Genomic DNA, 136,428 nt, shown 5'->3' on the forward strand with positions numbered 1-136,428 from the left:
TGAAGATTTTCCTTAATTTCCGTGTGTCATGGGGACACAATGCCCTGGATTATATCACTTAGGAAGCATTTCAGGCCTACAGCTGAGTGTGCTGCTGTGTACTGTTACAATATGTTACAGAACTATTACAACACTAAAAAGCTAGACAGTGTAGTGTAGATTTCAAAGCACCATATAACCACCAACTAATTGAGGTTCGTGACATCACCTTTAAGCAGATAAGGAACTATCACTGAAAAGCAAGTAGCAGCCAACACTTCTTACCCTGAGGTCTGAAATAGAGTAGTTATTTTTCCAGGTGTGGAACAGAAAAATAATTGAGTTTGCTCAGATGCAAACAGAACAGTAATAACTGGCAAATGTCACTACCTAAATGGAAACCTCAAATGGAAACCCCCCGGCCCCATCCATTCTTCCACCCACTTGCCAGCAGAAGCTGCACAGCGAAAGCGCTAACTACCACTGCAGCACTTGTCACTTCCTTTCACACGAGTTCTGCAGCCCTAATACCACCTTGGATCAGTGGGGTGCTGGAAATCATGCCCCTAGGAACCCCCTGAGAAAAGACAGGGCTACCAACCTGGTGCGCTGAGCAGGTTCTTGTCCTACTAATAAGAACCAGTGTTGCTGGTGGAAAGTGAGCACCGAATGCTCAGACCCACCCAGGCAGTGGGTGCTTCTTTGCTGGGCAGAGACTGGATGGAGCAGCCCTGAGGAGAAGGATTTGGGGGTGTTGGGTGACCATGACCTGGCCCAGAACCCCCCTGTGTGCTGGGCTGCACCCCCAGAGCGTGAGCAGCAGGTCAGGGAGGGGATCCTGCCCCTCTGCTGCACCCTGGGGAGACCCCCCCTGCAGTCCTGATCCAGCTCTGGAGCCAGGCTGAGAGAGCTGGGCTGGGGCAGCCTGGAGGAGAGAAGGCTCCTGAAGGGGAGGCCTTAGAGCAGCTCCAGTGCCTAAAGGGGCTCCAGGAAACCTGGAGAGGGGCTTTGGACAAGGGATGAAGGGACAGGCCAAGGGGAATGGCTTTAACCTGCCAGAGGGGAGATTGAGATGAGCTCTGAGGCAGAAGCTCTTCCCTGTGAGGGTGCTGAGGCGCTGGCACAGGGTGCCCAGAGAAGCTGTGGCTGCCCCATCCCTGGCAGTGTTCAAGGCCAGGTTGGACACAGGGGCTTGGAGCAACCTGCTCTAGTGGAAGGTGTCCCTGCCTGTGGCAGGGGTTGGAGCTGGGTGAGCTTTAAGGTCCCTTCCAACACAAACCAGTCTGGGGTTCTATGATTCTTTCTTTTTCACTTCCTATAGCAGAGAAAGCCTCAACACCTTCTGTGTTAGCTGCCTGCTTTGGTCCGGTTCTGAACCACCTTAAAATTGGGAATCTCAAATACCAAAGCAGCTCCTGCATCACCACAATAAGGCAAAGGAGACTCTTCGGGGATTTTCAAACTTCTTTCCCTGTTTCTTCTTCACTGGACAAACCATGAAACCTCAACAACATGCTTGCAGCCGAGTTTATACACATACGGGTATTATCACACTGTGTTCACAGTAATTTATACTAGGCAACTTACCACAGGATTTCAAACCACTCAGCGCTCACCACTGCTGACTTGAGCCAGAAACCTTCACACATGAAAGCAGAAGTCATGGCAAATAAACTAGTAGAAACTCTATTAGCACCTTTGCTAATAGCAGTCACACTGAAAGCCATTAACTCCCAGAAAACCAGAGCCACAGATGGGTTGATGTGTGTGTTTTAAGGGTCTCAGCTCCAAATCTAGCCATTCACCACTCCTCTTGTTGGGCTAGTGTTTACCAAGAGCTGTCTAATCGGTTCAAAACGGACTTTTGGGTTAAATTCATGGGGAAAAAAGGTGTAAAAAGAGAGTTTTGTTTGTGTAAAATGAGCAGAAGTCTGATGAGAATCTGACCCTGCATCTCTCACTATGTGTGCATGGGTGTGTGGGTGCAGGGAGGCAGAGGAAATATGTGAGAGAAGTCAGAAAAGCTCCTAGATAATGCCTCTAAAGTATTTCTAAGCCATTGCACAAGTAACAATCTACAGAGACTCAAATTCAGACACAAGGGATCTATTTTTGCACAGACAGAAGAATACTCATGTGGAATACGCTTACAAAGAAGCTTCTTTAGGCAAAACAAACAAACAAACACTAGAGTCATTTATCTCCTTGCCCTCTTTTTGTGCTGGAATACAGGAGCTTCACAGTGTTACAGTCTAAAACCGTGGCAGGGGCCTCCCACTGTCCCTGCAGAATCCCACTCCAGTTTGTTCAGCTGCTCAGGAGTAAGGGCCCATTTCACGGGAGGACAAGGTAGGGTCTATGGTGAAGCAGCCTGTGAGACCAAGGTCTTTCCAAGCCATGTAAGAAGCCAGTGGGAATTGCCAAAGAAGCAATCTCCAAGCCAAAAGAGGAAGGAACACCATAGATTTCAGTAACAACTATACTCCTAAAGCCTCTTCTCTAAATACTTTTCTTACAAAAAGGAACTACTCTGTGTTGGCCCAAGAGTTATTTCAGTATGAAATTGGCTTTTAAAAATGGATTAAGTAACCCAAGAACTAAAACTCTTTCTTGATACTGCTGAATAGGACCCCCAGCCTTTATCCCATATTGAACTTGGTAAAGTTGGATCAATTGAATGGGGAGAAGAAAATTCAGCAGCAGAATTAACAGATTGAAGCGCCCAGACAAGAAATGGAACCACAGCTTCTTGACACTGTGAATGCAGCCAGCACCCATCTCTGCCAGACACACATATGGTCTTTTACTGTGCAGCCCTAACAGCATCCTTCTCACACCAAGAGCATCTTTGGCTTCTGACAGAGAGGAAAGCAAACTAGATGCAGTCATCTTAAAACAAAACTTGTTGGTGGCCATTCCTGTGTTTAGGGGAAGATTCCCCTTACAAGCCACTTAGAACAGCAGCTCGATGGCATTGGGATAAAGGAAAGATTTTCAGGTAGGTAAATCCCCAAATACTGCAGGAAGTTGAAATTTGGATTAAATTAGCTCCAGCTATATGTTTGTAAAATCATTATCAGATTTTTGGGTTTTGAAAGGGTTTTGTCATTGATGCTGAAGAGCAGTTTCTTCCTTCTCTTCCCCTTTGTGAGTGGTGCAGCATAAGCATCACTGCCCGGGTTCTCCTTGGCTGGAGGTTACTTTCCTTTGGGAACAGCCAGGCAAAGCCTTCACAACATGTCCTCTCAGTCAGATGTGCAGCACTGTCAGCATGACACTGCAGCTCTCCTCAACGGTGGTGTTTTATCTCAACACCACTTGGAACAATACAATATCCACAAAAAGGCACTGCTGGAATATATTATCTCATCAGCACGTGATGATTAGATTAAACTGTGTAGTGTTAGAAGTGATAAGGATTGCCATATCAGTGTTGAGCTTGTTGGAATTGTATTACTTAGCGCCACTGACAGTAATCACATCAAAAATCTGGATAATTTCAAGTGATTCAGTAATAATTACCAGATTGTGCTGGAGGCAAAGGGAAATGCTGGAATCCACACAGCATTTGTACAATGACTTAGTGTGATGGGATTTGTACCTTAAGAAAATTGACTGAGCTGATTCACTTGAACCTTTTCTTTGAGAAATGCACAAATCAGAGCAGGATAAGACAGAAACAAGGAATAAAACTACTTTAAAAATTAGCCAGCTTCTTTACAGATCCCAAATTCTGGACCACATTTGGGCTCTTTGGGGCAGGGAGTAGACTACTGCCTTGTTTAGCTGCTGTTACTGCAGGCTCCTAGATGCTGTGGCAATACAAATAAATAGCTAGTGATGACAGCAATAGGTGTTTACACACGTAGTGAGCACTTGAGCACAGAGGATCTCAGTTTAGTTGAACAGATGCAGCTTTTACACACCCTGTTTAGGCAGTGACCTTCACAAAATTGGCCCAAGAGCTTAACTTTTATTATTTACTGTTATTTCACTATCTTTAGTGTGCTCAACCTACCAGATACACACATATACACATAAATACTGCAACTGTCAATCTCAGAGAGAGCGTCTGCTTGATGAGAAGCCATAGAATAAATAAGTAGCTACATAAACACTGAATAGACAAGAGATGGTGAGAACAGACTTTTATATCCCCATTTTGATCCCAGTAATAACTAAAATTTGGATGGAATACATATGCTAAGGCAACACAAAGGTGTTATTCTATGAAATGAGAACTGATGGGCATGCACAGGATTACAGCCAGGAAAGGAGTGGACCTGTTTCCACATGTATCACATGTACATGTTCTTTCTCACTTTATTCCTTCCTGTACAAATTGGTCTCCTGTCCTTACAAAACTATTATACAACAAAGGATGATCTAAGATACAGAACTGGTGTCATGCACTGAAGTGTCAAACCTTTTCTGACAGCTACCCAAGGTAGCCTCATGGTCGCAGTGCTTTCCCTCAAACTCATTTATCTCCTGTCACTGCTTAGTGTGCCCTACCTAAATTTAGAAGGCAGTTCTGCAATCCTCGCATTGAATAATTCTTGTTATGGCCAATATTCCCCAAACCCCCAACCAGGAATTGCAGGATTGCAGAAACACAGAGCTGGAAGAGACCTCAAGAGGTCATTCAGTCCTTTCCCCTGCCCTCTGATCAGACCTGCCTTTCTGGGCTGATACACATCCAGCCACAGCTCTCCTGTGTTGGACCTTTACCGCTTCCCTGGCAATCTATCCCACCATGCTTCCCTATCCCTATCTGATAATGTTTTCTTTAGAGTGAAACGTTAATCTTCCCTGATTAAAATCACGTCTAAAGTCTTTTATTCTCTCTGCTTCAGTCAAAGAAAGCAGATTATCACCCTTCACTTATAACAGTCCTTACGACAGTCCTCCAATACCTAAAGAGGCGGACAAGAAATCTGGAGAGGAATTTGTTACAAGGGCCTGTAGGGACAAGACAAGGGGAATGGCTTTAACCTGCCAGAGGGAAGATTGAGATGAGCTTTGAGGCAGAAGCTCTTCCCTGTGAGGGTGCTGAGGCGCTGGCACAGGGTGCCCAGAGAAGCTGTGGCTGCCCCATCCCTGGCAGTGTTCAAGGCCAGGTTGGACACAGGGGCTTGGAGCAACCTGCTCTAGTGGAAGGTGTCCCTGCCCATGGCGGGGCGCTGGAACTGGATGAGCTTTAAGCTCCTTTCCAACACAAACCGTTCTAGGATTCACCTGCCTCTTCTTTAGACTAAAAAAAGAAATCCCAATTCTTTAACTTTCCTCATTCCTCTTCTCATTATTTTTGCTGACTTCCTTTAGATCTTCTCCAGATGACTCATATCTTCTAAGGCAGTGCCTCAACAGTGGTCTGCTGGTGCCTTCCCACTGCTGAGTGGAGGACTGCTGTGTGTCCAAGAGGCTGCCCCTCTCACAGGCAGGGCACTTCCCTTTTCACAGTACCATGGCACTGTTGACTCATGCTCAGTTTGTGACATCCCAGATCACTTTCTGCTCTATCTGCTATTTGCCAGGCTGTTCTCTGTCTTGGCTTTCTGACATTAATTATTCCTGTCTAAATGTTTTATCTTGCATCCGTCCCTATTTATCCTCGTTTTCCCCTGCACTACATTTCTAACTTTCAAGATCATTTTGAATTCTAAGCTTGCCCTCTAACATATCAGCAGTGCATGCAAAAGTTGTAGGAATGCTTTCCATCCATCATCCAGGTAACTAATAAATACACTGGACCAGGGACAAACTAAAGGCTTGATTCTGTATCTTGACTGTATATTAAGCAATATTCAGTCATAGAATCCCAGACTGGTTTGCGTTGAAGGGACCTTAAAGCTCATCCAGTTCCAATCCCTGCCACGGGCAGGGACACCTTCCACTAGAGCAGGTTGCTCCAAGCCCCTGTGTCCAACCTGGCCTTGAACACTGCCAGGGATGGGGCAGCCACAGCTTCTCTGGGCACCCTGTGCCAGCGCCTCAGCACCCTCACAGGGAAGAACTGCTTCTCAATATCTAATCTAAACCTCCCATGTCAGTTTAAAGCCATTCCTCCTTGTCCTGTCACTCTATGCCCTTGTCAAAAGCCCCTTCCCGGGTATCTTGTAGCTCCCTTAAGAGAGTCCATAACTTTCCATCGAAGGATTATTCACCCACATAAATACAAGTCAACTTGTGCCAGGACAGAGAAATGAGGCCTTTTAGAGTATAAATGTGTTAGTAACACAGACTGTTGCAGGTACTTGCCCCAGCAGGAGAGTAATAAGCAAGAACATGCAGTTAAAGCCCATTTGGAAGAAAGATTGGACAGCTACGGTCATTTTCACGCCATCAATTTTCTTTCCATCAGCCATGGCAGTTACATTCACCACAGGAAGCCCACTACAATCTGTCACAATATACACCTTACCTTTTGGATTTAGCCCATTTTGAAATACTTTTCCACCATTTTTCAACATCCTATGGGCAGATATAAATACACAGGTACATCTAATTTCCCTGCTTTCTTGGTTTAGCTCTTACTCAGTGGGGCTCCGACATAAGTGAAGTTGAATACACATGAACATGTTGCTATGAGACACTTCAGTGATCAAAGCAATCAGGATCTGTAGGCTCAGGCACTGATTTTTTGAACTAGAATATAAAAGCTGTTATACCAGATTTCAGACTTAAGTCTGGGTAAGCACAACATCTAATACTGTGGAACACTGGATTCTTTGGGAAACAGGGTAAGAAATAGATTGATGGGTGGGTGCTTCTTCCTCTAACACCCTTCCCCAGATCTACCAATGGCTTAAGTAGTTTCTGAGCTTGGTTTTTTCCATCTGGGTCATCACATATGCAAGCTTCTCCTTGACTAATTTCAGCTGCTATTGTTTCAACTAATTTTGGTATTTCTTAAACTGAAATGGATACTATAGAACCCCTGGAATCTCAAATTGTACTCAGTGCCAGGGCTCTATTGATTCTCATCTCATAATGCCAATGTGGGATGGTGATAATGCCAATCAGGGATTTGGCCTGAAACATTGCTGAAAGATTTGTCAGAAACTATGACATGAAAACTAAAAGGGCAGAAGAAATGACTGTGAAATTAAATTCTTCACTTCTCCACAGGGACAGTGGAAAAAAAAAGGCAGTCTTTAAAGGGTTAGAATAAATCACTCCTGCAATCAAATCTGCAACTGCTGCAGAACTGGAAGATGATTACGAGTGCTGCAAGGTCAAAATTGTAATGAAGTTCCACCGAAAATGCATAAGCCGTAATTGCATGACCGAAAATCTGCGAAACAAGGTTAAACAGGAAAGAAGTTGGAAGTTACAGTTGCTAAAACATTAGCTCAAACCTTCCTAAAGTGCTCATCGGAGACACAGATAACACATTTTCCACACTGGGGCAGATTTTCCCAGCTCAGTTCCTGTGTGCCTAAAGATAAAAGCTACGCCTATCAAGCAATAGGGATATGTATGGAGAGCAGGAAGGGACAGTGCCCCACTTCTACCTCCAGAGTCCTTTTATCTCTCATGAATTTGTATGTGCTTGGCCTTTTTGTTTTCAGCTTACAGCCTCCACTGTCCCACCACAAATATCCCGAGTGCGCAGCACCAGGTTTATTTCCCTTCCTGTAATTTATACCTTCTGCTCTGGAGCTTTGTATGCACAGAATATCAGCCGCGTTAAATTGCAAGCACTGAGGCCACTTGTGTATGTGCCTGCTGAAATAGAAAGAACAGAAAATACCATTTCATTTGAAGATGATTGATTTTTTAGCTGCCCATTCTATTTGTAAGCATTCTCTTCAGCTGTGATTGCTCCCAAGCCAATTGTCTTCATTTATAATCTGAGGAACCAAAATGGATAAATAGGCACTGACACCTTTTATTGCACAGTGTGTTAAAGAAATACCGTGAGTTAAGGAAAATAGATGTAACCTAATCAAAATTCAAAGGCACCCCAAAACACTCATGAGCACTTTATTTTTACAGACATGGAAAGTACAGAGTCATAACCACACATTACTTATGGTGCTTGCAAAAAACATCAGAATTACATTCTATCAGGTAGTTTGACCACTTATTTGTACCTCACCTACTGTACTTGATGCTGTACAGAATCAACATAAATCATTTTGATGGTATTTTCTGATAGCCGTGGATAAAAAGAAGATGCAAAAAGACGTGGATACAGAGCAAGGAGTCAAGGAATCTGGGCTGGGGTTATTTTTTGCTGTGCTGCTTTGTCCATGACCTAACTGGAGACTTTGATTTCAGTGACTCAATTTTCTCATCTGTAAAATGAGGATAACATCTGAATGTGTCTCAGTGGAATGGCGCATTTCACTTTCAGCATGTGTATAAAGCACATTGAGATTGCAAAGAGGGAAGGTATTATTACTGCAGAGTATAACAACAAACTTGGGAAATTTGGCACCAACCGTTGAGGGTTTTTTACCCTTTACCTTTTGTTTTAAATAATAATAATAATTGGCATTCGATTAACACTGAAACAACAGACAAAGGATTCGCTGTACACACATGCTAAAGAGGGGAAAGCCAATATAACAGACAAGAAACAAAGAGCAGGGCAAATCTCTGGTCTGAATATTCAAGTTAAAATGGAGCCCTGCTCTGAATTTTTGTAAGGTTCCTTTTTGCTCTCTTGAAACACTAAAAGTTACCTCAGTGCTGCTTTTTCCTGGATTCTTCTCATTTTGGGGGTCTTTTTTTGGCTTGCTAACAGGGAAACTTCCCGTTTATGATTTCAAAGGGAGTTTTCCACACAAGGCCCAAAGAATCTACCCTTTAATATGGCCACGGATACTATTTTATCCTGATTCTTCATGGAGCATAAAACCAGAAACAAAGGCAGAAGAGACTATTCCAGAATTCACTGATAACCAACGAGGCAGCACAATAACAACTAAGTGACGAATTCAAGTTAACATGGAACAGGATCTGAGAATTCATTTAATGGCATTTCAGTGTTTCTTTTCCTGACTGGCTGGACCACTTCATGCAAACCCCACTCTTCTTCTGGAAACAGGTACAAAACCAGGGGTCTTTGAAGCACAGGATGCAACCCCCAGCCCTGCTGCAAGCCAGTGAGCACTCAGTTACACAACTGGGTACAATTCACGGGGAGGGGATTCTCCCCCTCTGCTGCGCTCTGGGGAGACCCCCCCTGCAGCCCTGATCCAGCTCTGGGGCAACAGCACAAGAGGGACGTGGAGCTGCTGGAGCGAGGCCAGAGGAGGCCCCGGAGCTGCTGCGAGGGCTGGAGCAGCTCTGCTCTGGAGCCAGGCTGAGAGAGCTGGGCCGGGGCAGCCTGGAGAAGAGAAGGCTCCTGAAGGGGAGACCTTAGAGCAGCTCCAGTGCCTAAAGGGGCTCCAGGAAACCTGGAGAGGGGCTTTGGACAAGGGTCTGTAGGGACAGGCCAAGGGGGATGGCTTTAACCTGCCAGAGGGGAGACTGAGATGAGCTCTTAGGCAGAAGCTCTTCCCTGTGAGGGTGCTGAGGCGCTGGCACAGGTTGGAACTGGATGAACTGGGAACTGGGTCCCTTTCAACCCAAACCAGTCTGGGATTCTCCGAATTCAACTCATAGATTTATGCCTGCTTCTTTCTTCCAAATCCAGTGATCCTCAATTTCCACAGGACCAATAAACACGGGATGTGCTTCACCTTTAGACCATGGGCCACTCGAACCTGGCAGACTACAGCACCCAGCAGCATCGGCAGCTACAACCCATGTGAGCTCATCCAACTGTGTGTATGTTTTCACACCTTCAGGCTGCATTAACTAGAGCAAGGTAATTCCACTGAACCACCCCCAACTCTCACTCAACCAAGCAGAGACTAAAACTTGGTGCACCATCTGAAGATGTAGCCTGTTTCCCCTCTGCTTGAGCCTCTGTTGGACAAGTGACTTTACAGACACGCCGTTTAGAGCATCCTGTTACCCCAGACAGCAGCCGGAGGTGATCGAAAGGCGATTCATCACCTTTAACGGCGGGATAACGTTTGCGGTTGTTGTGGGGCCATTAATACCCCGCCACACACCGGCCTGTGGGCCAGCTGCGAGCTGGCATCCCCTGCCCTGTGCACAGCATCGCCTTGGGCACTGGGTCCCCTTCCGTGCCGACCCCACGGCGGCTCCGACGCCCCTTCCCGCGGCGCTCCCCCTCGAGGCGCCCTCCCCACAACCACCGGTGGAGGCACCGGTGCGACAGCCCCGGTCCCCGGTCCCCGCCCGCGGCAGGCCCCGCCCGCCGTCCCCCGCCCTGTCTCGGCCCTGCCCCGCGGCGGCGCTGCCGGGCGGTGCGGAGTCTGCGCACTGCGCTCCCGCGTCGCCCCTTTGCCCGGCCGGCACTCGCGCGTCCCGGCGCTGAAGATGGCGGAGGGCGGCGGCGGCGGAGGCGCGGCTCCCCCCTCCTGCTCTTCCTCCTCCTCTTCCTCCTTGAAGGGGCTGCGGGAGCAGATGGGTGAGAGCGGGCAGGGGAAGGGCAGTGTGGGGGGGTCTGACCAGGTCCCGGGGCCCGCCGTTGGGGCCGGGTGTCGTGTCCCCCCCCCCCCCCATCCCCAGTCGCCTTCCTCCCCGCGCTGCGCCCGGCCCCCTTCCCGGGGCGGGGTGGACGGGCACCGGGAGCGGGATATGGGGCCCGCGGGCCGCCGGGCTTTGTGTCCGGTGGGATGAGGGAGAGGCGCTGCCCGGCCCCGGCCCCTCGCCCGCCCGGAGGGGTCTGTGTGGCGGCGGAGCGTCCTCTCCCCCTCCTGCAGGCGTTAAGTGCTGACTTGGGACCTCTGCAGCTTGTGGGCAGCAGCGAGGCGGCTGCAGGGCGACTGCGTTCCACCAACAGCCCGTTTTTCACCGCTCCTTGGCGGTCCGAACTTCCCGGTTTCCTTTGGGGGGTTCTTGAGTTCGGGCTGGCGGCGTTTGCAGCCGGTTTGTCCCTGCGGTGTGGCCGGTGGCTGCTCCGAGCCCAAGTGTACACGGCAGGGGCAGTCTGCGGCATTGATTCCTAATCAAAGACTGGATGATACCTTTATATCTATACTTTTTGTTTAACTGGTGTCTTAAGAGAGCCAAAGAAACTTTGCTTTAGGTGTATTTATGTGCCTGTTTATACTTAAGGTCCTTTAATATCACAAATGAGTATTGTGCATCCTTGATACATGTTCCAAGCATAATTTCATGGCACATCTCCACACGTTAGCTTTGTGGGTGAGCCATTAGCAAAGATAAACATTTTCTTATCCAAGACAAAAATCAGGCAAGAGAAGTGTGGTTTGATCTAAACTAACTAATTTGGACTGTGTGCAAGAGCTGCTCTGACAGCTTCTTGCTTGGTTCTTTTCAATGTACCTGTGTAATTACATAAAGAAGAGTGCTGGCAAAAGGTTCTGAATGCACAACTCGTCTGGCAGCCTTCTGTCTTCAGTGTGTTGTCTGTCAGAAATATTACTGAATTACTCTTTATTTCTCTTTCAAAATGAAGACAGTCGAAGGAGCACTGCCAAAAGGTAGCACTTCTCACCTGCACAGGCCATGTCTATTTGATCCTTATCCTTCCTGCTAGAACTGCTGAGCTTTCTTTTGTGCATTGGATGCAGTTGCATCGTGGCTCCTGAGCTTTTCTAAAAGTGGGCACCCACATTTGCTGACAGCTGTCATGACCTAGATTTAGTCCCAAAATCAGAGGTGAAATGTTCCTTGAGCCAGGCAGCTCCATCTCCCTTTATATGTGCACATGTTCTAATATGCACATCATGTTAGAAACCAAAACCAAACCCCCTCACTAGATCCTGGCAAGGCTAGACCTTGATTTTTTTCCCCCTGAGGGGGTAGAAGTCACTGAACCAGAATGTAAACTTCAGTTTACATGAAAGGCATTTCTAGCAGTTCCATGCTGGAGGATGAACTCATGGCTGATGTGAAGCAATGCTGTCTGCGAGAGTACAGACTGCTGCAGTTCTACTCCTGACTTCTTGTCAGTATCGCTCCCTCGCTCTCTGGGGAAAGCAGATGATGTTTAGAAATCATCCTTGCAATCCCGTGGTTAACAGTGGGATTTGCAAGATAATTGCCACTGTATTTGCTGCTGTTTAGAGAAGTTGTAAGCAGCAACCGAGTGTAATACCATGGCTGTTTGGAGGTGTGAAAAGACAGCAGGAGGAACCTTGTTTGGTCCACATTACCATTCAGCAGGTTCAGAGAGGGACAGAACTTTCTGCCTTTCTTGGGCTGCTGCTCCATTCTAAAATACCTGCTAAGTGCAATACCAGCACCCAGTTTCTGCTGGTCTGTGGGCAGTTCTGTACTTTGCTGTCTTAATCATTCGGGAGAACAAACATTCATGTAAAACAAATATAGTGCCCTGTACCTTCAGTCATTTGCCAGTGAACTTCTGGTTTTGAACGTCATGTTTGAAAAGATAAATGAGCAGCTTCTTGTTGGGAAACCATGGCTCTTTCTGGCTAGGAGGTGTGTGTGCACCTTTTGTATAGTCATCTTTTGCATAGGTTCCTTTGTGGGTCCTTATTACAAGGCTCTGCTAGGTTCTTGTTCCCTGCCTCTGCTCTCTGTTACCAGCCTCTTGATACTGGTTTGATCTGCGGCTGATAGTTGCTTGTTAATGATTTTAGGCCTCGAAAGTGTAGAATCCCATGGTGCCACTTGTTACTAACTTCCACACCAGTGTGGTGAGTTTAAAGAGTCTTTTTCTTGCCATTTGAAGCTACTACTGAAGTAAGGAAAAGGTGCTTCTCTTTCTTTGAATATCAACTGTAATTAAGATTCCGCAGGCCAAAATGTGCCTGCTGTGTCAGTTCTGTGATTTCTTTGCAGTAATCTTCTGCTCTTACACACTTGTCCAATCTTATTTCCTTCAGGTGGATAACAAAAAGCAGAAATTCTACAAAAAGTAGAATTTCTACTACAACTGGGAGCCAGTAAACATTTCTATCAGTGATGCATGAACATCACTTAACATTAGAAATGAGTTATGATTGTACGCTGTGAAACAGCAGTGCAGAAACAGCAGGTGCTTACTCCATTCTTGTGATCCGTGCTTGCTGCTGTCATCCTTCAGGGATGAAGAGGAATTTCTACTCCTTTTCTAATACCATAAGCACTGCTGAGCTTGTCAAGATTTGAGAAGAGGGGAATAGGCATTTACTGGTGGTTTACCCAGTGAGTGGTTTTTCTTGAACAGTATGGGTAATCGGAATAAACCCACCTCGATTTAAGCTGTTGTAGTCTGCATTTATTGTTTTATCTGAGCTGAAATACTAAAATCTCTGATCACATCTTTTGTAGTATCAACGGTAGGGAATGTGTACTTGCTTTTGCCAGAGCTTGGCTGCACCGTAGCTAGGATTTCCATTAAGATATTGAATCACTGTTGTGAATGTTGTTCAAAACAGTATATCAAAACGCTGCATGTATATTTTCCTTTCCAAGACCTAAATGATCTTTTGGGAAACCTGTCTCAGGACGTGATTAAAAAATGAAGTGCCTTTTTCAACAAACCTAGCTGCAGGCATCATTCCCATGACCTGCATGGCCAAGCCCGGTTATGTTGGAAGCTGTCTAGTAAAATAACAGCTTCATTCCATCTAATCAGTTGTTACTTCCTGTGTCAGTGGCACTGTCTGGCTTTGTCTGTATTGCCTGGAGCACAGTTGCTGGTAACTTCTTTACCAAACACATATATGCAGAATTGACAGGAAAAGAAGGCATTGAGTTGTCGTCTTGGTGATGGTTGTGTGAATGACTTGTACGTATTCCATCTGTGGAGCAAAGGGGGCCCAGTGCCTGGGGCGTTCAACTGGCGTTTGCTAGGTCTGGCTTCAGTTTCTTGTTCTGTCCAACTCCTGATAACTTTGTTGAAGGTCTTTAAGGTTTTTCTGTGCTTTGTCTTTTTTCCCCCATGTGGAAGTAGAAATTAGAGTGCTTTACAAAGTGCCAAGGCGATAAATGCAGAGAACAGCTCAGCAGTTGGATTTCGTGTAGATCCCAGTGGTGAGAGAGAACGTTCCCAGGTCAGGCTGAGAACTTAGTGTAATTGTGATGGCTATGAGCCTTAATTTCGTTTTCTTCATGGAAATGCAATAGTACAGAGTAGGGATAATTTCATGCTGATGTATTATGTATGATGTATTAGGTGCTTAACATTTTGAAGTCTACTTCTAGTTGTAAATGGTTTATAAAAATGGTTTTATTCTAATTTGAAACTTTAAATTCTTGAGATTTCTCCAAATTCATCCAAGAAGGGTAAAGATATCCTCCTTGCTGTAAAGAAAAATCAAAACCATGTGCATATGCAGTTCCATTCTCTACATATTTCTTCATATATTAAAATTACAAAAGATGAATTTGGATTCCATGCTTCAATTCAGATGGAAGTATTCAACAAATAATGACTTGTAAGGACCATAACTCTAATGACGAGAGCCCAGAGATACTGTGGCTTGTACTCTGCCTGGTTGTGCCTAGCCTTAAAATGTGACTAGAATTAAGGACTGCTGCTTCTTTATACACTGGTGTTTTCCAGAAAGAAAACAGGAGTATTTAAAGTACTTATCAGTACTTATGATATTACTAATTCTCAGTGGTTCAAAGTGATAAGAGAGTTAAGAAAAGCTCTGGGTTACTATGAGATAAATGGAAGAAATACTCTGGGTTAGACATTAGGGGTATCTGCTCTCTGTCTTTAAACCTCATTAAATACTTGGAAACACTTGCAGCCCTGTTGTGAAAAGATACCCTGACGAATACAATTCTGAGCATGCAATTTTAATGATATTTAATGATATTCTCTCAATCTGATCGATGATATTTTAAAAGCAAACCAGGGACCTCAAATTCCTGGTCTGCCACAGATAAATTAGTGCCATGTATCTTCCAGTTATGCAGCTTACAACCAGGTAATTCCTAACTGATGATAGGCTTTCAATGTGTTTGCATATGCCTGGCCAGTAAATTCAGACTGTTCTAGATGCTGGTGATGAACTTCTTTGGAGTGTGGGATTTGTGGAAGAAAAACCCAACGTCGCTCCAAGTGTTCTTGTTTGAAAGAGAAGCCTCGGCTGCCCGCATAGTGCCTCAGCACATCCATCCTATGTGCCTGTGGTGTTCACAGTGTACAGAAATGGCCACAAGCGTTTGCTTTTCAGGAAGGCTGCTGCTTGACACTTGTTTTCTTCTAAATTGTTTCTATTTTCCAGTCAGTTTGGAACTTCTGCTTTCTAGGTGAAGGACCCAGAGCAGAAGTTGGCTTTGAGGAGCACAGTTACCACTAGCCGAGTGGTCTTTCCTGATAGTGCTTTTTGCCTTCATAATTCACAGGGAACTCTTAAAGTACTGCTTTATGAGTACTTAACTGGTTCCTAATTTACAGACACTCTCTACTGTTTAAATGCACTGACCTGAATCTTGGGAGGGAGCAATTCCTCTCCCAAGTCCAAGAGGGATTGGCTACAAGAACACAGAAATCCCATAGAGATCTTTATGCTTAAAGAACATCCTTAATAGAACACATGTATTCATTTGAAAGTTTATCCTCTGCTTAGTTTTGCCAAGAGAATTTCTTAAAGGAGGGTGGTTTTGCAGCACGGTATTGATCAATGATGTGTAGGTTGGGTTCTGGACATTCAAAACCAAGGACGGTCATCTCCAGACCAGATCAGCAAGTGTCACCTTACTTTCAGATTTCTCTGAAAGGCTCTGCCAGTAGGTAATGAATTAAGCAAAAATCCAGTCTCTTCGTTGGTCTCTTTTGCCCTTTATCCGTTTTGCACCACTGTTCTGCTTTAGGCAGTGGGTTTGCTGCATTAAATGCGCTCTGGACCTGTCAGTGTCTTATATCACTGTTTTGGTGCATTGAGTGATTTGATTTGAGTCTGGAGGCTGGTCTCTTGGGGGTAAATGCCAACACAGTCCCTCTTCTTCTGAAGCAGAGACAGTGTTTGAGTGAGCTCTGAAGTTGCCATAAGAAATTCATCAAGTGTAGAAGGCAAAAGCAGTAGTTTTCACTGCTGTCATGTGAAGAAGCTGTTATCCTTCCAGCTAAAGAAATCTCAAAATGGTGTTTTCACAGAGTTTGTCTCAAGTTCGTTGTGACTTGTAGTGCTAGGCTGTGTTCTTTGCTGGCATTGTTTGGGCTGTGTGTATTAAACAATAGCCAGCCTGCGAACAAAGAGGACAAAAGCATTTACAAGAACATGCTTGGAGCGAGCAAAAGCGATCAGGCTGTTCAGGAATGGGGGAAGTAGTGGATAGAAGTTAGCTGATTTCCAGTGTTAAGGCTAGTGCAGTATAAGAGAAAGAAATAATACAATGGGGAAACCAGATGTGAAAGAGGAGACGAGAGCAGGAGTTTGTCTTGAAGTTACTTTTTGCAGTGGCTGTGCAGGAGGGTGAAGAGGAGTCAGTTGAAGGCAGCCTCCAGAGTTGGAGGAGTAAAGCAGAGATGCTGATTTCTGTCTGTCTTGCTTTTGCTGACCCTTGGGCTGGAATGACAGTAGGAACTAAACTGCTCAGAGCAGGTAAGAAGCAAGGCTGTTCTGACATCTGTTAAACCAGTCGAGTGTGAGAGACAAAACATGAACTCCTGAGGCACCTGAAGTGTTGTTAAAGAAAGAAAATTACCTGTACATCAGGGTGGGTACTGATAATCTTCCACTCTCTTTAAACTCCACCATTTTACCTTTTTGATCCTTTGGTAGCTGATAAACCTGTGTCTAATTCTGTCAGTTTTGGAGTGTTTAACCTAACCCATATAGAAGAATTGAACTTATGTCATGTAACTGCTAAATTTCACAATGAATCCATTTGAAATTATGTATGGCCATATTTATTCTATAAACTGCTCTCGTTTCAGTCCAGTGTATTAGGCTACTTTGGAATTTCCACTATGCAGAAGCAGGCAACTACTGATTTATGTTACACTTGGGAAGGTTCACAAGGGAGTTTTAGTCATTATATATTGCATCAGCATTGCAGTCAGTGTCTAATATGTCTTTAAAAGAAATCACTCAAGGTGGATGAAAGCAATTTCTGTTTGTTTTTCAGTTGGTGAGAAGAGTTTGTAGTTGCCAACCCACAGAAACTGTGCCGAAATCATTCTCTTTACATCTAAAATGCAGCCTTAATGTATTCTGGTGGAGAGTTTTACCCAGAGTGCCTCAGTGCCTTGCTCTTTCACTGGGAAACATAATGAGTGCTCCAACCTTTCCAAACCTCTGGCTTCCCTGGGGCTGTGTCTTACTAAGACTGTGCTTCCAGACAGCAAAGACAGGACAGCAGTGCATGGCTGCTGAAGAACACAATTGGGACTGTGAGGCTTGGATGTCCTTCATGCAGGAAACATCAGCTCTAAACAGAGTCACTGCAGATAAGCTTGGTAAGCACAATGCCATAAACAGATTATTAACTAATGCCAAGTAAAACTGGGAAATGATCTGAGTTAAAGCTCACAGAGAGTTGGGAATGTGTGCGTTGGAGAAGTGGCTGCTTTGGAGGGCTTTTTTTTGTGCAGATGATGTTATCGTATCAAAACAGATGGTGAAAGATTGTGTCCTTTAAAAACCCCAAACAGTAGATCCTGCAGGATGATGCAAAGCCTTTCCATGTTTCTTTGGGATGGTGAGGAAGAACATTGGAGAAGAAGAGTGTGGCAAAGGGGAAAGTGAGTGCAGCAGAAGGCCCAGTGAGTGAGTGAGAGCAGAGTATCTGCTGTGGTTCAGTTCCATTTCTTTCAAGTGAATAATAGCATACCTTACTAATAAAGAACCCCAAATTGTGAACCCAGGTGTCTTTTCTAGGGAAGGGGGTGGATTTAGCTCGTCAGCCTGCGCACACAGTACAGGCAGTGCTGCTTGCCAACCCTATGATGGCTTCTGCAAGAGTTGGTGATACCTCTTTGCCCTCTTGAAGCATTGTGCTGGCAGTTGCTTTTCCCATTATGTAGAGAGAAGTGTAACTCTTGGTTGAGCAGTGTGAGCAAGGTTAAAATAAGAGAACATGAGGACAGCAGGAATCAGTAGGACTCCATGGGAGATACATTCACAGTACCTATCACTAGCATTTGGACTAAGGATGGTGCTCACCTCATGTGGTTGTTGGACAGTGATCAGCATTTCTGACTGTACAAAGTGTTTGGAGATGGCTGCCAGTTCTTCTAAGGACAAATTGTGATTCCTTGGTCTGTGCTTGTATTACATTCAAGTTTGGTTTAGATTATGTGCTTCCCTTAAGGAAAAGCGTACAGAGATCACCCCACAAATTAACTAGCAACCTTCCTGGTGCCTCTCTGATCATGCCCTAGGCTGAATGAATATGGTAACATGGCTTTGGGATTGCTTCAGCCCTATCTTTGTAGGCTTCCTTCTTGGAAATATGGAGTGTTTTATTAATGATGTGGGGGTTTGCTAAGTGTTTCCAGCTCTTAATCTGAGTGTGGATGTTTAAGGATAAGTAAAAACTTATATTCTTGCAAATAGGTCTCAAATACTATTTGTGGAGCTGCTAATTCATGTACTACAAAGGAATGCTTGTGTCAAGAGTTTTCCAGTGAGATTGATGCTTGTGATGAACTGAAGAAATCATCTCAAACTGCCTTGGACATTGGGAAGAAAACCAGATTCTTGTACAGAAGTAGTTGCAGCAATGGGCTTAAAGGGAAGAAAGCACATAAAGGTACAAAATAGGTATCCCCTGCAGGGAATAGATATAGAACGAAAGTGTGCAAATGGGGCCTGGAGTAAGGATGAGACAACAGGAAGCTCTTGAGGCCTGCTGAAGCTGAGAGACAGCACGCACTGCTTTCTGGAGATCCCTGTGCTTCCCATCTGGTGGCTGCCCAGACAGAACAGGAGAACCATCTGCCTTCCAGCTGGTCCGTCAGAAGGTGCCTACTGGGAGGCTCACGTGTTTGGGTATGGAGCCCGTCAGTCCTTGCAGCCCCGAGATGGGATGTGAGGATCAACTCGGAAAGAAGGGGGAGAGCAGGGAGAAGAGGAATGCATGCAGAGAGGGCTTTGCTGTTCATCATTAGGAGGTTGATGTCGTCCACCATATGTGAGGGTGCATCCTTCTTCTGGTGTCCCTTAAACAAGGAATAATGGTGTAAAACCGCTACCCAATTTTGATAGCATCTGTCATGATCTTGCATCCGTTTGTCTTAATCTGTGTTAATTAATGAGTGGAAATCAGCTTAAAAGACAGCACACAGAAATCTCCAAATTGAATGCTGACTTCCCTCATCATTCCTGAAAGCATGTACAGAAATGATTGGGAGAAAAAGGATTACTGACAAAGATTGCCATCGGCTAGACAAGCATTAGCTGCTGTAGCGGAGCAGGATGAAAATGTCATCTTGCAGATTCCAATTTGCTATAAAATCAAGAGATACTTTGCTTGGAAGCTTACTTTTGGTTTATGGATTGCTTATTGGCTTTTTGTTATCTGCTTTAAACTTTTATGAAAACACTTAGATTCACAACAATGCTTAACATTCAGGAGACCTCCTTCCTTCCTTTTGTTTCAAAGGCTTAGTCTGGGATTTTTTTGGTGGTTTGCTTTGCATAAGGAGTCATTAAATCATAAGAACCAGAAGGATTGCTGTGAAAGTTCTGCTCTCCCTTCTGCTTTGGCGCGGGAGGCAGTGTCTGGCTGGGTCACGGGTACCAGGATGGAAGCCCTAAAGCTCGCTAGGTAAAGGGATGGAGCTGGTTCAGTCCTTAAGGAGGTTTAAGAACAGCAACCGTGTGGGTCCTTTGGCAGCCTTGGCAAGGGCCAAGGGTATTAACTCAGTACAAGGATTGAAATAGGAATAAAGTTTTATTTTTAGCACTGGTCTCTTAGGGCATATTGGAAACCTGATCAGCAAAGGGAAGTGCTGTCATGCTCAGTGAGGGATGCACTGCTGTACCTGCGTGGTACTTCCAGCCTGAGCTTGAGCTGGAAGGTGGAACTGGGAGTTAGCTTTGGCTGGCACGTTGCCTCCCACAGCAGCCAGTTCCTGCTGCTTCCCTTGCTTTGGTTTATCCACGATATGCTTGGCCCCACACATAGTGCTAAACAGTGATGAAGGTGCAGGAGGAAAACTGCTTCCCAAATTACCTGACCATTTTATGTACCTATTGTGTACCTGTATTTTATGTACCTATTATGTACCTATTTCATTATGCATGAATACAAATATTACTATTGGCCACATGTGTGGCTTGTACTTTTATTAATATCAGGATTTAAAGGTAGACTACTGTAAAACAAGCACACACATTATACTGATCACAAATTATAGCTGTGAAAGCCTTTAGTGACTGCTGTGGGAGGGGCAGCTCAGAATAGAAATGAGATTTATATTTGCCTTTAAGAGACATTTTCTTCTCCAGGAAGTTTGCTGATTATGGCGATGAAGGCACCCCTCAGTAATACAGGTTGTAGTGAAATGGTTGTTTCCCGTTCTGGGCTATCCTGTTTAATGACAGAAGTCTTAGGCTTGTTTTACAGAGGCAGAGTTAGTGGAATTTTCTTTGCAGGGAAGCTTTGCTCAGTAGCAGGCTGCTACTTTCATTATGGAAAATGCTACTTCCATTATGGAAAACTAGGCCAAAAAGTGAGAGGCATCTGTGCCAGAGAATATTTAAATGTATGAAAAATGCAGATTTCTGTTGTTATATTAAAGCAAAACAAAATCTCTCTTCTTTTCAAGGTTGCAGAGTACAACAGTGTGCAGTTCATTCTCTCATGCTGTAGGAGAATGTGGAGTTTGGAAATCACAGTTTCATATTGTAAATTTACCATCAAATTGACAAGGGCTGTAAAACCTGTCTGCTGACCTGAGACCTGGTGAAACTGGGCTCTTTTATCTTGGGGGGTGGCTTTTCCCCTTTTAATAATCTTTTGTTCTAGTCCCCGGTTCAATTTTCATTTGAACTTTATGGATTGCTTCTGTGTGACACGAAGGTGCACTCCTGGTGCCTTTAAATCTGCTCCTTCCCAACTTGTAAGCACCTTGTTTCTATGCAAATAACGAAGCACTGAACACAGAATATTTCAACTCACATACAAAAAAACCCTGACATACAAAATCCTTTGGCTGAGTAGTTGCAGCCTCTTTTCACCTCTGTGTCCTTTGCAAGCTGTACTGTTTCTGTAACCCACTTTCCTCTTCTCTAGAACCTCCAACTAATTTTTTGCAACCTTAATTAATTAAGATGAACTGACTAATTGCTTTGCAGATATGACACATTTTTAAATGAGTGCCTTCTAATCATGAACATTATTCTCATGTTTGTTTGTTTTTAAATGAATAAACAAACACATAATACCCACATCCTTTACGACTGGTTTGTTCAGCAAGATTTCTAATCATAAAACACTTCTGCAAGTAAAATAAGGTGAATATTGCACCTCTTTAAATTGCAGCTTGCTGCTTGCGGTCAATTTGGATGTTTAAACTTGGAGAGTTGAGGCAAAATCCCAGTGTTGGTCTTAACTAAACCTGGTGTAGGTGCAGGATGAGTTTATTCTGTTGGGCTCCTCTCCCAGCCAGGCCGGGCTGGCTCCGTCTCCCTGTACACCTCCAGTCTCATCCCGTCCTGATGGACACTGGAGATGCAACTGGGTTTCTGGATTTGGCTTCACTTTAAACTTGAAGAAGTTTACGTTCTTTCATCCTTTCTTGATCTATAAAGGTGTCATTGGATAGAAATGCCCTGGTTGTATGGTTTTGCTTTCAGAAAAGCCTGCAGCAGGCCAGTTTTTCTCAGGCTGTTTTCACATCTAGTTGTGTTGAGAATATATAGTTTTGTTGGTAACATTTTTGGGCTAGATTCCCATCCATGGGACATGCAACAGTGTGTAAATCAGCTTTTTGACTGACTTTTGGTCTACATAGTGAAAGTACAGTGAGCCTTTTTAGCTGTTCTCTTTGCCAGTTGGTAATCTTAGTGTGTTGCAGTATATCTGGTCTTTGACTTGTCTGAAAAGAGCCTCGGAGATGTATGGGATGGAACTGAGGAGGAGTTTTGTTTGGTGCTGCAATGAAAAATTAATTCAAGACATGGCAACAGCTGCGGGTGACAACTTAGAGTTGCTGAATAAGGATTGTAATCTGCATTTATCACTGACATCACATGGGATTAAACACTTTGAGGTGATTGTTCTCGGGCACAGCCTTAGGGAGGGTGATTACCATGACACAACTAGTTGTCATGGCAATGCATGGAGAAGAGGGAGACTCTTCCTTCCTCCTTTGCATTCTGCACTACTCTATTAAAGGGAAGTCTGAGATCATGGGCAAAGCTGTCCTTGTGTTGTTTTAAATGTAACACCAAATTCTACTATTCCTCCTTCACATTATGGTTGAAATCCTGGCGTGTTATACGTAGCTTTTGTGGGTTGCCTTTTGTGTTTAAGACAGGCATCAACTTCTACTCTCTTGTGTTCGTTGATTGCATGGTATGTTCTCTTGCTTCCTCTGTAAGAATCAAGTTGATCTACCAGCCAAGGTGAGAACAAGGTGTCACAGCTGTAAGGACGCTCCTAGTCAAAGCTGTGCAGGAAGATGGGGTGATGCTGTCCTGCCTGCTTTCCCTGTCACGCTTCACCTTCACACCCTAAAAAGTGATCAGTTAAAGTGAAAGTTGATGCCAAAATGAAGAAAATCTGTGGAAAGTGATCTATAAATCAGCCTCTCTGACTTCTTCACGAAGAATTTAGTATTAATTTAGCAAAATTAATACTGCCAGCATTTAATTTCTGTATGATGAACTGTGAGCTGTAGCTCTGCAGTTCGCTGTACTCACCTTGGTGAAACTCCCATAAGGTGAATGGGTCTCTGCACAAATGCTTCAATTACTGTTTTGGAGTCTTAATTTATAATTAGAGTTTATTTTTGAAGATCCAGTTGTAGAAGTACATTGTAAGCATCCCTTAATGGTTTACTTTATGCAGCTAAGCCACTTTCTGTTTCATGGCATGAAATAATGAAAGGTCCATAAGAAGATGATTCTACCAGTGCTAATCGACTATTACATCTGTGTGTTCAGTCTGCAAATACATGTGTGGTAGCAGAGTGTTTATTATTAAGTGTAAGTCAGACTCATAACTGCTAAATACTGTTTCTTTTCTTAGAAAAGTCATTAAATAAGTTTGATTTTTTTGGAAACTCTATAGTCCTTTGCTACACATTGTAAAGCATAAGGATTTGTAACTGGTGGTTTTAACATAGAAAAGCTGTTCTGGGTCTGAAGTCTCACGTAACAAGTTTTTTCTTCTTACAAGTTGAGCAGTCCCAAGATAGTTATTTAATAAAAGTATTTGCAACCTCAAATAGAATTTTATGTATTTATTTTAGCTATTTGTTTAATCAGTTTCGGTTGTAGAGCTTTTCTCACTGTGGTATTGTTCTTTCTCACAGTCGCTGCAGCCCAAGCCATAGCAGAAGAAAGAAGAAGCCAAAGTGGCGTTAGCCCTATTGCAGTTCAGACCTCAATAAATATAAAGACAGCAACTAAACCAGGTATAATTATTGGTCACTGTTCTTAATGAAGTACTGGTTCACAAGGGAACATTAGTAGGGAATGAATAAAACTTCTTAAAAGAAGTTTACTCTTTCTTCAGGAGGCATCAGAGCATAAAGCACCTTGTCAGTAGTTCAGAGATTCATTGAAGGTCTTTGCTCTTGGCTTGCTCACGGTTCAGTTGGTGAAGTTGCCTGTCATTTCAGCAGAGCATAACAACAAAGATAAATGGGGTTCTTTTGTGCTCTGATCAGGTTGCCAGTTCACTTGCTGAAATTTAAGTTTTTATAGCCTGCAAACTAGCTATCCCACAGGACTTTGTATTTGTTACTAGGGGTGAACTGTCTGCTCTCAGATTGAGTTGTCCTGCATTCCTGTAATTCTTGATCACAGGAATTAATATATACGAGAATGAGGCTCAGAAGTGGATTTGGGATGGGCATGTTCCCACACACCTGACTTCTGCTCAGGCTTTCTTTTGGCTGCATGCATTGGGCCTTCTCATATTGTGGCTACTTTCTGCTGTACCTGTTAAGAACAGTGGATTGGTTGTTTTGAGGGAATGGAAAGGGGAAAAAGGAGGGTATTCGGCTTCCTATGAACTTTTCAGATTACATCTTGGATCTCTCTCTGCATAGAGTGTGCAGTGCTTTGGTGCTATATGTACCTTTTGGGAAGATCCATTATCCTATTGACAGTAAAGACTTTCATCTTTTTTTATTTAAATTTGAATGCTTGAAATAACTGACAATTGCGTGTGTTCATTTTTCCTTTTGACAGTGATAGATGGTTCCATTCTAAGAACAGAAGAGAGACAAAGACTGGCCAGGGAGCGTAGAGAAGAGCGGGAAAAGCAACAAGGTATTTCCATGTTTCATTTCAAACACCATTTCCTTCAATGTTTATGATAAAGGAATAACTTTCTTACTCCTTGTTCAGCCACGTTTTTCAGCTTGCTGAGGACAAGAGGCAAGGTCTGCTCTTGGTCTTGAATCAGTGACCATCTGTGAACCGGAATGGAGAACTATTAGATTGGAGAGGGAAACATTCCAGAGATTTCTGGCTTCATAAAGCTGTATGTCACTTCTGACCTTCCATTTCTGAGTGACCAACAAATAAATTTAGCCAATTTCTTATTGAAAGCCTTAGCAAAAACACTTCTCGGAGTAAAACTTTTAGCTTTAGAACTGCTTCCTGTAGCCCTGAAGACCGAAGTTTGGGGAACGCTGATTCAGAGAAAATCAAAAAGGTTTAGCTAGTTGAATGCCCTGATTGCCTTGAACACTGCTTCCCTTGTTTCCTTGCATGCTGCAGTGACTCCTGGATTGAAGTGTCAGCAGTATATACTGTATCTTAGCAAAGAATCAGAGACCCAGAGAATAAACCTCTTGCCCAGCTTTATGCTGTTTGTGATGTGAATCAGTGCATGTGTGTGCAGCAAGAGATGAAAGTGTCACAGGATGCCCTGCAGTTCTGGTTCTTGGTCTCCCAGCTTGTGAGGAGTGGTTTTCCCTGGACAGTATGTTTCTTTCTTAACATGAAAGCCAAGCAGTGGGAATGATTGAGTTATCCTAACATGGAGAGAGCATAGGACTAGGACACAGATAAATTGACAAGTATTTTAGGTGCCTTATACCTGGATACTGCCTATGCATTGTTGGTGTAATTATCTGGTCTCTTGGGTCATTTCATCTGCGTAGCCATGGAAAATACTTCCACTGTGTATTCAACCACGAGCTTTTTGTCACAGGGCTTGCAGCTTCCTGTTGAACTGCACACAGCTGCTCTAGGTGGAGGCTGTGGAGAATAGAGACACGACTCTTTTGAACTGGGATGCAGTAACTGTGGGGGTTTCCCATCTTGTCACTCAGTGCTCTAAAGCTTTCCACTGTGTCTTGCTCTAAAAAAAAGAAATGAAAAGCACAACATAGAAAATTCTGCCTTTTGGTACTCAACTTACTACTTAATGATAAAGACTTTGCTATTATGTTGGGAAATAAAAATACATGCTTAATACGGGGTATATGTGCATCCTGGCATTCCTGTCTAGACAGTAAAGTCTAATGGCAGGAAAGGTTCTAATTCCAGCCTAACCTGGGGACAGAATTAGACTCCTCTGTTGTCATGGGCAGTGTCATCCAGCTTTGCGAGCTAATCTTGCTGTATGTTCTAGCTTTAAGTGGTGATAATTTTCCTTGGTAGCCTCTTGCCTGTAAGTTGTGTTGTAATATCAATGAATAGTTAAGTCTGATTCTTTCTTAAAAACCTACAGCTGCCAAAGAGACACAGATCCTTGAAAAGGAGAGAAAAGCAAAACTCCAGTATGAAAAACAGCTAGAAGAAAGGCAGAGAAAGCTAAAAGAACAGAAGCAGAAAGAGGAACAACGGAGGGCAGCAGTAGAAGAAAAGAGAAAACAAAAAATCGAGGAGGAAAAGGTACTACAGGTCAAAGTTGTGTAGTTTGAAAGAACCTTCTACATCATTTTCCTACATTACTGTGCTCTGAAGTGATTTGAAATAGAAAGTTATGGAAACGGGGAGTGTATTGGAACATAGATATGTGTCCACATCTGTGCATTGGGCTGTATATTGAGACACATGTCCTCCTTCCCCATTCCAGGCCTAGCTTTAAGCTATGCCTGAGGCACTCAGGACTTCAGGAGCTGTGGCTGGTGTTTGGCCACTGGTTATTTTTCACATGAGCAAAAAATCTTAACCCATATTCCTAGATTTTTAGATTCCTTTCAGTGTATTTTGTAGATTCTGTTTGTAAATCAGCATGGGTGGCAGGTCTTAGGCTTTTCTTAGTTCTGTCTTGCTTCCTGGGAGCCCCATTGTGGTCCAAGAGGCTCATGTTCTTTCACTTCTCAATTACAATTTGTTGTATATGTTGAGCATTTGATAATGTTATCTGTGTAGCTACCATTTGCTGCTTTGAACTGTGTATTGACTGTTCTTATTTGGCTCTTTGCCTTTGTTTTGACTGCATGTGGACCACCAGAGCAGTATTTGAGTTGCAGAGCTCGTTGCAATTTGGTAGAAGCTGAAAGTAGAAAGAAATGTATGAAGTTATGCCACCCCTTTTGAAGAGCAGATTTGCTAGTGTGTGTTAAATGGGATGCAGGTTCTGAAAGGGTTCATTCCAGGGTGTCAGCAGTAAAGGCATGACGTGCACATGTGCTTTCATAAGGTGGTTGTAAGAAGTTGCTGTGGGTCATTGATGAAGAGCCTGGAAGCTTGGTTGGCTGTGCCCTTGGAGTCCAGCCATTCTCACATTGTTCTACCAATACATGTTTTACCCTTTTTGACTGGCAGTATTCTACACTGGTGTTTGGTTATCCATAATTGGCTTCTGGGTGTGTTCAGACTGATATTCCATTTGAACTTCATGGAATAGTTCACATTGCTGGAGAACAAGCAGAAATGTTTGGGTGGGCCTTGACTGCAGTCCAGTGCAGTCTCATCCCTTTAAGCAACTACTTTAAGTAAAAAGCATCCCTTTTGCTTCAAGAGATGTCACCCCTCAGGCTGTAGTACATTTATTCATGTAATTTTGAGGATGGTGGATATGTTTTAAGTGGCCACTGGGATGAAGAAGACAAGGACTAGCTGATGATTGATTGATGTTAACCTTGTCTTTTACTTGGTCCCTGGAGGAAGTTGACCTTGTCCATAGAGTTAGACATGAAGAATCCAGCAGGTGGGGAAAATAGTGTGCACTTGACCTGTAAACCTTGCTTTCAACCAGAAAATGGAAGCAGATCTTGACTTTGGTACTCTGACATTAGAAAACTATCACTTTCAAAGCAGCTAAACTGTGTAACCTGCTCTAGGTGACCCTGCCTTGGCAACCTCCCTGCTTGGAGTAGATAATCTCCAGAGGTCCCTTCCAAGCCCTAATGGTTCTGTCATCTTGGGGCAATACTTGCCAGGAAGATGCCATCTACAATTGTAAATTAAGTAGATAGAAGTGCATAGAAAAATACATAAATCTCCAACATCCTTGTTTGGTACTTCAGCCAAGTCAAGTTAATCATCTTCCTTGGATAAAGTAGAAGCAGCAGCACAATAGCAAATCCTGTGGAAAAAAGAAGTGGCTCTCTGCCTAACCCTAGTCTTGACTAAGATTGAGATACCTGTCTTAACATTACTCAGTTATTCTGTACAGTTGTGTGACTTATTATGTCCATGTCTTGAGCTGATGGCTGATTTCTGTTGTTTGTAAGGTGAAGCCTATGTCTTTAGCTATGACTTTGAAGATTACCGCACTGCAGATACCTCTGTGGAAATATCATCTACACATTACCTAATGTCTGGGTACTTTGGCAGCTTAGGGTAGCTCCAGTTCAGGTTTCTGTAACAGAGGGGAAGCTCAGCTTTATGTTTCAAACAGGTTTATCTTTTGTCATTGAACAGAATCATACCTCCCTTCCTTCCAAGTTTGCTTTGTAGTTTGTGTTGTGAAATGGTGTTGAAAGACGGCAAAAGTCCTGTGTCCTCAAGAGGGAGGAATGTTTGGATAATGAGTCCCTTGGCATCTTGCATTAGTGTATCAGCAGTAAATACTGCTTCAAAAGATCACTTGGGATATGACTGTTCCAGAAGAGAAGTCTGTTGTTGACACATATATGGAAACCTGGCTGAGAAGAAACAATCTAGCATGGTTACAGCTCACCTTCAGGGCTCAAGTCCCCCCTTTAGCTGTTCCTAGTCCTGGATGCTAGGAACAAAAGCTTCTTTCCATTCTCTTTGTCCTGCCAGTAGTGGTTGCTGAAGTCTGGAGTTGGCTGGTCTTTTATACAGCTTTGCCTTCATGTCTTGCTGGTTCTGGTCTGTTAATGCCAGTATCTGTTAAGGCTTGGTCAGTGCTTGTATAGTTCTCCAAAAATACAAATAACCTTATACTTGTTATTTTGTAATGGAGAATTCTTATCACTTTTTGGAAGTAACTTCAGAATATAAGTAGTTTAAAGGGTAAGCGCTTATTTTTGCTCACTTTGGGGCGCATCCCTATTTAGAAAATCAGTCATGCTGTTTACTGAATAGGAAATCTGTTGGGTGGCTATTTTAAGTAAAGAGTAGAATAGATTATCTGTGCTTTAGCTCAACCTAATCGTGCTTGCAGTGTTTTGAAACCATTAATTGCCCTTAACATTGTTTGCATCATAGTTTTTGTAACAAAAGCTTGTTATCAGGCTGTATAGATAAAACAGATTTCAAATTATACTGAGAGGGGGGGAATCTCTTGTTTTTGGCATAGCTGTACTTTATAGCTTATAAGCTTCACAGAGCTGTTGTTTGATGACAGGAGCGATACGAAGCAGTTCTGCATCGCACCTTGGAACGGAATCAGCGGCTGGAAACACGACAGAAGAGATGGTCCTGGGGAGGATCTGTAACTCCAGACTCAGAGAACAAAACAGGTAAGTGGCACCTTTTCTAGCATGGCTAAAATCACACTGGCAGGTGCAGCATTGCTCACAGGAACCTGGGTATCCTTTCCTATCTTGGATCTTACAACAGGATCTGCGCGTAGCTGTCGGGGAAAGAATCCTATCTGTGCTTGCCCTGAAACGCTGTTCAGACTTAGAGCTATTTTTAACTTTGGGAAGAACTAGAGAGAAGCCACGTGGGAAAACACCTGGCAGCATTGTGTTGCCAGCCCCCAGTCATCAGATAAGGGGAATTGTAATGTATAATGTTAAAATAGAGTCCTTCAAATGCAGCACGTGTAATGGTGTGCTAAGACTGATGATAAACAGAACAAAACCCCCAGTTGTACTGTCATATTACATCTAAAATGTTTTAAACACACCCTTAGAGTTACAGAATGCTCACTGATGATGTGAGTGATGGGTAAGGAGATGCAGTGGGGAGTCTCCAGACACTAGGTTCTATTCTACATTAGGTGATGCATTTTAACACTCATTTGAGCTCAGATTGTTTCCCATTTCACACAGTAACTGTTTCTGTGCTTGTAAGCATTCTGAAATCAGACCAGCAAATCAGGATTGCAGTGGAAGGGATCTTTTCCTGCTATTAGCTAACTAGAAGACCCCACCAATAAGTAACTTCATATAAGTTATTGTCCAGGAACAAAATAAAACATAAAATGCTTTGGTTCAGCCCATCTTCTGAATTGGTGGATTGGTTTTAGTAGTGTTGTCTTCTGTCAGCTTGTGTTGACTTCTAAGTGTTTACTTATAACATGTTTGAAAGTGCTTTGATACAAGTTATAATTATGATATCCATCTCCCCCAGTTCCTTGTTAACTTGCATTGTTTGCTGTTTGACCTTGTGACTTTGCTTACAAACCTCCTTCTTCTACAGAACAACAGGCCGCAGCTGAAGGTGGAACTGGTGGTATTGATTTCTAAACTGTTCTTTTTCTCTTGCTTTACACTCACTACTAACCTTTTAAACTTGAGTTCTTGTGTCTCTGAAACTAAGGAAAACCAGCTCCTTATAGATCTTTTCCTGGACCTTGGCCAGCTGTGCAACAACTGTGATCCCTAAGCAGAAAGCAGTCCCTTATGTTTTGAACTTCCCCTCCCAGCTTATTAAACTACAGCTTAAGTCATGGCATCCTGAGGGAATTTTCAGGGAAAGGATATGTGCATGTGGGTTTTCCAAGATGACTGGATACAGCATGGGGGAGGAGAAGTGAAATTCTTCGTGGCGTGTATTTGAATACAAATGAGCTCAGTAGTCTTCAGCTTTTATTTATTTTCAGGGCAATTTTGAACCCTTTCATTGTTTCCTAATTTGCAAAAAGTACATGGTAGGGCTTGGTTTGTTTTCCTTTTGCTTTGTTTTTCCAGCAATTGAAGTAACATTTGCAAAATCAAGTGGTATTCTGCTGAAACTTCATGTAAGGGAATGGGTCTTTTGTGTGGTTTGATGCTCCTTCCATGTCAAATCACATCTGTCCATTATCTAAGCATCATTCTATATGTTGACTATGTTTTCATTGGATTTCTGGCATTTCCCAGTGCACCATTCAGAGCAGCATTTTGGATCACTGATGCATTTGTCAAGGCTCTGCATTTAATAAGCAAAACTGGTTCTTGTAGCTAGTTCAAGATGATAGCTGAGACCCAGCTAAATGGGAATTGTGACAATGTGTGCATGCTCACAGCATTGCTAACTCAATCCAGCTGCCTGTAATGCTGACAATATGGGACTTGAAAATGCAATGAAAGTCTGACTGAGTATGATTTAACTACTGTGGCTTATCCTGGCAACACAGCAGAAGCATGTGTATTTTATTTAACTTCTCTCTTCCCTTTCTTTGCACAGCATGAATCCCTAAAATTAGCCAGTTTGACTGGATTGGTTTACCTGTTCAACATGTGTTGCTTGGATACGTGTATAAATGCAATTACTTTATTTTACATTACCAAATGCCATTCAACCTTGAATCTAGGAAATCACATTTGCCTAACATATATGGAAAGCACTGTCTTTTTCCCCCTCCTCCATTCTTCTCTACCTTATCTAATTTTAAAGCTAAACTTTATAACAAACATGATGTTCTTTGCTCTCTCTTAATTTATGTGAGGAAATGAGTCTTGGCTGTCCTTTGGATTGTGGAGGGTGATCTTCAGTGCTGCTGAAGTTGGACAGAGCCTTGGGTGACATGGTCTAGTGTGAGGTGTCCCTGCCCATGCCACTTGGAACTGGATGATCTTAAGGTCCTTTCCAACCAAAACCATTCTATGATTCTATGAAGCACGTTAAAGTGTCTTCAAACAAACATGCTCCTGATGTGGTAACAAGCACTTAAGCTGTATCTTATGCATCATAAAGTGACAAGAGGAGGAGCAGATAAGTTCAGCTATGGTAGATCAATGTGGATAACTTGGCACCAAGCTAGAAAACATGGACTACAAAGACTACAGTATCTGTTTAAGACTTGTGCATCCACAGAGTGTGAAATTTGTGTTTGAATCCATGAACTGGCTGTGACAACAGTAATATTTAGGAACAGGGACTGGTAAAGCAGCAGTTGTGGGTGATTGATAGAGGCAGTGTGCTCTGGAAAGTGAACGTTTCACCAACCATCAGCCATTCTCTGTTACATACAGAATGTGATTCATTGAGACTGCACCAAGTACCCTACTGATGGCCTGAAATGCAAAAACTGATGGAAGCCCCCAAGTCAAACATTACATTAATGGCATTGCTGTCAGTGCTGAGATGAAACATGCAGGGTGTGGGTCTGCCAGGAGAAATGGCAAGGCTGGGGAATAAAGCATCTTTGATGACACAGCCCTTGTAAATGAGGGAGGTTTAGTGATGACTGCTAAGCAAAGCAAGATGTTCAGGTGCATCTGTAGTGGAGACATGCTATTAGAATAGAAATTGGGCTGCCAGAGTCTCTCCTTTCTAAATAAAGAGCTTCCTTGTCCTAGTAGAAGTTTGGGAGGAAGTGAGAGACTGGTAATCTTACTTTATTTAGCCTAATTTTACCCAACCTCAGCCAGGCAGTGCTGCAGCACCCTCTCTCAGTGAAGCTCAGTGAGAAGCTAGGATTGAGAGCTGCTTGCTCTCGTAATGATTTTCCTGAGGTACCATATTTCCCAGCTCCTTACCCGATGGCAAGCCTTGCTGCAAGGCAGTCCTGTGCTTGCTTTGGCTTTGCTGCTGCAGTTTGCTTCCCCACTTCCATTACACAGATGTTTGGTATCACATGGGATTGGTGCTGTGTGCTTCTTGCATTTCAAATCCCTTGATACAAGTATTCTTTCTCCCCCAAAAAAGATATTTGTGGTATTTTTTCAAGAGATACTGTGTAAATACCTAAATAACCAGACTGAGTTACTTGAGAACATCCTGTTTTCTAAAGCTTTTCTTCCTAGTGAATTAGTCAAAGCTTAAAGTTTGCAGAAGCTGTCCTGTGGATGAGGTAGGGAAAAAGTTGAGACTATCTGATCATATATTTGCAGATGTATTGATCAGAAAAGACTTCTCAAGATCTTGGGCAATTAATGCAAACTGAAAAGTGTTCAAGGCCAGGTTGGACACAGGGCTTGGAGCAACCTGCTCTAGTGGAAGGTGTCCCTGCCCGTGGCAGGGGCTTGGAGCTGGATAAGCTTTAAGGTCCCTTCCAACACAAACCAGTCTGGGATTCTATGAGACTTTCTAGTGGAAGTTTCATCCCTTATCTCTTAACACACAGCACAGCCCACCCCAGGACTTGCTGGAATAGAATTACTTTGCTCAGTGTAATTTTTCTTAATGCAAGATTTACTTGGCTCTCAGTAGGGGATAGATGAAATCTCAGATTTCATGCATGTCCAGAAGTCCTAATTTGAACCAAGAGAAATCTGTATGAAGCATCTCCACGATGTTTGGAGGCTTCAGACTCACACTCTTGAGTTGACGCAGGAGCCAGGCTTGCTTTTAAGAGCAGACACTAGAGGGTAGTCTTCACCTTCCAAAACACCCAAATACGTGACTTGGGAGTTTCCTGATTTTTGTATATACAAAACCTCTCAATGCTGTTTTAGTTATCCCAGTACTTAGGTTTCATTCATAAAATGCCCTTTTTGGTGGTGTTGGGAAGGTAAGCTAAGCTCAGATCTTCGTTTCTTAACTGGGTTCAGTAGATCCCCCATTTCTCCATGGGATAAGTCCCATAGGAACTTTGCTCTTGTTCCCTGTGACAAGAGCTTGCCACTTGTGTAGCTTCAGCTCCAAAACCTGGTTTTCACTTGACATGGTTCTGCAGGAGGCCTCAAGCTCAGGAAGGTTGGGTATGGGTGTCAAAAGTACCATGCAGGGACAGGGCTGTACATAGGAATCCTGCATCCTGGTGCTTGCTGTGAGGATGCTATAGCACGCTGGCCAAAGGGAAAAGGTGCTTCCTCTGTGGTGAGTTGTGCTGCTCTTTCCTTTGGTACTTATGCACTAATGAGTTCCCATTAATCTTCTTTGCTGTGCAATGTGCCAGGAAAATCGATTCCTTGCCTTTGATGTATGGAATTCCTTGTGGTTATCCTGCTAGTCCTCCCTACTTTGTGTGTATTACTGTTTTCTGCTTATTGAGTTCCCACAGCAACGGGTATATGCTTTTGCAAGTCTTTTTTACACTCTGGAGTAGTGTTCATCCTGAAAGTACATTATTTGGCACTAAAAAGCAGGTATTTGGCTTTTAGTAAACTTGAAATTTTGCCATATGAGATATGATTTCTATGTGTGTATGTAGGTCTGTGTGTATACACGTACAAAGAAACAATTAATGCCTGTTGTGGCAGGGTTTTTTCCCCGAAAGAGTTGCAAAATTAATGGGAAACATGAAGTTAAGGTTTAGATAATAGGGAAAAATTGGAAATTTCTAGAATATTTACAGCAACCCTTGGGAAAGAATCAGAAGCGGGAATGCTTTTTGCCTTTATCCCTCCAAAAGCATTTGGTTTTGTTAACTAGTGATTGGAAAACTATATTGACATATCCATGTGGAAAGAATGAAGGTTTTGTTGTTACTTTCTCTGTCTCACCACTCTGGTAACAACACACAACCTCAGTAGCTTTTGCCTTTCCATGTTAGGAGCATGGGGTTTAAGAATCACGTTTCATACATATGCACAAAACATGACTCCACTGAACTACGTGTCTTTTCTGTGCACGTTGCAACTGGTGCTGCTTGTATCAAAACACATAATGCGTCTTTCTCCTTAAGCAAAAGTGGCTTTCAGGATGTAATACTTCCAAAGTGAGCTCACAGCAACGTGTAAAAGGTTCTTCCTGAGGTGTATGAAGCTGAATTCTAAAGCAAGCACTTGTTCACACAGCCAGCAAGCGGTCTACCTCCACAGCAAACCTCAAACAGGCAGAAGCTGTCATGAATAAACGGTTGTCATCATCCGCAGCGCTTTTAAATGCTTCTGATCGAAGTAAGTGCTTCTGTGTCTCCTGGTGGCAGGAGAACTGCTGTTGGGGAGGAGGCAGGAGGTGGAGTGACACTCCTCTTCCTCCCTTGCTGTGTAACTCGCTTCATGTCTTGATCTCAAATACGTTTCATGCAGTTTGTTAATCCAGCTTGAACTGTTGAGGGCATTGACTCAGTTGATATGAATCTCTGTTAGAGGAGAAGAGCAACGGTAAAAACTCTTGGCTTTTTATTTTTATATCTCTAATTGTTTTACTAAAGTCAAATTCGGGCGAATGATTGATCCACAAATCATTTCACATCATCTTTAGGGGTTCGCATGCCTTAAATCACACCCTGAAATCTCAGCAAAAGAGAAATAGCACAAAAATGAAGTTTGCTGCCTTCTGTTAGGACAGCTTCAGTCATTTGATTGCCTGGGGGAACTTAAAAATCAACTTGGGTTTGACATCTTTCTCTTGTACCAGTCCTGTACCCTGTAGACACACACTTTCTTTTTAATACTACAGTTCTACTTTAACTGTATCAAGAAGGATGCAGGAAAACCCCTGATACCTGTGGAAGTGTTTTGGGTGGGAGGAGGTAGTTTTGTTGTGACCTGGAGCTCTAGCATGACTGTAGCCGTAGCGTGCAGCTCTGACACCATTTCTTAGCCCAATAAATTAGTGTGATCTTGATATTGATACTCAAATTAAGCATTTCTTACACAATTAGCGCACACCCCTGCTTACAAGCATTCTGGGTGGGTTACTGGGCCAGTGACTACCAAGGAATAGAAGTGGCCTGGAAGCCAGCTATTTCTTTACTTTAATTGGAGTTTTTGCACTCTAGAGATCATCTGCTAATTTCTGTGACTTCAACCTCATTTTGAATTGCAGTTTCATGATGGATGAAGCTCCTGATTGCAACTCGTCATGTTTAAAATAGCACCACACAACTAATCTTGACAGGGATGTAGAGAATGAGAGCGAGCTCTGGTTTTCCCACCCTGTACATGTGCGTGTCCTCTCTGCCTTCTCCCCTGTGCCCATCCCAATACATTCTGCAAATCATGGCAATTTGCCTTCTCCAAATATAAAACCCAAAGAGATTAGGAAACACAAGGAATTGTCCTAATCTACTTATTAACAAAACTAAAAACTGTTTGCATGAGCACGTATCAGTTTGTTTAGCTTGAGATTTCCCTATGGGGATTCTTCCCAGTGTTTCATCTGTATCCCAGATGCTTTTGGTTTTGTTTTTCCAAAGTGATGCAGAGCATTAATAAGCTAAGAGCTGTTTAATACAAAATAAGTTCACCTAGGTCTGTGCTGCAGTGTTCTGTCAGTCTGCATCTTGGATCAAATGAAGTGTGCTGGAAGAATCCCTACCATGGCCACAGCTCACAGTGATTTTGCTGGTTCATGCTGGAAGGTGATGCAGCATTAAAACTTGTCCTCCTACTCTGTATGCCTGGTAGGGAAATCAGTGACTGTATCTATACTGGCAGGGGCTCTGAGTCACTGGAGACTGCTTGTGATTTAAAATGATATTTATATATCATGTGTCTGCAGGGTTCAGCTCTGAGTATGAGTCAGAAACGGGGCTGTAAAATACAAGTAAAGCTGCTAACAAAGTCACTAACTATGAACTAATTGGGATTGCTTTCAAAGTTACTTGAAATCCTTTGAATCCTGGCTTCCTTTGGAGGAGAAGTTCCCAGGTGGCCTGAAATAGAAGACATTTGGACAGGACTTCAACTGATCCACATGGTCAGGATGTAGAGATCAACTAACTCGCTCATTTAGATCACCCCACAAGTTAGAGTGATTCCTGATCTGACACTGAAGGAGAAATGGCTGATTGGTAAAAGATGGCTGAAATCAGATGACAGAAAATGCAGTCTCAGAATTAATCCTTTATATAGAGTAATTCTTCCCCTATCCAGTTTTCCTGCTTCTGAAGGATTCATGCTATAAAGTGATGTAATTACTCTGTATCTTAGGGAAGTGGGGCAAGTGCTGGAGGGGACTTCTGGGCTTTTCAACATGCTTAATAAATGCACTTTGACTTCCAGGTACCACAAAGAGAAGTGCATCATTAAACAGACTGAATAACAAAGTTCCTCCACATTCCCAGCAGTCAGCACTCAAAGGTTCACAGGTGGAACAGAAAGGTGCTAGAAACCAGTTTGTTTTGAGAATTGGGAGGCAGTAAATGGGATATTTGAAGTTGCCAGTTTGGATATTTGAAGTCTTTCAAAACCTAAAGGGGGGCTACAAGAAACCTGGAGAGGGGCTTTGGACAAGGGCCTGTAGGGGCAGGACAAGGGGAATGGCTTTAACCTGCCAGAGGGGAGATTGAGATGAGCTCTGAGGCAGAAGCTCTTCCCTGTGAGGGTGCTGAGGCGCTGGCACAGGGTGCCCAGAGAAGCTGTGGCTGCCCCATCCCTGGCAGTGTTCAAGGCCAGGTTGGACACAGGGGCTTGGAGCAACCTGCTCTAGTGGAAGGTGTCCCTGCCCGGGGCAGGGGTTGGAACTGGATGAGCTTTAAGGTCCTTTCCAACCCAGTCTGGGATTCTATAATGTTAAACCATGTCCCAGTTTCATTATAAGTGTTTTTACTCAGGTTTTCATTGCTGTGCATGTAGTCCGTGAACTGTGGCATAAATATTATGCACATTGCAGTGCCAGATATTGGGTAACTATGTCTATAAACCAGCATTATCCCTCTGAAAAGTGGAAGGGTGGGGGGAGAGTAGACATGTGGTAGCCAAACTATTTAACTCATGAGAAAATAGTGCTTCATAATGATGGATCAGTGGGTTTAGACTGGCAAAAGCAGAGGATGGGAATGGTGGTTTAGGGAATCATATATCTAAATGTCTTGTTAAAAATAATCTTCCTTACGCTTGGTCTCTAGGAGGAACAGAAAAGAAGAGGAGCACATCTTTGAATAGAATGAATAGTAAACCCCAATCCTCTCCAGAACTAGAAAAAGTGAAAAAGGAAGAAAAAACAGGTGGTTGTTTCATAAAGCTGACTACTTCTTTTTAAAGCCATTCACAGTAAAGTTTGGATAGGTTACCTTTCACTGGCTTCCTTGATTCTTATGTTTTTAGGACTTTTTAATGGCTTTTTAGTTACCCAGTGGTGAAGATAAAATTGTAAATGGTAACGGTTAAATTTCTCCCTTTGGACCAAAAAGAAAGACTTTGACTTTGTTAAACAGCACTGTAAGCAGATAGCAAAATGTCTCTCTGCTTGAGAGAGATGTATTTGAAAGCTGATAGGCTTAAATAGAGTAAAAATGTCACTGATGTGTACACTTCTTAGTTAAATCTTACCTTTGCTTTTAAGTTCTCTTTCTTTATTCAGTTTAAAAGCAACTTCTCTGTTCCAGCTGCTGGCCTAAACTTTGTGCATGCAGGTGAAGGAAGAAACTTGTTCTCACTTCAGTCTCCTTTGGTCTGTGTATTCCTCACTAGGTTACCGATAACCTCTCTTCTAGGAAGCCTTCCTAAAGCTGAAGACTAGCAACTTTTCTAACCTGTTTTTCCCTTTCAGTTAACAATTCTGAAGCTTTCCTTTTAGCAGCCCTTGCCAACAGTGGAAATGATATTCTGCTTTAGAATCTTTCCTGTATGGGGCGGTGATGGGTGCCGTCTGTGTGAATCTGTGTGTGCAAATGATGCCTGACAATAACCATGCACTTTGACTTGCAAGTCTTCTGTTCATGATGCCAGAGCAGCCTTGCCTGCAATCTAGAGAATTTAGCTCTGAAGAGCTAGGTCAGAAACTTCTTGTGCTTTGACTGACTTCAGCATTCACCTCTGTTGTACACGTGCCAGTCTTTGCACACCAGTATTAAGCAAGCCAAGGACAAGAAGTGCAACATAAGATTGCAGTGTTTAACCCTGCTGTGCTTTCAGTTTGGATTTCCCTCTCCATGACTTCAGTATTTTTCTTCCAAAACTGTTATGATTTGCAGCAATGCTCACAGCCTTCCTTTGCTTTGTACTGCTTGTCTTTTTCATGTTGGATCCTTTTTGATTTGTTCCCATCATTCAGCTCGTCGCTCCCAGCTCAGTCCTCTGGACAGTAGCGTACTCAGTCGCCTCCTCGCCCCTACACAGGCCTCCTTAGCTAGGAGTAAAAGTGCTGCTACATTATCGGCTGATGGACAGGATCCCTCAGGTAACAGGAGGGCAGCAAAACCTCAAAGTCCTATGCAGTTGAAAGAACTTGCATGGTAGTTGTTAACTGTGCTACACTTCAGTGTGAATCAGACAGTTAATACATGGTTATGTGTAATACAACTTACCCAAGGTTTTCTTTGATCAGTAATAACCAATTCATATGCTATGTTGCATGTTTAGTTTACAAAACCATAGAGTAATACTGGCTTTTAAACCCCAGTGCCAGTTTAACTGCTCTGCAGAGAACCAGATGCTGGTGCTGGGTTTGGGTTTTGTTTTTTAACTGACAGAGACCTGCACTTGGGTGTAGTCTCAAATGAATCTGAGACGTACTGGTCAGACATCAGTGCTAAGAAATGAAAGGGAGAAAAACTCAAACAAGTGTATAATTTCAAAGGAGGCTCTAAGGAATAAGTGCAAAGCCTAAATTTATTTAGGTGGAGAAACTCTTGTAGGAAGATGACAAAGGGGTTATCTTAACAGGGAGCCCTGAGCTGGCTTCACTCAGGCTGGTTGTAGAAGTAGAGGTATACTAGCAGGAGAAGATACTATAGGTATCATAGAGAAGCCCTCGGTGGCTTGAGCAATTTTATAGTGGTCCAGACTGAGCTGATAAGCCCACACTGTGCCTCAGCTTAATACTAGCACAGGAATTTGCCTCGTGGGCAAGCCCTGGCTGCATCCCACATGTCTGATAATTGTTACTGGTTGCAATAATGGCCCAGTAAATGCATATCTGGAACCAATGTGGAGTCCTTTCTCCTCTCTTACCTTACAACTTGCATTCCAGTTTTGCTTGTTTCCTCTGAAGTGTGTTATTCCATCTTTATTTTTTGATCTTATGCCACTTGACTTGGTCCTTGTTGGTACCGGTGACATTTCTACATTGCTTCCCTTGTGTAATCATCAGTTTTTCATGTACTGGTTTGTGGTCAGTGGTCATATTTTTGCACACCTATCTCTGTGCCACTTTTATTTTACCATGAATAGTTCAGTTCATGTCATGTGGGGAAATCCCATCTTTTTCACTGTTACTGACAGCATGTGACTTATTCACTTTTGCTGAATTAAAGATAACTTATGGTTTCATCAGTTTACTTAAAGGCACTTTCTTCATTTCAGTAGAAAGTACCTGTGCTTTAGCACAAGCTCTGCACACACAGAATGCAGTTCTTGCACAAATGCTGTATATATAAAAATAAAATGTATTTTCCAAGTTACAGAATCAAGTGCTGCATCTATCACAATTTATTCAGGCTGTAGAAATCTCCAGTCTCTATTCTTACACCTACGTATGCTTACCTATCTGTGTCATGTTAGTGAAAAAGCAATTAGAAGGTAGAATTGCTTTCAGTGTCTTATGTGTGAAGGTACTTCAGGTAGGAAGGGTAGTTTAGTTTAATGGTTGATGTTTTCCTCTCAATAGGTTTCTTTTACGCCACCTATTCTGATTTGTTAACTTGAATAAAGGGCACACACATATATAGTGATAAAGGGATCAGAGAGGGAGAGTAGAATAGCATTGTACAAATGCTAATTTCACAAGAAAAGGTTGTAAAGTAATGCCCAGATTCTTAATGTAATGCTGCTTTATCACAGTAATCACAGTGATTTACTCAAGTGTTTACTCCTTGAAAAGAAGGAAGATTTCCTCCTTGAGTGTGGGGGAAACATGCTTCACATTTGAACCTGTCATGAAGAACTCATAAAGAAAGATGCTAAGCCATTAAAACTGATTTGTGACGAGATGCAGCTTGACTAAAACGAAAGTAACTCTGGTGCATACAAATTCAGACCATATTTGGAAAAGCATTTTATTTTTACCTACTCCAGACTGCTGCTTTCAGAATGGTTTTGTTCTTGGTGCTGTTGCTTCCAAAGTACTAATTGTGTGGTGGTGGTGTCTGTGTCCGTGACCCATTGCAACGTGCACTGCCTGTGGTGTTTCTCTGTATGGTTTCTAACACACACAATCTTTCTTTCTCTCTTTCTCCCTCTTCCTTTTCTCCTGTTCTTATGCTGTGCACTTGGTTCTCGTTTTGTCTTGTCAAATTCCTAACTTTTATAGAATCTCACCTCTGTCCTCGTTCAGCTTCAGCCAGTTCCATCAGTTCCCCAGTCCCAACTCCTAAAGTGCCCGTGCGCAGTCGTAGCATCGACAGATTGAAGTCCTCTGTATCTTCATCTGATGCAAGTTCACCAGATTCAACCCAGGTTTGTTGAAAATCCACAGGAATTAGGTTTGTATTAATCAGGGGGGGGGGAAACAGCTCAAAATTGGATCCTGCTTCAGCAGTTTGTTTCCTTACTGAAATGTTCAGTAGCATTTGAGAGAGCTGGGCTGGTTCAGCCTGGAGAAGAGAAGGCTCCGAGGAGACCTTAGAGCAGCTCCAGTGCTGAAAGGGGCTACAGGAAACCTGGAGAGGGGCTTTGGAAAAGGGCCTGTAGGGACAGGACAAGGGGAATGGCTTTAACCTGCCAGAGGGGAGACTGAGATGAGCTCTTAGGCAGAAGCTCTTCCCTGTGAGGGTGCTGAGGCGCTGGCACAGGGTGCCCAGAGAAGCTGTGGCTGCCCCATCCCTGGCAGTGTTCAAGGCCAGGTTGGACACAGGGGCTTGGAGCAACCTGCTCTAGTGGAAGGTGTCCCTGCCTGTGGCAGGAGGTTGGAGCTAGATGAGCTTTAAGGTCCCCTCCAACCCAAACTAGACTGTGATTCTATGACTTATAAACTACGGTATTAAAATCAAACTGGAATTTTATGGTCCTTGATCTCTTCGGTATCCTAAAGCATATTGTTTGCTGCTTATGGCTCCCAGAGTTTAGGTAACTTGTTGACTGGGTCTGTGTTTTGGAACATAAAGAAAATGTAAAGTACATCTTGTTGAGATGTTGTTTTGGGGTAGCAACTCCTCTGTACTGCACTCTAGAGAGTGAGCATTGTTTTGTTCTTATGTGCCACATTAGAAATCAGAGACAGACAAACCATCTCCAGGTTCTGGTTTAAGACGCCCTCCCTCGCCGTCTGTGTCTGCCCGAAGAAGATCCCCCTCTCCTGCTAATCTGGTGAAGCGTCCTCCATCACCTTCTACAGTTAGGTATGCATCAGGTTAAATATCTCCTTTTATTCACAACAAAAGGAAGGATGCTTCCTGTCTCAAGACAGCTGTGCTGTTAGAATTTGGATGCCTGATGCTATGCCATGTTATACACACAAGCACCTCATTTTTGGTCTGATTTCTCTTTTCCACAGTAGGGCTGCAGCTCTTACTTGAACCTTTGTCTCTTCTGTGCAGACAACACACACCCTGGTTTTCTGTACAGTCTGTGCACTAAAAGCAACGGGAAGCATGTGAGCTTCTGAGTAGACTCATCTGCCTGTATCAGTGTAGGAAGTTTCTTGGAGAGGAATCACAGGGTGATGTGGAGTTAAATGGATGTCAGGGCTTGCAAACCTGATTTGATCTTAGCCCCCAGATAGCGAGTGTGGGTGCCCAGGGTATTTTGGAATCCTGTATTTGAGTTTTAGGAGGAAGGCACTAGTAATCTGTGGATAGATTTCATTTTAGAAGTGAGGTAGGTGATGTAAACTAACCCAAGCAGGCTGCTGTCCTCAGTTGTGTGTTAGCCCTGGAAAACATTGCTTATTTCAACAGGCAGAAGACTCGCCCACCTTCCCCTGGCGTGTCAAAACAGAGGCCACCATCTCCTAGTCCAGTCTCTAAATCAGCGCCCGTCCAACGTCCACCTCTCACGCCTGGTGTTATGAACATTACCAAAAAGAAAACTGAAGCAGAGAGTAAACCAAAGGATAAGAGCACAGAAGGAACAGGACAAGAGCAAGGTGTTTCACCAGCCGTGGACAGGGATGTGGTAGCAGCTAGCACAAAGACCAAAGAAGGTGAGTGTTTCTCTGTGACTGACACCTTATTCAAGACATCTCCATTGTGGGCTAGGACTGGTGAAATCATTTGTTTGTGAGGCAGAGAAAGATGCTTTAAGGCAGAAGCTGTTCATTGCCAATTATTTATACAATAATTTCATGTGGTTGACATTTGGGTGTGGGTTTTAGTGCAGTAGTTGGTTTATTTCACTTGGAGATTTAAGTCGGGAGCTTTCAATGTTGCTTCTTACACTATAATTTTAAGGAAAGCAGAAATGCTGTTTGCCTTTTGGACTTCAGTCACACTAAGTTGAGGGATCTCCTGGCTTAGGTTTGCGAAGTCAGTAGTTTAACTATGCAAAGGTCTTTCAGTCTGGGTGGTAGTTCTTAAAGCTGCTTGTGTAAAGGACCTGCTTGGAAGAGAAATCAGCTACTGGTGCAGGACAGGCTGAGAGCTGGTTCGCACAAAGCTACAAGGCTGCTTCAGTCTTGATTCCTATAATCATTGCTGCCACAGGCAACAGTGGCCAGTTCACAGGTCACACTGAGAAATTATCATGGTAGAAAAAGGAGAGACATACACCAGATAAGCAATTAGTTTCCTAGTCCTTTTCATCCCGACAAGTAGGCACAGCCTCTGTCTCTTACTGGAGGAATGCCATCTGCTGTCTCCAGAACAGAATCCGGGAGAGCCTTCTGATGAGGTTTCTCTTTGGAGAACTTAGGGAAGACTTAACAGGAAAAGGAGGGATCTCTGGACTGTAAGTTACAGCCAGTGGGCAGTACTGGGGGTGGAAATCCTTCAGACAGCAGGTAAGTGGGAACACATGCTTGCTGCATGTTACTGCACGTACGTTCCTGTTGTGCATTCCTCTGCTGCTGCAGTTGTCTGTTATTTCTGAGGCTCTTCCTGACGCTGCTCAGGATGTGAAATAGTGTTAGTCAGCTAAAGAACTCATTTATGCTACAGTTCTTTGAGCATGTGTTCCTCTAGAAGGAAGCCTGGATGTCATAGTCCAGTGTGGATGTTTGTATGAAGTCACACATCCGTCTTCAGTGTCACGTCACTTATCTTTGCACTCAGAATGTTCATCCTTCAGTGTGCTCCATTACTGTGATAAATGTCTTGCATGCCTCAGAGGGGGCATAATCAGTTGTGATCTATGTCATTGGTTGGTTGAAACCTCCGTAACAATATGTCTTATTTCTGTATCTTCCAGTTGTTCTGGAACAAGAACACCTATCCTTGTTCCTTGGATGCCCCACCTTGTCTCCTCTACACTGACTTCTGGAACTGTACTAACCCAGTTTATCTGTTTCTATTTTATTGCTAATCCTCAAGCTACTCATCTTGGTAGTGATTCATACCGGGGCTGGTGAAGCTCTTTTTCTTTGACACACAAGATAAGGAAATAGTGGGCATAGAGATGACTTCATTATCTCTTTGAATGTGTTGGTACACTGCAATACTGCCAAGTGAGGCAAAAATCTTTGTTCTTAAAAAGTTCCTTTCAATTTTCAAGCCAATTTTCATTTTACACCTCTATGCAGGCAGTTTACCCTGTGGGTTGGTGCAATACCATATTCCAGGCAGCTTCTGAAGTCAGAGTACATCAGTGAATGGCATGTGGCAAATCAGTCTCTAGGTGCTGTAGGTTCAACCCGATTTCAGCTTTGTGCACTTGCACCTTCATACCATCTCTTCTTCTCCTTCAAACTAAGCTTGATTGCTTGTTGCTGACAGACAGCAATCAAATCTGTGTCTTGGTTTTTGTGTCTTCCAACTGAAATATGCTGTCCTGCAGTAAAATACTTCTTATTTTTCAGTGACTTTGGAGCAGTTGTCATTTCTGGCACAGCCTTTCGCAGCTTCTCTCAGAGTGAAAAGGCTTGTTTCAACTTAAAGCATAAGAAGTGCTCCTTCATGAGCTCTCACCTTATGCATGATGATAGGTAATAAACTATCATGGAGCCTCACTTTTTTGCATCGGGGTAGTGAAGGTTTTGGAATATGATTCCTAGATTAATTTTGAATGAATGACTTGCCTTGAAATGTGTTGGAATCTTCTCTCCATTCAACTAACAGGACATTTCACAATTGTTCTCAGTCACTTCTCTTGCCTGTTTCCCTCTCTCTGCTTCCATCACAAAAAGGTCCTTTGAGAAGAAGACAGTTCTTATTGGGAATGACTGGGAGCACAAGGAAAATAGAGCTGAGTATAAAATGCTTAAGGCGTGATAGCAATCATATTGGGAAGTCCCATGTCCTGCCTTATGGAAACAGACTGTACAAGGGGTGCTTGGAGATGAAAGCACTGTTGAAGTAACCATATGGAAAACATCAGTAAAGCTTCAAAAGTCAACATGCAATGGGAAGGTTCCCCATAGACTTGAGGTCTCCTACCCTCTCTTCTGCTTTTATGCCCCCTGTTCTTTCCATATCTGAGATGTTCTGAATAGTTGTGACTAATTTTCTTCTATTGTTTTCAATACCAGATATGCATCATGTTTCAAGCTATCATTATCATGTTATAACCCTATAACCTAAAAGCCTAAAACCTTTAGGCTTCTTGCTGAGCATTGAGTTGTCTTATTTACGTTCAATTTGAGGAGGGAGAAAACAAATTAAACCTGACATTTAAAATGTCAGCCAATTTTGATACAACTGAGATTGCAGCTGTGTTAAACCAGGATTGCTGTGTTGGTTCCTGTGCAAGTGCACTGTAGAAGATGACCTCTGTTGTAAAAAGTGACTTGTCCAAACTGGCAAGACACTCAAGTGGTAGAGGAGGAGAGAGGCAGCTTGATTTCCTCATGGTTGGCTACTGGCAACACTAAATGAAACCTCTCTTCTTTAAATAACAATGGAAGCTGCAGAACATGGGAAGAAAAGCACATGCAAGTCTTGAGTAGGCAGATCCTGCTGATGGCTCTTATAACTACAAAGAAATGGCTTTTCCTGCTCAGGGGGGAGGACCAGGACCCCTTTTGGCTGAGTTCAAATTTGGAACTCTTGTGGCTGATTCTTGTTTGCACCAACATGACCAAATTTTTGCCCAAATCAGAATGTGTGTTCTGGGGAGGTGCTGCTTTTTCAGCATTGGCTAAATCTAAATGTTAGAAAACTCCACTCCCCATTAATGCTGGACTGCTTTTCCTAGGACTGCAGGAACAATTTTCAGGCACAAAACACTGCTGTGACTCAGCCACTGAGAGTTTACTCTGTAATTGTGCCCTACAGCTGCAGGCAGTGATTACGTGTCCATGGGGCTTAAGCAGCTTTCCAGGTATTAAAGTTCCTAATGATGGCATTGTGTTTTGAATGATTTGCCTTGAGGTCAGGAGCAAAATAACTGATCAAACCCTGATGTAATTGTTCATTAAAATTATCTTAACTTCAAGGCTTTTCAAGTGTTAAGCAAACACATAGGTGCTGATTTGTGAAATACTAAAAAGAAGCAAGGCAAGTCTTCACCAACATTGTGATGCTGTTGCTCTACTGACAGCAAAAGCTAATTCTCTGAGCATTCAGATGAGTTCTTAAGTCACATTACAAACAGTAATAGTTTGTACAGTAAACAGTTTCTAGAGAGTGGGAATAACTGATAAAAATCAGAGTTCTTTCAATATATATTGAGAGCAACTAATGGCAAGAGTGTGCGTTTGGTGTTTTCCTGATGTGAATTTATAACAGTCTCTCTGACGTTCAGACACCATAACACCAGGCAGGACACAATGAAACCTAAACTGCAGGCCTGTGCAAATAGCTGCTAACCTGGTGGCTGGAGCTGTCCCAATCTCCATGAAAATGGGCAATTGATTTGTTGCTAAAATGTGTAGAAATATGGTATTACTGAAGTCATTAGTGTGTGCCTTCAGGGCCAGATAAAATGGTGATTATTTGCACCCTGAGATACCCTATGAATATAAAGGCATGAATGATAATGTTATGGAGCCAGAGAAGAAAATACTTGCTCTTTTGGGTCATGTGTGTTTGGTTTTATTAGAAGGCAGTTAAGTGCATTTCCTAGTGCAGTATTTTCTTCAGTTTTCTTTAAAGTGTTTGTAAGTGTTACAGAATAAACGTGTCTCTTCAGAAACATGTTTTTAGTACTATAGTAGTTGGAAAATAACTGTATCATCTGGAATATGGCTGGACCAGTGTAGTTGAAATGAATTGTTGTTATTATGTGAGTGTCAGTGAGATATTGTTGCCCTGCATCTCTTTAGGACTCCCTTTGGCCCTTGTGGGCCTTTAGATACGAGGTATACTCACTGAGTGATGAGCACTGATTGAAAAGATAAATGAAGTGGCCAAAAGAAAGATCTCATCTCGCAGTGATAACATCTTAATTTAATGTTGCAGGGGCTTGTTTTAACATCATTTTCTCTTCACCTTTGCAGAATCAAGTAGCAAAACAGTAGCAGGGACCACCACAGCTGAAGAAGCTGCTAAAATCTTGGCAGAGAAACGGCGTCTGGCACGGGAGCAAAGAGAGCGTGAAGACCAAGAGAGAGTTCAGAGACAGGAAGAGGAAAGGTAATAATTCAGGAGAAGGAAGGGATGCTTTCAGTGCTGGGGTGTGGTTGGAACGGACACTCAGCTGTGTGTTTCCTAAGCTTTAAGCTCCTATAAATCTTCATGCAGTTCCTGAAGCAGAGACAGGCACTAGCACCATTGGAGATAGGGCAGGTTGCTGTGTATATCATTAATCTATACCTCAGTATATACGTAATGCATAGGCCTTGTGCAAATCACGGCTGCTTTTTCCTTCTAGGCACCAGTGGTGCCTTTATTTCAAAACTTGAATGTGCTTTTTACACCACTGGTATTTGTTTCATTTGTATTTGTCTTGAAGTAGTCAACTTCTCTGTATTAAACTTCCCTTTGATGAACTCAGGCAGAGGTTTGATGTACATTAAATCTAATACTAGTGATCCAAAATCTGAACCAGAAGTATTGCAGCCAGGTAATTCAAAGTGATAAATCAGGAGGCACTTGGCTCACTGCATAGAAGTTGTTAAAAAGCAATTATTAACTCTGTGGTGACTAACTTTATTCCAGATCAGGAGTCACCTATCAGTGCTTCTGTGAACATGGTGGAATATCAGATTTTGTCTGTGTTTCACTCATGGGTATAAAGCTGTCATAAACTTGCATGTAGTCTGCTATGGATGTTGTGTCAGTAATGTCATCAGATATGTCTATGAGCAGGCGGTGGACACCTCCAGTGTATCTCTGGAATTCAGACCACAGAAGAAAGAGCCTTTCATGAAATCCAACTAAATTTGTTTGACAGTGATGAAAAGCTTCAGTCATGTCATGGATACTGATGGTATTTATTAAATAGTTATTGCTTAATCCAATTCTCAGACAAACATTCTGTTATTGGAGCAACCTTGACTTAATCAGCAAAGAACATTTATGTGTTCATAGATAGTTTCTTCCCAGTTACTCTGCTTTTTCCTTTGGTGTGGATGGTGGCACTTGTAAATCCACACCAGAAGGTATCTTTGCGCAGGTATTTTGTGATTGGATAACTTAGAACCGTTTTGCTTTCCTGGTCTCTCATGGGCATGCACACTATCCAAGAGATAAATACCCCCTTTGATAACCTGTATCTTGGAAACACTAGAATCAGAGAAGAAGAAATGGCCAAGAGAGCAATTGAGGAAAAAGCACGACGGGAGGAGGAGCTCCGCAAGCAGGAGGAAGAAAAGAGGCTGGCTAATGAGGAACAACAGAGACAAGCTGAAGAGGAGAGGATCCGCCAAGAACAGGAAGAGCAGGAGAAACTTGCAGAGCTCCAGCACCAGGTCTGCTTATCTGTAGGCTCCAGCTGTGCTCCTCACACAAGCTGCTGATGCGTTTTCGAGGGGGTTGGCTTTGATTCTCCTTCACAGAACAGTTTTGACAAATCTCTTGTCAGGAATGATGCAAAGCAGAGTTCATCCTGTCTGAGATGGATTTGAGAATGTCTTGAAGTCATTTCCATGCTCTAGTCTATATGATCTGATTTATATTTCTTTCAACATTTCATGATAGTGTGGGGCAGAAGCAGGTATTTGGGAAGTGTTTTTAGCCATGTGGGATGCTATTTGGCACACACATAGTATTTGTACTGAGCCCACTTCACCAGCTTACAGCTGTGGATTACAGGGAGGTTGTCTGTCTGGAAAGTCATCTGGCTTGCTCCATTCCTTTAAAAGAAAGATGGGGAGTGTTTCCAAGTCTGCTTTTCCTGTTGCTAAATAGTCTTCCACAGCTAGTAGCTTTACAAAGGCATCCTTCTAACTGAAGGAAGCTGGTTTACAGCAAGTGGACTTTCTTTAAATACAATGAATGTTGAAAATTAAAGCCATTTTACAATGAGATTCTTTGTGTTTAAAGAGCTGCATGGCATTGTCATGTGTCTAAACGTTTATTTTAAAGCTTATGTTTAAGTTTATAACAATTATCCAGTGTTAACTATCCTTCTATCTTCTTTCTGGCCATACTGGAAAAGATTTTCCTGTGTAGAAGGAACAGAAGACGCTCAGCACCAAGTATCTTGGTAGCAATACCTGACTGCTAAGAATTTTAAGTTAGCTTTGCCACATTTAGGATGTAATCACTGTCCTGTTAGTTTATAAATTATCCTTCTTAGACAAGTCATAGACTCGTGGAATGGTTTGGGTTGGAAAGGACCTTAAGATCATCCAGTTCCAACCCCCTGCCATGGGCAGGGATGCCTCACACTAGACCATGTCACCCAAGGCTCTGGCCTTGATCACTTGAACACAAGTCTTCCTCCTGAAGCATAGTTGGAACCCTGAGTAGCTCAACAATATTCAGAATATTTGCACACTCATAATACAGCCATGCACATAATTTTCCTTTTCAGATGAGTTTCTGAATGTCATAGTAATATCTCTATTTCATGGCACTGGCTGGGTAATTGGCATTTAGCTCCAATGTATGGGAATATTAAATAGAGATTGTCTGATATTCCTGTCTGTTGAACCAGAATCTCTGCTTTTGACTCTTGGGAGTGAGTTGTACATTGGGTGCTCTCGTCTTTTTGCTTTATTTCTCAGAGAGAAGAAGCTGAAGCAAAAGCTCAAGAAGAGGCTGAAAGGCAAAGGCTGGAAAGAGAGAGAATTATGCAGCAAAATATGCAGGAAAGGCTTGAAAGGAAAAAGGTACAACTGCTTTGGAAGCAGAGAGGTTCCTCAGCCTGAAGTGGTGGTTGAGGTGTTAAACTCAATTTAAATAGAAGTAGTGTGGGCTTTTAAAAAAGGCCAGCTCTGGCTTGTGAGCTTTAAAAAGAGGGAATAAAGTAGTAAATGTATGAAATAGGAAAATGTAGAATGATTGAAAACTGAACCCTGAATGCTGAAATCCAAAGCTCTGTGTGTCATTGTGACTCTCTTCCCTGTTTTAACAGAGAATCGAAGAAATAATGAAAAGAACACGGAAATCAGATCAAAATGAATCCAAGGTACTTCCCAGAGGAGGCTTTGCCTTGTACCCTGTCTTCCTCTCTTACCCTTACCCTACCTGGCTTCCATGTGAAGTGCAAGGTTCTGGTGCACCAGAATGATTTTTCAGTAGCTTCCCATTGCACATGTTCTTCTGCTTTGCTTGTTCTGACCAAGTCTTTGCATTTTTATTCAAGGTTTATAAAACAATGTGATCTGACATTAGCAGTTGCAGATTGGTTGAAAAATCTGGTTATTAATGGATTTCTTTTTTATTTAACTATATGCAGTCTGCCGGGGCTGGTTTTCCCCATAAAACTTAAACTCCTGCCTTCTTCTGCTTGCTTAATGCAAATCTTGGGTGCCTCTTGGGTTGCTACAGTTAACTGGATGTATTTTGTTAATGTAGTGGCCTAAGGTTCATGTTACATTGTGCATATTACATTGAGGAGTAGCTGGTTTTCTCTGCACATTCAAAGACCCAAGTCTTCATAGAGTTGCAAATCAATTGCAAATACACCTTGGAGAAAGGAGGGGAAAGGAGCTCAGGAATAATTGATAGGTAGGAGGTGGAAGTGGGTCCTTACATGTTCGTTTGCAGGCTCTGGCTTAGCAGAGCATGTGTTGCTGGGTGACTTGAGTGTTTATTAGCTTTTGGACTAGTCCTGCACAGCAGAGTCCTGCACAGGAGCTGTGGTTGAATTGTTTGTGAAACACTAGAGGGTAGTGAGTTATTCCGACTAACACTCTGGCAATTCAGTTGCAGAATGAAGGGAAGTCTGCCTCAGAGGCTATGGAGGGAGAGGATATTGAAGAGGAGGAAGAGCTGGGTCTGGAGAAGACTGATCAACCAGGTAGGGAAGCTTGATGAGTCAACTATAAGTGGCTGTCAGTGTCTTGGTGATGTTTAAAAGGTCACTTGTGTAATAGCTTTGTGCCCATCTCAGACACATCCCAGCAATGCCAAGGAGGCTCTGCTGGAAGAGAGTTCCAGGTCATTGCCTGTTCCTTACCACAAGAGACAGGCAAAAGGGTTAAATGCAACAATGATTTAGGAGTGAAATGCAGGCAATATGCTTCCATTTTACAAGTGTATTTTTAAAGATGGACAATTAATTTCATGTTGTTAGAGGCAGCTTGTTGAAGCCAAGTGCCTCAAGTGTTGGCTAGGAAGGGTCATTTGGCACTTGTGGTTTATTCATTTAGAATAGCAATTCTGTTACTGAAGCTCTTTTTTAACTCTTCTTTGTTTTCCCCCCGCTTTCAGGAAAGCTGAATGGCATTGACCTGCTCCAGGAAGTCAAGGGGGAGGCAGAGGGTTGTTTAGGGACTGCACATAGCTTGATCTCTGCAGAGTCTGAGGAGCAAGACGTGTCCGAGGTGAAGGCCAGTGAAGTGTTTATGAACGGAAGTGATTTGAAAAGTGATGAGGAGTCTCTACTTGTTCCTGAGCTAAAGGATTCCAGGTGAGTCCATGTAGAAGGGTGCTTTACTGTCAGAGCACTTATCCATCACACAAGAAACATCTCTCTGTTGAAGTTAAATGTGGTGTATATAGCCTTGCCTCAAATTTTACACCCCTTTATCATTAAAGCATTACACAAGAGGGGAGGGAACAAGCCTAAAAAGGAAGTATAACCTACAGAAAGCTCTAGAACATCTTCAGTTGTGCTGAAACACCAGATACACTATAAAAGCCTCCATTAATGGGAATTGGTTTTAGTATTCCAAATTTTATCTTTTTGAACATAAATCATTTCCATTTACTACTGGAAAATCTGTCCTCTGATGCTTCTTCCAGTTACTTATCTAAATGCTAATTTGGAAATGACATTGTGAACTCTTTTAAGTGATGATAAATTAATCTCATTCCTTCAGTGATGCAATATAAAGCCATTTTCATGATTTTTCTTGAGAATGAATGAAAATGGATCACTCTGATTTGGGTTCAGATTTTGAATCTGCTTTAAATATTCCTCTGAGGCTCAGTTTTGTTTTTAAAAAGTCCTAACTGGAGAAGAAAGTCAAAAATCACATTATTAAAATAGGGGTTTAATGGTGCAGGGCTTTCTGGAGCCAGACCTTACCTGAGAGCTATCAGTATAGTAAAAAGTAGCTCTGTGTTGGTGAGTTGTTCTTCCCCGTTGGCTCTTGGATGGGAGATCCTGTGTGGCAGCTTGTCTGGGAATGCCCTTGAGGATATTCTTTGCTCTGCAAAGCATGCAGGCTGATATTGGCTGGCCTGTAATCAGTCTAAAGGTTAAACATGCAGAGATGATAATACAAGTATCCATTCTCTTTCTTTTCCCTAGCCATCCTGCAAAAGAAATGGTTACGGATGCCTCGGTGGAATTGGGTGTTAACGAAGCTGATCATACAGTTGGACTTATTCAGAACCTTAATGGAAAAGCCAGTTCATGGACTTTTGAGGAGTTTATTGACATTGGAGTACATTCCAAGTCACCCAAACTGAGCTCGGACAGCATCTCTGCTGGTAACTGTAATCAAAACTTGAATGATGCTGCTACAATACCTTCTAGTCCCAAATTGGCTTTTGAGGAAGATGGTGCAGTGAATTCATTGACCAAACCTATAGATGCTTCATCAGGTAATCCAAGCTGACTTCCCTATCTGTCTCTTCCTCTGGCTAGGTAATTAACTTCCTTGCTTTTTACTCTCCTTGCCTTAACTACAGCTTCTTATTTTCAAGGCACTTTTTCCACTCTCTCCACTTCCCAGCACCAAAGGGAAAGCTCTTTCTTTAGTGCTTGTAACTGGAATCCCGTCAAAAGGAGTCACCAACTGATGCCTTTTTAGGGACTTGCTCTAGACAGCAGCTAAGGCCCATCATTAAGGCTCTTCCAAAGACACAGCTGAGCCCCTGTGAAGCTCCTGTATCTCCTACCAGCACTCCAGCCCATCTGTTGTATTTCAGGCTGCTTCTAAGATATCTTAAATGGCACATGCTAATTTTGAAGATACTAACAGTTTAAATGATGGAACTCTGCAGACAAGCCCTTTCCCCTCCTTCTGTAACTTCATGATGCTGGCAAAGGTCTCTGGCAAGGTATTAGCTGTCCCCTCTACTTACTGTAGAATAGCCTTTCGCTTCACTGAGGAGGGGTAACACCAACCTTAAATTCTGCAGACGGTTGTTTTACATTCTGGGAGGAGCAATGAAGCTGCACACGCAATATTCTGGCTTTTCCTGAAAGAAGCAGGGCTGCATCTGAAGCCACATGTGCTTGAGAAGCCAAACCCTGATGCAGTACAGCATAGCCTGTCAGAGAGGCTTCAGCAAGCTAGTTCGTGTAAGACTAAACTTGTCTGGTGTTGGAGCTAAAGCTATATGGATGTGCTCACAGCAAGAGATCTCTTTCCAGGAGAGAAATGACTGTGTCAACAGTTGAAATGGATGGTAGCTGAAGAAGCAAGACTTGCTATATCTGCATTTTCCTTCAGTGATGTGTAGCACTTTCTCTGATTAAAGTGTAGCACTTTTCTAGCCTGAACTGTTTCCTGAGTCTCCTCTGTCACTCTTGCGTCTTGTAGTCCCATGGGCACAGCCTTAGCGAGACTTCGACTAGCTGGCTTCAGTGTGATGCTGCTGATGGCATTTTGTTCTGATCAGTCATTAACTTCTTAGTAAAGAAAAAGTGTTGCCTTTTAATTTTGAACTTGAAAAGGGTTAGACCTGATATGGTTTAATACATAATTCGTATATAGAAAAGGAAAAGCTACTGCTCTGGTTTTAAACTGTAAGTAACTAAGGAGCTTGGTGCTCACTGCCTGGCTGTAGCCTCTGACAGTGCTCATAGACCATGTGGTGTGCACACAGTTGTGATGGTTAAATGTTTTCTTCTCTTTGCTCTTTGGACAGAACTGTGAACACTAGAGACCTGGAACTAACCTGATTGCACTTCAGTAATCCAGTGTTTTACCAAGTACCGAAGGCCTTGTTTTGAAAAGCTGCTTGTTTACCTTTATCCAGCTTCAAGTTTGCAAAAAAACATACAAAAACCACCAGGGAGAGGGATGCCAAACCTCAGCTTTGCACCTTGAAACAGTTCAGGGAAACTCTTGTGCTGATGTTCCTTTTCCATTCGTTTAGCTAATTGTTAGAGAAGATTTCCTTGTATTTCCAGTATCACTTGTTTCCCTTCACAGTAACCTGTTTGAGTCTCTCTTTTAATTTTCCTATCATTGCTATCATGTACATCAATGTGCCACTGCAGGCTTCCCACTTCAATCCTGGCCACATTTTGCATCTTCCTAAACTGGCACTTGATGAAGTGAGTCTCATTCAGTGTGTGGTTAAAGCTGAACTCCTTTTGTAGCATCCTAGAACAGTGCTGTTCCTCGTTGGTTCAGGTGCTGTTTAAAACTGCAGAATTGAATATCTTCAGTTTTGAATGGAGAGGCAAAATTCCTTATTTCCTAATGTGAAAATATTGGCAGTTTCCAAATGCATTGTTGGACCATCACTAATATGTTTTGATCTATTGGCAAACATCAAAACATTTTACAGCGTGTGCACTAATGTATTACATTGAGTACCTGGAGATGTCTGTCCTCATGCAGTTTAACATGTCCTGCTTTTAAAACTGTTTCCTTTTGAATTCCTTATTTATCTACACTTATGGAAGTATTATTTTATTATGTACATAACAGTATTAGACCACTGAAGTCATGTTTGTCCATGTTAGTTATTTGATGTGTTCCTGTTCTAGCTTTGTAACGGTGGCTGCAAGCTGCAAATGTATTTCCCTGCCCCTAAAGCCTGCATTGAGTAATGTTTAACCTCAACTGGGCTGCTTTTTACAGCATGAAGAGATTAACTAAGCATCTCCTGAGAAATTGCTACTAAAAGTAAGAATGCAGCCTTGTTCCTGTAAGAGAGATACTGGATAAGTGATTACTTTACAGAATAGCTGTCTCGAATCCTGCTGTAAGCAGGGGCTGGTCCTTCAGTTCCCACGAAGCAGCCAAGAGGCAGCTGTGCTTGCAGTGGTTAAACACAAATGGTTTCGCTGGAACTAAACACATTCTTTCCTCGACATTGCAGTTGCAATAGGAAGCCCCCACTCAGCCTTCTTACTCTCTCTTTTTGCTACTCTGAATGCAGTAGAACTGTTTTAGCCTTTAGAGCAGTGCCTTAGGTAAAAGGACAGATGTATTTTTGTACGATAGCTGTTTCCTCTGGCAGAGACAATCATTCTAACAACAAAGATGCTGGGATTTTTCTCTGTGGTGATACTGTTTGTTGTCTGTTACAGCTCTGTGTAAATACCTGCACACTGTTAAATAAACTTTGCAGTTGAACAATGCTTTATTTCTGTAATGCTAAATGTTACCTGACGAGGAGTCTCCAACCCCTTGCCACGCTGACCTGCCTTGGGATGTGCTCTGGTAACTACTCCACATTGCAGAGTCCCAAAACTGGTAGTAGTCTTTTTGGTGATCGTGTTTGTGTGGTTGGGAAGTTATTTGTACTAGCAAACCTCTCTGGATGTTGCTGTGTTTGTATATGTTGATGGCATGTTCATAACTTGAATTCTTTAACTTGCTTTTCACTGTAAGCTCTTGCCTTTCACTTGCAGCACCAACACCTTTATGGTCTAAGGGTGAGTCCAGCCATGCTCTGTAGCCACAGGAGCAGTGACCATCAAGAATAGAGCAAGGTGCTGCCTGATTTTGCTTGCAAAGGGCTCTTTGTTTCTGGTAGGTGCTTGTGAACAAAAGAGGATGAATAACTGGAGCAGCATCCAGTTGATAACAATTTCTGTATTTCACTGCTGTGGAAAAAACATCATCAACCTTAAGCCAGTGTTGAAGGGTAGTAGAAGGGTAGTAGATCTGTGCATGGACAGTCCCAGCACATATGCTCTCCTAAAGGGCTTTTTCACACAGGCTGTTCCTGGCAGATGGTCCAGTGTCAGTTATATGCTCAAAAGATGAGTTTATGGAAATTGATGCTTTGTTTCTCAGCTCTTTAAGGGTGCTATGGCACAACAGCTGACTCCTGACTTTGCCAGTATCAATGCATGAGACTTGATTTCAAGAACTCGGCCCCATGAGGTGTCAACTGTGTAAGTACAAAACCAGTTTTCCAGACTGCAGGACTCCAAGCAGGCACAAGTCTCATTTTTATTAAATCATAAACCATACACTGATAGGAGAGCTATCGTTGTCTGAGCTGTTTTAAAGGCACTTCTTAACTGCACGTGCATTTTGGTGTAGATGAAAGATTTCCTTCTTGTTAATGGATTAATAATTGTATCTGGACAGCCTCATTTAAACAATGATATAAAAAAAGCTGAGGAGTAAAACTTTGGGGCAAACCATGCGGAAAGCAAGACTAAAACAAGTTGTGGGAATTTAACTACAGCTAAATATACTGCCAAAACATTGTTATATGTAAAGTGAAGCCATTCCATACATGTGTTGCAGTTTGGTGCAGTAGCTAAGCTAAGGGATTCATTATTGAGCTGCTATTAATGATGTGATGTATGTAATGTATAAATGAATGTATGTGATGTACTTGTAAAAGCATCATAATCACCATCTCTGAGCCAAGCTGCAACCTTTACATCTCTGTTTCTGAGCTGAACATGCCTTGTCAAACCCACTTCATTTCAGTGCCAAGCTTAAACGTTTACCAGGCAACTTTAAAACCAGCTTTGTTTTAGTTTAAGCCACACACAGGTTATGTAGTATGTGGATTGCTAAGTCTAACAGCATCTCAAATCTTTACACTAAGAGTTACTTAGAAACAAGGTTAGATCTTTGCAACGCTACATGCTTTTATACTGCAGGAGCTTCAAAAGTCAAACCCGGTCTATTAAGGCTACTTTAGTTTTTATACTAAAATGGAAAAAGTTTAAATGCTTAACATGCAAAAACCTGCTCCTTTCCCAGGCCTGGTTTGGAAAGCAGGGCTCTAAACTCTGCTCTAGTCTGCTCCTTACAGCCGTTTGGGACACTCAGCACAGTAAATCTTTCCATCATGGCGAACAAAGCGCTTGTTGGCCAGGCCACGGGCACACCTGGTGCATTTGAAACAGTAATCGTGCCAGGACTCATCTTCGTAGTTAACCACACTGGTTCCTCTTCCAAATCCTGCTAGGAGAGAAAACAATTATAGGACGGCGATAGTAGCTTGTCCCTTGGCTGGGTTCGCCCACCAAGCAGCAACTCCCATTCTAACTGCATCCCATGCTCCTGCAGTCTCACAAGCTGTGTTTGTGGGCCTAAAATAGTAGCCAAAATTGCAATGGAACTACACTGTTGGCTGCTCAGTATTACTGCTCTTAGTAGCTTAAGATTTGTGTGGTTCATTTCTACAATAAGCTTTTCCCCTTGGATCCTTTTCTCCAGGGAACAGTCAAGCTGAAGGAAGGATTGAGACGTAGAGCAAGGAGAGCAGTTGGGCTAAACATCCTGCTTGGTTGGTATGGGCTCTGACTGGAATGGAAGTCTCATGGGACTGGCAGGATAGGCAGCCCCACATTTCAGGGCTGAGCTTTGTAAGCCAGTAAAATACATCAGAAGTGGAGCAAATGTCACTTTGGGGCAATAAAATACTGCATTTGTAGACTTGAGGTTCCCAGACTAAGACATAGATGGAACATTTCTAGTTGGGGAAGTTCTGAAGGAGGTAAAGTTGAGGCATGCAAAGGGTGAAGAGCTCAGTTACCAGCTCAAGTTCCATCCATCCAGAACAGATGGCTTATCGTTAGATCACATGTGAATTGCTGGGATTGGGCTTGTGATACTGGGCCTGCTTCTGGTGTGAGCAGCCTCTGAGCTGCAGGGCTGTGGAGATCCCTGTTCCTCAACCTCAAGCACCCAGTGCCCTCAAGCTGCATTTACTCCAACGTACCTGTGATAGGATTCTTGCAGCCAGCACACTTCTTGGCAACACATTCCTTGTAGCATTCAACACAGTAGAACTGATCCTCTACAGCCGTGAAGCGCTTCCCACCCAGTTGCTTCTTGCAGTTGGAGCAAATGAAACACTCGGAATGCCAAGGCTGTTCCTGGTAAGTGAGGCCTCCAGAAGTGATGGGCTAGAAGGCAAAGAGCAGCGATGGGTTTAGAGGTGACAGGGAGGAAGAGAGATGGTGCAGGCATGGGCTGGAGGGGGTTCATGAAAGTTAAAGAGTGCAGCACACTTGAGTTCCTCTGGCCTGAAATCCTGCAGTCTTCCAATACCTAAAGGAGCTACACGAAATTGGGAGAGGGGCTTTGGACACGGACATGCAGTGACAGGACAAGGGGAATGGCTTTAACCTGCCAGAGGGGAGACTGAGATGAGCTCTGAGGCAGAAGCTCTTCCCTGTGAGGGTGCTGAGGCGCTGGCACGGGGTGCCCAGAGAAGCTGTGGCTGCCCCATCCCTGCTCAGATACTGCACTGCACGAGAACCATTAGCTCACACAGCATTACACCAGCTGCTTGCAGCAGTGTCTCAAGGAAAGAACATCAACATTGGTACAGCCTTGACATCATCTACTCTCCTAGCTTCCAAATGACATGGGACAGCGAGTTCTGGCATTGCCTTTGCAAAGGGGCAGTACTTACATTCTTGCATTTAGCACAGGTCTTGGCAAACTTATTCTCATGGCAGGAGACACAGAAGAAGTCATCACCCTTGGGGAAGAAGCTCCCGGATCCAATCACTTTCCTGCACTGGCTGCAAGTGAAGCAGTCCTTGTGCCAGACCATCTTCTTGTACTCAACGTTTTGGTCTCCTACAACAGACAGAAATAACTCGTTATGTGGGATTTCAGGCTTGTGGCAAACTCCCCACCCTGTGCAGTGACATACCTATAGGCAAGATCTGTCCAACTGTAATGTGGACAAGGGATGAGCTGTTAATTTCTGTACCTGATTTCAGCTAGGGCCTTCTAGGTTTACTTTCAATATTTATCAGACAGGAGCCTGAGAAGAGGCCCCTGATTTACAGAGCAAAGCTTTTGGTATAAATGGTTTAAGACTAACTACTGAGGTGAACTCTCTACATGAGGCAAAGCAGCCTTTCAGCACTTGAATGAAATGGTTCAGATGAGAGCAACATTCAGAACTTGCACCACGTTGTGATGCTCCAGCCTTCCCCCTTGATGCCCATACCCCCAGCTGCAGCCACCACAGCTTGACAGCCCACCATGGTTCTGCCCTAGAGCAGAACCTGCCGGTTACACCCCATCGCAGCACCAGTACCTGCAATAATAGGCTTGAAGCAGCCCTTACACTTGGGTGCATCCTCATTGGTAGTGCAGTCACCGCACCAAACCTTGTTGTTCTCCCTTAGCATGAAGGGCTCATCCACCAGGGACTTGTAGCACTTGACACAGCGGAAGCAAGTGTCATGCCAGTAACGGTTCTTGAAATGCAGCTCCTGGAATGAACAGACATGCAGTGAGCAATTAGCCCTTCTCACTCACTGAGCAGCCCTAAACCCATCAGCCTCAGCAGCACAGGATCTGTTAGTTCCTCAGCACATCTGCATTCAGTGGTCGGAGCTGCAAGCAGTTAAGGGAAGGACACTAACCAAACTCCCAGCACAGTCACATTCACTGTGGGCTTTCAGGGTAGGAAAAGATGCTTCAAACCAACAGCTTTGAGATTGGAGGTTCTGTAAGTGTGGGCTCCTCTGGTTATCACGTTCTCTCTAGCTCTAGATAGCAATCGTTGCTATTGCCATAAACATGAAGCAATAAATGATTGGCAAACTGACAGCAATCAGACCCTTGCAGCCCAAGTGCTTTGCCCAAAGATCCTGCACAGGCTGCAGGACTCTGCACTGCTCTGCTCAGGAACAATTCAGCATGTGTCTGAATTGAGATTCTGAGATGAGCTTTGCTGTGAGCACCCCTATTATAGTGCTGCAGTTCATGGCCTGTCAGCTGGAGGACTCACCAGAGGACTCATTTTCATACAACAGCTCAGAAACAGACCAGAACCAGGAAAACAAAGAGGAGGTTTATCAGCATCTCCCTCTCTCCTGCTCATCCTCCATCCGAGTGCTCAGCACTCACCTTGGAGTCGGCTCCGATGGGTTTCTTGCACTCGATGCAGGTGTTGGCACAGATCTTGTCGAAGCACTTGACGCAGCAGTGGCGACCCTCCTTCTGCACATACTTCTTCCCTTGCAGCGAGTCGCGGCAGTAGAAGCAGTCGAAACGCTCCGACATGGTGCCCACGGTGTAACTGCCAGGCCCTGCAAGAGAAACCAGCATGAACTTACACCACTGAAGCCCCAATAACTGCTCCACCTTCTTGGGTCTGTGCAAATAAGAAGCATCAGGAAGGTGGCTCAGCAATGAGCACATGGTGGTGTCCTGCTCCTCGAGGGCTTGTTGGTAGAGAAAGCAGCACTGGTGGGGCAGTATTTCTGTCAGCTCAATGGCTTATAATAAACAACACAGGGGAAGCACCTTCTCCTCTCCTTCTGCACCAACACTGGGGGCTGCAGGCTGTTCCCCTCACATATTCTCACTCCTCTTTTCTGCCGCAGTTGCTCTTGTGCAGGTTTTTCCCCCCACCTGAAATACATAATCACAGAGGCACTAGCACCATCACTGGTGGGCTGGGACTTGGCCAGTGGTGGGTCCAACCCAGAGCCAGCTGGCACTGGCTCCATTGGACATCAGAGAAGCTTCTGGCAGCTTCTCGCAGAAGCCAGCCCCGTAGCCCCCCCCGGTTACCAAAACCTTGCCGCACAAACCCCATACAACAATCCATCAGTAACACAACTCTTTTCAGTTCCCTTAAAAGCCATCCAAGATACAAAATACCTGCCTACAGAGGGGCAGGGTGGGCTCTCTGGCCAAGGAGGGCAAAGTCCCACACTAGCCCTTCCCCATCACCTTCTGAAGAGGACGGATACCAAATGGATTTATTGTCCCATGTCCTATTGTCCTATGTCACATCAAGCAGGGATGTCACATCAAGCAGGGATGTGACACTCCATACCAACAGCCACTGGGTTCATCACAGCCAGACCCACCGCAGCCTCGGTGAGGGGCTGGCTGCATAGTTTGTGTGCAGAAATCACCCCGCCATGAGCACAGCAGAATAGTTTCCATGTTCCCAGCCAGCTGCAGCCCTCCGAGGCCTTTTGTGCTTCCAGCTGCCTCTTTCCACTGGGCTTTCACATAAAGAGACAAAACCGACAAAGAAGAAAAGGTCTCCCCCTACATAGACTCAACCAGGCTGGAAAAGACCTTTAAGATCAACCGTTCCCAGCAGTGCCAAGGCCACCACTAACCCATGGCACTGAGGCCTCGGCTACACGGGGTGTGAACACTTGCAGGGACGGTGACTCCAGCCCTGCCCTGGGCAGCCTGTTCCAATGCCTGAGCACCCTTTGGGGAAGGAATTGTTCCTCAGCTCCATCTAAACCTCCCCTGGAGCAGCTTGAGGCCGTTTCCTCTTGTCCCATCCCTTGTTCCTTGGGAGCAGAGACCAGCCCCCTCCTGGCTCCAGCCTCCTGTCAGGCAGTTGGAGAGAGCGATAAGGTCCCCCCTGAGCCTTCTCTTCTCCAGACTAAACCCCCCCAGGTCCCTCAGCCGTTCCTCATCACACTTGTGCTCCAGGCCCTGCACCAGCTCCATGCCCTTCTCTGGCCCCGCTCCAGCACCTCAATGTCTCTCTTGCAGTGAGGGGCCCAGAACTGACACAGGATTCGAGGTGCGGCCTCACCAGTGCCCAGCACAGGGGGACAGTCACTGCCCTGGCCCTGCTGCCACACTGGTGCTGAGCCAGGCCAGGATGCTGGCGGCTTCTTGGCTGCCTGGGCACAAGCTGCTCCTGTTCAGTTCCATCAATCAGCACCCCCAGGTCCTTTTCCACTTGGAAAAAGCCTCACTCAGGCCACCCCACCAAGCCCTGGAGTTTAGGGGCTGCTTTGCTGTTTATGGCAGAGCTCAGCAGCACAACAGCCAGCCCGCTCCATGCCCCAGCACATCACCTTTGTTAATGGGAACAGGGCATGAGGATCTTGGGGTACACTGTTCCTGGCTGTGCCCCATAGCACAGGAAGGTCAGTGGGACCTTGTTGGGCTTCCCCTTGGCCACAGGATGCTGCGCAATCAGGACTGCTGTGTTGTTACAGCACGAGGACCTGTTCACACCGCTTTCTCTTGGACCCACACCAGTAATCCTGGATCCACCATCGACTGCGTGGTCCAGCCTGTCAGCAGGAGAAATCCCCAAACTGGCACAGATGATCATCGCTGCTGCCTCAAACATCAAACCCAACAGGTCCCCACCAGCAAGAAGTGAGGGTGGCTGCTGCCTTCACCATCTCTTTTGCCAACCCAAGTCTTCTTCCCTTTGAGTTGGCACCACCACGGGCAGCCCTGACACAGCCACATGCAAAGCCCAGGGTGGTGCCTGCCTGCAAATCAATGCTTTGCTGTTATTTCAGAGCTCTTCTGCCTCATGTCAGGGCTCAGGAAGCTGCTGATGGGCAGTGGAAGATGCTGGGACAGGAGATGCGCCTCACACTGTTACTTTGCACATAAAATCCAAGAGTCATCTCCTTCCTTTGTCACCCTTTCAATAACATGAGGCCAGAACAAGTTGGAGCGTTTCTCTTCCAGAAAGCAGGGCAGATAGTCCTGGAGCATCACATCGCACAGGGCGGCCGCAGCAGAGGTGGGGACCAGGATAACACCTTTTCACTTCCCCTAAACCTCCCAGGAGCAGGCTGAGGAATTGTGCTCTATGGGGACCGAGGTCAGGAGATGGCCACGTCCTGCTGACAACCCTCCAGTGAGGGTTGTGTTTGTACCGGTTCAAGAAACAAACAAACAGCTGGGAAACATGGAAACTATGCGGGGCCCTGCCACCCTGCAGGGCTTCAGCGAGCAAGGGGGCTTTATTTAGAAGCGATGCAGTTGCACAGAGCCCAGGGCACATGGCATCGAAATGCTCCTGCTCTCAGGTTTAGGGTTGCTCTCAACCAGAACACATAATCGTGAACATATGGCTCAGGGAGTAACACAATCCTGTGTCCCCATGGAATGCCTCGTACGCTAACGTGAGACACACATCTATCACAGCAGCTCCGCAGACAAGTTAACACTGGGACTGGCAGCCAGGCTGGCCACACAGAGCTGCTGCCTGCCTCCTGCCATCTCATGCACCAAAAAGCCCCTTTCATCATGCATAGGCCAGGGAATTCATTTGCTTCCAGTTTTCCCAGGAGCTTTCTGCCCTCAGCAGTAGCATTCCTGAGCTAGACCTAGGAAAGGCACCTCTATCCCCTTGTCTGCAGTGAAGATGCACTGACCACAGCGTCCACTCAGTGTGCTGGCTGCTCAATCTCTGCTCACCCGTTCCATGCCCAGACCATCTAAAACCCTCCCATGGGAGCAGCCCACCCAGAGACTGGGGCATGATGGCTCCAAAAGCTGATGGTCTGGGGCAGAGCAGAGCCCCTCGCTGGTAGTGGCTATGCTGGGGCCACCAGATCATTTTCCCAGGATGGAGCAAATGTCCATGGAGACTTAAGAGCTTTGCTGCCCTGAGGAAGAGGTATTTAGTATCCTGCTGCTGCTCCCCTAAGGGTCTTGGCCCCTCTCACAGCAGATAGACAGAACAGGTATATGTTGTGCTCTGTAAAAGAATAAATGCATCATCTAAGGCCTGGTTGGCAGCAGATCATGGTTTTGGAGATGTTTAGCTCCTTAATAACCTATTCCAGTTGCACCCACAGCTTAACTTGCCAGAGCTTCCACATATATTAACCCTGACGTGTCTTTGCTGTCTGGAAAACAGGCAAGTTGTGAAACTAAGGACACTTCGCCCCAGTGGCACAGCCATGCTAGAGCAATGCAGAGCTTGGAGCTCAGGGTAAGCACTCAGCAAACTAAGCACCAAACCCCAAAGCGCTGCACCTTTGTGCTTCTTTTCACAGTGATGTGCTTAAAACCACCACAGTGCACTCGGCTGGTTTAGCTTGGAAGTTACTTGGTTGTACCATCACACCACACTGCAGTGTCTCTGAGCTGACAGCCTGGTCAAGAGTCTCCTGTTTAAGCCCAGGAGCATCATGTACCCTGAGAACATGCACTGACCCAAACCCCATTTCAGCTTCACTCTGAAGCCACAGAATGGGATTTAGAAAACAGAGGAAAACTATGGACAGACTGGAACTACTCCCCAGCCCAGGCTGACATCCCTGGCAGTGCTCAAGGCCAGGTTGGACACAGGCTTGGAGCAACCTGCTCTAGTGGAAGGCGTCCCTGCCCGTGGCAGGGGCTTGGAACTGGATGAGCTTTAAGGTCTTTTCCAACACAAACCATTCTATGATCCATGCACAGAGGATCAGGGGAGAGGGGTAAGTGCAGCACATGCCCATTCTTAAGTAGCCAAAGGACCCTCAATAAGAACAAGAGCTCAAGAAATCTCCAGCAACACTTCCAGAAGAGAATCCCCCTTGAGCAAGGTGTCCCTCTGCCACCAGCCCTGGCAGGGTGCTCTGTAAATGTAGCTCCCTGATGGCTTTGGCTACAGCTCAAGGGTGCCTGGCCAGACCGGTGGCCTTCTCGAGTGTCAGGGTATTTGGCACAAAGACCCACTGGAACCCAAACCCTAACATTTACCTGACCACAGAGATGCCAGTTAGCCAGTTGTCCCCATGGAGCATCTGCTGCTTTTCACATGCAGCTCCTCAGCCCTTTGCCAACCATACCTTCCATCTTCCAAACACCGGAGCTCCGCCTGCTTCCATGCACCTCAAGTCATACTGACACTGTGTGTGAAGCAGTCACAGGTCAGGGCTGCCTCTACACCCTGCAGCATGGCAAGCTTTGGGATGGAAAGGGTGCAGACCTAAGAAGTGCCACCTCACCAAAGCTATTGCTGTAACACCCAGCCCTGCCTCTCCCATAGCCCCTGCGCTGGTTCCTCCCAGTGCATTGCGTCCCACAAGGCAGCATCACAGTGGTTTGCACAAGTGAAACCGAAGCACTCAGCAAAGGGAGCTGAAGCAGAGCTGATAAGCAAAGCACTTAGCACAGGATGTGTGTTAATGTCCCTCTGGAACATGTCTAAATGTGATAAACCACCAAGGAAGAACTTGAAGCGTGGGATCTAAAAACAACCCAGGAAACTGGAATTTAACCTTTACTGATTATTCTGCCACTTGAGAAGCTGAGGGTGTTCACCCTCTGCCCTACACACAACTGCGTCATCTGGCAATATGGAAGGAAAAGAGGAATTGCTTTTTGACTCTCCAGCAGTTTTCTTTTCCTCAGCAGACTAAGCACACGCATCCCATGCTGATCCAGACACCTATTTCAGCTCAGGACCTGCCATTCCCTTCTCTGTCACCTGAGTTACTGTTCCTAGCATTCCTCTGTGCAGTGCCACATGCTTTGCTATAAATACCAGGGAATACCCTTAAAAGAAGGGTCTCCTTCATCCAAAATACAAAATGCCACCCCAGCCTGCACCTCAAGGTCATTGGCACTCTGCCTGCACAAAAAGCATTTGCAATGCCAAAGGAAAGGAAGAAATGATGTGCTGGGAGGGCTGTCAGTGCTGCTCTCCCATTGCCAGGCTGGGGCACGTGCAGGTCGCATACTCTTTGAGTCTGTTGATAACATGGAAGCTTCTTTATTTAGAACAAGAAGAGCTCCAAGTTCCTCAGGCAGGTGCCAAAACCATTCCCAACGGTCCTATTGCCACTCTGTCCAAGCACATCCCGATCATTAGTAAATCTTCACAGTTCCCTTGGGAAGTAAGGACATGCTATTAACAATCACACTGCCTCAGCCCTGCAAACTCTTCCCCCAGGGCTTCCTTCTGCACTTAATACAGAGCTCAGCTAAGGCTAACAGCACCGCTGCCTAGAGTAAGGCTGAGCACTCAGGCACAGTTTAAGCAGTGAAGTCCAAACCCTTCCAAACTAATTCAGCTAAAGCCGGAGGGTTCCGTTCAGCAGCTAACTTACTCTGTGACTGCCTTGGGCATTTGAGACTCCTTGAGGATGTTCCCAGCTGTGCATGGATCTGCCCCACCTCAGGAGCTGCATGGCCTTCTGGTGCCCTGGTGTCCCAAGAACCAAGCATGAGCTTTTCTCCTGCTGAGGAGGACTCACCCCTGGGCACAGGCACCTTGCTATAACTTGTTGGTGGCAGCACTCCAACTGCAGCATCTGCTCTGAAGACAAAGGGTCCCAGCACAAGAGGGACGTGGAGCTGCTGGAGCGAGACCAGAGGAGGCCCCGGAGCTGCTGCGAGGGCTGGAGCAGCTCTGCTCTGGAGCCAGGCTGAGAGAGCTGGGCTGGGGCAGCCTGGAGAAGAGAAGGCTCCTGAAGGGGAGACCTTAGAGCAGCTCCAGTGCCTAAAGGGGCTCCAGGAAACCTGGAGAGGGGCTTTGGACAAGGGCCTGTAGGGACAGGCCAAGGGGAATGGCTTTAACCTGCCAGAGGGGAGATTGAGATGAGCTCTGAGGCAGAAGCTCTTCCCTGTGAGGGTGCTGAGGCGCTGGCACAGGGTGCCCAGAGAAGCTGTGGCTGCCCCATCCCTGGCAGTGTTCAAGGCCAGGTTGGACACAGGGGCTTGGAGCAACCTGCTCTAGTGGAAGGTGTCCCTGCCCGTGGCAGGGGTTGGAGGTGGATGAGCTTCAGGATCCTTTCTAACACAAACCAGTCTGGGATTCTATGGAGACACTTCAGCATTCTGTATTACAGCGCAACACCAAATCCACGGGTCCTCACCCTAGAGATTACTCCACTAAGGAAGATGAGAAAGAAAACAGAGATTTTACTCAGGAATGTATCTTGCATAATGTATATCTGTTCCACACAAAGCCCAAGCAGTTACGTGCCATCATGCTCTTGCCTTGTCCTGAGAGGCTGAGTGTGAAGTTAAACAGCTTATTGCTACTTTCCTCCCTAGTTCCAAAGAGGCTCTATGCTCCCAACCATGTCTCATAAACACCACTGTCCCCTGGCTCCTGCTGTGCAGCAGCTTGGTTTGGTGCCCACAGGAGCTGTGTCCCAAACTCGACACCCTCTCCCCTGGCACATCCACCCTTTGGGCTATGTCTCATTAAGGGATGTGATGTCCCTGCCACTGTACCTTGTGCTGTAGGATTGTAAATGCATGCTGGACACACACACAGACATGGTTAGCTTTTAAGAATCAGGTAAGCTTCTAAAATCCCCCGAGAGCTTTCCATTGTCTGTAATTGGAGGGCTAGAGGAGATGAGTCATGGCTGGAAGACACAACACATCCTGTGCCATGGGTATGTGCAAAACACGCTCTCAAGATTCCTATCAGTGTTAATGGGGAAGGAAAAGTGAACGTTTTCCTATTGCTGGTGAGGGTCAGTCTGTTTCATCTACAAGACAAAGAGGGAGCAAGCACAAACTTCCCACCAGAGCAGAACAAAGCACCTGGGCTCACACACTGGACTGCTGCATGCCCCTCTTTGCTATGGGTTTCCCCTCCTCACTGCAATCACTGCTGTAGCAAGCTTGCTGCGAGGAAAAGCATCACCCCCATTTTCACCTATAGGCTTCCTCAAAGCCCAGCTGAGCCCCAGCCTAACCGCAGCAGCAAATACAAAAGCACTTAATATCTAATGCAGTTTACAGAATAGATGAGGCCACCGCTAGCACCGTGCTCCCAGCACCAGTCCCCACACTGGTTAGAAGCCCATTTGCCATCATTTGTTACAGTCGAAATTGCTGAGGCTGGAGACTAAATTCAAGTTCTTTCTCTGGTGCAGGAGCCTGTTAGCAAAACCTTCCTCCCTCCCTATGTACCAGGGGTACAGGTAGTTCTCCCAAATCACACCCAGCAGCACATCCACTTTACCTGTGTGCCTGTGGAAAGCCATGATTAGAAGCCCAAAGTCACCAGCAGCCCCTTAGGTAACAGAGTTCCCAGTCTCTTGGCTGATTAGGAGCTGCCCCCTTTGATAACATACATTTAAAGGGAGGCTATTAATACGGACGGGACTCCTACCAGATGTCCACTCCCCTCCACAGAGATCACAACCTTAATCCCCCTTGAAAATTCTTACCATTTTAGGTGATCCAAGGGAGAAGAATAGGATCCAGAGACCTCTAGGTCTCTGTAGGCCACATGTAAATACCTGCCCAGCTACTCAGCACCCAAATTAGTCCCAAAGGCACAGTGCGCCCGAGGAACCTGACCCCATGCTAGTACTATTTGGCCTTGGCTTTAGAGCTAGATTGTGTCTCAAAACAGTCCTGAGCTGAATTACAGACCCAATGTTAGTTCTACACTGCCATTGCTGAAGGGAAGAGGTGGATCACAGCCCCATGGGAGCTGGAGGGGCTGCAGTCCAGGAATTGGAGTGTGGGTTGTACCCCTGGGGATGCAGCTGGCAGCCCATAGAAGTACCAGAAGATGCATTCATGGGTGGGTTATAGATGTGCTTTCAACACAAGGGTCATGAGGAAGTTTTACTGCCAGTGAAACTTCCATACCTGCTCCTCCTCCAGCTTTTACCCTAAGGAAGCACAAGGCACTAGTGGTTCAAAGTGAGCAATTGGAAAACTGGGTTTCATGATCCTGGATGCTCTCCAGCATCTAACACTGTGGATGGGCTCATTCCCCAGCATGTGGCTTATAGAGGACACTGGCTGGTGTCTCTGTCCTTTTCACCCAAGTGTCCATGAACCTCCCTGGAAGACCCCAGCTCCAACCAACCCACCTATTTCCACCCGGGTCAGGCCAGGAGCTCTGGTTGAGGGCTCCCGTGGGGGATGCAGCAGCTCTGGGTTATGCAATTGGAGGCGAGGCGCGCTCAGGGCCGGTGGCCAGAGACACCCAGCTGCTAATCCCGCCTCGACACTGACTCACTGCACGGCCGTGGGAAAGTCAGTTACCTCCCCCACAGCCACTGGGAAGAGCCAATGTTTATCATTCCTCTTAGGGAGCCCATTGCGGTGGTGTCCAGCCTCCAAACAACAATCAGCATCTCCATCCCGAGCAGCTCTGCTACAGCCAGGAACTGGGAGCATCTCCCCTTCCCATCACAGTGGTCCCAAGAGCTCCAACCCCAGCACTGGGCTCGGTGATCCCGTGGGCCTTCACACCCACCGGAGGGCCCCCAGGTATCACACACACAATGTCAGCATCTCACCAGCATCTCCGCCATGGCTTGGAAAAGGCCACACTTAACAGCATGCCATCCCAAAAGAGCGCAGTGCGGATCCACTTGGATAGCAGATTGAGGCTGGGAAACGTGCTAAATTACCAACACACTGAAACACTTTGGCTTGGAAAAACCCACCGTTGCTCTGCCCCAGCTCATCTAGAAACTCAAGCAAATTGTTTGCATAATTCAGTTGGTAACAGGAACCCTCACAACTGGTGTTTTCCTGTGCTAATCTCGCTGCGCTCACTGTAGTATTTAGACATGAGTTCATTTTTGGCAATGCACGCGGAGTTTGCATCATTAACCATTCTCATTCCTTTCCAGTCCCCCACACAAAGCTCTGGCACCCTTCCCACCCAGCAGTCACTTCCTACTTCCCCCAGAACACCCTCGTATTTCCATTAGAAACACTAACCTTTGCTCCCCATCCCAAAAGGCGGAATAGCGCTGTTGTGTCATGGCAGCAGCTGCCACGTCCCACCAATCCCAGTTCAGCAATGGTTTGGCAGCACTGCAGAGGCATGTGGAGAGGAGGGATGGATACTTGGCCACCAAATTGTTCCATGTGCACAAATGCACGTGTGTTTGCAGCACAACAAGGGGCACAGGCTGGAGGAGGTGGGAGGGAGAAAGCATGGCCAAAAGCAGGAGGAAGACTCAGCCCTGCTGATGCCCATGAAGCTTCACCATGGATCTCCCTGGGGAAGCATTGCACGGCACAGCTCACTGGTGATTTCCCAGAGCTGTCTGTCATAAACAGGCCATTTTGTTTGAATGTGTGGTCTCCTGGGCCAGCACAGCAGGAATGGACTGAGGAACTTACTGAGAGGATAAGGCTGCTTTTGGTTTCTTGGCTGGTTTTGGCTGTATGACTTCGGACAATTCCCATCTCCTTCTCAAGCCCCGCTTTGGCCACACAAGCCCAGGTGATTAAACACATCAGTGGTGCAAGGAATAGCACAAGTGCCAAGGAGGGACATCGCTGCCCTGTGAGCAACCTGCTCTAGTGGAAGATGTCCATGCCCATGGCAGGGGGTTGGAACCAGATGAGCTTTAAGGTCCCTTCCAACACAAACCATTCTGAGTCCATGAAAGAGAGAGTGCCCCAGAATGGAGGTGTGCCAGCCCTGGCTGAGCCCTTCTCTGCTACCCAGGCACCATGCACCCATAGGTCCCATAAGAATGAGTGCTACAGGCATGTTGTTGATACACAGCAGGACATGCAGGCTTGGGGTTTCATGTCTTTGAACCTGGCCTGTAGGTTTTAAGCTCTCCAGGGAGCAGGTCTGGACACACTGACCCCACCACAGGGGTCTGACTGCAAAGCAACATGGCTGGGGCATAGTGTCATCCACTTGGATAGACAAATGATTCACATTGTGGTTTCCAGAGTATTTTCTTGCCCCAACAATCCTGCCAGAAAAGGTCAGCTTGCTCACACATCCTGCTGTCACTCACGGGGCAGAAAGTCCTAAATAGAGCCGATATAACCCAGGCATTGATGCACTATTAGTCACCATCATCAAAGAAAGAAGCAGTAAACAGGAGCAGGAGGGGAGCACCTGCCCAGTTCTTGGGGTAACACTGTGCCTCCTGCTCAGCAAAGCCCGGTAACCCCGCACAGAAACACACCCCGGCCATCCCCTTTAATGGGGAACACTTTATGGGCTCCCCATTACACAAAGCCTTGTGTTGCTTCCAACCTTGCCACGCTCTTACTCTGGCTGGTGGCTGCTGCTGCAGGCAGGTTTGGGATCTGGGACTGAAACCTGGGGCTGATCCAGCTCTCCAAGCACTCAGTGTCCCGTGTGCTTGCAGAGTGCCCAGAGAGGGCTGCCAAGGGATGCTCCCTGCTCCCCCAGCCAAGGACCCTGCATGCCACCCCTGAACATACCTGAACCAAAATGAAGAGTTTCCATCTAGTCCTTTTGAACAGAGAGTTCAGTTCAAAACTGGACAGTTTCTATTTGAAGTGTCACAAAACTGCTTCAAAAGACTCAACCGTAGCTCAGTTCCCCTCTTCTGCACACAAGGATGAGCCTCCGCACCCCTCATGCATCCTGCAGGCACTCACATGAATCCAAGACAGAGACACCCTGCTTCATGTTGGACTTCATGATCTTAAAGGTCTTTTCCAACCTAGTTGATTCTATGATTCACACAGGATGTACCCACATCCAGAGGCAAAGCCAGCAAGGACATCATTGCAGTGACAGAGGGGACAAACAACAGCCATCAGGCAAGACAACCATCTCCGAGGGGATGGTGGAGAAGGAAACGGGCAGCACATGGCAAAGGCACACAGGGTGTATTCCATTCTTCCCTGTTGCCACAGCTGGGTCACATCTGTGTGCTGAGCGAAGAAGGGGGAGCTTTAGAATCAGCTCTGGAGGTAGGGACAGAGGAACTGGGGATGGATTTACAAGGAAGCAGGCACAGGCTGTGTAGCCCTTCAGGAACTCAGGTATAGTGGGAGTAGACACAAAAGGGAGGAAATAAAGCAGGATAAGAAAAGACAAAAAGATAAGGATGAGGGTATAGAAACAGACGTGAAAGGATGGTCAAGAGAGAACTGAGCTGGAAATAAAGACATCTGATAAACAGCAAAGCCAGGAAGAGAACTAAACGGGGTTGTTCCCATCTGCCTCCATTCCCAGGCTGGCGCGTTTCCAGCACTATTCCCATGGCAGCTCCCAATTTATTCCCCTGCTGCCATCTGCTCTGCCCTGCACACACGCTCCTGACTGGCACTTCTTCCCATCACCTGTTGCTGAGGTGGCAGAGCTCTGGCTGACAGCAGTGACACAAAGGCCTTGGGGACCAGCAGCGCATAAATCAAGCGCTGCTTTCTAGACCCAAAGCTTTGTTGAGGTCCTGGCCCTGCTCCTGCCTGTGTCAGGGAGGGGAACAGGAGCTGCACAGGCACCATATAGACAGGGGTGGCTTTGAGTAGACAGTACAAGGAAGCCCATTTCCTCCTGTCCCTGCTCCCTGCTCCCTGTGGCTCTTTGCTGTATTACAGATACGATACCAAGACTGTATCCTCCAGCAGGAAGGATGCTGAGTGCCTGCTGTGGTCCCTGCCATTACATTTAGACCTTCAGTACAAGCCCAGAAAGGGACAGACCCAAAAGGTTGAAGATTTCTTTTAAAATCTCTTAGAAAGACAAATGGATTAGTCTGAAATTCACTGGGTTAAACCTGGGCCATGTTTCCAGCCCAGTCTCCTCATCCTTCTGCCTTGGCTCAGTGTGCAGAGGAGAGCTGTGAGTGCACACAGTGGATTGGGAGGCTCTGCAGGCTGCCCACAACACCCTGACATGAACTGCACAGGTCTGAATATGCCTGGACATCAGCCAACCCTAAGGGGACACTAAGGCTTCCTTTGCTCCTCTTGGGAGAAAGATCCACATGTGTGCCAAGACTGGTCTGATTCAGATGCTTTGTAACAGCATCAAGCCCCTAACTGGGCTAAAAAGCCTCAAACACAGCCTTCACCTCTTCCTTCCCTGCAGCCTTATAGATGTATCATGCACAGATCCAGCCAGCAGTGCAAAGCAGCCTAAATGCACCACAGCCAGATGTGAAGTCCTCCTCAGAGGTCATTTGCCATAAGAAGAGCAGAAATGAGCTGGTTCTTGCCCATTCAAAGGTTTGCCAGTCACAGCTCCTCTCCCATGGCTTAGCCCTGGCTTCAGAGGTGAGAAAAGTAACTTAAGTCCCTGTCAAACAAATACCACACTGATCCCAGCCAGTCTGCATGGCAGTCTTTCCCAAGACAGATGAGGTCTGAACACTCATAGCAATATAATCCCACCATGCCCACACAATAAATGCTCATGTCAGGGCATCACTAAGTTGTTAGTGAGCCATCACTGGAATGATGCGTTTCACAACCTCCACTACACTCTCTGCACTCCTCATTGCTTTCCCTTGCTTCTCACAGGGCAGCTGGCTGAGCGATTCTCTCCCAGTGACATTAAACAGCTCGCTGTGGAGAGCACACAAGGAAGTTCAACTGTTAGTTTGCATCTGGGTCATTCACCTTCCCTGGAAATCTATCTGCCATGAGTCAGAAACTAGCAACTACCCAGGCATCAGCTACAACACACGTGCTCTCCAGCATCCCCACATGGGTTTCCTGCAGCCCTGCCATCCTCCTGCCTTCATTCAGCAAGACCTGGCAGCAAGACTCACAAGGTGGGTGCTATGGGCTGTGCCCAAGATCTTCCTCCAAAGGTTGGGAACGCTTTTGGAGTGACGTTTCCTAGCAAAACATCCTGTTCCTGGGAAGCTGCTGGGCAGATGGCTCTGCAGACCTCCTTCCTTTGCCCACACAGCACAGTCGGTCAAGCCAAAACCCCACACAAGCAATGCTCTGCAAGCCCAAGGAGGTGTTCCCCTTAAAGAGCTTTATTTTCACAGGAGGAGAAGGGGCTGTTTGTGGGCTGTGATTCAGGCAAAACATCCTCTGGAAATTCACCATGTGGGATACACCAAGGACAGAAAACCAGCTCAGGTGGTCAGAGAAGGGTAAAGCAAAAGCTTCACAGCAAATGGCTGGGCAGAAGCACCTGCCTGGCTACAGGTAAAGAGAGGCCACTGCTGCAATGAGAAGGACATGCCCTTCTGAGCACTGGCATGCTGGTTGGGAAGATTCCCTGTCATCCAGCACACCATCAAAGCACTGCCTGCACTTGGCACAGGCTGCAGGGCCATGCCCTGAGCAGTGATTTATTGCTGACAGGAACCAGCCCTGGCACATGGGTTTAGCAGGACAACCAGCCCATTCCCCTGGGCATGGGACAGTCGCCTCAAGCAAGATTAGCTTTTGGCTATGTGCACCTTCACTTGTTAGACAGTGCTGGTGGCTGGGAGGACCAGATCACCCTTTTTATGTGGCCACGGTAAAAATAACCCACCCCAAAGCCCCTCGATGCATACCCCTGTGTCTGTCTCAGCTCCAAGAGCCAAAGGAGATCAGCTTGCAGGGCTGACGGGTATTTTTGGGCACTCTGACTAATTGTCAGGACATATGCTGGGCATTCTTTACAAGGAAAACCAAAGCTGCAAAGCCCCCTGCAGCGAAGCCTGTGGGGTTGAATTAGTCACAAAAGTTATTCTCAGAAACCTCTGCTTTAGGAGCGTTTGATTTTAACTCCAGTTTGGGATAAGTGTGTTTTAAAATGAAAGAAGGGGTCAACTTCCTCACAACGAAGGTTCAGCCTGTCTGGACCACATTGTACCAACAACAACAAGGGCAGAGAAGTGAAAACCCTTCACCTTGGAGTGGCTTCAAACTCACAACTGCTTTTTTGGCACCACATCACAAGGGCATTCACTGGCCATGCTCCAGGACAGTCTGGGGACATGCTGCAGGACAAGCCAAGGAGAAGGCACACACCAGAGCAGGGTGAGGAGACCCACAGGAACCCACTCACTTGTAAGATGAAGCTGGTTTTGCTCTGCTCAAACTGATGCCATTTAACTTCCCCCTTTGCCCAGACTTTGTTTGTGGCAGAGTTGACTTCAGCCACCATCTATTTCACAGCCACACATCACGCTGCTCAGCCAGGCTCTTTGCCTCTCTCCTTTTGCATTGGAGCCCTCACCAGGTAGAAGACCACTCACATTGATCCCACTGAACTTGCCTTGACTGCCCTTTCCCAAACTGGCCTCCAGGATACCAAGGACCCAGGCAAAACCAGAGCCAGCAGACTTCCAGAGGAGCATGGACCCATCACATCCCTCCTTCCTCCCTCCACACGCAGGAGCAAGGGACTCCCAGCTCAGCAACTCCAGAGCCTTGATGCACTGCAGCCAAACATGAAGTCCTCCTCAGTGCCCCGAGAGGAGCAGAGATCAGCTGGTTCTTACAAGTTCATTTGCCACAAACAAAATGGTTTAAAAGGTTTAAAATAAACATTTATTTTAAGGTTTGGGGGTTTTTGTTGCTGCTTCAGCAATCTGAGCACCTCAAACAGCATTTCACTCAGACACCAGCTGAGGCCAGCACTCACCCCAGCTCAGTTTCCCTACACTTATTAAGACAGCAAATAAAGCACCTGTATGCAACACCTCCACCACAGAGTCCCAGAACCAGTAGTGTTGGAAGGGACCTTTGGAGATCATCTGGTTCAACCCCCTGCCAAGGCAGGGCCACCCAGAGCAGGTTACACAGGCACGTGTCCATGGTGGGGTTTGAATGTCTCCAGAGAGGCAGACAACACCCTGGGACACACAAGCCCACATTTCTCCACCACCAGGCATGCCCTGTATCCCCTCTCTGCCTTTCAGTCCAGAAGCTGTCTTGATGCTTTGAGCCCCATTGCTGTCTCGATGCTTTGAGCCCCAGTCCTGTCTCACCACTGCCCCACACATTTGTGCTTTCCCCTTTTCTCTGGTGTACATCAAACCTTGTTCTTTCCATTCAGCAGAAACCCTGAACCAAAAGCACACACATCTCAGGGTGACGAGAGCTCTCTGAAGTCTCCACCAGTGCTTTCCGCAGCTTCTACCCTCCGAGCTGCACAGCAAATCCCACTGAGGATAAGTGTTGCCAATTCCATTTCTAATAACGGCATTAAAATGGATGAGCCATTTCTCTGGAGTCAGGGATAACGTTTTCAAAGTGCCTGTGTGATACCAGAATGTAAAGCTCATTTTGCATAAAGTGATAAGGATCCCGGGGTCCCCCTGGAAATCACATCAGAACAGAGCGGGGCAAGGACTACACTGAAAAGCATTTGCCATGGGGTCGGTTAGAAAACACCGATTCAAATGTAAAACACAAAAAAGGAACAAATCTCTTTAAATCTTTCATCAGGGTTAGGATTCAGTTTCAGCCAAAACCAGAGACCCAGCCCAGAATGGCTCTCAGAGCCCTGCCCTGCTTTATGGCATAGAATCATAGAATGGTTTGGGATGGAAAGGACCTTAAGATCATCTAGTTCCACCCCCCTGCCATGGGCAGAAACACCTCACACCAGACCATGTCACCCAAGGCTCTGTCCAACCTGGCCTTGATCACTGCCAGGGACTGAACATTTACCACTTCTCTGGGCACCATGTGCCAGTGCCTCAACACCCTCACAGTAAAGAACTTCTTCCTTATATCTAACCTGAACTTCCCCTGTTTCAGTTTGAACCCATCACCCCTTGTCCTATCGCTACAGTTCCTGATGAAGAGTCCCTCTCCAGCATCCTTGTAAGCTCCCGCATCCCAGCTGAGTGTCCTCATCTGCATAGATGAAGTCTATGGGCAGGTTTCGGAGAGGGAGGCAGGGGAATTCTCCTTCCCCTCTAGTTTTTGGGTAGCCCAGCAAATCCTGAGTGGCTCTGGTGTTTTTGGAAATGCTGAGGTCAGTAGACTTGGCGAGAGTCAGCCTGGACCACAGCAGGATGGGGAGTGGAGGTTACTTAAGCTACCAAATTGAATTTGCCTTTCATTTGCTGAAACAGCAAATATCTTCATCCCCACCTCCACAGGGCCAGGCCAGGATGTGGGGAGGCAAGAGAAGGTCCCTCTCCTCTCCCATGCTCCCACCAAGGGTCTCCCAGCAGCCCATCACAGCACTTCTATCAGTGAGCAATGGGCAAAGTCTATGGGCTGTTACATTTAGTAACCACAGACTTCAGAGTAAGAAAAATCACATACTTAGAAGAGTGTTTGCTTTTAAACACAGAAATTAACCAACTGGAGCTGGTACAACCACGGGTGGGTTTGATTAAGCCATCCTCTGCTCTGCGGCTCCAGGCCCCAGGAATGATTCTGTTTTCTTTTTCAAGACAATAAATTCAGGGACAACAAATAACACAGTCTGCAAATAGAAACAGCCCTTCCCAATACAATTGCTGCTTGCTGTCAAGCTACTGTCTAAAGCAAACTGTTAGAGGGTCGGCTCCCTGTAACAGAAAAGCAGTGCTAATTGCACACAAGTGCCAGAGAAAACTGTCAAAAAGCTAAAGCAGATGTGAAACAGTGGGTTTAAACCCAGCTTGTGCAGCCGCAGTGCATGAGAGTACCCGTGTCCCTCTGGGAATGCTGCAGGACAATGGGGAAAGGGTGAGGTTTCCAAATCGTTGAGGGCTTTTCCTGCAATAGTAAGGACTGCCCCTTTGATAAAGTTGCACCTCTTGAGCCAAATTCTCTTCTCGACTGTGCTAAAGCAAGGCTGGTAGCAAGCCTTGCCTGCTTTGTGCCAGTGTTGAGCAAGGTTAGGCTTGGTCCTGGCCAAGTCCAAGATCTGGAAATTACAGCAGTGTTTTTAGTTACCCAGAGACAGCCAAAAAGCAAACACGCCTCGATACCAAGTAGGTGAAACACTGGGGTGGGGATATGCTGCTAGGGGAGGATGTGGGGTTATGGCTGGTATTGATGACCTTACAGGTCCTAGTTGATTCTATGGGGAAGAGAGGCACTGCAGACCTGCAGGGATGCCTGTCCCACTCCCAAACACCAATGTCCACTGCTCCACCGCACAGGAAAGGAGCTGGAAGAAATCCATCCCCAGGCCTGGAAGGACTTGCAAGAACAGCCACAAAGCACTCCATGCTTGTAAATCCATAATAAAAGACTTCCAAGATACCAAAATAGCCCTGATGAAACCAGTGCCCTCTTTACAGATGCAGCCTTCATCCCTTGCTCCAGAAAGCCATGAGTCAAGCACTTCAGTATTCCCCAAAATCCCAGCACAGGGAGAGGCTTCTAAGATAAGGGAACCTCTGCAGCACTTTAACCCACCCCCAGGGCTCTCCAGCCCATGGTCCCATCAGATCTGTCATCACCACTTCCAGGAATTATAAAAGCCCATGCTCAGCAACCAGCCTCACACACCATCCCCTGCACTGTGTTGTTTACAAGGCAAAAAGCTCTCTGGCAAAACATCTCCCACAGCATCCAAATGTCATTGGAGCAGACATTGCTGGCGCTGGCTCCCTTTCCATCCGGCTGCTCCAGCTCAGGCACCGACACTGCTCAGAGGATGAGCTCATCCCTATTTCAGGTTGAATTTGCACTTGGCAATCTCCCTGGTAACCAAAACAAATTACTGCTTAGTTTATAACAGATTTATTGGTTGTTTGCTTCAGCGTCTAGTGAAGTACACAGAGAGCTTCACCACATCTGAGCACCAACACAGCCTGGGGGCGAGGACGGCGTTTACACGCACTGCTGTGCACATGGGCTGTGTTAGGTCAGAGGGAAAGCTGACTTCAGGCCTGACCCCAGCAACATGAAACTGGGAAAAGGAGGCCAAAGGCACGGTCTTTGCTCACTCACCCCACAGGTGACCCTGCATGGCAGCACCCTGCCATCCCAGACACCAGTATAGCCTCCTCCAGCACATCATGATAACCAGGAAGATGCTGTTTGCAATCCTCTCCAGCCAGAATCAGGTATTGGGAGGGTCTGACACTAGCATATCCACTGACACCAGCCATCAGCAGCTTCATCTCACATGTCAGGACTATGAGGACACAGCACAGTTATAGGGCTTGCTGCCTGCTTATGCTCTTGGGCAGGAATTTCCTCCCATTCATCATCACACACATCATCATAAAGGGCACCAAGAAACAGGACTAACCCCAGGGTCTTTGCCTGCTCTGATCCGCAATGTGTGGAGTTCTTGAAAGAGTTCATTTTTCTGTCACACCCAGATCACCTTTTACATTGAACAAAGGGTTTGGGGTTTTGTTTGGGGGTGGGTTTTTCACTGAACGTGCTTTTGTGAGACAGAACAACTCTAAAAATCATTACGATAATGGTGTAAGAGAGAAGGGAAGATGGTGGCACGAGGTGGATGACATCCAGTAACACAGATCCAGACAGAACTAACCAGATTTGCATCCCCTCGAGTGCTTTTGTGCTGTGCAGGGTGAATATGGGCTGCTCTGATGCTGTCACCCCTGCTCCAACGCTGCCACCCAGGTCATTTCTACAGGCAGCACTGAAATATGTTCTACATCAAGTGGCGTTTACCTGGCAGGCTGTCCCAGAGCGTGACTGGCTTTCAATGGGCAGAGGAAATGGTATTTGCATGTGTGGAGTGAAATATATAGCTCTGTGTATTTTTAAAGTGAGATGAGCCCAGAGAGAGGGAGAAAATCTTGCACTCTGCACTGCCCATTGCTGCCTCTCCCACAGCACTGTCAGTGGCAAGCCCACGCCAAGGCAACGCCTAGAGATCACCAGGGAATTCTGAGGTGGAAGCAAACCAATAGGAATGACTCAGAGAGAAGAATAAGGACCACACAAACCTGTGCTTCTGCGTTTGCATCCCTCAACCCACCAACTGCCCTGTGGTTAATGCTGTACTAAAGAGCAGGACACGGTGCCAAGCCCCCAGGATGCTGCCAGGATCCTAACACTGCCTCCAGTGCTGTCATCTGAACAGACCTCAGCCAGGACAACTCGTCCAGCCCATCTGCTGGGTTAGGTAAATCATACTGGAAAATGTCTGTAGTACCCAGCAGCCGTCCCAGGGCAGTGTGTCTTCTGGGATGCGGGCAGTGCTGGCAATGACATACCTATGGGATATACCAAAGAGCTCTTTGCTAGGTCAGTGTAATGAGAAGAGCAAACCAAGAGGCACAGAACAAAGTGGAAAAGGCTCAAGAGAACAAAAACGAGACGATAAGACAGAAGCTGTAGACAGGCAGTGCCTCAGAAGTGACTAATTCCAAACCTCTGCTCCAGTGTTTATTATAGGAAAGAGCAGATAAGAAATGCAGCTGATGGTAACAACTGCCAGGGGCAGCCAGTCCCAAGCTAAACAAATAGCAAATGCCTTGCAAGCAGCCTGCCAAGTCAGAATGGTTCCCACAACCTGGGGCACTTATTGAGGAGAAAGTATCTGATTTTCTCCCACTCCCGCATCCTATCACCAGTTGGGAAGCTATATTTAGGGTGGCTTCATACTTACTCCTAAGGGGATCTTTGGTCAGGGACCACTGGAAGCACATGAAAACTGAATAACCCCAAATTAAAGCATTTGGGAAGAGCTGGGAGCCAGTTCCCTGCAGGAAAGCCAGCTAGCAACCACTGTGGGCTGGTCCAGCCATGGGTTTAGAGCAAGGAACACTTCTGTTTTTCTTAGCAAAGGAAGAAGGGCACACGCAGCACCCTGGTTCATAAGGCAGAGCTTTGGAGGACTGAGTGGATTGCTTTGCTGTCTCTGGCCAAGTGAAACAGTGGAGAGCAATTCTTGCTCTGCCAGAAGCTCTGAAGTCCTCTGATGCTTAGATGCTGGTGTAACACCAGAACCTTCATACACTGGGCAGCTGTTTCAGCTTGAAGCAAAATAGATGGGTTATACGTCTCTGTACCAGCCATTACTCCAGCAGGAGTTCCTCAGCAAACCTAGCACATGCAATTGCTAGTTAACAGTGGTATCAAGCCTATTTCAGTAGATAGACACTGCTGGAACCAGTCATCATTGGATTTGAAGCTCCCCCTATTTCAAGGCAGCATAAAGCATGAAGTGCTCTGATGTCTTGAACAGAAGTGGGAGGATTTTCCAGGAAGAAAGGCCTTTGGTTATTATTATTAGCTATTTCTCCTGTTCTTCCTCCTTATCTGCATCTCTTCACCACAGTAGAAGCATCAGAAGAGACTCATTTCACTGTAGCTCTGCAGTTCAAGTAAAATGGCTCTGAAACATAGTGGTCAGATTATTAAACCTCAACCTATGCCTGTCTCCTGTGAGATAGGTTTTGGTCTCCTATTTCCACTCTGCTCTAGTTTCCACTTCCCAGATACTAGAAATATACTAGAAACAAGGAAGCCGAAAAGCCACCCTGCAGTGCTTGTTCCCAGTGGGAATAGCTTTTCCTGCTCTTCATTAAAGGTGTGGGTGACAACTGCTATTCTCATCCAAAGTACATCCATGTCACACTGCTTTTAATTCCTCCCAGTTAACAGCTGTTGGCTGCCTACTCACGTGCCAAACAGCCGGCTCTGCCGAGCAGGAGGAAGAGGGATGCATCCCAGACTGTATCAGTCACTAGGGTCACCTCAAGGGACATCTGTGGCACGAGTGGGGCTCCTGGAAACACCACTCTGAAAGTGGGAGGTTTTGAATTTCTTATTCACAAAAATAACAGAACAGCAGCCAAACCAAAATTGTCACTCTGTCTTGAAGTCTCCAGTCAGGCGCACAGCAAAATGCCAGCCCTTCCACTCCGGTGCCACTCTGTCACTGCCAGGAGCCCCATCCTTCTTCTCTAACCTCTTCCAGGGCACTCTTTAATTCAGGCTTTTTAAGAGTGCTTCCTCAGGACCCTGTTTATCGTATTCTAACAGGGCTATAATACAATCCCTGCCCTGCTTTTAAATAGATCCAAAGCCCCAAATGTCATTTTAGCCCTATCCTGCTGTAGGACACAAACCCTATTTGCCATCTCATCGAGGGGGATAAAAAGGCTGGAGAAGCTCAAGAGTACACATTCATCGACCCATCCGTCCACCCCTGAGACCACACTGCGCTCTCTTGCTCGGACAGTGTGAATATACTCTGGCAGTGCCCTTGGCACCACACACACACACCTGAATCAAACTATCAAGGACCGAATCCTGCTGCTGTACATGCTGCAGGGATGCACAGGCAGGGTGAACACTGCCCCAGGAAGGTTTCTTTGTGCCTTTCCACATACCAGCTTGGAGCAGAGCAAAGCTGTTGTGGGAAATAGTTCAAGCAGCAAATGTCTAGTAGGAGATTTTAGGCTACAAGGCTGGAGAGGGTGAGTGTGTGGTACAGGCAGCAGCTGCATCCCCTGGGACTGAGGGGAATCCACCAGGACAGGACTGGGCTTTCCTGCCACCCTTCCCTCTTTGCAGCCTGTTATTCAGCAGGGCTCAGCAGCACCCACTCGTGGGCTCCCTCCCGGCACACAGACCTCATTTTAGCCCAACTTTGTGACTGCCTCTAGACACCACAGGACTGCTTCCCTGCACTGAGCAACTCAACCCTTCTTTAAGGGACTTTATAGGGGGGAATGGCTTTAATCTGCCAGAGGGGATAGATCTTAGGCAGAAGCTCTTCCCTGTGAGGGTGCTGAGGCGCTGGCACAGGGTGCCCAGAGAAGCTGTGGCTGCCCCATCCCTGGCAGTGTTCAAGGCCAGGTTGGATACAGGGGCTTGGAGCAACCTGCTCTAGTGGAAGGTGCCCCTGCCCGTGGCAGGAGGCTGGAACTGGATGAGCTTTAAGGTCCCTTCATCCCAAACCGGTCTATAAATTTACACATCATTTCGAAGCCCAAGTTTCACAGTGGTTTTGCTAAGTCTGCAGGCTCCCTTTGGGCACAGATGGAGGGTTAGCAGGGAGAAAGGCTCATCACAGACCAGCCTCAGCCTCTCTGCTCAGATTCATTCCCACAGAACCAGCTGGGGTGACATCCCCAGAGCTGGCTCTGAGCTGCCCAGCTACAAAAAGGCCCAGTCAAAGCACACACTGGGCTATATCCTGCCGCTGAACCCCAGTGCCTTTGCTCTACACTCAGTGAACTGGCTGCAAACAGGGTTGTTACTGGACCCAGGGATAAAAGAACTGAAGCCAGAATACATGGCACAGTCCTTCTAAAACCATGCTACAGAAGTGGAAACATGCCTTTATCTAAATAGCATCTAATCCTTTAGAGTCCTAGTGCCTCAAGAGCCATCTGCTGAGAACTCCTCTCCAAATCAGGGTATCTAAATGAAACACAAGGTCTTGCTCTTCCTCCCACATTCCCTCTGCCAAACTCAGACATGAAACAACTGATCTCAGACATTTCTGCTTTGTTACTCTCCCCGTCTGCATCTTCTGTAATAAAGAACTGGAGAGAGAAAAAATAAAAAGATCCCAACGAATGAAGCTGAAGTATTTTAACTTACAACGCATTTATGATCAAATAGTTAAGGTCTGGGAAAGTTTATTCTATAGACACTGTTATTTCCATTCCAAAAGTGATTCCACATAACTAAAGCTACAGAATCACATCCGAAATCTCAGCTTTGCTACCTTGGCACTCCTACATGCAGAGCACAAGGTGACAATGGCTGGGGGCCACGAGGGTGAGATACATGGCTCAGCCCTCCACAGATCTGCTGGTGGCACATGCATCACAGTGATCCCACAGGGAAGCCTGGCACCAGCCAGCCAGTGGTTGCCCCTTGCTCTCCAGGAAGCTGCTCTGATTTAGGAGCATACCCAAAGCCCAAAGAAACTTTGCACACCGCTGGTGGTGAGGCTTAACTTGTTGCATTTAATGCCACTGGGACTTGACGTCTAAGCAGCACCACAACACGGGAAAGTGCTAAACATAGGCTAGACTGAATAGCTGACAGAGGGGAGATTGAGATGAGCTCTGAGGCAGAAGCTCTTCCCTGTGAGGGTGCTGAGGCGCTGGCACAGGGTGCCCAGAGAAGCTGTGGCTGCCCCATCCCTGGCAGTGTTCAAGGCCAGGTTGGACACAGGGGCTTGGAGCAACCTGCTCTAGTGGAAGGTGTCCCTGCCCGTGGCAGGGGTTGGGACTGGATGAGCTTTGAGGTCCCTTCCAACCAAAACCATTCTATGAGTCTGTGTTTCTATGGATTGTCTCATCTGCTGAGATCAGAGGAATTTTCCAGGTTCTTGAAGGGATTGACACCTAAATCCTCAGTGCATCCACTGGACAGAAAGTAAACTTAAAAGGATGCAATTCCCACAGGCTGCTACTAAGGGAACAATATTCTTCCTGGGTTACACCATTAGTTGTCTCCAGTGTAGCACTGGAGGTTCAAGCCATGTCCTGGCTCCCTCCCAGTGCTAGGACATTATCTACCGACAGCGATTCCAAGATGGAGATGGAGAAGATAATCACAGCCAAGGCACCAAGAATCACATTGAAGGAGCATAGATTTCCACCAGCACAGAAAGGGCTGTGGGGTATCCTGGAACATGGAACAACCTCCTTTTCACATAGGTATTACACAAAAGGGAATAAGTTGCTACTTCAGGGCAATGAGGGCAGTTACTTAAAGCTTTTATCACATCCTAGTGCAGTGGGTGTGGACTGTAAGTCCATATTCATAGAATCAACTAGGTTAGAAAAGACTTTTAAGATCATCAAGATCATGGAGATATTCATTTGACATAGGTTTAGATCAGAGATAAAGTGCATCCTACAGCATCGACCCCTATTCATGGACACAAAGAGGCACCTGACAGGGCTCCCACCAGCTGCTTCAGACCATATATCTGGATTTTCTATTCACAGATTGATGGAAAGGCTGTTTCCAAACTCAAGGCCAGCCAAGGTGGGCTGGGGAGTGGTCGTTTTCAAGTGTTTGAGCACCCTAAACACTGCCTCCTTTTGAACCGCTGCCATTATTTACATCAGCCAGAGAACCATACATGGAGCAAGCCATCGTTCACAGCAGGAACTAACTTCTCCCGGTAGAAACGCTTCAAGAACCCAATCCTACAAACCCCTCCCAGCCCCAGCTCCCCAAGAGAAGAGAAGGTCTGAAACCAGCTGTAAAACCCCAGCCTTGAACTGGTTCCTCAGAGCCACAGCCCGAAATCTGAGCAATTAACTCTCTGTTGCACTGAGCTCTTTAGGGGGTTTTGGCACTTGTGGTGTTTGCTCCAACACCAAAGCCAGGTTTTTCTAGTAGGTATTAGTGAGCTCTTTAAGGAGAAATCAAGAACTGGTTTCTATTCAAGAGTGCTGTACTCGGGGGAAGAAAAAGAAAAGAGGAAGAGAGGAGGATGTCGTCACTGAAGTAGTGTGGGTTCTTTTATCATTAAAAAAGAGAAGTTTTAATCTTAAAGCTATGTTTGGTGACTTGATCAGCTCTTTGCTTTGTACATCCTGGCTTAAGAATTTAATCAGTTTCCTTTCAGAAGGTTTTTTTGTTGTTACAAAAATACTCTTCCTCTCAAAACAAGGTACAAGACTATTTGTTAGGTGGATTATTTTAATCATTTCCCTCCCCCCTTTTCACAAGCTGGATTTCAGTGATTTGAAAAGCAGCCATATCCATTTCCAAGCCACAGCCTAGCTCCTGCTTACACAACACAAACTGGACCAGAGTCACAGGCATTAACTTATCTTTTGGCCACTTACTAAAGATTAGTGACAGAAACACCCATCTCGCAAATATATGAGCGAATAGTTTCGCTTATGTGAGTGATTCTACACATCTAGATAGATAGAAGGATGCAGTGTTTTATAAAGGTGCTTGCATTAGCATGGGGACAGCTTGCCACAAACTGCAACTGCCCAATATTCTATAATACAGAAAGAAACAGGAAGATGTGGTAATTATTAGGTAAAAGCATTTCCATGTTCCCCAGTTCTGTCACTGACAGCTCCCACGATTCAGAGGGAATCATTCCTCACTCTCTGAGCATCACATCACCTGGGAGCCCATAAACAGCTACTTCTTCAGCTATTTCTTCCCCAGTTGCCATTAAAAGCTTCCAACAGGCACATCTGATCACCTGCCTGGGAAAGCTGACAGCTCTTACACAGCTTGTGCCACTGCAAACACTCCCAAAACACCCACTCAGCTGGGAAGCAAAGAGAAAAGCTCTATTTATACTCCAGTGTACTCCCAAAACCACCACCTGCATATATCGGGAAAAGAGGATGCAAGCGGAATCAGAAGCAAGAATGCAGATAAATCCCACCCCAAAACACCCATAAAAGAGACAGTTCCAAAGGTTAACTCACTGACCCACAACAAAACTGCCTGCTAGAAAGAGTGTTTCAGAAGCACATTATACACCAGCAGACTTTCCATTCCCCCAACCCCGCTCTCACAAACCCTTCCCCAGCAGAGCAATCACAAGGCAGAGAAAAGATGCAGCACAAGCCCCAAAACCCACAGCATGGGATGCTGGAACGCTCCCTGCGCTCAGCAAGATGATGCTCAAGAGGGAGAGAGACAGAGGCATGTGCTTACGGGCTGCCAGAGGGAGAGCCACCCGGAGGAGGGAAGGGATGGACCTCAGCCCTGGGAGGTGGGAGCGCTTTGGTCCAGGGCTGTGCTTCCAGCCTGGCAGAGGCAATGCTGTCCGGCTGCTCGGCCACTTATAGCAGGGAGGCGGGATGGAAAAAAAAGCTACATAAAAGTTAGTGCAGCCAATAGCACCGTTCCTGCCCTGGGAGCTGCTGGAAGGGAACAGCCTGCTCCTCCCAGGGCCTCTGCACTGGCCATGGGGGAAAACCCAACCAGCAGCGGCACTGGGCCAGCAGAGCTGATCCTCTGCTTCCCTGCTGCGCCGGTACTGGGGCACATGGGACCCACCAGGCTGGGCATAGCCCTGCTATCCCCAAAGTCATGCTCCTGGACTGTTCCACGTCCCACACAAGGAAAACGCAGCACAAAAGCTTTGTTAGTGGGTGGATTTGTCTCCAGCTCCCCCCCTCCCAATCCTGTCCAAGCCACCCTATCTCAAAGCTTTTCCTGGCAGCTCTGTTACAATATATGTCACCTTCAGGTTCACAGAGGCAGTTTCCAGGATGGAAAACAGAAGGGATGCATTTCAAGTCAGTAAGCTGTGGGGAAGGAAGGAACCCAGATGAAGAGAGAGCAGCAAGAGCGATGCCAAAAGGAGTATTTCATCAAAGTAGACAGGAGAAAAAGTGCTATCAGGTAGCAGCAAGTCTTCCCTATTTGCAAACAAATCTGCCTGTTTGTGCTGCACCACACCAGACAAACCTGACAACATTGACATCCACGTTCTTTTCCCCATCCTTTACCCCATTTTGGGGGGTGATTTTTGTTCTTTCCTGCTATTACACCTTCCAAGTTTGCCCTACTTTCTTCCATACTTCTGCTGTCGGATACATGGTCCGGCAAGTAAGTAAGTTTGGGGTTTTTCTATAACAGGGGGTGCTTGGTTGGAGCTCTTGCTCTACACAAATAGGCTTTTGTGGTGCCTTGGAGAGCCACAGAACTTCTGTCTGATGGCGGGAGAGGCTTGGTGACCTGGTGGGTGTATGCTGGATACACCACTGGTGTCCCTGGAAAGCAGAGCATTATACGTGGGCCAAGGAATTTGTATTTGTTTAGTAAAACCAAACAAACCCCGTTTAAGAGCAAACATCCTTTCTTTACGAAAGCATTTGTATTTCTCCGTGTCTCTACTCTTTCAACAGGTAAACCTCACAGATTCTTCTAACACTACATCATCCATATTAACAACATTCCTAGCAGGAACCAGAACATTGGGTTGCCCTGAGGTTCAGAGCTCAGACTGTCACCACTTGCCAAGAGCAACTTCAAGCATGCATAAAATACAGATGTGAAACACCAACATAATTTATCATTATGGACTGAAGTTTACATTTGATTTGCAAAGGAATCCAAATACCCATTTCTAGCATTTTCCAACAGCTCTCCCAGCAAGCATAAAACTTCTTTGCCACCAGCAAGAGCTGTTCCCGAGCGGCTGTCTATAACCAACCATCAGACCAACAAGAACATTAGCTAAAGCCCCCTGCGCCCTGGTGCTTATATGATTCCAGCCGCAGAGCTTAGGGACTCATGAGAAATCACAGAGACTAAGAGCCCACAAGGAAGGGACATTCAGACACAACATTCCCAATTAGATAAATCAAGCCAAGAGCTCCGGGAGAAACTGGAGCTGTAGAGTGCAGGGATGTGAAGACAGACTAGGTGTTGCACAGGTATGGGAAAACATCACCAGGGACAAGTTACTGTGCAGCCACCTCATGCAGGGTTTCTTCCTTCAAACGAAGGAGCCTTCCTGCTTCTGGCCATAAGCAGAAGTAGAAAGACACAAGATCAGCAAGAACCCAGGAGCACCTGTACCAGAAGAGCTTAGTTAATGCCTCTTCACCAGTCACTGCCCCTGCCACCATAGGAATATCTGGGAACTGGCCCTGCACCTTTGCAGATACATCTTGGAAGATCGCAACCACAGCAACCTGCTCTAGTGGAAGGTGTCCCTGGCCGTGGTGGGGGGTTGCAACTGGATGAGCTTTAAGGTCCCTTCCAACCCAAACCATCCTATGATTGTACATCCTGGAGAACCACAAGCATGCTAGTAAGCAAACAAGCCTGACAACAGGTACCTGCAGCCCACCAACAGCATAACAAGCATCCTGTATCTTCAGAGAACATCATCATGCTATCAGGATCCTCAGCATCTCATTTAAAATATTAGAGACCTTCCACATACAACACAAACTAGAGATTTCACTGTCAAATCCCAAACCCCAGCTCCCAAGAAGACCAGCTGTAAGGCAGTGTGTCTGTCAGCCTAATAGACTAGCTGGTAAATAACAGATTGATCTATTTAACATGCCTCTGATTACAGCAGAACAAGTTGTCATTTGTGCGTCTCATTGCTCTTGCTGGATTACAGCTCAAGGCTTGATCCTACACTTGCTGCATCCTCCAGATTCCCTTTGGCTTCCCCAGCCAGATCCACAGGCACAATGTCACATCCAGAGTAAAGCAGCAGAATGAAGGTCTGCAAAGGCATGTGGCACAGAGAAATGACTCTACCCCACCTTGAATACTGCTGCTCCTGACAGCAAGAATGCATTGGCAGGATGAGACCTTAAAACTGTAGACTTAAAATAACCAGTATACCCAACAGAGAACAATTAAGAGCTCTTAACCTTGCACATATCACAACTTCAGCTTTATTCTGTTTGGAAAAGAACCGAAGATGATTTAGAGATCAACGACAGCACGTAACTAGTCAGGGAAAAGGCACTCGTGTATTGCTGTATTACAGATACAATATGGCACTATAAAAATCCCTGCCATAGCACTGGATTAAACAAGAATAAACTGCAGAATGAAACAACTCATTTCAAAGGCTTGAGGCAACTCTGAGTCAACCCTGTGCTATCTCCACTGCTTGCTAAGGAAGATAACACTTACTCTGTGCATTGATTTTTGGCAAACATGGTAAATTAAAACAAAAAAAGAGGATTCCAATGCTCCCATGTATTCCTGCCCAGTTATCCAAACAAAACGAACCATGAGCAAAGCACTTAAATCTGAGTCGGTTGGATTACTCACTCCCATCTAACTGCTAGGAAGCTTTATTTGGAAATGGTGGAGCTCGCAGTCGTGCAGGGAGGCTGCCCTGCAAGAAACTCCATGGAGCAGGACCCTATCCCAACGCAAAGGGCTCACCTCAGAGCACGAGGTTGTCCATATAGTGAAGAGAGAGAGGTTTCTATCCTCCTTTGGGTCTCCATGAAATCACGCTGCAACCACTGAGGGGAAAAGTCTTCCACGTGGCAGGGTCCATTTTGGCAGGTTGATGCTCTGCAGAAGGAAGCCACATGCATTTTGGGGTGAATCCATGCAAAATGACATCCACATGCCCCTTGGGGGGGTTTGGCTGTCTTGGTTTCCATGGGCCAGGCTGGGATAGGGAGTAATGTGCTCACCCATGGTGTTCCCAGGCCAGGGCTGGCAGGGTGAGGAGTCAGGGTTGCCCCACTTACCTGTCATTTGTGGGACATCATACACAAGCCACAGCAGCTCCACACACCAGCAAGGATAGGGATGGGGATGATAATAATGATGATTGATGATAATGATGATGATAACCATGACCATCCCCACACAAGCCCTTCAGAGCCCTCCTACCCTCTCCTCCCAGCACACTAAGCCAGTACCTCAGCCCTTTCCCACAGCCCTTCCCCACAGCTGCCTCCAATCCCTCATCAGCCCCAGGTGAAGGTATTTACCATTCCCCTCATTAACATCTCCAGACAGAACTCCTCAAGCAATATTGGGAAGGGATTGTTTCCAACATATAGCCTGAGGGATGCAGCCATGTTAGGGCACCACAAACCTTCTGGTCTCCCAGCCCATATTGGCTCCCTGGGGTCACTGCCCTCTTATTTGCCTGATTAATGGGCAGGCTTCGTCAGTAGGAGCACGAGCACCTCCTTTCACCCACCTCAGAGAGCAGGGAGCCTGCCCAGCAAAGTCGGACTCACACGTGGGCTGCTTCTGTGTGTGTGGAAGTCAGAGTTGTGCCCTGTTCTGGCCTGGTTGTTTTATACATATATATAAGAAATATAAATATAAAAAGTATATATGTATATAAAGCACATATATGTGTATATTAAACACTGATGGCCCACACAAGGCCTGAAAAGAGTCACACTGGAAAGGTGATCCCTCAAGGCGCTGGTGACTGCTCCCTCCTCAAGCTGCCCTCTGTCTTCTCCAAAGGCTGTTTTTAGCCCCAGATGCACCGAGAAAGACTTAAACAGGGGAAGTTTAGGTTAGATATAAGGAAGTTCTTCCCTGTGAGGGTGCTGTGGTGCTGGCACAGGGTGCCCGGAGAAGCTGTGGCTGCCCCATCCCTGGCAGTGTTCAAGGCCAGGTTGGACGGAGTCCTGGGTGACATGCTTTGGTGTGAGGTGTCCCTGCCCATGGCAGGGGGTTGGAACTAGATGATCTTAAGGTCCTTTCCAACCCTATTTTATGATTCTATCTCAAGAGATCTGAGAGAAGAGGAAAGGAAAAGTAGAACAAGAAACAGGGAAAGAGATCCAGCATCCTCCACCCCACTAAACCATCCCATTTTGTTGCGGGGGGGGGGATAACTTGTGGCCAGATTGAACTCCCACCCTTCAGGCAGCTGGGGCTCACCTGCAATGGGCTAATTACCTCGCAGGCCATTAGCAAACAGTCTCCATGCAGGCGAAGTAATGGAAAAGCTGAAAGGTCTCAGAGTCATTCCTCTGGGGGAGTGAGGGTGGGGTTGTGGGAGGTTTATAACAGTGTGGTTGAAACATCAGCGATGCAAACCCTTTTTCCATGGAGTTTAAACACATCACGTGCTGCTTTCCAAGCAGATGTAAATCAGAGCATCACAACCTGTCAGCTAGGTACCACAGGAGTGCTGTGATCCTCAGTGGGAAGCCCAAAACCAGGCATCAGTCAGCTCTCTGTCTTTGCATCTGCTGTAATTCTTCCTATCAGTGTGGTTTGGAAATCATATACTTGCATGGGAGTGAAGGGTTAAATTGCTGCTGAGGGGTATCAGTGGATTCGTCTTCATCAGTGGTCACGCAAACTAGCAAAGGAAAAAGTAGGAAGTTCTCCTGAATTTAGTGGGCAAACAGTAAGGCACAAAAAAAGGATTGTGGTTTTCTTGGGTGACATGCATAAAACTACTCAGCTTTCCCCCGTGTAGTGTCAAAATACATCTGTAGCATAGCCCTACAATACCATCAGCAAACCTGGATCAACAGATCAAAAGAGACTGTCAAGAAGTGGACGGTCACCTGCTGAAACCACTATCAAATAAACCTGTGAGTAATTACAGTGACTCATCACTCGAGGCATCACCACGACTCAGATTTTCCTGAGTGACACCAGGATCTGCACACTGAGAGCGGATCTAGCTAAAGACTGTTCCACCTTTCGAAAGCAGCTGCAGGGATGGCTCAGCTATCAGATGAAGGGGAGCAGCCGTGTCAGTCTGCTCAGCGGCCTTTAGTAGAGGCCAAATTGCTTCTCCCAGTACAAGTTGCTCCTTCTGTGCATGGAAAATTACAAAGGTGACTCCCATTTATAAAAGATGATGCACCAAGACCCCACAAAACTGGACCCCTCTGTTGACCCTCTGGCCTCACAAGGCTTCCTTTTGAAAAGGCAACAGAAGCAAAGGGCTCCAACCATCTTTCCAGCAGCAATATGTGTTCAAGGAATGTTGGCAGCAGGCACAGCTATTTATCTGCTGCCTGCAGGGGTCTATTCAAACAGCAGGTTTCTGCCAAGTAAAGAGCTTGAGGTTTTCTGCTCTATGCGCATTTGAACCTCAGCATTTCCATCCATATTTATGTGCTGGGTCCTGGTGTTTCTGCTGCCTGCTGGATCGCAGGCAAGGATGTGGAAGAAGCAGGCGGCTTGTGGCCACAGGCATTGCTTCACCTGGGCATGCACCTACACGGACATGGGTAGAGACAACATGGAACCATAGAATCCCAGATTGGTTTGCGTTGGAAGGGACCTTAAAGCTCATCCAGTTCCAACCCCTGCCACGGGCAGGGACACCTTCCACTAGAGCAGGTTGCTCCAAGCCCCTGTGTCCAACCCGGCCTTGAACACTGCCAGCGATGGGGCAGCCACAGCTTCTCTGGGCACCCTGTGCCAGCGCCTCAGCACCCTCACAGGGAAGAGCTTCTGCCTCAGAGCTCATCTCAATCTCCCCTCTGGCAGGTTAAAGCCATTCCCCTTGGCCTGTCCCTACAGGCCCCTGTCCAAAGCCCCTCTCCAGGTTTCCTGGAGCCCCTTTAGGCACTGGAGCTGCTCTAAGGTCTCCCCTTCAGGAGCCTTCTCTTCTCCAGGCTGCCCCAGCCCAGCTCTCTCAGCCTGGCTCCAGAGCAGAGCTGCTCCAGCCCTCTGATCACCAGCCTTGCCTGGTCTCATGGTTTGTGTAAACCCTGCCTAATCCTGACCAGAGCCCACAGACTGAAGTATGGGGAATAGTCTGAGCAAATAAATAACTTTGCTCCTGCAGAATTATTGCTATGACTAAAAGTTTTCAGTCACCATCTGCTGAAGTCAAGTAAGTTTCCACTGACTTCAACAAGTGCTGGATCACAATTTGCCTAAGTGTTTCCAGACTGGCCCTTCCAGCAAACACCTTCGCCAGCCATTCAGTATAAGAGAAATACATCAAATATTTGAGTATTTTCATAAGGAAAACAGATAAAATTTGAGACAAGGTTTGGTTCTTGGTTCTATCATTTGGTCAACTTGGTCTTTATTAGTTACTGGGTGGGTATGTACCCAGGGAGATTTAGCAAATGAAGGATTCTAACAGGAATAAGGTAAAGTGATAGCAATATAATATAAGGTTTTACTTAACAGAACAAAGGGATTTGTGATGGTATGTGTTAGAGACACCTAAAACATGTTTATAATTACCTTACTATACATAATTAGCCTAACGGTGGTCTTTGTCATTGGTGTGAGGCTCACCAGGAAGTTCATGTTCCAGATTTGAAAAGATGGCTTACAGGCATCACACTAAAATTAGGCTCCTTTATTAACTGCAGCTTTAGATTTTAGTCTCAGATAGAAATGAATTCAAGGTACCCACAGGCTGCCACCAGTAAAATCACAGGTTTCATAGCAGAGGTTTTCGAAGCATGACCGATTTCATTTTGCTTGAGTCTGCACCTAAAATCAAATCAATTAGAAAGCTGAGGACCATGAAGAAACACAGACAACTGGATTAGGTCATGCAATGAACATGAGAAGCAATAGGCACAGCATGGACTGGAACTTAAAGCAGTTCCCTGCAGCTCAGGGGACCAAATTCCTCATCCTGGTACGAACTTCTTGCTTGGCTTTGGCTGAGTCACATAACACCAGTCCCTCAGGTGCTACCTGCCTGGCCCCAGGGCTGCTGGCTCTGCTATGGACATGCTCCAGACAGGAGCAGTTGTGCTCAGTGCCTGCACCCCCTCACTGATCTGGTTTGTGGCTGCCTTCACCCTATCACCAGGCTGGAGGGGGTCACCTTGTCTCGCTGTGCTTTGGCTTCCCCTGTGTACAGAAAGACACAATAACATCTTTTGCTTCCCTCGTGTTTCCTAGGGATGTATATTATCAAAGACGTGTGAGCACCTTGGCTTCTGTTTCAAATGCAGGCTTTGTAATGAGAGGTTTAAAAAAGACAAGCTTTCAGACATAAAAGCATCCTGTGGAGAAGATTCAGGTTCAAAAAGCAGAGCTGAAGATACGGCATCACTGCAAGGGACTCACACAAACCTCCTCTGCTGCCACAGCTTCTTTCAGTCTGTTCTGCTCAGACGTGGGACACAAGAGTCATGCACATCCTAGTCCCTCCACTGCCCACTGTCAGGGTGCCCAACCTAAACTACCCACATGGTGCCCAGGGCTACACTAGGTGCAAAGTGGAGAAGAAAGCTGCTTATCCAAGGACATGGGTATGAACTCCAGCCCAGCTCACCAGACACAAGTTGTCTTCTTGTATATAAGTGTGCTGGGAATCCCAGACTGGTTTGTGTTGGAAGGGACCTTAAAGCTCATCCAATTCCAACTCCCTGCCAAGTGCAGAGACACCTTCCACTAGAGCAGGTTGCTCCAAGCCCCTGTGTCCAACCTGGCCTTGAACACTGCCAGGGATGGGGCAGCCACAGCTTCTCTGGGCACCCTGTGCCAGCGCCTCACAGGGAACAACTTCTGCCCAAGAGCTCATCTCGATCTCCCCTCTGGCAGGTTAAAGCCATTCCCCTTGTCCTGTCCCTACTAGGCCCCTGTCCAAAGCCCCTCTCCAGGTTTCCTGTAGCCCCTTTAGATAGCTACTACTCAGGTCTACACTGATGATAATGCAGGTCACACCTTTCTGTCTTTTCTGCTTGTTCCTTGTGTTCAACAGCATTTTTACTTTCTCTGTCAGATCAGTTTTCCCTTTGCTAAAAAAGATTATATTTAAATTATAATGCTATTTCTGGCAGGCTTTGTCAACCTGTATCAAACAAATCAAGTGATCAGTATCCCCTTAAACTACATGCTTGTGTTAGCTTCATAGGCAAAAAGTAAACCTGTGTATGCTTTTCAACAGGCTTTGTTTCACAAACAACAAAAGAAGGGAATAGTCATGGGAAAATTACAACCAGTTTGGCACTAAGGAAATTATGAATGCAATTTCCTGAGCTTAGTGTGCTGGAGGAGCTGCAGTAAATAGCTGTCAGGCAGCTTTCTCTACCAAAAGATTTTGGACATGATACCCAGCTGTGGAGGAGAATTGTCTGTGCTGAACTTTTGCTCTCCTTCCCGTGCAGATGGGATTTTCAAGGGATTCAGCTCAGCTGGCACATAGGGAGCATGGGTGTGTTTCCTTTGGGTTAAACCAAGTTTTCTGGGAATATTCTCAGGCGAAAATGAGAGAGCTCACTGCTGAATTCTGCTGGAGAAAAGGGATTTAAAGAGGGCTTGAAGTCAAAGCTGAAAGAGACCCAAGAGAAAGTCTCTTCTCTGTATCTCTGGATATAGAGAAGCTGTGTTCCTGCCACTTCCAAAGTAAAAGATATTTATTTCCCCTTGGCAGCTCAAGCGAGGGTTGGGAACAGAAGAAACTGAACCAACAGCAGGGAAAAATATTTGGCATTAGAGACTTTGGATCTGAGGAAGAACATGAGAGTTACGAAGAGATTTAGATTTGGATGAAGGAGCCTCTCTGAGGAGAGCAACACACTACAGCGAGGGGTGACAGAGCCATCCCCCAAAGGGGACAAGGGCTCTGGGTGCTGTGCGTTCCCTTCCTACCTCCCTCATGCGCACCTGAGCTGGTGGGTGCTGCTGTGATGTGCCACCACAGCCAGAACCAGCTCTGGCTGCTGAAACACACCACCCAGTGCCCTGGGTGCTGCCAGGCTGGCCCCGCTGCTCAGAGAAGTGCTGCAGCGATGCCCCTGCCTCCCTTCAGACAGGCTCCTGCCCCTTGAGCAATGCTGCGAGTGTCCTTGGCAACTCGGAGCCACAAACATCAATGGTAGGAGCCAAGAGGGACCGGCCAAGCATGAAACCTGGTAACTGGGCTATAAATATTTACACACTGTGCCTGGGCTTTACTCCTGCTGCTGCACCAGGAGCGCGGCCAGCCCCACAAGTCCAGGTATTAACTGTCCTGCTTGGTGTGGCCCAGGGCTTTCAGCCGGACCATAATCCCCACCGTCTCAGTGTCCCGGATCAGATCCACTCCCGGGGGGCAACGGATGATCCTTATCCCAGCTAATGGTGCCAATGCATCCTGCTCTGATCTGGGTGTATCTGCAGCCTTAGATTTGTCCTCCGCTCCCCCATCAGCAGAGTTTTGTAGCCCAGCCAGCTCTGTGCTGCTGCAAACACAACTGCTCCAATGTCATCCTGGCAGGAGTGCCAGGCCACCAGCTGGGCTCTCCTCCTTAGGGCAATGAAATTCAGTCTTGCAAGCATTGCTGAGGCCCAGTGTTGGCTATGGGATCTCAAATTAAATATCTGTCAAGCCAGGCTGATCCACTTTTTCCAGGGAATATTTACTCAACCCCTCCACCCTTGTCACGAGTGCCATCAGTCTATTATCAGCTCTGTCATCAGAGCACAGACAGATTTCAGCTGAAGCATCAAGTCACTGATGGGAGCTGAGTTTAGGCATGTAACTGTGCCAAACAGCCCTGGCTTCTCTCGTGCAGGACAATAGCATTCAGCCCTTTAAGGCATCTGACCCAGAGAGAAGGCATGTTATCGACAGCAGATCTCTCAGCAGCAAAGCTCAGGGTGGGGAACGGGCCCATGCAAAGCAGGAACGGAGTCACGAGGGAAATACATTTGCCTTTTGTAAGAATTTGGACCTTCTCATGTGAGCAGCGGACACAGCTCTGAAGCGCCAGGGTGGAGAATAGGATCCAGACACACCGTGTGCATTTGCAGCACTGTATCACTTGACCTGCCTCATCAGAGGAATCCTTGATTTTGCACTTTGAGCAATGGACACCAATGCAAACAGTGACCTCAGACCACTCAATAATTTAGCTAAACAGCTTTAGGATGTTTCTGTCTATTCCAAAGCTTAAAAAACATGCCAGACTCTCTGGAGAAGGGAAGAAGTTTGTATTAAATCCAGCCCTTCTGTCACTGAGATCCAGAGGCATTCCTCATTCCCTCTTAATACAGATCTCCAAAGCTTCAAAGGCTGGGAGGATTCACACGATGCATCCAAAAGCACCAACGATTAATATTAACTGCCTGGGAGAAGGGAAAAGCAAGTGACGCTGCATCTGTTGTTCTCCTTCCTCTTGTGCCCCTGGGAATTTTAGGAGCAAGCCATATCACAGGAGAACAGATTTAGCCATCTATCATCAGAGGGTGCAGAGGGGATACTTCAAGGTGCTTCAGAGAATGAGGATGCTGCGGGAATGTGGGAGATGTGCTGCCCTCAGCTGTCCCTAAGGTTGTGCACTTGGAGCTACTAACCACACAAAGTGCATTTTTGGTACAGGGCAGTGCCACAGGCAGGGCAAGGGAGATGCTATAGATGGGATGTGACACCGGCCCACAGAGGGAGGTAGGGGGGAAAAGATGTCCCAGGCAGAAGGATCAGGCAGAATTCAGGCTGCAGAAGTCCCTCATGGACAAAAAGGGCCGAGGGGTACCTGCAGCTCTTGGACATAGTTTAGAGTGTGCTTATAGGGCGAGGGAAAATATATCTGCTGCTGCCTCAGCCTGGGCACATTTACATTGCAGAACGCTTTGACGCTCAGCAGGGTGGTGTTTTCCTGTTCCCAAAGCATCCTTTGCACTGTGGTGCCTTCCCAGTTCAGCACAGTGCCCATGTGGGTAGGCTGGAATAACTAACCTTGCTGCTGCTGCAGGTGGAAGAGCTGACAGGCTGCATAAAGCTGACAGTTTTAACTTATACATTCTTTATCTTTACCTGCATTCCTGGGAGCTTATGCATGCAGGAAAGGGAGCAATGTTCACACATGTCCTTCAAAGTAACTATGACCACACTAATTTGTGAACCATGCAGGGATAGGAGATTGCGACCATAAATGGGCTCCTTGGGGCTGCAGCATCGCTGGCAGGAGGAAAGCTGCTGGAATTTCCTATAAAAAGCCAATTAATGAAGACCAAATCCTTTTGTATGTGTGTATGTCTGAATATTGGACAGCAAATTCAAGGCTCTGCTACCCCAGAGTCCCTTACAGAGTCTCCTGCAACCATTAAGGGATCTTGTAGCTTCTGACCCAGGCTCTAAGTGCCCAGCATGGAGTGTAAGGGCTGGAGTGAGGAAGAGCACCAAGATGGAGCTGTACAAGGGCTGCATGTCCCAAAATAACATGCTCCGAAGCCCCTGGTTCCCAAACTCAGTTCTGAGGGCAGACCTTGGCACAGCTTTGGTGCCATCCTGCAACACCGTGGTGACAAGATACCCCCATGGCCTCCGGGTTCTCTCATCAGCTCGGCAGATGTTGTTGTGATTGTCAGCAAGGACAATATCTCTTCACTGATGCTGATGCTGTGCTTGAGGGTTGAACCAGCACTGATACCCATCAGCAGCTCCAGCATGGGCTGCAGCTCACCTCTGAGGGGCTAAATCTGATCTTGCAAGGAGCTTGTGACCACTAACCTTAAACTCCTGGTTCTCAAAGCCTAACAGTGGGAGAAGAATGCCAACAAGCAGTTGGCCTTAAAGGGGAAAGCAAGATCGCAGGATACACGTTGTTTGTTTTCTTGGTGCTCAATCCTCATTTTGGCTGCATGGATGGGATCTTTGCTCCGTTAGTCTGCATCTAGATGCTGCAAATGGCAAAAGAATATAGAATATAGGCCCAATTCCTATTCAAATATTTTGCACGTCTCCTGTTTTCTGCTCTCTTCTCTTGAGCTGCAGCACCACAGCTATGGTCATCCATAAGCACCTTGATTAGATGATCTTTGAAGGTTCCTTCCAACCCAAACTATTCTATGATGATCCCTATGTACAGTCTTTGACACAAGGTGACTTCAACTGCCTCCAGACTTGTGGCTGTTTGGGAAGGTGGTGGCTGCAAAGGGGCTCAGGGTGGAAGAGCAGTCAGTGTGGCAGCAGCATCTCTTGTCCTCTCTGCAGATAAAGCCTCGAGATGGATGGTGCATAAGGCATGGTGAACATGGCAGGGGATGGAGAGGGCCTCTGGAGCAGGGGGGGTGGTGGTGGTGGACAAAGGACCTGCAGGGACACGGTGGTGATGGACAATTACTGTCCTTTCCAATATTGCCACCTAGAGGACCCAGCAAAGACAAGAGCTAATTGCATGAGGTAAGGAAGAGGAATCAAAAGCTTGCTTCTTATTTAGTTTCCCTCCCATAAACGCTTCCCCAGCATGGCACAAAGACAGAGAGCAGCCAAGTGCTGTCTGCGCCTTGGGTGTGAGGATACAGCATTGCTTTAGAAACACCACTGAGCTTTTTTGGGGCTGTAGATAGCCAGCATTGGCCCATTTCCCAGCACCTTAGTGATCCCCACATGAACCAGGTGGTGCAATAGCTTGACTGAAAGCTCTCCTTCATCAGCTCAATCTCAACTGAGCTGATACAATGGGGACTAGTCAGCAAGTGGCGGCTCTACCCACCAACCCGCAGTGCAGGTCCCCTCCTCAGGGTATGCAGGGATCTGCCTTATTCCTTCTTCCAGTGCCTTTGGACAGCAGCTATCCAGAATCTTTTTACATGGCTGAAATGACATGCCAGTTCATGGCACAGCAAGCCCACCCCAGAAGATACCTGCTTGCATCCTCTGGTCCCAACTACCTTTTGGATACTGGAGATATCCTTCAGCAATGGTGGGCCCAAAGGCCAGAATCATACCTTATTTCAAGACAAAAATTCATTTGTCACGGGTGTGCTGCACTTCTTCTGAGGGCTTGTGAGGTTAAAGAGCTGCCAAAAGGCATTTGTTCAATTGCTGCACCACGTTTGGTTTAGTTACATGCCCAAGTACGACGCAAGCCTGGGTTGCAGAGTGTGTGCAGCAAGATTAGCGGTGTTTATTCTGATTATCAGGATTCCGAGGTGTGAGATTAGCATCATTTAACACTAGAAAATAAACACCATTGTCTCTTGTCCCACTCCTGTGACTTCCAATAGCACAGAACACCCATGAGCAGCACGATGCTGGACAAGCCCTTCTCGCTTACAGACTCATGGCACCTTCATGAGCTGCAGCCAAGGCTTTGGCAAAGCCCAGCCTGAGAGCTCAGGACCCACCACCCCACATGAGGACCGCAGCCTCCTTGGGAAGCAGAAGTGAATCCCCTCAGCTGTCTGCTGCTATGGATGGGAGACAAGTATTTAAGTAGGTTTCAGGGGCTATCCCGCCATAGTGATACAGAGCCAAGAACAATGTACTTTCACGCCATCCAAAAGCCAAAGGCTGTCCTTTGTGAATCAAAGCCCTCAAAACCAGGTTTAGGTGCCCTCTACATTGAAGGATTGTAAAGCATTTGGACAACTAACCTCTTCAGCTGCTCTGCCAGCACACAGCATCAAAAGTATGGTTCAGATGGGAGACACAGGGTGGAATAATCACCTGCAAATTCAACAAGAACACAGGACATGAAAGCCCACGAGAGCTCAGCAACCTCGAGCTTGCAAACACCCTATTTTCTGCCTTACCCATTGGCCAAAGGCCATGGACAAACAGCTGAGGAGGTCAAGCAGCACGTCATCACTTTGCTACAGATTTATTTCCGTGGGAATTAATGAAACTGTACACACAATTCCAGAAAAAAAAATAATAATAATCTTTTATAGGCCCATAATCCTTCTTTCACAGTACAACGCAACAGTAAGGGATTTAGTCAGTGTAAACAGAAGGTCCAATAGTGATCATCAGCTATCACACATCAGCTGCACAAACACCACAACTACAGAGTTAATGCCATTACCACACACATCGACAGTACCAGGACAAATCATAACTTTACCTACAATGCTTTTTCATGTGCAAAAAGCCATGAAAATTCAATTTACAGAAGGGCACCTTCTCAAAACCTTTGTGGGTGCTGTAAACTGCCTCCTCAGGGCTGTCTTATCTATTTGGCAAAAGGTCTTCAAGGTACCATTAACTTCACCTGCAGCACACAACCCATCAGTGCCTCTGAAAACCAGGCACTCGTGTGTTCTCTGCTGCAGCAGAACAAAGAAAACAACCAGCTGAGGAGGAATCCAAGTCATTTATTAAATCATTCCTGAATTTCAGCTTAAATTCATTCCTTCACCAGGACTATTCACAACAGTCCTGGTTCTGTGGACCATAAGAGTTCACAGAACCAGAGCAGAACCATCCTGCACCAACGCCAGCTTTGTAAATTGAATTCATAGTCAGATGCTACAGGAAAAAACAAGAGGTAGTTCTTTATCATACCTCTTTGAAAAGGCAAACCGAACAAGAAACAGGATGTCGAAGTGATGCAGTAAACCTAAAGGCAATGGGTACCTACTGTATTTTTTTTTACTTTTGGGTTTTTTTGTTTTAAACACATGAAGTTAAGTTACAGACATCATAGAAAATGCACACTTTATGGAATTCCTGCATAGTAGGAAACAAAGAGGCTAGCACTAATCCAACAGCTATGTTAACAGCGAGACTGCCGCTTACCGGTGCAAGGAAGATGCCCTATCTAAATAGCAACAGAGCCTCCCCCCTTCTTAGAGGAGTCCTATGGCAACACTGAGATGTTTCGTTCAGAAGGAAAAAGAAAGCATTTTCTTGGGGTTAAACTGCCAAAATAATTCAGTTTCACATCCGTCAATTTTAAGGCAATGTTACTGAGACCTGAGAAAATGAAAAAGCAAAAAGAAAGTGTAAGTTTCTATTCTCAACTCTTTATATATATACACTTGAAATTTCCTGTCTCCTCCAGCTCTCAGGTGGTGCTGGGGAAAACAGCCATGGGGACACTGCTGTGAGGTCTCAGGGTCGCATCCTGAGCGATGCAGTTTGTTCCAAGGAAAGCTAATGGGAGTGCTCACACTCGCCCAGCTCTTTCCCATATATTCTCTTTTTTAAACACCTCTGTTGAAGCCCTCTGGAGAGGGTGAACTCCAGAACAGGCCTGTAATGCACCGGTAACCCTGAATGGTTGGTATAGCCAAACTGTAGCTAAAAGAGACAATAAAATTACATACAGGAAATTGCTGTGATTCCCCCTTGTCAGGAGATAAAGAAGGATGCCAAGGTTAACAATTTCACTGCACCTTTAGCCATTCCCATAATGACAGAGCAAATCCTTTAACACGAGTGTGAAATCACCAATCGTTCTGTGCTCTTCCTTGGAAAAGAAGAATTAAAATGAAAATTCAAACCCAAAAACATCAACTTGCAAACATTTCTCATTAAACAGTAAGAGACACGAGCGAGATGGGGTGGGCATTGCAGACACACAGCATGCTAAGGAGTTATGACACAAAGTGCAATGGTTTTTGACTCTACAGGAGGACGGATGGGCAACTCCCCTTCAAGTACCACCTCGATGCTCAGTAAATGCCTCTGGAGAGGTCCGGAGGTACCGTGTCAATCTGTAGCTGTAAAGCTTGTGTTTGAGGTTGGCCGAGCTCCACGGCCCCGGGTGCAGCTCTGCACATCTCAGCTACATCTGTGACTGCAGGAGGAGAGATTCGCGCACACAACGACACGGTCACTTCCCAAAACGTGGAATTGAGTTGCCAGTTGAGGATTTGATGGGTGGTTCTAGAAAGCTGCTTGAGCCCCAACTGAAAGATGGACTCAGCCCTAAAACCTGTGTAGTTTCTGTGGGATCAGCTCCTTCTCCTATACATGACTACAGGCACAAACCATCCCTCCCTCCTGCTCCCATCCGAGCAGCCAGGCACCCACAGTCCTTGCTACCAGCTTTGGCCAGTGCCTGCCATTCGCCTGCTAAATAAAGCAGGGCTTGGGCAGCAGGTCACCAAAAGGCAGGAGGTTTCCACATCCCAGCTCAGGTTCCCACAAAGTGAACAAGTTTATAACAAGTTTATCACCAGCTACTGCCCGGTGAGAGGGTCTGTGGCAGATTTTTGGCTGATATATCAAACGTGACTATCCAAAGATCTGAAACCAAAACAAAAGGTAACAATCCTCATCTGAATAGAAAGCAATTTCCACTGCTCACCTCCCTAGCCTCCTCTCCCCAGCTCAAAGGATGAACAGGGAGTCAGCTCCTTTACTTACCCCACTGGGAACTAAACCCTTTGTCAAATCACACATTAATGAAGCTTACTGTGTGCAAAAGACTCTTACGCTAAAACAGTTCCACCCTACACAGTGCAGTCAACACAGTTTTAACTTAAATTTGCAGCTTGTTCTTTACAAGTGCTTGGCAGAGAATATTTATATTCTTCTGACACCATATAAATAATATTTATACAGCTTAGACATTTCGAGACATGCATTAGACTTTAGGTAGTACATATTTCTTGATCATATATGCAAATATTACTGTCAATCAAACCAAGCAACCTTATGCTGGACCGTGCCTTGCGTTATCCAGGACATTTGATGGTGGCTCTGAATCGTCCATGGGAAGGACCAGACGCGTTCCCCGGATTACGAGTTCATGGTCCCCAAAAGCAAGCTCCCGATCCAGTGCATCCTCAGAGCTGTTGCCCACGAAGCGCCGGGACGTGCCACTGGATGTCACAGAGTCGGTGTTGACAGTGGAGTCCCCATAGGTCAGACTGATGTCCCCGTCGTTCAAAATGAGGTCAGAGTCATCGTCCTTCAGCTGCTCCTGATTCTGAGCAACAAACAGGGAGAAAATGCTGGTTAACTCTTCCTGAACAGTCACATTTACAGCAGCCTTCCAGTACCTAAAGGGGACCTACTGGGGAGGGGCTTTTTATAAGAGTAAGTAGGGACAGGACAAGGGGAATGGCTTTAACCTGCCAGAGGGGAGACTGAGATGAGCTCTGAGGCAGAAGCTCTTCCCTGTGAGGGTGCTGAGGCGCTGGCACAGACTTTTCCCAGAGAAGCTGTGGCTGCCCCATCCCTGGCAGTGTTCAAGGCCAGGTTGGACACAGGGGCTTGGAGCAACCTGCTCTAGTGGAAGGTGTCCCTGCCTGTGTCAGGGGGTTAGAACTGGATGAGCTTTAAGGTCCCTTCCAACACAAACCAGCCTGTGATTCTATGAACTAGCTCATCCCTCAGCACCAGCATCTGATCTCCCTACCAGGGCTTCCAGCTTGAAGCTACAGAGCAGCATCCAAAAGCTATGCTGAAATATAAACATGTCAAAGCCCACCCACCCCATGACAGAAAGGACACCAAGGGACTCACTTCGTACGCCTGTGGACTCGTCAGGCACCGGGCAATAGGCCCACAGCACCCTGGCAGTGTGGTGGTCAGCGGGGGCCCGCTGTGTGTCAGCAGAGGCTTCAGATAGCTACAGAGGGGGTTAAGGAAGAAAGAGGAACAGGGCAATGTCGGTGAGTCGAGGGGTGGGATGCAGCAGTGAGGGACTACGTGTCTCAAGGAAATCACAGGAGGGAAAGGAAAACAAGTCCATGGAATCAAAAAAATTATAGGAGTGAGCAATGTGAATATAACCACAGTGGGACACGAGTGGACCAAGACACAGTCCTGGTAAAAAAAGGCTTAACTGCATCACTTGTCCCATCCCTCTCATCCTGGCAAATCACTCCTCCAGTAGTTGATGGCAAAGCATTTGAAACGGAAGAGGGAACTCATCTAGCAAGAGGGCTACAAATGAGAGGACCCCCTGCCTTTCCTGCCCGCCTGCCACTGGGATCAAGGGTCCCCTGGGCTTCCAGCCTTGGAAAGCCGAGCTTTGACCTGCGCTACTGCTGCGTTCCCACTAATGGCGGATGGAAATGGCCGTTTCTCACAGCCACAGCCACGAGGAGGTGCAAACCAAAACCCAGCAGTGTCACAGGAAAGCAAACGCTGGCTCCCGTGCTGAGCAGGGAGCCATGCTCCAGGCCAGCAGAGTTGTTGGGGCAGGCAGGATTTGACACAGCACACACTGCGCACCACTGAAGGATACTTGTGATCGAAGTTGTACCACATGCGGAAGAGCCAGGCGCTTTCTGCCTTCGTACTCCTCCTCTCGCTCTCCGGGACACCCTGCAGGAGAGTCAAACATTAAACAGCAGCAAGGAAACATGTCACAACCTCAGTCAGGGCCAGGAGGCTCCAGGTTATCCCAGGGGGATGTAAGAAGACACACATCTTCCCACCGTCCCTTCAGAAGAAACCCATGGGTTGCAGTGAGCATAAGGACTCTCGCACCACAACAGGCTGAGGTGCTTCCAGCCCACACTCTGCATTTAGCAGCATGGAGCAGCCTTAGGGAGGTGATATCAAAGCACAAGGTGACCATGTTTTCTGCTAGAGCCTTGCAGTTTCTGGCCCTGAGGTTTAAAGTGCCTCAGAGCCAGCGGCTGCATCCAGGCTTCATATTTAATACTGACTGACAGGTCCAATCTCCATCAAACCTCGCCTGAGATTTCTGTATGCAAATAACTGTGTGTGATGGGGACTCCTGGCTTCCTTTTAGGCAGAGTAAAGAATACAAAACATTTTGGAGGGGACTGCGAATACAATTACTTATTCCACAGAAATCTGGCTTTCAGATTTATAGCTCTGGGCTGCCTTTAGCATTTGATGCTTTCTCCCCAGGAGGTGAACAGCCCAGTAAATGGCTCTGAATAAAATGAACCTCCAAGGTGCAGAACCCACACTGACATCAAGTAGAGCCGCAGCATGACCAGGCTGCAGGAAAACTCCTGATGCTCCAGCATTTATCTCAGCGTGGCTGATGGTTCCTCAACTGCCACATATCTACCCACAGGAAACATGGGGGAAAACTGCCCATGGGTAAAAGTGGGGCAGAAGATGCTACATGAAATGAGGCAGTAAATGGTGTTTCTGTACTGCCCTGGATACTGGGATGAGGCAGAGAGCCTCCATGTCATGCATATTTTGGTGTTTATTTCAAACCCAGCCAGGGAGAGACTGAATCTATTGCAGTCTCTCCCTGTAACGTGGGAGCATTACTCCCAGCAGTAATGTGGACTGACTAAAAAGTCCAGTGTTGCTTCTCTGCCCTTCCTTCCAAGTGAATAAAAGAAAGCCTCATTATAACCAGAGAGAGCACAGAAAAGTCCTCACTCCCACTGACTGCAAACTCTTTCACCAGGGGAGCTAAAGTCTCCTAGAGCTGGAAGGGAGCGGAGCACAGACAGGCTTGACGTAACCCCTGCCAATTCCTCCGCAGAGGCTGCCCAGCAGCACCACACTCACCACATTCTCCTGATCCGCATCCACACCGACTCTGTGGAGGAGAAAACAAGCACAGGGTTAGCACAGGCGATGCCAGGCGGGTGGCTCCTGTGGTCCAGAGAGGAGGATCGTGTCCTTCCTCCCGTCTCTTAGAACTGAGCACCTTAATGTGGGAGCAGGATGAGGGAGAGGATGTGCTGCAGCAAGAGAACCCCCAGACTCACCGGATATTCAGGCAGGACAGCATGGCTGTGGTGCCCCCGCCGAAGACCCACACAGTGAAGAAGACGATGAGGAGCGTCGTGCTGAACATCATCTGCCGGGCGTACGTGGCTGTGTCGCGGATGGCCAAGGCGAATGCCATTGCTCCTCGCAGCCCTGCCAGGGAAGGGATGGTGGAGGAGCTGTGTGAGCCCACAGCACTGGCAGCAGCCCCCACTGCAGGCTTCTCCACCCAGGGTTTACACCAGTGCTGCCCCACGTGTGGTCCTATATCTCTGATGGGACTTTGGACAAGGGCTTGTAGGGACTTTCAAGCTTTAACCTGCCAGAGGGGAGACTGAGATGAGCTCTTAGGCAGAAGCTCTTCCCTGTGAGGGTGCTGAGGCGCTGGCACAGGGTGCCCAGAGAAGCTGTGGCTGCCCCATCCCTGGCAGTGTTCAAGGCCAGGTTGGACACAGGGGCTTGGAGCAACCTGCTCTAGTGGAAGGTGTCCCTGCCCGTGGCAGGGGGTTGGAACTGGATGAGCTTTAAGGTCCCTTCCAACACAAACCAGTCTGGGATTCAGTGATATCCACCACTGGAGGAGACACAGCACTTTCAGAGTGATGATTTAAGCTTAAGCATACACTGTGAATCTGGCGTAACCACCAGCCCAGAAAGGCAAACCCTCCTCCTGCCCCATGCTGTGCACTGAAGCGCAAGGCAGGAAGAGCTCACTCCTACATCTCAAAACAATGTATTCACACCACCCAGCCAAAGGGAGCCCTTTCCTGCCCAGCCTCTTCTCCAGACACTGCCCGTAAGAGACTTAAGAGTTGAATAAAGACTATTTCCAGGCGCTCAGGGGCAAGGAAGTGCAGATGGGCCACACGGTCGGAGGCGAGGATGCGATAACATACCAGCAAACATCATCATGTGCTGTAAATTTGTTCCAATCTTATTTCTTCTCCCCAAATTCAGTAAAAATGACAGTGGGTAAATATTGGCAGCTCTTCCTAGGAAGATAGCAAGCTGTATTTGCACACATTAAGGAAATTGCTCTTCCTATGCCTCCCATCACGACCCACCTCTGCACACAGAGCAGACGGAAACGCTGGGGAGCCTCAGAAACACGGGTCCTCTGGCTGCAAAGATAATAACCCTGCTCTGAGTGCTACAGTAGAGTGGGCAGAGCATGCTACTGCCTCACCAAAGCAAAGCACACATCGCAAGTCAGGAATACCACACAGAGACAAGCACAAATAAACAAGTGAAATGATGAGAGGACAAGTTAGAGGAGTGAGAGGAGAGAAAAAACACCATTTCCCACTGTATGCTCCCCCCTACCAGCTCTGTTTTCCATCCCAAGAATTATTTGTCCTCTGTGAAGCTCAAGTCATCGCAGATACCACAACCCCTCTGACATTCCCTGGCGCTCCCCACTTCACAGCTGGGTTTGAAGCTTTAAGCCAAGTCTCATTCCCAAAGATTATTCAGCAAAATGAAAGCAGCAGCAGTCGAGAAAGATAAAAAAGAGAATCTAATATTCGTTCTGTTTTCATAGCCTGAGAGATACAAGAATCACCAGCCCCTTCATATTGCTTTTTATCTTTGAAGCTGTGTCTTTTAATACCAGCACCCAGATGGCAAAAATAATCTTGGAGCCAGTATTCGGTGCAGCCTTGAATAATATGGAAAATGCTTCCAGCTTTCATGTGCTGTCCTGAACACCATTAATTTGCATAAGAGATGTATTTCATGATCTCTCTCATGAATGAGCTATTTCAGCAGTGACTCAGTTCCTGTTGAAGAGGACACAATTTCAATCTAACCACCCAAATGGCATTCCCCATGTTCTTCACTCCCTCCATCCCCCAGGCTCACAGGGGAATCCAGCAGACCCCGCTGCAAACCTACATGCCAGCACTGGCAAAGACAACGAGGTCGTCTGCAGCAGGATAAACGTCAGTGCAGGCAAAGGGTGCAAATATTTCTGCACATCTGAACTGGTTTCCCTGTGATATGGAAAACATTCCTTCAAAATCCTTGATTTTCTGAGACATACCAGGGCCGAGAGTTTGTTTCCATTAGCATCAGCTTGCAGAAGGGGAAATCCTTCCTTATAACATCACTCACAGGCATCTACTGTAGCCTTAACTGTGCTATTAGACAAAAAAAAAAGGCTTTTTTTCAGGGTTAACCAAGTGGAACAGTCCCCATTCTCAAAGCCACTCCTGGTGCATGACCAAGCCTGGAGCTTCGACACCATGTTCACATCAAACACCGAGTCCCTGCAGCAGCTGATTTGAATGCCCACGAAGGGAGAGAAGACAGGGGGAAGAACAGCAAAGCTGGGAAAAGAATCTCCATCTTCTTAAAATAAGCAGCACAGGCACCACTGCACGGGAGAAATCCCCTTTTAAAAATAAAGCCAGGCTGACTGAGGGAAAACCCACACACTGGAAAGAAAAACACAACCTGGGAATGAGGAACCTCTCCCTTTCTTATTCTTGTCTTCTAAAATGAGCTCCAAAGGATACGAAAGCCCCCACCACGAAGGTAGGGTTAAAGACGTGGTTCTGGAAGGTGAACAGTGCGAGTCCCATGTAGGAGAAGATGAAGTTTTCTGCCAAGAAATTCAGCAGCTCAAACAACTGAAAGAGAAAAACAAATTAAAAGTGAGTTAGACACAACACAGGCTTAACAAGAAACACATATTAGCCCATCCATCACACAGTAAATACTTCTTCAAAAGCAGCCCTTGTAAAACCCATCTGTAGCAAGACAGATGCACCTAATTGTGGCTAGAGGGGAGGAAAAGATATTGAACTTGAAATTCAGAGAGGCTGAAGAGCTCTCACCTGCTTAGTCCTGTGCTGGGACTCTGTAGATAAGTTATTATAGGTGTAATGGGCCTGTGTGATCCCGCAGAAGAGCACAGCCACCACACCTGGGGAGCAGAGCATCACGTTAGACTCCTGATCATGAAAAGGGAGCTAAGATGCACCCCAATAGCACAGGGGATTTAATGCAATAACCCCAGAATAAATAAAGCAGAGGGAGAGCTCTGGCTGCAATCAGTGCTGGGAGAAGCAAAACTCAACAGCCCCATCACCCCTGCAGATCTCCATCCCGGACACAGGGCTGTGCTGGAGCTTGCCTGTAAAGCCACATGCTTCAGCCAGCAGGAACGTGCTCCAGGACATCAAGAAGAACAAGCCAGTCTCCAGCAACGGGAACTCCCGAAGTTTGGTGAACTTGGTGACGTTGCAGATGGTTAAGGACAATTTGGAGAGAAACTGGGGGTTAAAAGCATATCAAATCCAGTTGTGCATCACAGCAGCACTACAGAGCCCGCCCCTAAGAAAGCTATGGCGCTGCCTTTCATGAATTAAGGCAAAGAATCATGCAACGCTGCATCTGGGTGAGATGCAGCACAGCAAAAGAAGCTGCTTTGCAAACACTTAGAAAAATACAACAGAAAGGATATTAAAGCTGTCACAACTCCGGTAGCTGCTCCCATTGCAAAAGAGCCACTGAATATCCCCAGGAAGATCCCGATGGACTTGAACATCGCTGTGACATCGAATGTGTGGCTGTTGTCACCCGCTGGCTGGTATGCAACAATTGAACTACAAGAGGGAGGAAAAGCACACACAAGAACAAAACAGCCCTTAGTCTGGGTGGAGAGGCACCTCCACAAAGCTACATGAGCCACGACCGCTGCCAACACCAAGCCTGAGAAACCAGGGAGACAAAACCTGAGTCCCACACTGCAATTCCTTTGGGATCGCAGCATGCAGCAGCAGCATTCCCACCCTATCCCAAGGAATTTGGGATCCCCTTCGCTCCTGACCAGCTTTCTGCTGTTCAGCCACTCCTCCTAGGCACAGCTCTGCATTTGCTTGCTCTAGACATTAGAGAGCATCAAACCAAAGCCCATCTCTTGCACGGTCTCCTGCAAATGCATTTGCTAAGTGACAGCCCATCATTTATGATGGGATTCTGGGGGTTTGGCACCAGCTCTATAAAGTCAGGCACTTTGGAACCACAAAGCATTCAAGTGGGAAGACTACATTTCTCCATTGACTCCACAGAGGTGGCTGATGCGAATATCCCCTGGAGAACTATAAATTATTCTGCTTTACCACATTTAATGTGCACTACATTTATTTGGCACTGGTCTGAGTTCTGAAGCGAAATATTGCAGGGTAGGAAGTCAAAGGGCACAGTGCTGGTTCACAACAGCAACACTCTCATCTTCATCCACCAAACTTCAAAAGGCCTTTGTAGTGAGATGGCGAATAGGTCTGCTCCCTCCTAGCTCCTGGTGAGCTGAGCCTTGTATCTTCCAGTGTTTTACTTGGAAGGGCTGAGACAGAGAGGGGCCTTTACCCATCTCCTAAATGGGGTTGGAACTAGATGATCTTAAGGTCCTTTCCATCCCAAACCATTCTATGGCTCTAAATCCCATTTATCAACTCCTTATATCACTTGCTTGGATGTAAACTTACAGAAAAAATTAACTTCCAGTCCGCAATCCCTCAGCCAGCTCTGTTAAAGCTCTTGGATGTGAACTTTAAACATTTGCTGTTTAACCTCCCAAGTTCTGCTGGAACGGAAAGTTACTGCCTCATGCACACATCCTGCAGCCTTCTCCCCTAACTACACACCAGCGCCAGGGGTCACTTCCCTTGCTGAACTTCCCTGCTTTTAACACCTTTCATTCTTCTGCATTGTCTTTTACACTGCAAGATTTCTCCCTGTGATTTAACTTCATTTGTCAATCCCGTCTTATACTTCCCATTCACCAACATGCTCTTCTTCTGGGGCTTGGGGTTTTGCTTTTATAAACCCAGACTGGTTTCATTTCCCCCCCGTAACCGACTGTTTGAATGTTGGTTTTGCATTTTAACCTCTTACAGTTTTCCTTCTGGTTCCGCTTTCTGCATCACTAATAAGACATCATTGCCAGCTTTATTCCCCCTGTCCCTGCCCATAGGGGTCTCTGTGGCATTTAGTCCCTGTGAAATCTTCCTGAGGAAGAAGCAGGGAGAGACCCTGCAGCTGCATTCACCTTCCTGCTCCCAAACCGCAGCCCCAGCACCTCGCTGCCCACCGGCTTTCGGTTCTATGTTCAATTCCTCTTCATCCTGCAGCCAGTCCCCAGCCACTGAGCCAGACCAGACCAAGACAGCACGAGGCAGAAACAGAAAGACAGGAACCAGCAACGGATCCTGCTCCTCAAATACAGGAACAGACTTTTGTCTGGGACTGGAAGCAGGGAGGAGAAGAGCCCCACGGGCACCCAGCTCCTGGCAGAAGCAATGGAGGAGTCCCAGCTCCTTGTCCTCCCCTGGCACAGGGACTGCTCTTGGAGGAGCTCTCCTCCTTGCACCCAAGAAGACTCGAGGATGCCCTTGAGACACCTGCACTGACCAACACCCACCATGCTGATGGGGGCTGCCCTACGCTGCTTACAGTGACAGTGAAGACAAAGACCATGGCAAGCTTTGAAACAGGCACAGGTTAACTGGTGAGGAGCCCTTGAGGGGTCAGCATGCTGCTGGGCTGGGCTGCACAAAAGCCTTGCAGCAAAATAACTGCTCACTGCAGCTCAGAGCTGCTGCTTTGGTGCAAACTACCTTATTTCAGGGAGGGGGTGGATGGAACTCAGCTTGTGGGAAGAGGAAGGCAGGAAATCAGAACAACAGCTACAAAGCTGGTACTGAAACAGGGAGAGAGGCAAATCACCACGCACTAAGCGGTCACCTACGTGTGTGGGGATGCACCACAACATTGCTCTGATGCTAAACCCTCCCGGCACAGGCTGGAAGACCCCATCCCTTCCTCACTTGGGATCCCTTCTTAAACAGGACCTGGCTGTGCAGCATTTACCCTCACACCAGTGGTGACACATCTAGCACGAAAACCAGAGCGAGCAATATAAACAGCTCCAGAAACCTCAACAGAAACCCTCAATTCAGTGACTACAACTCGTGCGGGTGGTGATACGCAGCTCACAAGATGTTATTTGCTGCCTCCACCTCAGGAAAACCCACGCAAGCAGCACGCTGGAGTGACAAGTATTCCAGAAATATTTCCTGCATTAGTCTGAGCTATACGTTAACCTGTCACCACTGCAGATATTATATATCGCCAAACAAATTCTCATGATGACAACACAGTGAAAAAGCAGATCAAATACGTCCTGCATGCAGAGGACATAAAGTATTAAAGAATAGCAAACATTCTTTAGAAAGGCAGCAAGTTTCCCATGTGTTCAGTGCAGGGTATTAACTCTAGATGCATAGAAGGTGGGGAGAGAAAGGAAACTATTCCCACCTCACCAAATGCACGTATTTGTGGATGGGAAGGCAGGCAGGTAGGAGCAAAGCCATCAGCAAGGGGTTTCAGTGGGGCTTAAAAGCAGACATGGTGCTTTTCCCACTTCAGAGGGACAGAAAAACTTCCTCCTGGCTGGGTCAACCAGCCATAAAAGCAAAACAAAACTATCCATCATGCAGGGGGAAGCTGTAAGGACAACCCGCAATCCCAAGCTGCAGTCTCCAATGTGGTCAGTAGGTCACTACAGCTTTTCAGGACACTTCAAATGGAAAGCTGCTCTTGTAAACACCTATTTTAGAGGAGCGAGGCCGAGTGGTTCCCCCAACACCTGACATGTAATATAGATAACAATTAAAAGTAAAAACAGAACACACTTACGAAGACAGCACTATGGCAACGGCATCATTGAGGACGCTTTCGCCAAAGAGCAGGGCATACAGCTCAACATCAACCTGGAGTTCATGGAAGATGGCAAGAACAGTCACTGACAAATAGAAAAATAAGAGAGAACATTCAAAAAGGGGCCATTATTTTGGTGTAATCAAAGACAAAACGCTCTGGTTTAGAAAGCTGCCTTCCTGCACATCTGTGCCACTGTTGTGACGGTGCCAGCCACCCCTCCTGCTCCCTTCGACAGCCTTCCTTCCGCCCCTTCAGATTAGGATTTGCTTTATCATTTCCCTCCTGCTCCTTTTACTTAAACACATCCTGGGCATTGGGTCTATTGAGTCTTTAGCAGGCAGACATGAGCAAACTCGGCTCTGAGCTTCCTGAAGGTCTGAGTTCATGGACTGGACCGCAGTACCACGCTAACACAAGCCACCCAGCTTTTGGGATGCCTTTAGCATGGTGCATCAGGGAGAGCCTTCCTCCACGTACAGAAGGCCAGGAGCATGCAGGCTCGTCCAGGACGATGCCTGTCTTTTCCTTCCATCTCTGATACTCCAAGAGAAATCCTTGGATTCAACACAGGTTGACACAGTGAAAGTGCCAGCACAGACGTGTTAACATTTCAGACCTAACTGGAGGAAGCCAGGCATCAGAGGGTGTCTTTTACAGCCACATGGCAGAGATCACAGAACCCTCAAGCCCTTCCATGATCCAGCAGCTCCAAGAAGGTAATGAAAACGCAGCAGGTTTTGTGTATCAGCCTTGCAAAAGCATCACAACATCTAGAGCAAGTGAGATGTAACACGTGGTGCATCGTGCACAGCTCAGGCTGCTGCAGAGGGCTGAGCTAATTCCAATCAAAGTCCTTTAAAGCAGCACTCAGGGACTCAGCTGTGCACACACTGAAGGGGGTTTAACACATTTATGCGCAGGGAAACGCTCCATTTTTACCTGTGGAATCTTCATGTTCCTATTGTGAAGCCTGAAGAAGGGATACCATGCCAACATCTCATCTGCAGCATTTCTAAGCATTACTTCTGCCTACGGTCCTTGCCTGGCCTCTGCCCATCTGCCATCAGGTCTACCACACCACCATCACACCCATGAGGTGCTCCCCACTTTGCAACCCAAACGAATCTATGATTGCCACTAAACCAACTAAAACTACCAACTGAACCCTCCCCACATGACACATCTTGTGCTGCATCAGCTGCTGCCACAGGATGGCAGAGACATGGTGGACCCGTCCCAAAACCCAGTGAAGTCAAGAGAGACACTGCCCAGGACTTCACTGCAAACAAAGATTCGGGAAAGCAGAAGTTTGGAAGGTCTATTACACGTAACTGGAAGGAAATCAAAAGGCAGGGAGACAAATGTGACCTCTAAGAATGTCACATATAAACTAAACTCCAAAATTCAGGAGGAGGAAACTTGCAGGTGTTTAAGACTTTCTTCCCCTCTTCACCACAACTCAAACCAGATCAAAATGTACATAAAATGAGGGGAAAAATAACCATCCGACATACCTGGGTCAGTAGCTGATACGATGGCACCGAATAGGAGGCAGTCAGTGAAGTAGAAGTCTCCCCCAAGCTGCCCAGTGACTTTCATCAGCGCCACGCAGCCATACACGACAGAGCTGGTGATTAGAAGAGGCAATTACTCATCTCTGCGGTACATTAAAATGATATTCCAATGGACTCAATTCCTCTGTATTTGCCAGATTAACCCCTAAAGTTATCCAGATGCCAGAGCACTGAAGAACTGAGCTGAGCGTGGTGGAACCCCAGGGCCATGGTCTGGGAGGGGAGTGCTGGATCACACACTGGACCACATACACGGTCCACCAGAGGAACCAGGGTGGAAACTCCTCCATGAGCACAACGTGGCTCAAGAAAAGCAGCAGCCAGGCTCGTGGGGTCTCACGATCTCTTTGCAGTGTTCCATGTGAACACATTTCAGTGGGGTGACCTTGGCCTGACTTTGAAATGGCCAAAACTTTCAGCAGGGAACAGATAATGCAGATGCTGAGTCTGCTTGAATCCACTGGACTCTCCAGTGGAAAAACCCCTACGCCTGCCTGCATGGTGCTATTCAGAGCAGGAATCATCCAGCTCCCTTTGCACACAGGGATAAATAATCTGACACACAATCTGTGCTCACTAGGCACCTGCTTCCAGCAAGTAAGGACAGGACATGAGTTTACGATCCTGCCCTCTACTCTTGTGTCTCATGCTTATTGGGGCTGTGCTCTCAACAGTTTGAAGTTACTGGCTTTGTTTTTAAGACAATCTTCACAGACGTGTGAAACTTTCCTTGCCAAGTGTATAACTATTCTGTATGGGATGCTGAGAAAGCACTATGCAATTAGACAGCAATCATACTGTCCACACAGCAGACGTCTGGCCAGTAAATAGTATTGCCTGCTGCTGCTGAGCAGCTGAGGCAGAGAGCCTGTGTGATCCTTCAGGGCTGGGATTAGCAGCCAGAGCTCTCGAAGCCTCCAAAGCCCTACACAAGAACCAGACCAGCTCCAGCTACTCACCCGATCACCAGGCAGGAAATTGCAGTGCCAAGGAAGGCGTATGCCAGGATGGATCCCAAGTTTCTGAAGAAGTGCCTCTAGAAGGAGGAGAAAAATCAAGAATTAGATTTGCTAACAATTTACTTCAAGCCTGCACTGGCACCACACAGGGTCTGTAGCTACTTGGACCTTGCTCAGACACCATGAGCTGGACCAGCATGGCTGAATGGTGCCCATCAGTGTGCACTGCCAGACAAGTAGATGTTGATGCAGCATTAATAAACATGAATGTATCATCTTCTTGTACCTGTGTATTTAATAAGGTGCTGTTCTAAGTCCTGGGAACTGATTTCCTAACCCAGCAGCATTCCTCCTTCCTTCTCCTGCAAGCTAAACAGGATCATTCTCCTCTGCTTCCAAATCAGCATTCCAGAGAGCTGCTGAATTCCCGTCCTCTGATGTGTTTCAAAGGCTGAAATGGGCCAGGACCTCCAAAACCCCTGCCAAACCCGTGCTGGGAAAGGCTGAAGTCACTGACCCTTCCCAGAGCAGAGGGATGGACAAAACTGACTGGGGCACTCTCAGCCCTGCTTCCTACAATCCCACATGTACCGAGGAAAACTGTACCCAGCTCCACAGCCTGCTGAGCAAGCATTAAAGCACTCTCAAGTATTAGGAATGCTCTGGAGGCAGAGGAACTGAAAACACAGGAGCTGTAAAGGCACGTACCCGTTTCAAGCTGTAGCCTGCATAAAATATAATTGGAGGAAGCAAAATGTTGAAAAACACTTCAGGATCAAAAGTCACCTGTTACGAGAGAAAAAAACAACAGTAAAATGCTTTGCAAGACAACACACAGACAGGAATGTCACAAAAAATACATGGAGGAAAGCCAGTGCCCCCACCAGATGAAATGCTGTTGGATCAACGCTGAGGATGCATCTGGGATCTTTTGGAGACACAGCTCAGAGTTGAAACAGCTTAAGTCAGGACCAGCTGAAACTAGAGTTTCATTACATTGTGTTCTAATTATAATATACAGCTGATCATAATCTGACTGAAGTTCAACATATATAGAGAGAAAACAATCACTTAACCCAGCAGCTACAGGACCCATCCCCACAGAGGTGACCATTGCTCATGTCTGCAGTCACCAGCTCCCTCACCTTTCTCAGCATCTCATTGTCCTGGACGTTATTGAGCTCCTGGGCGCTGATCTCCCCCTTCAGGGTGTACTCGTAGTACTTCCCGCTGACGTTCACCAGCAGCGTGGCAGGGCTGGTCTGCACTTGGCAGCTCAGCGTCACGTTGTTGACATCGCTGGGCACGTGGATGCCGTAGCGCAGGACCACGCCGACCAGGACCCCTGCGGAGGGACACGTGGTGGTGAGACAAGCCATGGTCTCTTTGAGGTCTCATGGATCAGGCATGCCAGGAGCCTGACCCTCTGCTCAGCCACCATGCATAGTACTGCCCGCGCATGTTAAACCTTGTCCTAGTGACAGGACAAGAGGAAACGGCCTCAAGCTGCCCCAGGGGAGGTTTAGATGGAGATGAGGAACAATTCCTTCCCCAAAGGGTGCTCAGGCATTGGAACAGGCTGCCCAGGGCAGGGTTGGAGTCACTGGCCCTGCAAGTGTTCACACCCTGTGTAGCCGAGGCCCTCAGTGCCACGGGTTAGTAGTGGCCTTGGCAGTGCTGGGGAATGGTTGGACTTGATCATCTTGGAGGTCTTTTCCAACCTGGTTGATTCTATGATTCTATAAAACCATACGTGTCCTCCCAGGAGACCTGCAAACACTCCATGCTCATGCAGACTTTCTAACACCAGCCATGGGCTGGTCCTGAAGGTTTTTAGTTACCCAGCTATGAGTCAGACCCTCGTTCTGGAGCAGAAATCAGCAGACACAGAGGGCACACTGGTTTTCTTAGGGTATTGCTGGCACACAGGTGGGGAACTGGGCATGGCACTGCTTACATGTGCCTAAACTATGCATGTTGCACCTACAACCTGCCAGCATCACGTTTTGCCACTACAGAAATACATGAAAGCCTTCGTTTTGGTAGGGGATTAAAAATGATACCCAAGAACACCATGAACACTTTGAGGTCAGTGAGCATCCTTCGGAAGATGCTGCAGCACCATACAGCCTCCTCCTGCATTGAGGAGCTTCCCCAGCACACAGCAGCGATCCCTGCTCTATAAAACCCATGGAAGTTCTCCAGTCCAGGCCAAGCACCCGGGTCTGCTCCTCACCCCCTGCAAGCTCCAGCTCTGCTGCTGTGCTGGAGTATCCTGGGGCTAACGTGCAAGTCAGCAATTCAGAGAGCACTTTCACAGCAGGCTGATGAGCCGCGCTCTGAGCTCTCCCATCCACACTAATGGCATTCACATGGTGCAGGCTCCTCCTCACCCGCCTGTTGTGCAGAGTGCTCTCCTGGCAGAGCTGCCTGACATCTGCAGGCCGGGGAGGAGGGATGTCCCACAAGGCACATTTCCACGTAGCCTTCAGCACAGAAGGGTTTGGAAACTCCTTGATGAAGGCAGCACTGAGCCACCACAGAAATCCTGGGTCTTAACCCCATCTCTGAACCACACGTTTCTGAGAAGCTTTCAGACACGTGGGGACTAAACAGAGACCGCAGCACTTGGAAGGCTTCTCCATTTGCCTCCCAGGACACTCCTGCTTCTTTACTCTTAATTAAAATCATGCTCTGTGCTTTCCTACAGGCAGGGCACGACCCTGACTGAAGGGAACATCAAACTCTTCCTTCTGCCACCATCTCGCGGGAGCAGAGGCTGGGCAGGAGACCATGGGGCCATTCAGCATCTCCTGCAGCCAGTTCCCAACCTCCCACCCAGTTTTTGCCTTCTATTCTTGCAACTGCTCCTCCACTCCTATGGAGCCGGCAGCACCAGGCACACCGTGCTCTGCAGCCCTCCAGCACTACCTGGGGTGGTTTAGAATCAGAGAATCCCAGACTGGTTTGGGTTGAAGGGACCTTAAAGCTCATCCAGTTCCAACCCCCTGCCACGGGCAGGGACACCTTCCACTAGAGCAGGTTGCTCCAAGCCCCTGTGTCCAACCTGGCCTTGAGCACTGCCAGGGATGGGGCAGCCACAGCTTCTCTGGGCACCCTGTGCCAGCGCCTCAGCACCCTCACAGGGAAGAACTGCTTCCTTAGATCCAGCCTGAACTTCCCCTGTTTCAGTTTTAACCCATCACCCTTTGCTTTCTAAAGTCTTTTTAAAGAGTTGATTTTGAGTTCCTTTCACACAGGAAGCTGCTGAAGCCTGTTCCCAGATGGAAACCCCTCCAGTGACCCCTTTACTGCCCAGGCTCAGCACTTTGAGATGAGAGGCCCTGTAGGAGGAAGGAGGGACGATGGACATTGATGTTGCCGCTGGGAATTCAGAATGGATCCTGACTCACCCTCATCTGCTCTTAATCCCCATCCCAAAGCAGAGCAACATCTGATAGCACCCCTGCTTGTCCTCGCTGTCTCATTTACCCAGGCAGCTGTTCCCAGCCACGCTCCGGGTGAACCCGAATTCCCACTCTGCTTGGAGTGGGATAAGGGACAAGGGACAGATATCTACAATATCTGCCAAGACCACTGTGCTTGGGGCTCCCAAAACCAGACATGTTACCTTGCCCCGTAACACACTGCCTGGGAGGCTCAAGAGCTCTCTGGTCCGGGGTGGGAAAATACACCCATGTGCAAATACACAGAGCTCTTGGGCACTGATCGAGAACCAGCCAGCACCACACCGGCAGCTCCCAACACAGAGAGACCACCCCAGTTACTTACAGAGAAAGCATGCTGCTCCGCTGCTTAAAGCAGGTCATACTGTCACCATTCAGATGCCCCCACCATGGCAGATTAGAGATCTGCCCAACAGCATAACTCTAACCAACCCTCCCCACCTAACGATGCTCTCTGGAGGCACTTGAAACAAACCTGACACGGGTGCCAAGGTTTTCCAGACACCAAACCCAGTGCTGGGCTCAGGCTGCCTGGCCCAAGCCCAGGGGACCATGTAAGGAACCATTAGGAAACGGTTCCAGCTCTCCGGGCGCTGGCAGGGCTGCCCAAGCAGCAAGCCCTGAGCCGCTCTGCCAGTGTGGACACGCTCCTGCAGCCAAAAGTGGCACGAAGCTGAGCCCTGGGAGGGAGCTGAGCACAGGGAACCTGACACGGAGGAAGCTGCCAGCCGAAAGTTGCAGGGAGCAGAGAAGCTAAAGGCAAAGCTGCTCAATTAATTGAGTTCTTTCATGCAAAGTGCATATTTCCATTGTATTCCTCCCAACTCCATTAGAAACAACAAGAGCCCATGGGCTTTCTTTTTTATTTTTTAGGTGCCGTTGAACGTTTCCGAGGTAAGTTTTTAAATGAAGACTAATATATTACCATGCAGGCACTTAACAGCAGTGGAAGCACACAGCATCCCCAGGCGAGCATTAATATGGACACCAAGAGGAAAGGAAAACGTAGTGAGCAACTGAAGACATCCTGACAAGGAGCAATTGAGATGTGCAACCCAGGGGCTGAGTGGGAACAAGGAAACAGCTTCTAGAGAAGCTCCTGCCACATCCACCACCAGAGCCCAAGAAGAACTGAAACAAAATGGTTCAATTAATCATCTTCAACGGTGAGTACCTCTTTTTAAACACTGAGATGAAGCTCAGGGGCTACTGAACACCTATTGTCTGTCACCGTGTAATGACTCTGGCTTCCATACAGCTCTTGAGCAGCAACCCTGAGCTGACAGTGTGATTTATAAGATGTAAATCCACCTGGAGCAAGAGCTTTTCACTTAGAGTAAAAACACAGCCACCAAGGAAACTCTGATGTGTTTTGGCAGGCAGAGATGTATGCAGACCTAGATTATTTGACTTATTGTTGGTTTGTTTTGTTGTTTGGGGGGGGTTAATTAGAAAAAGCCAAGCTTTTACACCTTGCTTCTCTTGCCCAGATTTCAGGGTCTGTTTTGCAGCTTCCCTGCTGCAGCACTGCCCTAGGGCTGAGAGCATGGCAGGGGAACCAGAGCATCACAGGGGGACCAGAGCATCACAGGGGGACAAGAGCATGGCAGGGGAACCAGAGCATGGCAGGGGGACCAGAGCATCACAGGGGGACCAGAGCATCACAGGGGGACAAGAGCATGGCAGGGGGACCAGAGTATCACAGAGGGACAAGAGCACAGCAGAGGGACCAGAGCATCACAGAAGGACTGGAGCATCACCAGGGATGGGGGACAGCGAAGCAGCAGCACTACCTGCTTTGTTCCCTGCAGCTTTTAAGTTGTCACTCTAAAACCAACAGCATCTCAGCACTGCTTGGGAAATGACACATCCCTTTTCCTACGGCAGCTGTTACAACCTGAGAAGCAAATGCCAAAAGCCTTGGCAGCAGGGGGAACACTCGGGATTTTCTGCATGACCAGATGGGTGACGTTACCTTTCCCCAGCAACTCTCTAAGCACAGTCTGCAAAAGAGCAGACAGAAAAGATGCATTTTACAGATCAGCAGGAGACTGAAACAACCCAAAAACAAGGGGAGCGCTCAGGTGGGTCAGGGAGAACAGGGCGCCAAGAGGAAGAAAACTCCAGGAGAAGAAGAACAAGGTTAAGGACAAGTATGAAAGCAATAGAAAGGCCGTGTGTCGACACGCTCCAGGGCAGAAGAAGGAAGACCTTCCATACTGGAAGCACGTGCTCCCATCCTGGGGAGGCGACAACCCTTGCCCTGGGCTGGAGGCCAGCAGTGCCTCAGCAGTGGCTTGCAGGAGGCTGTAAGGGCAGAGCAGTATGTTGTGCCTCTGGGCTGACGCAAGTGTCTCCTCCCTTTCGTTTGGAAGGACTCTTCCAATTAACTGAAACTGAGGATCATAAAAGCCAATGGCCCAGAGGGTCAAGTCGCAGCCTTCAGAGCAAAGCTTTCTGCTGGGACTTTGTCACATCGCTGCTCTGACCAAGCTTGGTCTCCCATCACCCACAACCCACAGCAGAGAACAGACACTGACCACAGCACTCAGCAGAAGACACCTTTTCAATCCTGAACTCAACACATCTTGTCTCAATGAGGATCCGTGGCTGTGTTAATCACTTCCCCTAGCACAACTCCCCGTCCTACTCTGGTTGAACTCCAAGCCATGCAAGATAACCTGGAAAGAGCCACGTATGGCATCTCCATACAGTGAGTTCAGGCCACTTCATGAGGCCACATCACCTCAGTAAGTCACAGGCCATCCTTAAAACCCAACCAGCTACAGACCCGCTCCCCTTCTTGTGGGACTACATGTGGGGCAGCTCACCGAGAGGCCCTGTCACAGCAGGGACCCCAAAAGTATGATCTCATGCACACAGGTCCCTTCCTGAGCAGCAGGATGTAAGGCCTGCGGGTCCCTGAGCACGGCAAAGGGTGACAGCATCTCCCCAAACGGCCTCTCCCACTCTTCTTGGACAGCTTCTGGAAATCCAGGCACTCTAAACATAGGGTGGAAACACAACCTCCAGCCCCGGCATGGAGATACGAGGCTCCTAACCAGGGCAAAGCCTGGTCTGTGCTGCCCAAGTCCTCGCTCTCAGCCCCAGAGCAGGTAAGCGGGACTGGCCACAGCGCTCAGCGACATGATTTCGAGGCCACTTGGCACATGGTAGCCCTGGATGCCACCAGCTTCACCACTGCTGCAGCCCCGGGGAACGCTCAGCACGGGGCGAGCGGGGATAGGGATGCATCCGGGAGGGGATGTGAGGTGTCCCCCTGCACCCCTCTGCCCACATGGGTGGGTGTCCACGGAACGAGCCCCCTCGGCAAGAGGCCACCGGAGAAGGGACCCGCTGCCGGTGCCATGGACACGGCGGGTGGGGACCAGCCCCGGTGCAGAGTAGGACCGGCTCCGAGCAAGGGATACCCACGGACAGGGGGTAATACGGGGAAGGGGGGGTGTGAGATGGGGGTGCCCGGCGCCCCTCACCGTAGATCATGGCGAGTCCGGTCTCGTGTAAGAAGCGGGCGCGGCGGTGCTTGAAGAGCCATATGGTGAGGATGGTGAGGGTGAGCAGCAGGATGAAGACGAGCAGGTTGGCGCTGTCCTGCCGGTGGCTCTCCTCCGCCGCCTTCTCCGACACGATCTCCTCCTCCAGCGCCCCGGGACGCGCCGCCGCCACCTCTCCGCCCGCCGCTCCCCGAGCCCACAGCCCCGCCGCCACCGCCGCCAGCACCGGCTCCGGCCCCGCCATCGCCCCGGTACCGGCCCCGGCCCCGCCGCCACCACCAGGAAGGGGCGCTGGGCGCAGGCGCTGCGGGGCGGGGACAGCGCTGCCGGGAGCCCGGATAGGGAAGGGGCTGGGGCGGGAGAGCGGAGCCTCCGGGACGGGGCGAGCGGGGAAAGGAGCGTTGTTACGGCAGCGGAGGGGGAGCTCGGAACGGGGGGAACGGGATGCGGGAGGAAAGGATGTGGAAGAGGTTGTAAAGGCACAAGGACACGGGCTGCACGGGCGGAGAGCTGGGAAAGGGGGTGCAAGGGGAAAAGCAGGGTGTGATAAACGGGGTGCAAAGGGGAAGGTGGCCAGAGCGCAGGGAGGTTTGCAAGAGGAGGAGAAGCCCCCCCAAACAGGCTTGCTGCAAGGAGGAAGTTCTGCACAGGCCTTGGCTTTGCACGGGAGCGGTCGGGGATGGAGAGGGAAGTGGGAGCGGGGCGCTGGGAGCAGGATGCGGAGCAGGGGGTGCTGAGCAGGGCTGCGCTGCCCCGGGGCCGGGCCGAGGCCTCTGCCTGTCCCGAGGTGGGGTCGGGGTGAACAAGGGGGATTCGTGCAGCAGGAGGGGTGAGGGCTGCACTAAACGCCACAGGGATGGGCTCAAAGGAGATCTGTAGGAAACACCCTCGAAGAATTGCTTTTGTGGCCCCTATCTTCGCACCATGGGGGCACGGAAGGGCCGGGATGCTTGGCTCCAGCCTGGGGTCAGGCTCCTGCTCCCACACATGCTGTGTGTCCCGACACCCTTTTCCTTGCATGTAGAGAGCGGGAATTATCCCTGGCATCCTGTGCTCCGCTTTCAGCTGGGAAGGACCAGCCTGGCCACCAGCTGGTGGTCTGCTTCCCCCTGGGGCAAGCCTGGCTCCGGAGGTCACCCCAACCCCTTAGATTTGTTGGAGCTGTTGGAACAAGCCCGGGAGAGGCCATGAGGATGATCAGAGGCTGAAGCACCTGGAGGCAGGCTGAGAACATTGGGGCTGTTCAGCCTGGGGAAGAGAAGCTGCGTGGAGACCTCAGAGCAGCTTCCAGGGTCTGAAGGAGGCTACAAGGATGCTGGAGAGGGACCTTCATCAGGGACTGTAGCGATAGGACAAGGGGTGATGGGTTCAAACTGAAACAGGGGAAGTTCAGGTTGGATCTGAGGCAGAAGTTGTTCCCTGTGAGGGTGCTGAGGCGCTGGCACAGGGTGCCCAGAGAAGCTGTGGCTGCCCCATCCCTGGCAGTGTTCAAGGCCAGGTTGGACACAGGGGCTTGGAGCAACCTGCTCTAGTGGAAGGTGTCCCTGCCCGTGGCAGGGGTTGGAACTGGATGAGCTTTAAGCTCCCTCCATCCCAAACCAGGCCGGGATTTTTCTCAATGGCCTCTGGTCGCGCGTGGGAACGCGGTCCCGCGGCCACGCCCCCTGCCTCCAGAAGCCACGCCCCTCGGGCGCGGCCTGTCCCCGCCCCGTTGGTGACGCCATCAGCGCGCGCCGCGGCGGGGGGCGCCCCTGTCGGCGGCGGGGCGGGCAGCGGCGATGGCGGCGGGCTCGGTGTGGAAGGGGCTGGTGGGGCTCGGCCTCTTCGCGCTCGCACACGCGGCCTTCTCGGCGGCGCAGCGTGAGTGACCGGCGGGCGCGGGGCACGGCGGGGCCCGGGGGGGCGGTGGTTGTGGTGCGGGGCGGGGAGGCCGCCCGGGCGAGCTCCCGGGGCCGGGCCGCGGAGGCACCATCATCGCGGCCGCGGTGCGGGCGGGGCAGCGGAGCGGGGCCCCGCCGGGAGCGCAGCGCGGGGCTCGGCCGCGGGCAGGCCCGCAGCGGCGGGGAGGGCAGCGGAAGGGAAGGGCTGGGTGACCCGGCTCCTTCCGTGAGCCGCCGCCGGTGCCGTTCTCCCTCCGGGCAGCGGGGCAGGGAGCGCTCGGGGCTGGGGAGCGGAGCGGAGTCCCCGGGCGATGGGGACAGACACGTGTGGGAGCCCGCAGCAGGTTCCTGCGCGCCCCGTGTTGCTGCCGCGGGGGTTCTGTACGCGGAGCGTTTGACGTGTGCGCGTTTCTGTCTTGTAGATCGCTCGTACATGAGATTAACAGAAAAGGAGGATGAAACGTTGCCCATAGATGTAAGTTTAAGTTGTTACAACGTCTGTAAGGCGCGGTGCTGTGTGGATTGTTTAGTCTCCCTCAATTGCTGTGTTACTTTTAACTTGATAAGCATGAAGAAAAGGTAAAGCAGGTTTTAAACTGCACTTTCAGTTGAGCTCCCTCTGTCAAGAAGAACCATATTTTCTATCCTGACTCCCTGAAGGGTGTTCTAGCTGTCAGAGAGAACAAACCCCAGGTCCGGACCTCCCTCTCCTGCTTTAGCATTACCCTGAAGCATCTTGTCCAGGAATTCCCTGAACTTAACCCACAGCTTTTGCCTCCATCTCCTGCTTTGCAGCATAAACATCCTTCTCCCTCTGGCTTCTGTTGGCTGACATTAGTTTATCCAGCGTGGCTGTGTCCCTGCACAACCTGCTTCAGGGAGGGTCAGGGGGGTTCATTTTCATTTGCTTTATTTTCTTGGGGGTTTAAATCCCATTTCAATTATTATCTGTCCTGTTTTTGCTTAATCGGAAAGGGAAGGGGATCAAATACCCACAACAACTGGGCACGGCATTAGGACTGAGCAGCAGCTGCCACCACTGCTCAGCATGTGCTGGCAGCCAGCTCGGTTCTCAGAGAGAACATTTAGATCCTTAAGTACACAGAAACAGGGGTTTGTTCTGAGGAGCTCACTGGGGAGCCCGGTGAATCCATTCAGCTCATGCAATGCAGAGCAGTTGTCAGGCAGCTGAAGCTCTTCTTGGCTCTGCCACCGTTTTGCCTCGCTAAATAGGTGGGGGGTATCTCATCTTCCCCTGCCTCAGTTTCCCTGCTGAGAGTCTACTCAGATTTCCCTGCTGATTCCTACTGCTTTCCCTAATACCTTCTTCCTACTCAGATTTCCACCTCTGTAAAGCACGGGATGAAAAGCACGAGGCTGTTTGAAAGATATTTGGGGGGGGTAAATATTTAATAATAAAAAGTAATGTAAGAAAAGAGACTCTAAAGTATGTGTTGTGTTGTGCTTCCCTCTGTTACAGATAGTTCTTCAGACCCTGTTAGCCTTTGCAGTTACCTGCTATGGGATAGCACATATCGCAGGAGAGTTTAAAGACATGGATGCCACTTCAGAACTAAAAAATAAGTATGTTTTCATTTCTTCTTTCCATGGACCACGTGTGTCTGCTGCTCTCTGTACAAACTGAGCACTCAGAGAGCTTTTCTGCTTGGTTCTTCTTAAATGCATGTTGTGAACAGTGACACTGAGAGGAACAGTCACTGGGAAAGCCAACTGTGTCTTTAACATCAGAGTTAGATAACCAGGAACGATTAAATCACCTCCTTGCTTTCCCTCATCCACACTCTTGCTGTGCAGAGTTGGGAGAGGGATGAAATGTCCGCATGGGAAGTCAGAGCTCAGCACCCACAAGCTGCTGTCCTGAGGTGGTCTCAGCCTGTGGGGCAATATGCCTGGCTCCCTCTCTTTGCCTTTGCTTCTTTATAACACTCCGAGTTATTTGTATCTCACACTGAACTATTTGAGGCAGAATCTCTGAAAGACTTGAAGAAAATAAGGAGATTTTGAAATGGGATGGGCAGACATGGCCTGTTTCCAAACATGTTTCCAAAAACACAGGGAAGGATGGAAAGCCAACAAGTTGCCAGTGATGTATTTCATAGCATTAACCTAAACCCCATAGCTTCAGGCACAGAAAGGGATGGAAAGCTGCCAGTAAGAGCATCAAGGTGTTAACACAAGGGGCAGCTGAACTGAAGCTGGCACGTTCGGTGCTGCAGGCAGCAACCCACAAGCCTGCCCCAGAATGCAAGAAAGGTGAAGCTTGTCCATGGGGTGGACAACCTCTGCTGTCAGTGTTTAGAATAGAAGGGTTAGGGTTGGAAAGGGCCTTAAGATCATCTAGTTCCAACCTAGAACTAGTATTTCATGCTTACCTTTGTATTTCCTCTGTGCTTTTGTTTAGGAAACATAAAAAGCGAGCAAGAGTCTAAAAGAGTATTAACGTTGATTTTCTACCTTTATTTTGAAGGACGTTTGACACATTAAGGAACCATCCATCTTTTTATGTATTTAATCATCGTGGTAGAGTATTGTTCCAGTCCCCAGACACAGCGAATTCCTCTTCAAACCAAGATGCTTTGTCATCCAGCTCAGCACTGAAATTCCGGAAGCTGGAAGCTCTGCGCCGCTGAGGCTTTCCCAGCTGCTGATGGTGACCCAGGACACTGAGATGTAATATTCAAGTCGGGGATGTAAACACTTTTTTTAATTTCTGGAGCAGTATTTATATTGATCTTCCAGACTTTATAAAGTATATATATATAAACTAATGACCTTTGTACACTGATTAATGAAAACGACTGCCTTGTGAATTGGCAACGCGGTGTAAATCACTCGACACTTATGCTGTGAAACCCACCTTCACATTGCCCTGTATTAAACCAAGTTGCAGCTGACTTAACTCCAGTTAAAACAAAAAAGCACGTTAGTTTTCACTGCATTTAATGCTCTTTGACAAGAGGGAAGTGTTGGAGTGCTATTTGTTTTCCCTGCTTGCACTACAGTTTGTGGAAGTCCTTCAGAAACGCTGTGTGAACAGCGGGAAAAGGGGCAGCATCTCCTGCCCTGGGAGCCCTGCACGCTGTGGGCAGGGGAAGCCAAACAGATTGCTTCATCTTTGTTTTTCTACAACGCTGAAAAAGAGTTGTGTGAAGGGTTTGGGGGGCTTTTTCCTAGTTTTTCAGTATCACATTCTTTCCTTATTGCCCTCCTTCAGTTAAGTGTAAACTGGCCTGTGTTGCCCCAAGCTGCCCAGCTCACATCTGATCACATAATCTACCATCTATCATGATATATACAGATATATATACACAAGATAATCTTGGCTTGTCTGCCCACTGTAATGCTCTCCTCTCTGGTTGTGAATACAGGGATGTTTATCAGACAGCTGGATGCTGTGTTGGCACCAGATACAAGTCCCAAGTCATCATCTATGAGCTGTATTTAAGTATCAATAAGAAATACCCATTCTGGCTGTGGTCCGGGGGTAGGGACCAGCAGCCAGGTCTGGTTATTGGCACTGGTACAGGTAATCAACCAGTACAGCCACCCCCTTCTCTGCCAACAGAGCCTTTCAATCTGATTTCTTTATCCAGCTGAGCCCTTTGTTGATTGCTGTCTTGATTTCATGTAGTAGGACAGATAACACAGTCCTTAACTCTTATTGACATCTCAATTCTCACCTCCCCTTAGGGCTGAATCGATGCTACAATCTCTCTTGGTCTGGCATTCCACCTACCTGGCATGGCAAAGGGAGGGCAGTGAGAATTGTGCCTGGTCTGGGGCTGTCTCGCTGCTGCCTTCTGTCTAACATCTGGGTTTGCTTTTTAAACTGTTAAGAACTGTCAAAGGCAAAAAGCTTAACAAAAATAGTGCATAAACCGAAGCCTCTTGTTCTGGCTCTGCCCATCCTATGGAGTGCGTGCTCCAGTGCTAGAGCAAGACCTGTAGCTGCTGCTCTACACTCACTCTTGAGCATCTGGGTTTGGTTAGAAAGGGTTACTCGGCCACCTGAAAGTGTCTGAGCTGCCGGGTTACTTCCTCAAGTGTCCTGGTTGTCACAAACCAGCTGCTGTCACCAAAGGCCTCAAAAATAGCAAGTATCAGGTCAGCTCTGCTGCAGGCAGCTCTCTCCTTGGGGAAGAGGGCTGCTTGCTGCTGCTGCTGCATGGAGGAACGGGCTGAGCATTGGCCAGGTGACCTTGGGAGGCACAGAGGAAGGAATTCGCTGATGGAGAAGCAAGCAGAAGGTCAGGTACCACCGTACCAGGCTGATGCTGCAGCTGAGGTTGGCAGGAACCATCGGCAGAGGGTCCCTTGGAGCAGGGCTCACCCTTCATGTCTGAGAAGCCCCATTTGTGTTACCATAAGGCTGGGGGGACCTGCTGCTGTGGGACAGGGCAAATGGAGAACATCATCCTGCACCTCAGCATGGGTCCTGTTGGCTGCGTCAGGTCTCTTCTCACGACACATACTTTACTCTTCAGCAGCAATGGTTCTATCACAAAGCTGTACGAGCTATTTTTCCTTATGGATCTCACAATGCCCAATAAAAATGGATATCCTTGAAGTGGCTGGGAGTTGTGTTCATTTCTGAGCAGCCTGGAGCCTGCTGCAGCAAACCCCTGGTGACTCAGTACTTACAAGTGACCCCCCAGCACTGACATGAAGCGATTGTGTTCATTACTGTAAGATCAGTGAGAGGAATCAGAACAGCACGCTACAAGCAGGGAAGCAAAACATTTAGGAGGGATGTGTTACAGCCTGGGGATCTGCCTGTCTTTAAGATTCCTAGTCAACAGATCTGACATATCTTGCCTTCCATTTAAGCATAGTAAAAGCTTTTCTATCACGTGCTAATCCCGTGCCAGCCCACGGGACAGGCTCCTGCAAGGTGTGGTATTGCAGCAGTTGCTGGGGGAAGCACTCAGCCTACCCACAGGGCTGGAGATAGTTAAACTCCACGAGGCAAGATCACTTTTCACTCCCTGCTCTGCTTTTCCATTGGGGGAGGTTGAAAAGTGAGCAAAGAACTAGAGGAGTTTGCTTAGCTACAGCATCCAGCACGACCGCACCATTCACCCTTTGCTCACTGCGCTCTGGCTGCACCCAGCACTGAACATGAGGGTGTAACCCCCCCCAAAATCAGTGTTTTAGGACAGGGAAACCTCGCCCAGCTCCAGAGCTCCCTCGTGCTCACCGTGCAATGTGCAGGTCTTCAGATGAGCTTCCCTTCTTCAGAAGCAAAACAAGCAGTTGTGCCAAGAGCTGCTTGGATTAGATTGAAGAGGAAGTTTCCAGCCTCACCCACAGCATTTATGACCATGGTGCCTCGAACCACTTTGGCTCCAGGCTCTGTTGTTTCTACTGTATTAAATAATAGAAAATACATGTGCTGATAATTTGCATTTGTTGCCTTAATCTGCATTAGTTTTGCGGGGTCAGTGTGTCCCCTTCCCACTGCTGCCCAGCGCTGGAGCCAAGCTTCTTGGGAAAGCTGGAGGTTTATGGCCCCTTCCTAGTGCTCCGGAGCACTAACACACCCTCCTCCCTGGAGAAAGCAGGGAATGGCCATTTGTTTCTAACTCTTTGGCTTCCTCATCACTTGCTTCCCATGCTTCAGGTTCCCTTTCACATCTCCACCACCATGTCCTATGGGGACATCCTCCAACTGGATACAGCCCTCCCCCTTCAAGAGTGGCACCGTTTCTGCTCCTCCTTGGGGGGCGAGCTGCACCAAAAGGCAGCAACTCTCCCCCAGGACCATTGGGGAAGGCCGAGGCTCTCCCACAGCACCAGTGGGGACCCCCCCTGTCCCTCAGCCCCAAGCCTTGGCAGGGCAGGGAAGCTGCAGCTCGCTCCCTGCTGGCCTTGGCACGTTGCCTTGTGCAAGGGAAGGGTGAGGAAAGGCTATTTTGAATGTTGAGCAACAAAAACCTTTGGTACCAGCTTTCCACGGCCAGCACTGGCAGCGAAGGCAAAGCACTCCTTGGGTTTGGCCTTGAGGTTCACCTTGAAGCTGTAATCACCTGGGGGAGAACCACAGTGAAAGTAAATCTGCTGTTCGAGCAGGTAAAAAGCCTTTTCATCAGCCCCAGGTTGGTCTCAGTGATATAATGTCATTTCAAAACACTTCGGAGTGCAACAAAAGCTACATCCTTAGAATGGCAGCTAATTCGTTTTCCTGCCCTGCTAATTTAATCCCTTTTGCAGCCAAGAGACGCAAACGGGAGTTCATGGAGCAGGGAGGCAGCCGGGAGCAGGAACACAGCCCCAGGGCGCCCTGGCAGGGGCCCAGGCTGTGCTGTGTCACAGATTACAGGCCGTTTTCCAAGGAAAGGAGAGGGAAAACGATTAAAAAGGTGACATTTGGCTTATCAAACCAATGGCTCACCCTATGCTGGTGACCCCGGAGCACCCACAGACACCCCCACACAGACGGACGTGTCTGTTGACTCCCAATTCATATCCCCAGTGTACCAGCAGTGCCCTCCATGCCCAGGCTGGTGCTGGATGAACCAGTTTCCCCGGGATTTGCCGGAGGCACTTCACTTGCGACTTGGACACAAAACAAAAGGGAAAGAAAAAAATTCCCCCTCCTTCGCCAAAGTGTTTCTGGAGTGTGCTTAGAGCAGCTCAGGGCCAGCCACACAAGGTCGCAGGATGCAGGAAGACAACCATGTGCTGGGCTGCACCCCCAGAGCGTGAGCAGCAGGTCAAGGGAGGGGATCCTGCCCCTCTGCTGTGCCCTGGGGAGACCCCCCTGCAGCCCTGATCCAGCTCTGGGGCATCAGCACAAGAGGGACGTGGAGCTGCTGGAGCGAGCCCAGAGGAGGCCCCGGAGCTGCTGCGAGGGCTGGAGCAGCTCTGCTCTGGAGCCAGGCTGAGAGAGCTGGGCTGGGGCAGCCTGGAGAAGAGAAGGCTCCTGAAGGGGAGACCTTAGAGCAGCTCCAGTGCCTAAAGGGGCTCCAGGAAACCTGGAGAGGGGCTTTGGACAAGGGCCTGTAGGGACAGGCCAAGGGGAATGGCTTTAACCTGTCAGAGGGGAGACTGAGATGAGCTCTTAGGCAGAAGCTCTTCCCTGTGAGGGTGCTGAGGCGCTGGCACAGGGTGCCCAGAGAAGCTGTGGCTGCCCCATCCCTGGCAGTGCTCAAGGCCAGGTTGGACACAGGGGCTTGGAGCAACCTGCTCTAGCGGAAGGTGTCCCTGCCCGTGGCAGGGGTTGGAGCTGGATGAGCTTTAAGGTCCCTTGAACACAAACCAGTCTGGGGTTCTGTGACTCACCAGCAGCCGCCTTCCCTCAGGGGAACCCAGGGCCAGTTCCCAGGAGCTGCTCTCACCCCGTTTAACCTGACCTGCTGCAGGGATAACCACAGCAGCAGCTCATCCATCGCAGCACACCGAGGCCGGGCATGCCCTGCCCGCATCCAGCTCCCTGCCAGCGCAATGCTGCTGCTGCAGCACTGCAAGTGCCATACGTTGGGATCCCTGGTTTCCAACAACGCTCCAGAGCTCCGAAGTCCCCCAAGCATCTCCTTTTCTACTGGCAATCATTTTGGATAGCAGCTTCTCTGCTCTGCCCACTCCTTGTGTGCGGAGGCAGGAGCCCTGAATCCCAGATGCCAGTGGAATTTAAATACACACTTCTACACAGCTGAGAAAGAAAGGAAAGGAGCTGCAGCGGCTCAGGTCAGAAGCCAGAATTCCATTTTAAACACAAGGCAGTACCACCACAAGTGCTTACATGCTTAGGCAAGTTCTCTACAGCCCTACCACTTCCCTCTTTCCAAGCTCCTGCTTTTTTCCAGCTCCAAATGCACACTTCCAGCCAAAGGCACCCACTTCAGCCACCCCTGCATGGAAACCAGCCATAGGGAGCCCCACGCTCCCCACATGCCAGAGCCAGGTCAGGGAGCACAGGCAGGAGCCCAGCACACACGCAAGAGAGTTTGGGTGAGATTTCCAACACCAGGGAGATAATTCAGTGTAAAAGACCAAATTAGGGCATGGATTTTATAACCATCTTTGCCAGTGACACACTACATGACCTTGGGTAAGTCCCTCCATCCATCTTTGAAGACTCTCCCAGAGGAGTGCCACAAGACTTTAATTAGCAGCCCTAGAAGTCCTCAAGATAGTTTGTCTCTCTTCCAAAATAACCAAGTGCAGATGAATTGGAACAACCTGATTTTCACATTCTGCAAGCAACTGGGATGCAGGCTGCTCTCGGATCAGTCCCTTCAACATCATCATCACAGCTAAATGTGCCAGCTGTGCATGAAGGGTTTTAATATGCTGCACAGACTGGAAAACTGTTATTTTTCCATGGGATGTCACCACTGAGCAGCTGCATTATAATCATCTGCAATCAGCAAAATGCCCTTTTTTTAGTGTTTTTATCACTTTTCAGTCTCGGGGAAGAGGGTTCATTTGTATTTGTGTCCTGCTCATGAGAGCACCCTTGAATCCTGAGGCACCCGCTACCAAGAGATCAGCTACTGCAGCAGCGAACGCTGATCAAAACACCTTCAGCCGTCTACACTCAAACCCCAATTACACTGACAGGTTTCTAAGCTTTAGAAGTTGCACCCAAACAATAGCTGCTCACACTACCACCGCCTCAAGAGACAGAATGTGCCTTTCCACACATCCAGCAAAAATCCAGCTCCAGCTGCCAGGAAGCAGCTGCCTATTGTCACAAATCCAAGACCGGGGATGGCTCCAGAGCCCAGTGTCCTTCTCTACAAGGGCAACCTCTGCACAAGCTGAGGTTGCAGCTCCAAGACAAAGCAAGAGGAGAAACCCTCCAACTCCATCCTTTACAAAAGGCTGAACCTCTCCGATATAGTCTATGGATTAAATACTTACAAATATAACATGAAAATACGCGCATACTTTGGGAGAAAATGACAAGAAACCATCTCACTGCGCAAACAGCTTTGCCCTTGTAACTACCAAAACGCTTTATAAACCTCCTGAGCCTTTAAGTATTTTAAATGGGCACCCACCGTGAGGATGCTTCACAAATAGCTCCATCCCTCCTCCCAGCTGCTCAGCAGTGGCAATGGGAGCGTTGGGATACAGCAAATAGCCAGAGGTGCCCAATATTTTAAGGGACGTTATGCAAGACTGCATTAGCAGAGTGACAGTGGCTGGGACGACAGCAAGCATATATGAATGCCAAGGATCCGGCTACTTCCACTGCTGCTGGAGCTGATCCAGGGCTAGGAAACAGCCATGAAATTCCCTCTGCAGGTGTGAAGATGAAGCTTCCCCAAGCTCTCAAAAACACACATAAATCTTCAGCAAAGCGTGATCGGAGGTTTCCACTCCACTGCCTTGCCCAGGCCAAACTATTCTTCTGGACTTCACCATGAACTAAGAGCTTCAGGCCAAGCTCAGAATCTTCATACATATGCAGCTTCTTCAATAGCTTCCCAACTCATGGGAAGTAAAAAGTGATGTTGTTTTCTTTACATGGTACAAGCAGACACCATTCCTGGCAAACCCATGTGGCTGCCAAGCCAGGGAAGACATATGCACCTATGTTCTTCCACTGGTGAGCTCAGCACAAAGCTGTACCAAGTTTAACTGCTTCCTTGGCACGTTCTCCTTCTGAACTCTGAGCCATCAGCTGCCCTAAGTTACCAGATTTGCACTACCAGCCCTGAGGAGCATCTCACGCAGTTCTAAAACGAAGGCTCTGAAGTGGATCAGATGAAGTTGAACCAGCTTTCACCACATGCAAGCAGCAGCTGCCTGACCCACCAACACTACCCACAGCCCCTACCTGTGCTCCCTGCTTGATGGACAACAGGGTTCCCACAGAACTGCCACTACCAAGAGACACTCACAACCACCACTGCTAAAGCCAAGCCAAGAGTCTACTTTCGAGGATGAAACAACACGCCAGGTTGCAGCTGAACTAAATGGAGAACGTCAGGCAAGTCCAACCTGTTCAGTTTAGTCTTCCCTCCCTGAAACGATCACAAGATTCAGATTTACACGGATAGCTGAAGAATTGCTCCAGGCCACAAGATTTTTGCTAAATCCCAAGGCATTATTCTTCTCCAGTTTCTTCCTTTTCCACTTAGGACAGACTTCAGCTTGTTTTTGCAGACCTGAAAGCAGCAGCTCCTTTTAAATCCAGTGACTAACATCCTTCCTTGAGATCTCTGCCAAACCTCATTTCTGCCAGATCTGAAGTGTCTTTGGCCTTGTTTTCAGCTTAACTAGGTTGCATATGCTTCAAGTCAAGCACTCTAGAGCCCGTTTGCTAAAGGTGTGATGTTGCCGTGTTGCTGGTATGAAGCAGTTTAGCTTTAGCTTATTTCATTGTTTGGTTGTTAGCCAAGTCATTTCCACTCCTATTCTTCCAGCAGAAGTTTCTTAGTAGGTATTAAGCAACAGAAAACAAACTCCAGCCCCTGCATTGCTGCCGTTTCAGGCAGCCAGGTTAGAGGCAGAAACTGCAGAAAACTTCTAGGGGGGGGAAAAAGGCATAAAAATAGGTTGGTTTGTTGGTTTTTTCACAGTTTCCTGTAAAGGAAGATATACAGTTGTTTGAACACTGCCAAGCCAAGCGTAGCACAGGAACAGCCTTAGTGGCTTAATCTGGAGGATGCCAATCACTTTGTGATGCTGGTTAAGTAAGGGCAGGAATACCCTTGCCCCCTGTAAATGCACTGTGCACACAAAGAGGGAACAGCAGCACCTAACAGGTATTTGCCATCAGTGACAAGGCCTGGAGCTGCATGGCTCTGGGCTCACTTGAAGAGGAAAACTCCTTCATGTTTACAAGGGAATGAGAGGAGCAGTGAGGATACCTGCTTAAGTGAGGGTCAGGAAATGGATACATACAGGTATCCAAAGTACCACACAACCCTTCTGCCCATGGCAGGAACAAGCACTTCATTTGTTAGTTCAGATTGTTAAACAATGCTCCTTACAGGAAACAGCCAACATTCCAGTTTAACTGTGCCATGTTATACCAACATTAGATAAAGGCTCAAAAATCTAAGTTTGAGCAAAGCGCATGCAGCTTTCCCGATTCCATCCACACATCCGTATGTATCCGTGGATCTGTCACCCAGACTGGATGTGTGCTCAGTAACACAGCCACTGCCTTGGGGTCATGGTCTCCATGAAGAAAAGGCAAGTCCTGACACCAGTGTAACCTCTCCTGCCTGTCCCAGTTGCACACTGAAGGGTGTCATTCAAGGCTTGTGCTGTCTTTGTTCAATGCATGTTCCAGCCAGATCCAGCACAGGCATTTGTCTTACGATGAGTTCTCTCCATTAAGATTCTCCTTAACATGGTCGTGGAGCATTTACTGTTTCTTAAGCAATGTTCCTTTTGTGCCCCATGTGGGACACAGGGCTGTGTGCACTCCCAGATGAATTACCATTGCTCCTTTGTCTTCACCTCTTCTTATGAAGATTCACGTCCAGTTCACTACAAGCTTTCTTCTCCTCTAATATTCTGATGCTAATTCCATTTATTCAGCTCAAATAATGCTAAGGGAAGAGGTAAGGGAAAACTCTCACTGCTTGTACTTGAAGGGACTATTTTGTAGTTTCTGAGATAGAAGATTCCAAACAATGAAAGGCACCAGTTTCCTGTAGCTAATTTGTCATCCAACTGCATCACATCAAGAGAGCAGGTCTACATTCTGAGAAGGTCACTAGTTAAAAGCTGAGCCCCTCCTCAGACACACTACAAGCAAGTGTCTCTGGAATCAGGAAAGAAAACTAAATAGCCATTAACTATATGGAAGAAAGCTGTCTCCTCTTACCACTACTACTGCAAAAATAGCCTATTACATGCAACTCGATGCATGCAACCAGCCTCTTTTAAAACAAGGTATGCACAGTGTATCTGACCCTCTGTAAATAAACTCCCTTGTAAGAATCCAACATTAGGCATGGGAGGCCTACCATGGTGACAAACAGCTTCCACATAAGTTTGGAAGGAATGACTCTCCCTTTCTATCATTCCAAGGTACTTCTGTGTTGATTTTTCTTTAAGTGTTCAAGTCTACGGACAAGTTGTTTTTAAGAGAAGACTTAGGACATGTTTACAGTAATGCCTTTCCTTAGGCCACTTCATTCACGTACCACCACCACCACAGAGATTTGCTGTTGCTGGATTTTATTTCCTTCTTGAATTTCACTGGTATAATCCCAATGCTTGAGGTGCAT

General features: G+C 47.2%; 4 protein-coding genes across 25 annotated transcripts; 2 read left to right on the forward strand and 2 right to left on the reverse strand.

The window, feature by feature from the left end:
* Window positions 1–10,305: 10,305 nt before the first annotated feature.
* On the forward strand, window positions 10,306–55,264 carry MAP7D3 (MAP7 domain containing 3). 18 transcript variants are annotated; one of them, XM_030496952.1, is made up of 21 exons: window positions 10,306–10,474; window positions 23,423–23,524; window positions 24,306–24,386; window positions 25,798–25,961; window positions 28,834–28,948; window positions 29,856–29,888; window positions 34,322–34,423; window positions 36,476–36,574; window positions 37,321–37,419; window positions 38,469–38,594; window positions 40,665–40,810; window positions 41,561–41,691; window positions 42,250–42,494; window positions 46,881–47,016; window positions 48,113–48,293; window positions 49,554–49,658; window positions 49,904–49,957; window positions 50,698–50,791; window positions 51,205–51,403; window positions 52,250–52,545; window positions 53,818–55,264. In XM_030496952.1, the coding sequence occupies exons 1-21, from the start codon at window positions 10,384–10,386 to the stop codon at window positions 53,823–53,825; spliced, it is 2,607 nt and encodes an 868-aa protein (XP_030352812.1). In that variant the 5' UTR covers window positions 10,306–10,383; the 3' UTR covers window positions 53,826–55,264. The 18 variants fall into 18 exon arrangements, with proteins under 18 accessions (XP_030352812.1, XP_030352811.1, XP_030352814.1 ...); XM_030496951.1 differs by having other exon boundaries at window positions 52,250–55,264; XM_030496954.1 differs by having other exon boundaries at window positions 40,689–40,810; window positions 52,250–55,264.
* Window positions 49,881–86,135, reverse strand: FHL1 (four and a half LIM domains 1). Of its 5 annotated transcripts, XR_003993079.1 has the most exons (7): window positions 70,983–71,062; window positions 59,976–60,157; window positions 59,158–59,335; window positions 58,519–58,688; window positions 57,820–58,006; window positions 56,500–57,059; window positions 49,881–49,891 (listed from the first exon to the last, which is right to left on the reverse strand). XR_003993079.1 is itself a non-coding variant. In XM_030496973.1 (6 exons), exons 2-6 carry the CDS (start codon window positions 60,129–60,131, stop codon window positions 56,902–56,904), a joined length of 849 nt encoding a protein of 282 aa, XP_030352833.1. In that variant the 5' UTR covers window positions 60,132–60,157; window positions 86,016–86,135; the 3' UTR covers window positions 56,061–56,901. The 5 variants fall into 5 exon arrangements, 4 of the variants coding, with proteins under 4 accessions (XP_030352833.1, XP_030352832.1, XP_030352830.1 ...); XM_030496973.1 differs by lacking the exons at window positions 49,881–49,891; window positions 70,983–71,062 and adding an exon at window positions 86,016–86,135 and having other exon boundaries at window positions 56,061–57,059; XM_030496972.1 differs by lacking the exon at window positions 49,881–49,891 and having other exon boundaries at window positions 56,061–57,056.
* Window positions 86,136–100,339: 14,204 nt separating this feature from the next.
* SLC9A6 (solute carrier family 9 member A6) lies at window positions 100,340–122,633 on the reverse strand. The gene is made up of 16 exons (XM_030496975.1): window positions 122,310–122,633; window positions 116,494–116,693; window positions 116,057–116,134; window positions 115,349–115,425; window positions 114,330–114,442; window positions 112,792–112,897; window positions 109,556–109,697; window positions 109,226–109,331; window positions 108,927–109,015; window positions 108,606–108,719; window positions 106,986–107,097; window positions 106,089–106,242; window positions 105,886–105,916; window positions 104,627–104,706; window positions 103,900–104,005; window positions 100,340–103,360 (listed from the first exon to the last, which is right to left on the reverse strand). The coding sequence occupies exons 1-16, from the start codon at window positions 122,572–122,574 to the stop codon at window positions 103,085–103,087; spliced, it is 2,049 nt and encodes a 682-aa protein (XP_030352835.1). The 5' UTR covers window positions 122,575–122,633; the 3' UTR covers window positions 100,340–103,084.
* Window positions 122,634–123,514: 881 nt separating this feature from the next.
* On the forward strand, window positions 123,515–128,798 carry MMGT1 (membrane magnesium transporter 1). Its single transcript, XM_030496976.1, has 4 exons — window positions 123,515–124,190; window positions 124,633–124,685; window positions 125,691–125,794; window positions 126,699–128,798. The coding sequence occupies exons 1-4, from the start codon at window positions 124,109–124,111 to the stop codon at window positions 126,859–126,861; spliced, it is 402 nt and encodes a 133-aa protein (XP_030352836.1). The 5' UTR covers window positions 123,515–124,108; the 3' UTR covers window positions 126,862–128,798.
* The last annotated feature ends 7,630 nt before the right edge of the window (window positions 128,799–136,428 follow it).

This window comes from Strigops habroptila, chromosome 9, assembly GCF_004027225.2.
Source record: "Strigops habroptila isolate Jane chromosome 9, bStrHab1.2.pri, whole genome shotgun sequence".
In the NCBI taxonomy this organism is placed as follows: domain Eukaryota; kingdom Metazoa; phylum Chordata; class Aves; order Psittaciformes; family Psittacidae; genus Strigops; species Strigops habroptila.

What these genes read in the sequence shown, in the direction of transcription:
- MAP7D3 (XM_030496951.1), top strand. Translation starts at nt 10,384, where the DNA reads ATGGCGGAGGGCGGCGGCGGCGGAGGCGCGGCTCCCCCCTCCTGCTCT. An exon ending in GGGGCTGCGGGAGCAGATGG is followed by an intron (nt 10,475 to 23,422) that starts GTGAGAGCGGGC and finishes TCTTTCTCACAG; the next exon opens with TCGCTGCAGCCCAAGCCATA. An exon ending in GAAAAAGGAAGAAAAAACAG is followed by an intron (nt 37,420 to 38,468) that starts GTGGTTGTTTCA and finishes CCCATCATTCAG; the next exon opens with CTCGTCGCTCCCAGCTCAGT.
- MMGT1 (XM_030496976.1), top strand. Translation starts at nt 124,109, where the DNA reads ATGGCGGCGGGCTCGGTGTGGAAGGGGCTGGTGGGGCTCGGCCTCTTC. An exon ending in GGCCTTCTCGGCGGCGCAGC is followed by an intron (nt 124,191 to 124,632) that starts GTGAGTGACCGG and finishes TCTGTCTTGTAG; the next exon opens with ATCGCTCGTACATGAGATTA. An exon ending in ATGAAACGTTGCCCATAGAT is followed by an intron (nt 124,686 to 125,690) that starts GTAAGTTTAAGT and finishes CCTCTGTTACAG; the next exon opens with ATAGTTCTTCAGACCCTGTT.
- SLC9A6 (XM_030496975.1), bottom strand. Translation starts at nt 122,574, where the DNA reads ATGGCGGGGCCGGAGCCGGTGCTGGCGGCGGTGGCGGCGGGGCTGTGG. An exon ending in ACAATGAGATGCTGAGAAAG is followed by an intron (nt 116,135 to 116,493) that starts GTGAGGGAGCTG and finishes CTCTCGTAACAG; the next exon opens with GTGACTTTTGATCCTGAAGT. An exon ending in CCCAGCACAGGACTAAGCAG is followed by an intron (nt 108,720 to 108,926) that starts GTGAGAGCTCTT and finishes TTTCTCTTTCAG; the next exon opens with TTGTTTGAGCTGCTGAATTT.
- FHL1 (XM_030496970.1), bottom strand. Translation starts at nt 71,007, where the DNA reads ATGGAAACTCTTCATTTTGGTTCAG. An exon ending in CCATCGGAGCCGACTCCAAG is followed by an intron (nt 59,336 to 59,975) that starts GTGAGTGCTGAG and finishes TGTTCATTCCAG; the next exon opens with GAGCTGCATTTCAAGAACCG. An exon ending in CTGCAAGAATCCTATCACAG is followed by an intron (nt 57,060 to 57,819) that starts GTACGTTGGAGT and finishes TTTCTCTCCTAG; the next exon opens with CAGGATTTGGAAGAGGAACC.